We start from the raw sequence: 113,882 nt of genomic DNA, 5'->3' as shown, positions 1-113,882 counted from the left end.
ATATTTGTGTAGCGAAAGTAATAAATTATACCTAACAGCTGAAGGTGGCCTGCCAGTTTTTAAGACTGCTGAGTCCGTCTACTCCGCAAGGGATATAGACGTGGTGACCATATCTATGTATTAATTAATTCTATGAAATTCCGTCAAATTATACCTATGGCTTGTTAATTTATAGGATTTTCATAGCTAGAACTTAACATTTTTTCAAGATTTCTATAAAATTAAGCAATAATGAATAATCATATCAAGATAAAAAAAAATAAAGTAAGACTTAGGCACCTACTGAATAAAACTTATCCGACATAGTACAATCCAACCTCAGACTGATCAAATTTCATTGTCAATTAGTTCCATAACAATAATAAAGATAACAATCTGTACCCTAAACAAATAATTGTATGTTTATCTGTATGATCTCCTAAACTAGCGGTAAATATTTACTTGACCTTAGCAAGCGATCTATTCGCTCTTCAGAGGTTTCCGAATTCTTCGTCCCTGAAAGTTAGTGAGTTAGTAAGATACTTATTTAACTTGGTCATTTCGAATTAAGTTTGCCACGGCTTCTTTGCGAGAAGTTTTGTTATTACTCCTACAGAAGTTTATGATTGAAGGTTAAATTAACGGCTTCTATGGCGCAACGGTAGTACGCTTGTCTGTGACACCGGAGGTTACGGGTTCGAATCCCGGCCCGAGCATGGTGAGAAAAGAACTTTCTCTGATTGGCCTGATTAGAATATCAATTCTATCATTAAACCAAACAGGTGAACCTGATCTGTCAGACTTTTCAAGACTGCTGGCTCTGTCTACCCCGCAAGGGATATAAACGTGAGTATATGTATGTATATATTATTTTCCCTATTAGGTAATGTATAAACTGACAGTTATCAGTTTTTTTGTTACTTATAACGCAAAAGGGTGAAAGTCAGGTAAAGAGTACGCGAAGCAGCACAACTTGTTTGAAGAGACTTTTTAATTTGGATGATGCGAAAGAAGTATGCAGGTATCGTGGCTAGTGGAAAGATATTATAGTCTCCGTCCCGTCAGTCCCTCATTCGTCAGGAAAAAAGCGTGATTTTATGTATAAAAAAACCCCCAAACCTCGTGCTGAAGTTGCATGATTTTGTAATCTTTTACCAAGTCATTTAGCATTGAAAATTTCTTCTAATTACCCAATATCAGAACCAGCTCTCTAAATACCATCCATAAAGGAAATTATCAGTAATCTGCTATTGTAGGCACGTGTGACACCAATAACTTGTTTGCAATTATTGTCAGAATTGTGTCAAAAAAAAATATATAATACATGCTCCGGCCAAAATAATATTTGGAACGAGTAAAACCTGTTCCATAAATCTGCTAATGTTGAATGAATGAAGGAATGAGTTGGTTGGTTCCTATTGATGTGTACAATGCGTAAACGATTCTCGTTTATTTGGGATTTTGCTTAAAAATGTGTGTAAAATAACAATTCTAGTTAAGACCGTATGAAAAAGAAAACCGGATCGCTGACAAATTTGTCAGTTATGTTGTAAAAATCCATATGGAATCACTAAAAACTCTAAATAAAAATATATTTATCTGTGAGCCGTCAGCACATATTATAATGACTAAGGACGGCCCGCGTCATATGAAAAATCATCACAATTTCCGTTCCCGCGGGAATTTCTTACCACTCTAAACCACATTAAGAACCTACACGCCGAATTTCAAGTCTTTATACTCAGCGATTTGGGCTGTGTGTTGATATGTCAGTCAATCATTCGCTTTCTTCTTTTATATACTTACTAACTGTCCCGGCAAACGTTGTTTTGCCATAAAAATAATTTTCAAGTAATTTCTAGTTATAAAAAAATGTTAAGTGTAGACAACCCTTATCACTCAGGTGTATACCGGTATTAAATACGCCGGGCTCATCTCCAAAGTGGTGAGGATACAACCGGGACAAAAAACAAAAATGAATATTTATATAAATAAATAAATATATACAGGACAAATTACACAGATTAAGTTAGCCTCGAAGTAAGTTTGAGACTTGTGTTACGAGATACTAACTCAACGATACTATATTTTATAATAGATACTGATATAGATAAACATCCAAGACTCAGACCGATTAGAAAAAGTTATTTTCTCATCATGCCCTGGCCGGGATTTGAACCCGGGACCTCCGATGTCACAGACAAGCGTACTACCGCTGCACCACAGAGGTAAATATCATTGAGATTCTTCTTGTTGGCGATGTACTGGCAATCTGACACTATTCAAAATCTCAATTCCATCATTAAGCCATACATCTTAACGTGTTCAGTCAGATTTTTCGAGACTGTTGACTCTATCTTCCCCGTCAGAGATAAAGACTTGATTATATATAGGTATGTTGTATATCCTTACACGAGGGAACCTGTTTTAGCGACATTATCCCGGAGTCCAGTCACAATGGCTGGGATCTTTTTGTGTTCTCTCAATTATTAAAGGGTTTAATTGTTGCAGTACCGGTCCTGTCCGCTTTGTGTACAGTAATCACTTATTTACTATGCTTTTCATACATACATACATACATATGGTCACGTCTATATCCCTTGTGGGGTAGACAGAGCCAACAGTCTTGAAAAGACTGACAGGCCACGCTGAGTTATTTGGTTTAATGACACTCGTAGAATTCAGATTCAAATAGTGACAGGTTGCAAGCCCATCGCCTAAAAAAAGAATCCCAAGTTTGAAGCCTATCCCTTTGCCGCCTTTTACGACATCCATAGGGAAGAGATGGATTGGTCCTATTCTTTTTTGTACTGGTGCCGGGAACCACACGGCACTATGCTTTTCGATCTTAATATTCATTGTAATTTGTCCTCGGGCATATAGCATAGAGATCGGGTCCATATTATTTAGGTTCTTCAAAGAGTTTGACTGAGCGAGCGAACCGAATGATGTCAGCCAATAAACTTGGGGAAAAAATGTTATTATTGTGCCGTGTGGTTCCCGGCACCATTACAAAAAAGAATAGGACCACTCCATCTCTTTTCCACGGATGTCGTAAAAGGCGACTAAGGAATAGGCTTATAAACTTGGGATTCCTCTTTTAAGCGATGGGCTAGCAACCTGTCGCTATTTGAATCTCAATTCTATCACTAAGCCAAACAGCTAAGCGTGGCCTATCAGTCTTTTCAAGAATGGTGGCTATGTCTACCCCGCTAGGGATATATATAGACGTGGTCATATGTATGTATGTTATTATTGTATTTGTGTGTTGGTGTCGTGTGGTTTACGGCACTATATAATACAACGTCTCCGTATCTTTCCCATGGATGTCGTAAAAGGCGAATACGGGATAGGATAGGACACTTGACGGCCTTTGTTGCGCAGCGGTAGTGCGCTTGTCTGTGTCACCGGAGGTCCCGGGTTTGAATCCCGGCCAGGGCATGATGAGAAACGAACTTTCTTTGACTTGCCTGGGTCTTGGATGTTTATCTATATAAATATTTATTCTAAAATATAGTATCGTTGAGTTAGTATCTCGTAACACAAGTCTCGAACTTACTTCGAGGCTAACTCAATCTGTGTAATTTGTCCCGTATATATTTATTTATTTATATACAAACCTCAAACCTCTACCTCAACCTCTCAAAAAAAGAATGAATGTCTAAGTATAAAATAATCAAATTAAATAAACAACTTAATTTAATATAACGACGGCTCTAGAGAAAGTCTCGTTCATAAATCGTGGTTATCTTATCTGAAATAGAGACCATTCGATCTTGGAAAACTTTCACAATTCCGTAATCATATCTCCAACATGTAATAATAACATGTAGCTTCCAAAATGAACCTCCCACACTATAACACACCCCTGTGACTTGCGAGGTAAACACTTGACGGAGTATTATCTATGTAATAATATTGTTTAAATAAATGATGCCGTGTGGTTCCCGGCTCTTTAGAATAGGACCACTCCCCCCATGGTTGTAGCAAAAGGGAAGGCTAATAAACGTAGGATTATTCTTGTAGGCGATGGGCTAGAAACCTGTCGTTCTTGAAAGACAGTTGGCTCTGTCAACCCCGCAAGGGATATGGCACGTCTATATGAATACGACTACAGTTTCATTGTCCTAACATTCTTTGAAAATTTCCTGAACGAATAAAAAATAAAAATGTTTATATAAATATAATTGCATGTGCAGGTTTCGTTATTGTAAAATTATTGAGTAGATAAAATTGATTGGAAAAAGAGGCAATTTCTAATATTTTTTCGATTAAAAGTTCTCTTATGGCTTTTTTAAGTATTTTTATCATTTCAAGCACATGTCTCTTACGGTCAGAACAGATCAAAAAGTTTTGAAAAGACCTTAGCTATGTTTAGTCAAAATATAACACGAATGATCTCTCTCTCTTTCATCTCTGCGTGCACCCAGTTGCACCCTCCACAGAAGTGTTTCGGGGCCCGGGGTCCGCCTTCCGTCTTCTCTCTCCACTTGGTCGGGTTTTCGGCGTCCTCGGATTTCAGTCCATTGGCTCGGATATCATGTTTTGCGACGTTCAGCCATGATCTTTTTGGCCTGCCCCTTCTACCTGGACCCAGCACGACCATCTGTTCATTTATCATTAAGGTGTATTTCTAAAGTAAATACTGAAGCAATTCGGATGAAATTCAGCAAAAAGGAAATAGTATACCTTTTGTATAAAATCAAAGAACAAGTGAAATTATTAATATCGTTTAATATTTCAATAATTCTAATTATTACATTTATTATTATTATTACAAAAATATTTATGCACAGTAAATCGATATTGACCACGATAACGTAGCGGATCATAGTTACATTATTTTTAGATTATATAAACAGATATATATGTCAATATATGTATGTAAATATTTCGAATAAAGATGATACCATACGTCCTTAAATTCGATCATATATTTGCGTAAAATACATTTATCAAAACCAATAGAACATTTATGAGTCGTATTTAAAATATTTCAGACAAATGAAGACATTTATTTTAAAATCACAAATGTATAGGAATGATCCTATAGGTACATTGGTGATTTATGATACTTAATTTTTTTTTAAATAGGGATTAAATTTTTCACAAATGTTGTTTTTTTTTGTAATATTATGAATTTTTAATTTCAATAAATTATTTGGTTGAAGTTCATATGTTTAAAGCCTTATTTACTTCTAAGCATATCATTCATCAAAACATTCATAAAATCTACACATATGAGATCAACGAATTTAAATTATTTTAAATATACACTTACAAATATCACAATTATTTGGTACTCTCGCACTATTCATTTTCGGTGTCGCTAAAATGTCACTTTGAAAATAATACTCAACCAAATTATCACTCAAAGATAAATGTGTGGGTAGTTAAAAGATGCGTAGATTCTGTATAGATAGTCCAGTCAAGATTATGCTGTACAAAAGAAAAGTTTTGACTGATTGTCAACTGTATTATAAGTATAAAAATTAAAAAAGTGATTCCAACAAATAATTATTAAATAAAATGACCAAATAAACTACACGCCAATGACACAGATCTTTTGTATTGAATGCTCGAACAACAAGCCTCAGTATTATTAACGTATAAAAAAGTTATTGGACTATTTCATAGATTTTACAAATAACCCAAATTATAACTTCAAATGACATGTACGAGTATAACTTGTTTGACTAATCAATTCAGATCCATCCACAAATCAACTCATCTCAGTGTTAAACAAAATATTTTGCAGAAATTGTTACAGTCAACATTTTTATGTAGTAAATAAGCTGTGTACCTAACACACGCCCACGAATTCGCAGAAGTGTCTATCATAGGATATCGAGACGAAATAACGCATGTTTTTCGATATTACGTATTTAGGTCAATAACACGAACACGTCAGTTGTCGAAACGATGTGATTATGATAATAATGTCATAACAATGGCTGAAAATAAACAAGTATTATCCTTGTTTAGTTTCTTGGGTACTAGGGAGTCTAACCCAGTTCTAAAATAATACTCATTCAGTTGATTAAATATCGAAGCATAATTTATATGTTAGGCTGTAATTAAATTCGAAATGGCTAACTTAGGAAATGTATAAAATTAATTTAAAATTATGCTCACCCACACCTCTTACTAATGAATCTCAAAAATATTTTTCTTATTAGTTTCGTACTTCCCAACTTTTGTTTTTGTAACAAAGCAATTTTCAATTTATTTAAAATTAAAACGTCCATCAAGTAACATTTTAGCGGCTACATTTACACGCGTAGCTTGTTCATAACGAGCTCACGAGCTCAATGCTTTCATTGATAATATTCTGGGTGTTCTCGTCTTCATCCCTCTCATCGGCCTCGCAATCCAGCAACGTGAACTCCGTGCGAATGCTGCTGCTATCTTCACTGTCATTCACATTGAAGTACGTCACTGTCGCATAGCAAACAGGCGCTCTCTGATTGGCTGGGCTGCTTCTGGCCGAATCGTACGCCGAATCAGATCGCGCGCCATCAAAATTCCTATCGTAAGTCTCGATACTGTCGTTTCTGGAGCTGTAACTGTTGTAGCTGCTGTAGTTAGAGTTGTTTTCGCTTGAGGCTGCTCGGAGCGGCGGGAGGGACGCTCGGCAAGCGCAGAAGCGTTGGAGGTCTATTTCTGAGCGAGCGTCGACGGTGCCGCTGTAAGATGGCGACCGGACTAATGCGGGGGAAATGCGGTTGCGAGCGGCTTTGTTGCTTTTGTTCCTCTTGAAGAGCTTGAAAGCCTGGAACAAAGGATTAATTGGTTTATTTATAGTTAGAATAAAAAGTACCACACCTTAAGTTGGCCGAGGCCCGTCTGAATATTCTTACACACGACAAATATAAGCAGAGTCGTTGTTGCATCTTTAAACAATACTTTATATAAAAAAGTAAGCGTGACAAATAAAGTATAATCTATATAGAGTAGTTTAATCCCAAAATGAAATAAACACTTAGGATAATTATTATTCAAATTTATTGACTTGTCCGTCACAACATGATTCCCTGTTGAATCAAGTGCTTGCGTGCATTACAAAGTTAATTGTGTTGGAAAAGTTTTTGACAGAGACAATTGCGTGTTGGAAGAGTTAGTGAATGAGTCTTGGTCTCAAGGTCGGCCAAAGTGTTACAAATAACGCGTTAACTGCTTCCAAAGCCTGTTGCTTCTGGTGGAATATTGACAAGCTCAACCATTGTTATTTTGATGTAACATAATACAACTGTAACTTGATCAAATCATTGACGTACTAGTGACGTACTGGCAAAAGATAAAAGAATAAGTAAATACAAAAATATAAAAAAAAAAATTACTCGGGGTTTTGCTCCCGTGGAAAATTCCAGAATATAGCCTATAGCCGATTATATATACTACTCCCGAAGGGCTATTCTATATCTGTGCTAAATTTCATTCAAGTCGGTCCAGCGGGTTAGCTGTGAAAGCGGAACAGACAGACAGGTTGTCCTATTTATAATACTAATTAACGTAGGGGATGTGTAAGGATGAAATATTATTAATCTCTTATGAGTATAATATCTCTAATAAATTGAATTTATGTTATTCCAAGGTCTCAGCTATATAATTGCATAGTTTCATAAAATCCGTTCAGAAGTTTATGTGTGAAAGAGAAACAAACTCACATCCATACATCAAAGCGACGTAGAAAGCAGGAAATTGATATCAATGTAACAATTATACGTATTTTGTAACCTTTTATGAGAATAACCTCTATATAAATGTAATTATACTTAACAGTTTAAAACACCATCATTATCATCTTAAAATTAGATAAATAAATCAATATTTACGTTAATAAATAATTTGGGATACCCTCATTAAAATGTATTTTGTAATGTAATTAACATTACGAATTCTACGATTGACGTGGGTGCTAATTGTAAAAACAATATCAATAAATGTTAATTGATTGATAATGAATTTATTTACATTATATTGTTCACAGTTTGAACAGGTTGAAACATAGGTACATACCGTCACGCCTGTCTCCCATTGGAGTAGGCAGAGACTATGGATTACCACTTGCTACGATGCTTACAGACCACTTCCGCTTCCTCCACACTCATTACTCTTTTCATTCATATTCGACGATTACAGTTTAAAATTTACTAAGAGTATTGGATTAACATACAGACATACATACATATAACCACGTCTATATCTAAAAGAAGAATCACAAGTTTATAAACCTGTTGTATTAAAACGTTGAGTATTCGTGACCGCAACTAAACTAAAATTCAGCTTAACGTTACTTTTCAGTCTTTTCAAGATTGTTGGCTCTGGCTACCTCGTAAAGGATATAGACGTGATTATTTGTGCGTATGTATGTAGGTAACTTATATATCTGCGCCAAATCTCATCGAAATCGGTTATGCAATTTTTGTGTTTATTCGTTACTTTCAAACATACAATTTACAAATCTTTTCTCTATTAATGGTATGGATTCAAATTGTAAAATTTATAATAAAGGTCTCATCACATTACACAATTTGCTAAGTGGGTCTCAAAGCTATGTATGAGTTATCTCACATTTCTGTCAATATCTAAATTAACTTGCGCTAAATTCCAGTCACTTACTCCTATCAGTTTAATGGTACAATAAAATTTCTAAATTAGGGCAAATGTCGATAGAATATGGACATAAGAGGACTTTGTTTCATAGTTGGATGCGAGAAGCCCAAAATAAAAAAAAATATATAAGAGAACTAAAGATTTAACAAAGTATATTTTTTTAAATCGAAGGAAATGACTGACATTGTTCTCATGATTAAAAAAAGAATATCTAAAAAAAATATCAAAAAGAAGTAGAGTCAAAAAGCGGCAATGATAAAAAAAAATATTTAAAAATCGAAAAAATAGTGCGCAGTTAAATTGGTTTCAAATATTTGTATTATAAAAAACATAGGTATCACCTGAAAAAATATTTTTTTTATTCAGAAGAAAAAAATAAACTTTCTTCCGAATGGTCTCTGATTTTACTTGCCTTTTTACAAACCTGATTTTGTTTTGGTCAACAATAATAAACTTGAGTGGTTCGTGAAAACGTATTGTCATTATCCACACTAATAATAAAGAGGAAAGATTTGTATTTTTGTATGTTTGTGTGGAATAAACTCAAAAACTACTGGTCCGATTTTGATAAAATTTGGCACAGATATAGAATAGACCTTCAAAAGTGACATAGGCATAAATTTGTTTTGAAATAAATTTATTTCAAAATATAAAACACAAAATATGTCCACCCGTGCGAAGCCGGGGCGGGCCGCTATAATCAATACATTGATAACATCGCTGTAATCAATGCCGATCAAAACGCAGGCCCAAAGTCCACTGATAATGAAACGCTATCAAGAAATTGGCAAAAGCTTTTAATCCTACAAAATAATATTTTTATCAAAACAAATTATAATAACGGCACAAAAGCCAATTGTGTTAAGGGCCCTAATGAAATCATCGCCATGTTTTTATAACCTAAAAGTATAGCTGGATATCTTCCTGATTGTCCTACGACTTCTACATACTACAATTAGAATCTAGCAAGATTTGTAATAATTTTTATGGCATTCCGAAAAAACCGCATGATAAAAAAAATACTAAATGTAACAAAAATATAAATATTTTGTTCAACTACTGGATGACTACAGTGTTTACTGTCACGCCGTCATCACTAATAGTGTATTCACCCCTTTACAATAATTACGTGTCACAGTCTACCGAGCGCAGATAAAGTCGAGTCCAAATGTCACCGCACAGGTGTGCACACACCCTTTCCCACGGGGTGGGCAGTGGCCGGCACCTCGACTTTTTTGTGTCTACTATTTTATTTCACTCGCAATGAATGTTATATTATGCGATCGGTTTTAAAAAATTGTAATACTTAATAAATTTTTACATATGTACATACATATGGTCACGTTTATACCCCTTACGGGGTAGACAGAGCCAATAGTCTTGAAGACTGAATGGCCACGTTCAGCTATTTGGCTTAATGATAGAATTAACATTGAAATAGTGACAGGTTGCTACCCCATCGCTTAAGAAGAATCCCAAGAATTTAATGAATTTATATTGATGAGAATAAGGCACCCATGTGATTTGTTAAAAGGTCATTACAGTACCTACAGGTTTGATGATGGAGGACCATATAGTTGAGGGAATGGCCAAGACAACCCAAGAGAAGCAGAAGGCACTTTAAATCTTTTCTCGAAATATGTCATAGGTTTTTATTTTATTTTTTAAACTTTGGTATTATTAACGATAACTTAATAGTTATACTTAAGGTTTATATGTATAAGTTAAGGTTCTATATTTCAAAATGTTCAATTCTTACAGAAAATATATAAATTAATAAAAAAAGTTACGGAAATATAATAAAATATAGTTTCAAATTCAAGTTGGATTCATGCCTTATCCCCGTCATGCGAGAACTAATCCTAGTTACTTATTTGTTTTATGTTTGGAATTTGTATTTTGTGTAAATAATTAACTAAAAATTACTTATCATCATGATATGATCACATTCAAATTTTGTTCTATCCAAGAAACCATTGAATTTACCTAAAAATATACCGGATTTAAATCTACATACATATATATGAACCATTACCAGCATATGAAATAAGTTAGTTAATGATATATATAGTGGTAAGTAAAAATTCAAATATATTTTTACGCCAAATCGTCGAGTCAGCTAACGTGTTTCCGGCGGCTATTCACGTCATAGCCAAGAATTTACATAATAATACACCGTTATGTTTTATAGTTTACGCATTCGTATCGTTTTTTTTTTGCGTTAGGTACATAATTATTATTATATGACTCAGACACAAATAAATGTCAAAGGCTCTTCAGGTCATAGGGAGGTCAGGCGCAACCGAGACTAATGCCATTAAAATTGCGATGAAATTAACAAATGAATACTTTCAGACAAGTTATACTTATGCATTAACAACAAAAGCATCTAAAATATTAAACAGGTAGGGACGCGCGGTAAAATTTTTGCTCACACACGGTTTTTCACATAATTAAAAACGTTAATCGAGAATACATCGCCGTATTAAATAATATTAATTATAATTAAATAAATAACCTTAATCAAGTTGAAACACTTTAATAATGTAATATAATTATTAAACACTATAATTCATGATCAGTACGTGACCATAGCGGGTTTCAAATCTAAGCACTTTGGCAAAAATTAAAGCGGACACCTTAACCACGCAGCCATCAACGCTTTGCTCTTCAACAGAGCAATTAATACAGTTCTAATAACGTAAAAATATTTCTAATTTGTCATGCGCGTGCGCCTAATGCCTATGCATTCATGCTTAATCGTGAGAAAAACAACAAAGATTAGCTCATTATGTGATTGTTTATCAAGAAGACTTAACCACCCTCGTAGGTACATGATATAATAATCAACATGTCATTTTTATTGAGTGGGTTAGGAGTATCCTACTAGTCTATACTTATTTCAAATTCAAATTTTTATTTGCATATTATGAGTACAACAAGGTCTTAATTTTTTTTATTATTCAAATTATTTAGTTTTATACGATAACGGAAAGAAAGGAACAAGTAAAATAAAACTTGGATAATATAAAAAAATAATATATTATATTATGATCTCAGATCAATCTCATTTTAATTTCTTTGTCTGTACTAGGACATTAAAATGAGATTAACGCATCTAAAATATCTTTAATAAAATAAAATATCTTAAATCTTTAACGGGAAATGAGAGGATATAAACTAACGAAAAACTTACTGTGATTATTTAAAAAAAAATGATTTCATAAGCTGTTGGTCCCGATCGCCCTTGGTTGGCAAATTCCAAAACCAGGTTTAGAGCATCAAATTGCACGCATTCAATAAAGCGGTGACGCCATAACAAAATATTTCGTGAAGGTAAAAATATAAAGAGGTTTATGTCTTTGATCGCCATTTTAGCGGCGTGGGCGTGCGAATTTTACCCAAAGGGAAAAATATAATAGGGAATGTCTGAAGAACGTAAATATTGGGGACGTTTCCATTCCGCCAGCCCTGAAGTATGTACTCAAACCTCGACCAAAATAATGTGACGCACTTAACTGAATGATATTTCTATATATAAAAAAAAAACATATTTTTAAGAGTATTGAGAGAAATGGCAACAAGCTATTTTTATACTTTGTGGGGCATTCAGTAAACAATTAAAAAAAATACAGTTTCTACATAGACTTTACTATAAACTATAAAAATTATTAGGAAGACCTGTAAAATTACAATTGAACATAATACAAGTACTTTAAAAAATGCTTGAAAATTTTTAAAAGCATAATAAATACTTTTTACACACATGATACGATTGTGCCGTGTGGTTCCCGGCACCAATAAAAAAAAAAAGAATAGGACCACTCCATCTCTTTCCCATGGATGTCGTAAAAGGCGACTAAGGGATAGGCTTACAAACAAGGGATTCTTTTTTAGGCGACAGGCTAGCAACCTGTCACTATTTGAATCTCAATTCTATCATTAAGCCAAATAGCTGAACGTGGCCTTTCAGTCTTTTCAAGACTGTTGGCTCTGTCTACCCCGTAAGGGATATAGACGTGATGATATGTATGTATGTATGTATGATACGATTAAAGATTGATTTTAATAGAGTCATATTCAGTTTTTATTTTTGTGATTTCACAAAGATAGCCGACGCCATAGTACCTATAAAGTTTCTGTAATGATTTCAACGACGCAATATTTTTTTATATCAATAGTATCTACTAGATAAATGAGGTGCTACTACATACTACATGATAAATGTGGTATTTACATACATATAGTCACGTTTATATTCCTTGCAGGGTAGACAGAGCCAACAGTCCTGAAGAGACTGAGAGGCCACGTTCAACTGTTTGGCTTTTGATAGAATTGAGATTCAAAATAGGGTCAGGTTGCAAGCCCATCGCCTAAAATAAGAATCCCAAGTTTATCGCTTAGTCGCCTCTTACGACGTCTACGGGAAATGAGATTCTTTTTCATATTGGTTCCGGGAACCACACGGCATGTAGTATCTCTATATAAAATATATAATTAAACATTCACATGAACCTTCTTAACAACATCCAGTCCAATTACAACAATATTAATGTCGTGCAAATTAAATCATGTTATCGTGTTTGTAGCGCAATACGACTACAAATCACTTTCTCGATAACTTCTCAGTTTCCTGCCACTATCTACATATAAATCATGACAAACAGACGTACAGATGTGGGAGACAATGAACGCAGTGTAGTGATAACAGTGTTTGATATGTTACCACACATTGGGCACATATATTATACATACATACATACATATGGTCACGTCTATATCCCTTGTAGACAGAGCCAACAGTCTTCAAAAGACTGAATGGCCACGTTCAGCTATTTGGCTTAATGATAGAATTGAGATTCAAATAGTGACAGTTTGCTAGCCCATCGCCTAAAAAAAGAATCTCAAGTTTGTAAGCCTATCCCTTAGTCGCCTTTTACGACGTCCATGGGAAAGAGATGGAGTAGTCTTATTCTTTTTGTATTGGTGCCGGGAACCACACAATATTATATCTACATTAAATAGATATATCTTATGAGCGCCGATGGTCGAATGGGTAAGGTGCCCGGTTGAAATCCGTGATGCGCAGAAAGGCACAGGTTCAAATCCCACCTGGGCCATGTACTCCAATGACTCTATTCAAAGTTATGTACATGAGTTTGAATACTTACCTGCACATTAAGGCAACTGGATGTGTAACCATGGATCCATTACCTGCAAAGGTTGCGGAGGTCAGATGGGAGTCGCTTCGTATAAAAACCTGACTCACCCAATCCAGGATCCAAAGTCTAAGGTATACCTTAGACTTTGCATCCACACCTCTTTGGGGAGGAACCGGGACAAAAGTCAGGAGGAAGAAGATCAAATATATATATTATCTTAATAACTTAAGATTTCGAACATTCTTGTCCATTTACATATATAGAATCACGTCTTTATCCCTCACGGGGTAAGTAGAGCCGACAGTCTTGCAAAGACATAAAGGCCGCTCTCAGCGGTATGGTATAATAATTAAGCTTTTGTCCGAAACTTCGTTCCCGCGGTAATTTCTAGAAATATTCTAGCCATTATTGATATATACAAAATTCTATGAAAGCATCACACTATCCAAAGACTTCTTTAATTTAAATAAGTACCATTCAGAAAAACAAGATTTATAAACGTAGAAAAAAAATATATAATGGAAATTACAAAGTATTCTGGATACAAATGAGAACCAATTATAAATCGATCATAACTAGCATCGATACAATAGCGGTAATTCGATTCCCAGCGTCTCACGTTTTGTAATCAATACGATGTAACCTGTAAGTACAGTCACCCTTAATATATTACGACTAGATACACAATTTATAAATATTACAACAGTGAAGCCAAGTTTAAGTAAGGGATAGGCTTATAAACTTGGGATTCCTCTTTTAGGCGATGGGCTAGCAACCTGTCACTATTTGAATCTCAATTCTATCACTAAGCCAAACAGCTGAGCGTGGCCTATCAGTCTTTTCAAGACTGGTGGCTCTGTCCACCCCGCTAGGGATATAGACGTGATCATATGTATGTATGTATGAAGCCAACCCCATATTTTAGTTTCAAATTCACAGTTTTCCCATCCAAATTTAGTTTTTCCTTATTGTACTTTTTTGGTAAAAAAAAGACAGTTCGACGAAGCATTTTATAGAAAAGGTAACCAGAAAAATAAGCTTGTTCCGCCCAGAAAGGACCTCAACGTCTTAAAAACGTTCGTATATTTTCCAAAAAAAGACTTACAATTGTCTATACTTTTGTGAAAATCACTTTGCGTAATTACTAGAGTTGCCACGAATAGTGAATTGGCCGAATACCGAATATTCGGCAACGCGGTCGGCCGAAGCGCCGAATATTCGGCCAACGAATATTTATTTAGCATAAAAAGTGGCCGAATACCGAATAATTGCCGAATATTCTTGGCATCTCTAGTAATTACCTGACTTTACCACGCCTAGATTGTGGTCATGTCGGACTTTCAGAAATAACTTTAGTAGTATAAATTTGATTGGTGTTAAAAAAAGACAACTTGCATTATTGTTCTTCAATCCTACCACATTGCAACTTCATTTTTAATTTTGTCGTATAATATCTGATCTGACTGTACTCACGTGATATGTGTCACGTGCAGAAACCCTAGTGATAATTAATAGTACAATCTTTCATAACCTCACCATATTATATAGACTAAGCTTTAGTAATTTCAACCAGCTTTTGTGAAAGCCTTCTCATAGCTAATAAAAAAAGTCTAAGCAAGAATTTAAGTTTCATACTTATTTGTATTATATAAAAAAAGTTTATTGTTTCAAATGCACAGACAAAAACCTTTGCTATTAGGTGTATACATACATACATACATACATACATACATATGATCACGTCTATATCCCTAGCGGGGTAGACAGAGCCACCAGTCTTGAAAAGACTGATAGGCCACGCTCAGCTGTTTGGCTTAGTGATAGAATTGAGATTCAAATAGTGACAGGTTGCTAGCCCATCGCCTAAAAGAGGAATCCCAAGTTTATAAGCCTATCTCTTAGTCGCCTTTTACGACATCCGTGGGAAAGAGATGGAGTGGTCCTATTCTTTTTTGTAATGGTGCCGGGAACCACACGGCACCTATATATCTATTAGGTGTATATTAGGTATATAGTAGGTTTCAAATCATAAGTCAGTGTAGTTGAACCGTCAAGTGTGATATCAGTTATCAGCATATTACTATGTCATAATGAGTGGTTTATATGCCCGATAATATATTGCAAACATAGCGACTGTTAGACATGCCGTCTGGTATACTCATACACTGGCGATAGAATTTCAGGCGAAAAAAAGAAAGTGCGCTAGTGAAAAGACAGTCTCTATCTACCCCTACGGGAAAGAACAGGAAACAACATATGTATATAAATAATACATATATATATATGTATGTAAAATATATACATACATACAGACATATATGTCTTTATCCCTTGCTGGGTAGACAGCGTCAACAGTCTTGAAAATACTGAATGGCCACGTTCAGCTATTTGGTTTGATGACAGAATTGAGATTCAAACAGTGACAGGGTGCTAGTCCATTGCCTCAAAGAAGAATCCCAAGTTTATAAGCATATGCCTTAATTGCCTTTTACGACATCCAATGGAACGAGATAGAGTGGTCCTATTCTTTTTACTATTGGTGACGGGAACCACACGGTTAATAAGTTACTTAGCCGATTGATCTCAGCTTTGAACAACTTTAATCACAAAAGATACATACATCGATATACCTTCAATGTAAGGGTTCAAACTTCGAGAGAATTAAAAAAAAGTTAATTTTCATGACGACTGAGTTTGAAACTTTGAATCCTATAACGGGTGGGTCCTGTAATCTTAAATTTATCAGTAAGCATGGAACATATTATCACTCGTCATAAAGGCCTGAATATATAATCAATTATCTTGATTATATCTTTTAAAGATAAATGTGCCAGTTGCTTCTCTGACACATTACGTAATTATAACACAAAAAAAAACAAATTAAACAACTAAACATAAATATTTGTGAACGCTACATTATCTAAAACCAGTTAAGCCCTGTAAATAAGGTACGCCATTCCCCAATTTTTCCACATTAATTAGTACGCAATTATGTTAACACTAGCTGTGCCCGCAACTTCGTCCGCGTGTAATAATTATTTTGATTCCCGGCACCACTACAAAATAGAATAGGACAACTCCATGTCTTTCCCATGGATGTCGTAAAAGGCGACTAAGGGATAAGCTTACATACTTGGGATTCTTTTTTAGGCGATGGGCTAGCAACCTGTCACTATTTGAATCTCAATTCTATCATTAAGCGAAATAGCTGAACGTGGCCTTTCAGTCTTTTTCAAGACTGTTGGCTCTGTCTACCCCGCAAGGGATATAGACGTGACCATATGTATTCTCGAAGTAAGTTCGAGACTTGTGTAACCAGATGCTAACTCAACGAGACTATATTTTATAATAAAATACTTATATAGATAAGCATTCAAGACCCAGGCCAATCAGAAAAAGTTCTTTTCTCATTATGCCCTAGCCGGGATTCGAACCCGGGACAGACAGACAAGCGTACTACAGCTGCGCCACAGAGGCCGTTAAAGTTAAGTACAAAAATAGGTTCGTGATATGGATGATAGTCTAAAAATAACCGAATTTAGAATTTTCACGAAATTAGTTTTCTTTCAACTGTTTATTTTGCATGAGAAAGCTTTATAACATAATCCAGACACGACGTAATGGATCTATCATTTTTATTAGAACAGAACAAATAAAATTAATGTAATAGAAATTTGTGGTGAACCAACAATTTAAGTATATTTGTACAATCTTAACTACAGATTATAAGATGAGAACATTAGATGTCTATTAACACCATCGGATCAAACAGAAATATTCAGTCCAAGATATATACATACAAAAATATTATACACTAGCGGCCGCCCGCGACTTCGTCCGCATGGAAACCCTATCAATCCCGCGGGAACTCTGGGATAAAAAGTAGCCTATGTGTTATTCTGGGTTCTTCAGCTACCTACATACCAAATTTCATGGTAATCGGTTCAGTAGTTTTTGCGTGAAAGAGTAACAAACAACCATTCATCCATACAAACTTTCGCCTTTATAATAGTATATAAGTAGGATAAGTAGGACTAGCGGACCCGACAGACTTCGTTCTGTCAAAAAGATTTGTAATTATGACAGTTTTTTGTTCCTATCTATTAGACCTACATTGCTTAGACAACAGTGAACTTTATACATTAGCAATAAAGCTCAAATGTACGTATTAGTAAGAAAACGTTTGTATGGGATAAAGAAAAGGACTGTTTTTAAGGTTTTTCAGGCAATTATTTGGTATTTTTTCGCCGTAAAAACAATCCTTGAGCTTCGACGAATATTAAAAAAAAAGAATTGGCCAAATTGGTCCAGGCGTTCTTGAGTTATGCGCTTACCAACACATTTAGCGATTCATTTTTATATTATAGATTAATATGAATAAAACACAAAATAAATTAATTTCTATGATGTTTTTAGTATTTTAAACAAAATAAAATATTTTTTTATTATGAAGCAATCCATGCATATTTTAAAAAGAGAAAATATTTGTATGTTTGTGCGTAAATAACCCAAAACTAGAGCGTACCATTAGTATAGATAACATGAGTTAATTACTAATATTGTTTAGAATATAATCAGTCTATATCCTTCCCATGGATGTCGTAAAAGGCGATTAAGGGATAGGCTTATAAACTTGAGATTCCTCTTGTAGACGATGAGCTAGCAACCTGTCACTATTCGAATCTCAATTCCATCATGAAGCTATACAGCTGAACGTGGCCTTTCAGTCTTTTCAAGACTGTTGGCTCTGTCTACCCCGTACGGGATATAGACGTGACTATATGTATGCATGTAAAATGCATTAAGTAGAAATTTATGCGCCACCTTTGAAGTTCCACTCAGGCGTCAAATTGTTTGAAGACGCCAATGTTATAATTTATTTTGCACGTGTTAGGTACTTAAATATTACGTAGTTTCGGAGTTTGTTGACCCTTAGTAAGTTTGACCTTTGGGTCCTAGGTCTTAAAGTACACATTGCTGTTTTATTAGCTCACTTGATAATACCCGAAGCTCCTTCAAACGAAAATTCTGTTTATATGTAAATTTCAGTAGGTATATTCTTTACTTCGTCGTATGATAGATATGAGTTGTATGCAGTGGTCCTATTCTAAATTGCCGTGTGGTTTTCGGCAGTTACACATTAGCGCAAATTCATTCAAATCAAATTCATTGATAAATACAAGATGAATTAAATTAATTAGAAGGTGAATATAAAAAATAATATAATAAATTGTAATAACATAATAATTTTAATAGAAATTTCAGACAAACGCAGTCTCGCGCAACAGCTAGTGAGTTGTAAGACACCCTTCTAGTTTTTAAAAAGATAGGTAAATAAAATTTGTCATTTTGTTAAAATTTAACTAAGTAACATGTTGTTAAAACAAACGTCGTTAAGGTGATATTACTCAAACGACTATACAACGTATGTATGTAATTATGTCACAATTAAGTCATTATAATGACTTGTTGAATGATAATTAATCATTGTTACTGCCAGAGCCAACAAAGAAGTTACCCGCAGGTAAAACGGACTCTTATAAAAACGCTTACATACATGTTATACCTACATAATCATGTCAGTAACGTAGCAAGTGGAAATCCATAGTTTCTGCCTACCCCAATGGGAGACAGGCTTGATGGTTTGTATGTATGTCTGGACACGGTCTGTCCCTTACGGGGTAGAAAGTGCCAACAGTCTCAAACAAATAAAAGGTCACGTTCAGCGGTCAGTAAGAATGCTTAATTTCAGTAAATTTAAATTATATGCTTCTCTTTTATTTATTTGTAAAGCCGGTAACACCCTCCGCGATAACAATGAGGGGGCATAATAATCGCAGTAAAAATATTCAACCCCCAAGTGAAACTATCTTTTTCGCGGAAATTCGCATTAAGGCAGGGAACTTTAATGCTTAAAACGTGGAATATATTGAAAATTATCTAGGTTTAGTTAGGTCATATATTGAAAATTGTCTATTAAGTGACATAAACAGTCACTACTTATATAAAATCATTCTTTGGTAAATACTGACACTATTCGTAATAAAACAAAAGAAAATTTTATTTTTTAAGTAAGCCGCATTTGTTCAATTAGTAAGTTAAATTAGAGTCCGGTTTGCTAAAGGGGCAGACACCAAAGTACATGAAAATTCTTGCAAAACAAAAATGCCCTTGAAACTGTAATAATACATTGATACCATTCTTAAGATCCAAGATAAATATCTATTTATTTAGTTACCTCCTGCCTATTATGAAATTACTGAATGTGATAAGGATACCACATATAAATCAGGGTACCTTTTCATATATTTATATATCTAAACATAAAAAAAATTACAACATACTAGAAGCGCGACAAAATATTTAAGTAAAGTCAGTGATGTTTTGTATGCAAACACTATAAAGGTGCCTGTATATACAATTTTTCAATTTATTATTATTCTTTATCTTCTTAAAAAACATCGGTTTTACCTAATATTAAACGGAGAATATTTTAACGATTCTAAGGCTCCATGAGTAGTTGTTTAAGAATTATTTTCTACGTCTTACACAATGTTCTTGAATCTTTTCAAACTTTTCAAACCAAAATATCTTACGCGTATGCGTGGGCGGAAACTTAATATGGCAAACAAAACACAGAAGTTTTCTAACAAAATGGACACCGAACAGTCGAAACTAATGTGAGTGGGAAGCTGAATTTTAGCATATATGTTCCTTGAAAAGTTATAGGGGAGTATGTTTCTTGAAAACTTATAGGGACAGGTATTAATGAAGGATATACCAAAATTGTTAAAAGAAACGGATACGATTACGAATAATCCCATACTATTTCTTATAGAACAAAGGCCTAAAATTAGGGCATCAAAAATAACTAGGCTACCTTACCCTGATAGGTAAGCACATCACCTACATTAAAATATACCAAATCTCTTTTCAGCGCGCTAAGTGAAGCTATAAGTATCATCAAAAATATATATTTGCGCTACACAGGGTATCATAATGTACCCGCTGGTTGCAATGATGACAGAAAAACCATGCAAAAATCCAACTTAAAACACAACATACGTTTTATACCAAAAAAAACACACACACACAACAATTAAAATCAAAATTGAACTAGATACATATCTGTTTTAATTTAATACGCTTTCCGAAAGCAAGAATTACCACACATATGGCAAACTATAAAAAAGGCGGCAATTTTGTACTTAATAAAAAAAAAAATAACAACACAAACCAATTACAAAGAGGCTTAAACAATATTAAAGAGAAAATTCCTCACCTTCAACCACCTCCTCCTAGTTTCCGTCAAAAAATCAGTAAGCACCATTTCACTAACACTCTTCACGACTAGGTAATCGTAATTGAGACTCTGTAATCGTAACTTAGGCCCGGTAATCGTACACACGACCTCACTCTGCCCACGCCGCGGAGGGAATGGCTGTAAGAGGTAACGCTCTCTAGTTATGATAGAACTGATACGCGCCCCCACGATAAGGGTTGAGACAATGTTCATTGAAAACAAAGTAAATTGACTGTTATTTATAAAGAAATAGAGCTCTATGGTTTGTAGTTTGAGGAGAGTTCGGTGGCGAATTTGAAATTGTTATAAAAAGATGAATACTTCTATTATAAATGTGAAAGTGTGTTTGTCGGTTTATATGTCCATCTTTCTCGTCGAAACCACTGAACCGATCTCCATGAAATTTTGGAAAAGGACGACAAACAGTGTGCTGTACGGAGCAAGACATAGGGTAAACAAGTTTTATTATATTTATTTATTATCATCATACTTTTTTATTATTCTTACTTACATTATAAGTATTTAAATCTAAAATTTAAGTATGCGAGGCCAAGTCTCGTAGTATGGCAGACGAAGCAGTAAATAAGGTATCATCCAAGGTCTTTAGCTACGAGAAATATCCATATAGTATGTGTTCCAGGTAATTTGTTATGATTTTTAGATGGTAAAGTACCAAAAGATTGAAGTGTACCTACGTATTGCCACTTATAAAAGATTTGTTACCTTCAGTGCCTTATTATAATAGCTTCCTAGTTACTAAAACTTCAATTCTTGATACAAGTCGTATTAAAGACTTAGTAGACTTAAGCCCTAAGGCGTTTTGAATTTGTAATGTGTTAAGAAAATTAATTTACGATAAGCGAAACGTTAGTAAAATCCTCTTCCTCATTGCCTCCGTACTTTCAATTTCGTATTAAAATTCGAGGAAATGATCCTAATTTGGCTTCCAAAACTTGACCTGAACAAACTAATTTGCCCACAATACAAACAAGGGCAGAAAATTGATTTAATTAAAGCTTGGAAATCGCTCGGATGCTTTAAATTAAGGGCTAATTCGACCTTCGGTGGCTTTACCGCGGATTATAAAGCGTTAACCCTATTTCAGTTTTAATAAGAAGTGTACTAATATTGAATGAGATTTAAATATGTCCTTTTTTTATTCATAAGGATGTTTCTTAGTACGTGAGGCAAGCGGCTTCGTCCGCGTAAAAATCCTCTCATGCTCACCTGTAATACCTAGAGAATTTTGCTCTTTAACCCTGATTATATGTATATATGTTACATACATATAATCACGTCTATATCCCTTGCGGGGTAGACAGAGCCAACAGTCTTGTAAAGTATGATAGGCCACGTTCAGCTATTTGGCTTTAAGATAGAATTGAGATTCAAGTAGTGACAGGTTGCTAGCCCATCGCCTAAAAGAGGAATCCAAAGTTTATAAGCATATCCCTTAGTCGCCTTTTACGACATCCGTGGGAAAGAGATGGAGTGGTCCTATTCTTTTTCGGAATGGTGCCGGGAACCACACGGTGTATATGTAACCAGGTATAATCTAAAAAGTAGCAACCGGCTTGAGCATTACAAAACAGGCTATTAATAGCAACATGGAAGGGATTTCCCAATAAATAAATCAAATTACAAATATTGGAAAAGGCAAATTGGGACGAACACAAAAAGCTTTTTCAATACTGTATTATTTGCTGTCAGTGGGAATTATTTCTTTTGAAATTGTAAAAGTATTGATAACCTTGAAGTTTTCATGATAGAAGGCCCAACTTTGTACTTACATTTATTTTGCGAAAAATTCGTTTGAAACAAAGATTTAATTTATCCTTTCGCCAAACATTTTAAATTTAAATAATTAATATATACGGGACAAATTACACAGATTGAGTTAGCCTCGAAGTAAGTTCGAGACTTGTGTTACGAGATACTAACTCAACGATACTATATTTTATAATAAAAACTTATATAGATAATCATCCAAGACCCAGGCCAATCAGAAAAAGTTCTTTTCTCATCATGCCCTGGCCGGTATTCGAACCCGGGACCTCCGATGTCACAGACAAGCGTACTACCGCTGCGCCACAGAGGCCGTTATAAAGACGAATTGAAATAGACCAAAGTGTATAACATACATACATACATATGGTCACGTCTATATCCTTTGCGGGTTAGACAGTGCCAACAGTCTTGAAAAGACTGAATGGCCACGATCAGCTATTTGACGTAATGATAGAATTGAGATTCTAATAGTGACAGATTGCTGGCCCATCGCCTAAAAGAAGAAACCCAAGTTTTTAAGCCCATCCCTTAGTCGCCTTTTACGACATCCATGGGAAAGAGATGGAGTGGTCCTATTCTTTTTTGTATTGGTGCTGGGAACCACACGGCACACGAGTAACATTCACAGTAATTATAAGAAGTGTGTCAATATTTTCCCTTATTGAAATACGCAACTGTAATCCCTTATCGTCCCATTAGATACAAAGTCATTTTCAAATCATCCGTCATCGCCAATGATGTTTTCTTTGCGAGATTATAATGATTAGTGCCTTTTATCTATATCTGTCTCGTTAAGAACACGCCAAAATGAGAAAGAGACGAAGAGTCTTTAAGATCAATTTAACATTTATATTTTTAATAAATGTATGTATTTTAGGTTGATTAGATATTTCTAACTCAAATTTTATCTTTTTAAAAAAACTATGACATGTGAGATAACATTGATTTTATAATTCTCGTCCAAATATTATGATGATTCGTGATTGAAATTCTATGTCATGGGCGAGTTCAGATTTTTTTCCATAACAATGACCTTTTAGTAATTATTATAATTCTGGATCAACAACATCTGTAAATGAACATACATACATATGGTCACGTCTATATCCCTTGCGGGGTAGACAGAGCCAACAGTCTTGAAAAGACTCAATGGCCACGTTCAGCTATTTGGCTTAATGATAAAATTGAGATTCAAATAGTGACAGGTTGCTAGCCCATCGCCTAAAAAGAATCCCAAGTTTGTAAGCCTATCCCTTAGTCACCTTTTACGACATCCATGGGAAAGAGATGGAGTGGTCCTATTCTTTTTTGTATTGATGCCGGGAACCACACGGCACTTACATACTTATATACATACATACATAATCACATATATATCCCTTGCGGGGTAGACAGAATCAACAGTCTTGTAAAAAAAAACAAAAATAAAATTAAATCACTTTCAAAACTCGTCAAATCTGTAGGTTATTAAATAAGAACCTTCTAAATAAATAAATTAATGTTTACGTTAATAAGTCGCAGACAGTTTACATTTTTTCCAAACGTCTAATAGTCAAATAACGTTATCAGAATAGTGAGTACAGTCGGCTACGTCATGTGCACACGCGCTGAGTCTTGTGTGCCAGTACAGTCGCACATATTTTTTAATTGTGACATTTGCTTTTTTTAAAAATTCAAGGAAAAAGTTAACAGTATAAAAAAAATTTAAACACGCGACACAATTTTGTTATAGTGTATTATTCTGCTTCTGAAGCCTTTTTATCTTAAACCTGAATTGATGTATCCGATGTCTATGACCTAATCCAATATTTGGTGACGGCGGCCATCTTAGATCGATTTCCACCAACAAACCAACAAACATCCTTAAAGGTATATAAGTCTGTAAAATAATGTAGGTATTCCTTCTCAATATACTAACTCTCTATTTTAAAAATTAAATAACTTTTAAAATTTCCATAATAAAATTATAGGTGAAAGTGATAAGTAACTTTAATATTAGTTTAGCACAAAGTTATTTTTAGAATCGACTTTGAACAGACTTCAGTTTGCGGTTAAGCTTACAATTTCTTGAATTAATTTCCTTAATCGACCCCGCCATTTTCTGAATTAGCATTTGCGCGTAGCTTCGTTCCCGTGGATGAAACTAAACAAGTATAAAAGGATCATAGCATATTTGTTACTCTTTTTATACGTCCTATTATTATAAAAAAGTAACAAATATCCACCATTGTATACGTCCCTACTTTTGTTTATATTGTAACTTATTATACATACATACAATCACGTCTATATCCCTTGCGGGGTAGACAAAGCCAGCATTCTTAAAAAGACTGATAGGCCACGTTTAGCTAAATGATAGAAATGAGATTCAAATAGTGACAGGTTGCTAGCCTGTCGCCTAAAAGAAGAATCCCAAGTTTATAAGCCAATCTCTTAGTCGCCTTATACCACATCCATGGGAAAGAGATGCAGTGGTCCTGTTCTTTTTCTAATGGTGCCGGGAACCACACGGCACTAAATATATACTACATAACCTGACCTGAATAAAATAATATCCTGTGACGGCCGCATGAATGAAAGCTACCTTCGTAAAGCGCTCATAACAAGTTGATTGGAAAACTTTGGTCGCTGAAAGCTCTGGTTGAGCTTTACGTCGTTCGCAGTTCTTGTTTGTTTATTCATTACTCGTATCTCGGAGATCTACCCACGTGGCATTTGAAAATAATAGCGATCTTTATAGAGATTTAAGTGTAAAGCTGAAAATGATTATGGATATTGTTTTAGTTAAATTTAGCTACCAAATTTTTGTCAAAAAGAAGTTCAATTACAAAACTTTTATTAATTGATATGGGACACTTCTACATCACTTAATAATTGTCATATCTTTTGGTTTCACAACATTGGTTGACGTCAAATAATTTAGCGAGCAAATACTTCAAAATTTAATATAATATAAAAAGTCATCTAATTTAAAGTACATCTATATATTTCGGACAAGGTAAAATTCAAAAAGCCCTTAACATGATTATTCTTATTTCCTTTGTCTCTTTTTACGACATAATATTCGTAGAAGAGTTCTTAAAATCATATTCAAAATATCCGAGAACCATACGGCATTGTTGAACACCAACCACATAAGAATATTTTGTTTTACAAATTTACTGTATTTTTCGCGTTCTCTCGTATGTACAAAAAGATACATACATATAGTCATGTCTATATGCCTTACGGGGTAGACAGAGCCAATAGTCCCGAAAAGACTGAATGGCCACGTTCAGCTGCTCGACTTAATGATAGAATTGAGATACAAAAAGATAATACAAACAAATACACAAGTAACATAAGTATTTCTTCAATTCTTAATGAGATATACGAGTATTTTACCTAGCCGAGTGTACATTTGGCGCCAGTCCGTATCATAATGAGCTTGCTGTAGTACGATAGATTGTGACTGGTATCTGGACATGCAGTGGATGCTGCTCCCGTCACGTCTACCACGGGGGAAGTCATAGCCTAGTCACGTAGCATTTCTGGAAGGAATCTTTTCTTGACTGGTAGCACATTTGTTTATATATATATTACTAGAGGCCGCAAGCGGCTTCGTCTGCGTGGAATGAATCCCGTGGGAACTCCGGGATAAAAATAAGCTTATATGTTATTCTGGGTCTTCAGCTACCTACATACCGAATTTCATCGTAATCGGTTCAGTAGTTTTTGCGTGAAAGAGTAACAAACATCCATACTGACATCCTGTCACAAACTTTCGCAATTATAATATTAGTAGGAAGTAGGATTCTTGTATCTTATCAGTACAGTGTGGTTCCCGGCACCGAAAAATAGGACCACTCCATTTCAATTCCAGAAATTACCACTTTAGCGAAACAACGGGCTAACAACCTTGTATTTTTAATTTATAAAAATATTTTTTTTCTAACCTAAACTACGCAGAATAAGCCAGGAAGATTAACTCTACGTGATGGAAAAATAAATTGAAATTTTGAAGACTACGAGTCTAAAATTGTTGTAAGTAATCAAAAAGCGATATTTATTAATCAACTAACACAAATGATCAATAAGGGGGAAAAGGGGGGAAAGAGCACGTTTAACAAATAGTGGGGAAAAACTTCCAGCACGCTTCCCGCCACGTGAGATATCTGTGGCAGGACCACACGGCTAAATCACTGGATCTTCCATTTTAAAGTGAAAAATCTCGTTAATTTACCACAGACAACCTAAGAAATCTTTTCTTCTTGTCAAATTTAGGAAATTCTTATGTATGCAAACGGGAATTACCTAACGAACGGCCATTTTAACCGCCTTCAAAAAACAAGATGGTGGATGATCTTAGTTTGACCTGTATGTATGTAGGTATGTTTGTCCGGAATCATCTCGCGTTTCGCTGAACCGATTCTGACGAGGTTTTCAGGGAAATGTTTGTTATAGACATACAGTCTTCCGCATTTATAACATTAATAAGGGATATATTATAATATAGAGCAGATTTTGTTAGCACATCTTGTACTTACTTTAAATCATGCCCGTCTTTTCATAACATCTTAAGAAAAGATTGCAGAGAGCACGCATCTGGATGTGAAGGTATTGCGTCAACCAGAGACTGCAAAACATTTCAGTTTTATACAATTGGGAATCATGAAAAGATAATGTTAGGTAAACATTATTTTTTTACGGGTAAATAAGTTTACGTGCCGTGTGGTTCCAGGCAACAATAGAAAAAAGAATACGACCAATCCATCTCGTTCCCATCGATGTCGTAAAAGGCGACTAAGGGATAGCCGTATAAATGGTCCGATGGGCCAGCAACCTGTCACTATTTGGATCTTAACTCTCTCATTAAGCCAAACACCTGAACGTGGCCTATCAGTCTTTTCAAAACTGTTGGCTCTGTCTACTTCGCAGGGGATATAGACGTGATTATATGTATGTATATATGTAAGTATGTATGCATGTAACATTCCACGCCAACATAACTGTGCAACGCATGATTTTTTGTATAAAGTAAGCAATTTCGCAAGCAAAAGGCTGTATGTGACGTCACAGCGCATCGTATTACTAAAGGTTGGTACTTACTTTCACTTTGCTTGCTACGTCATCGCGAGTTATCGGATCCACGCTCACTGCCGAGTCAAATTGCCAATTTCAAGCAATTCGGTAGAGGCTCGTTGGTCTAGGGGTATGATTCTCGCTTTGGGTGCGAGAGGTCCCGGGTTCAAATCCCGGACGAGCCCAATTTTTTTATTGTTACAGAATATTTATTGCGCCTACGAAAACTGAAAGATAAAATATAATATCACCATAGTGGTGGACATAGTAAATCTTGATAAATAAAATTGAAATGTTTTTCATCACAATAGTTTAAATACAGGCTTAGATCGAAGTTTAGATTCCTACTTCAAGGAGTTCATAACTTTACAACTTTAACTTTACAATGTGTTTAATATAATTTGTATTTTGCAACCTCTTTTCTGTTTTTTTCAGAATGTGTCATAACTGGCCAGTTACAAAAAAAGAAAAAGAAAATTTTTAAGTGTGCATTTGGTTCTTTTTACAATGTACCTAATATCTAGTACAAGTCAAATTGTTTAAACATTATAGTATCAATAAGTTCAGCGGTTTATTACAGTGCATATTTAAAGTTAAACCAAAGTTTAACTTCATCCCAAGAACATCCCCAGTTTATTTCCATATCTAAGTTTTACTGATTATAAAATGCTTTACCGTCTTTAACACAATGAAAAATGTTCTCTTTTATGTGTGTTTAAATGTTATTAATACTTATTGAAAAACTTTCATTCAGACTTTAAATGTGTGTCACGTAGTAAATTATTATCTAGTTAATCTTCGTATAGGAAGATATTAATTCCGTTTCAGTACCTCTACTTGTGGAGGTAAACATTAATTACTTTCTAAGAATAAATAACGTCTTGTCTCGTGATAATTAGAAATGGTTTTGCTATATTTCATTAAAATAATCTTTGCTACATATTAAAGACAATCGCAAGGTGATCGAATCTGTAAGGGTCCCGGTTAAAATGCGTGATGCTGCACATTCAGGCAACCGAATGTGTAGCCATGATCCAACATGAGTTAAGTTTCACCTGCAAATGTTGCGGAGGTCAGATCTCTCCTGAGTCACCCAATGCAGGATCCATGGTCAAGGGCGATCCTCTCCGGAATGGTGAGCATGTATCCAGGACTACAGCCAGGATGAAGAATCTTTGCCTCACACGGTTAATTGGTTTTCTCTAAACGGCCTCTGTGGCGCGGCGGTAGTACGCTTGTCTGTGACACCAGAGGTCCCGGGTTCGAATCCCGGACAGGGGCATGATGAGAAAAGAAATTTTTCTGATTGGCCTGGGTCTTGGATGTTTATCTATATAACTATGTATAGTATCGTTGAGTTAGTAACTCGTAACACAAGTCTCGAACTTACTTCGAGGCTAACTCAATCTGTGTAATTTGTCCCGTATATATGTATTTATTTCTTAAGACAACATTATTATATTCAGGTAGAAAAAAGATTTGACAAAGTTTACGGTCATTCGAATTTGTTATGCACTAATTGTGATGGCTTTTGTTCTTCTACCACCTTATTTATTCTGAAGAGAAGCCCAGGCTGCGCTCTTAACCACGACCTATACCTAACTCTCAGGCATCATAATGGAAGATGGAAGAAAAGGGTACTACATAAATTAAGCCTGACATGAAATCAAATACAATCTATTTCTAGCCAATTGTCTACCAAAAAAGACGCCATTGTCCAACCCTTGTTTATGTTTACAAACAATAAAGGTATGAGTTTCGGTCGGCGGCCGACAATCTGGGCAAAACACACATGGTTGTGGCTTGTGTATGTACAAACATACGAACAGTATTAGCTGATGGACGATATTGAAATGATGCGCAAAATATAGGAGATTATTATATTTTGCGCATCATTATATAATATATATAAAATATAGACGATACTTACTCGCAATACGAGAGTACCGTACAAAAAACATAACGTAACAATATAATCACGCCTATATCCCTTGTGGGGCAGACTGAGCCAACAGTCATCAGAAGGCTGAAAGGCCACGTTCAACTGTTTGGCTAAATGATAGAATTGAGATTACTACCGTAACAACATAGAGTTAAGACGAACTAGTATGAGTAGAAGAAAAATTCGGATAATATGTATTACTGGAAGAATTTTTCATGAAAGTTACCTAGTGACTAGTTTGCTAGCCCATCGCCTAAAAGAAGAATACCTACCAAGAGTATATAAGCCTTTCTCCTGACAGTTTTCTTTTAAGATAGGATACCTAGATACATAATATGTTTTATTGGCATATATTTTATTATTTTAAGTTAGGTATGTTATCATGATTATTTTTCACGTTTCAAAAGACCGACCATTTATAGAAATAAATTTAAAAAAGCCAATAAATTTTTTTATAGTAATTTCACACTTTATAAACAATGATCTGAATTAAAACAAAAAGTAAATCTAAAACGAGACCAATCACTCAAGACAAAGTAAACAGCACTTTATAACTTCATGACAACCCCTATTTTCCTTTGTAACCGTAACGGGAGGGGTTGCCATAGTCGTTTAATTCGTGGGCACGTGCTCCCACGCGTGGGAGCCGAGTGGGCCGCGGTTCCCACACTACCGTCAAAATTATTTTATTCTTTTCGCGACTATTTGCTAAGTTTCCCCTTTGAGTGGTCTTTTTAGACGGATAATCGATACAAATTGACTTATTTTAACAATAACTGTCTGTTGAGGTTGAAGGACAGGCAAAGGCATGAGGTGTTAAATTACTTTGATAAAAAAATTATATACATACATACATACATACATAAAATCACGCCTCTTTCCCGGAGGGGTAGGCAGAGACTACCTCTTTCCACTTGCCACGATCTCTGCATACTTCTTTCGCTTCGTCCACATTCATAACTCTCTTCATACAAGCTCGGCGGTTTCGGGTACTTTTGACCTGACCCTTTACCAGGACGTCCTTAATTTGATCAAGATACGTTCGTCTAGGTCTTCCCACTCCGACCTTTCCCTCCACACTCTCCTTGTATATCTGCTTAGTCAACCTGCTTTCATTCATCCTCTCCACATGACCGAACCATCTTAACATACCCTTTTCTATTCCTGTAACTACATCTTCTTTCACATCACAACATTCCCTTATCACGCTGTTCCTTATCCTGTCACTCAATTTCACACCCATCATACTCCTTAACGCTCTCATTTCAAAAAAATTATATAGAGGTTTTTAGCCTTTAAAATAATGAGGTAATTTAATGGTATTAAGATCGACTAAACGGCCTAGTCTATAGATATGGTTAATTCTAGTTTCTGTCAGAAGTAAAGAAATTAATAACTTTTGTAAGTTAATAATTTTAAACTTAGATACAAGGGTATTTCGTAAGGACAAGAAGTACGTTTTTATTACAATAATTACTCGTACTAACCATTTAAGATTTATTAATAGCTATTGTAAGAGCGAACGTTCGGGTTCAAAGTAAGTCAGACATTAACAAAATTTCCCAATCTGTCCATCATTTTCGGAAATATGCCGAGGTAAGCATCACTCAAGAACCCTCTCACACAAACGATCAAAATTGAGTGATATTTCAACTCTTAATTTATAACGAACCAATTCCAAGCTAAATATAGAACAAAACGCAATTGATAAGCGATTTTATTCATAAGTACTTTCACAAATTGAAAAGCAAATTTTGATGTCGATCTTCATTCGTTAACAAGCACTAGAGAGATTAAAACGCACAATAGCTAAAAAGCAATTAGACATTTCTGCTCATTAAAAAAAAAGATGGCGCGTGCCAGGCGCGTGTCGTGCGCGCGCGCTGAGACCAAAGGAGGATTATGAAACATTATTGTTTATGGAAATATAACTGTGGTAAAGTACTTAATGTAGTGTTTTTTGTTAGTTCATATACCTAGTATATATGTAAAGAGGAAGGGGTGGTAGCCCTTCCTGCATATGAAACTAACTTGTCTTATGTATTCGGATTCTGTAAATTCAAAAACAAACTAACTATAACGTTATTTAACATCAAGCAAAGATGAGAGAGACTTTAAAGTTACAAGGAATTAACTGAATTAAATAACACTGACTAGGTTCCTACTACACTTACTGTCTCAACATCAAGCAAGGTACATAAAATAATGTAACATAAGTATGTTCTGAGTACCTACACTTATGCTTAACTTGTTAAATGAAGAAGAATGCCGATGAAGCGAAGGAAGTATGCAGAGATCGTGGCATGTGGAAAGATGTTTGCTCTGCCTACCCCTCCGGGTTAAAAGCGTGATTTTTATATATGTAAGTTTGTAGAATAAATAAACGAATTATATATACAATATATTATACCACTTCTTTTTAGGGATAGGCTTATAAACTTGGGATTCTTCTTTTAGGCGATGGGCTAGCAACCCGTCACTATTTGAATCTCAATTCTATCATTAAGCCAAACAGCTGAATGTGGCCTATCAGTCTTTTCAAGACTGTTGGCTCTGTCTACCCCGCAAGGGATATAGACGTGATTATATGTATGTATGTATGTACTTCTTTTTAAAGGTTTAAAACGACATACGAATCACTACAACAAAAAGGCAGGTCCCACCGAGATTTGAACTCGGATCGCTGGATTCAGAGTCCAGAGTGCTAACCATTACACCATGGAACCGCTCGGCGTTTCACCTGAAATTTACTGTCTGGCACGGATTCAGTTTTCAGATAGCTTTTAGTAAGCTTTCCACAGTCGCCTCATCCGTAATACGACCACAAATATAGTATAGTACTATCGCGTGCCTTTGGCTCCTCTCTTGTGGGAATATCCTACTAATATTACGAGTATAAATGGGACAGTTTGTGAGTATGTCAGAATGGATGTTTTTGACTCTTTCACGCAAAAACTACTGAACCGATTACGATGAAATTTGGTATGTAGGTAGCTGAAGACCCAGAATAATATATAGGCTAATTTTTATCCCGGAGTTCCCGCGGGATTGATAGGGTTTCCATGCGGACGAAGTCCGAATCGGTCTCTAGTGCATTGCATACATAATCATCTATGAATGCATATCTCCCTTACAGGATAGATAGAGCCAACAGGCTCGCAAAGACTAAAATGCTCAGATGTGGAAATAGAGTAGCTTACATTAGACCTGACTGTTTTGTTTGTCTCTTTGCCATATATCATCAAAATTGGTTAAATAGTTTATAAGTAAGTTACATCCGTTTTTCGATAAAAGGTTATAAATTAACTAAGGGATAGACTTATAAATTTGGAATTATTCTTTTAGTCGATGGGCTAGCAACCTGTCACTATTTGATTCTCAATTCTATGATTAAACCAAACACCTTTCAAGGCTGTTGACACTGTCTACCCCGTAAGGAATATAGACGTGATTATGTGTATGTTATGTAAGAACTAAATACTACCTATAGGTACTTAGGAAAACTTCTTTCCAAAAAAAATTCATACGCTTTTTAAGCGTTCAAGGCAGTGGCGACTAATTTATTTAATACATGAATTAGAATTACAACTCGCATAATACTGTGCTAAAAAAAAAGGAGCTTTTCATAATGACTTCTATTTTTATCTGGGTTTAAAAATATGGAAGCTCTTACACCTAAAGCATTTCAAAGAACTCTCACTGAGTCTCACTTGGCTAAATATATTTTTATTGTGCCTTTTACAATGATATTTCATTTTTTTTTTTCACAAAGACGGTAGGCTTTGTTGTATGAAAAATTCGCACCAAACGAATGTCTTATAATTTTCTACCAAAGAGCGTAGGTAAGTAATATAATACCTACTACCATTAATCTATTTTTGTTTTCCGGTTATTTATAAATCTCGCGGGCAAATCCAATGAGGGTATTGTTTGAAAATAAAGTAAGATAAGTTTAATAAAATGGTTTAGGCTGAACAAATAACTTTTATCCATCATCATAAGACCGATACAAGTAACTGTACCTACTTGAAAAATATTGCCAAGAAATCGATATAAAGTATAAGGCCAACAGAAGCCACGCATGATTATTAGAATTTCTGCCTGTCTCTATGGTTGTACTCGCAAAACGTTTAAACTATTGCTCCAAATTGAAAGCGGTATTTTTAAAGGTGAACTTTTACGGCGAACGAAGTCGCAGGCAAAATCTAATAAGCACGTAAAATTAAAGAACCTATTTTAAAAAATACAGCTTCATTATTACTTTATTTACTTAATTTTACTGGTGTTTTCAAAGCTCACCCAGTAGGTGTACTTATATAAATAATATACCTAATTGAAAAGTATGATTATTGTCATAAATGTAATTTATTAAATTTGTGATTTAACTCTACAAAAAGAAACGGATTAGTGATGGACGACAATATCGCACCATTGTAATCGAAATTGGAGCAACAAATCGATGAGTCGCAATCGATCATACGATTCGACAGCCAATCGTATAGGAAGCAAACATGTGCCGCTGATTGCAAAGTGTATTTTTATTAAATTATTTTCAGTTTTGCTGCATGATTTTCTTATCTATAGATTTGATGATGAATCGATGTTGGTCAGAACACTCGTTGAATTTATTTGATAAATGATAAATACATGATTGCTTTAAATAAATAATAGAAATTAAATGTAGAGTCACGAGCCGCGAATGTTACAAATATTTCAAAAAAATCGAGTAGGACATTAGCGAATGTTCAATTGTTCGTGAACCATTTTTATGTGAAAAAAGCTGTGATGACATTTATGATGACGTCCTCTTTTACAAATAAGTACCTTCTTTTCGAAGAATATTGTTTATCAACATCTTAACTCAATAGAAAATCTGAGTAAGACGCCCGCCAAGTGCTTACTTGGTTCAAAAGGACTTAGCAATCGATCCCATCTTGAGATACTCTGACCTATTTTTCTTCAACGGAGATGCCCAGCAAAGTCCCTCAAGCAAAAACGCAATTGTTTAATTACGCATTACTTCTGAAACGCAATTAGGGGAAAGGTGTACATAATGATCCCTCTAAGGGAGAAGGCTAATTGTGGCCAAAGTATTGAAGCTAGAGTAAATCTGTAAAAACCTTTGGATAGTTCATTTAATTGGCCGTATTTTGGAATACAACTCTTTGGGCGGCTTTATATTTTCTGTTTTATTTGTGATTTTCCAAACCTCTACTATCATCATCATTTTGTACACCGGGGTGGGTAAAATGATTCCTGGGGTAGGGTTAAAATGATCCCGAGGATTATATTGCCCCCAGAGTAAAAAAATAAACTAAATTAGTTATTCTAATCAGTCTTTATTAGTTTTTTCATATCACAATTGACATTTAACTGTTATAATGCCTGTAATTAGTCAGATCAGTATCTTATATCTTAATATAGCTATAGAAACCCAGTCTTTCAGCCAGTGAAACTTAAAGTTATAAAAAAAGAACTCAACATAATAATTTTAAACGGGCTGTTTTCAATTCAATACCTAACTATGATTAATAGTCTTGTTGAATCAACTACCAAAAAAATTTCAATAACAAAACAAAGAAACCCAGTCTTATGGGTCAATAAATCTGAAACAAAAAACATTTCTAAACCTAATTTAAATATCTGACTATGATTAACAGTCTATTAAAATCAACTACTAGAAAACATTTTAATAATAGGTAAAGGATCAACTTATTCAGAGATCTAATTGCTTCCTTATATTTCCACGGCGATCTACACAAAAGTCGCATATAAAATCATCTTCGTCGTCACTATCGAGTCCAGCGCATGCTTCGTGTCCCCATTTTAAACATTCCACACAGCGGATCCAACCTTCTCCCATAGCGTCTTTTGAATAAGGTTCCGTGCAGAACAAGCACTCTGCGTCCTCTTCTTCTACAGAAGATTCTGACTCATAAGAGTTCCTGGCTGTCCTTGCTCGTCTTCCAATTTTTTGTTTTTTACTGTTCTTCTTTTTATCTCCTTGTTTTTTATTTTCTTTGTTTCCTTGAATCGTTTTTTTTCCTTTGCCAACTCCTTTTCCCTTAGATTTCTTACCCTCTTCTTTTTCTTTCTTTTTTTGCGTTTCTTCTTCTAAATAGCTTTTATAAGGTGTGCTAGTTAAAACCGTTGTATCTATTTTTCGTTTTCTTACATTCTTACTTCTTTTTCCGTCTATTTTTGGCAAAGGTCGAAGGTCTCGTGGAGAATATACACCAAAAGATGTTGATGGTAAATCTAATAATGATTTGGAGGCTGTGACAGTGCCAATCTCTTGAGGTTTTGTAGAATTCAGGGACACTGGTGGATCGTTTTGAATATGAGTATATTCTTGCGAAAGTAATGAAGGTGATGATGTTGGAGTCCTATTTGAATCTAAGATTTGTGGTGAAGATGTTCTACAATCATTTATAAGTAATGTATCTGTCGTATTGGTATCATATACCCCCGACTCAGGTTGTTGTGGATCAGGAACAGCAACTGTTTGATCAACTTGGGCGTCAACAGCGTCGTTTAAAGCAGATTCCGAAGTACTGGGAACCTCGTTTTGAGCAGCCGCTTCCATATCAGTAGTTTCTGCAGCCACAAAGTCCACATCGCCGAAAATATCCTGATTCATAGGACAAATTCCACATTTAGAAAATCCATTTATCGCATTTAATGGCACCGCTGCTCTAAGATAAGCCCCTGCAAAGATTTTTGTAATTTGAAACACTGACACCACTCTTCCCGGATTATTATTCATCCACTTTTCTAATTCCTGATTATGATAGACGCTGAGAGGATACATTACTCCTACATCCAGGGGCTGTAGTTTATGCGTGCAATGTGGAGGCAAGCATAAAATTGTGACGTGATTTTCTCTGGCTTTTAATACCACATTCAAGTTTTTGGTGTGCGACAAATGCCCATCTAAAATTAAAAGGACTGGATCATCTGCCGAAGGCTTCGCATGAGCTAAAAAATGATCAAACCATTGATCAAAAACTTCAAGTTTCATCCAACCACTTGAATTGCATGCATAAGCAGATCCTGGGGGTGCACCATCCATTAATTCTATCTTCATTCTTACTCTTCGAAATATAAACATCGGTGGTAAAAATGTACCAGCTGCGGAACAACAAATAACCGCTGTTGTCGTCTCACCTCTTTCAGCCGAAGTAACTCTTGCCACTTGTTTACGACCAGCTTTAGCGAATACTTTTGTGTTTTTTGTTGGCACTGTACATATGCTAGTCTCATCAACATTGAATATTCTGTGTGGATGGAAATGATGTTTTTCTTGAATGTCTTTTAACACAGAAAAGAATTTATCAACGACAGGTTTATTAAAGGCTCTAGCTCGTGCTGCTGATGTTGATTCTGGACTTCGGAGAGCTATATCGGGATGCCGTTTTCTAAAACCTCTCAACCAATCAACACCGGCTCTTTCTTTCTCAGTTGAAAATGGATGCTTAATGTTGTTCTTCGTCGCCAGCTGATACGCCAGAGAAAGTACATCTTGTTTGGTTAGGCCATACATCCTAGATTCCATGTCTGTTATGTGCTGAATTAGTTCTTTTTCTTGATCAGGTGAAAACACCGTTTGTTTACTTCCTAGGGTCTTAACTGCGCCAACAGCAACTTTATTTTTGCCTTTGGCTCTTCTTTTCAGGCTCATCACAGGTACCGAGAACTGCTTGCTGGCTGTTTTATATGGCATGCCTTTTTTTACTTCTTCGAGTGCTCGTGACATAGCCTCCTCGCTCCATTTTTGCCGGTCTGTCTTTCTTTGATAATTTCGCGGCATCTGCAAATGATATATAAAAACTATACATGCTACACACACTTAAATTTCGACATACATATACACACACACTCACACATACACACGTACATAAACATACAAAAACGTATATTATATTTTTATGTTCAAAAAAACCAAAAGTGAAGGGGTAAAATGATCCTGGGATCATTTTACACTCATACGCAGGGATCGTTTGACCCCAAATACAATTTTTTTTTTATTATTGAAAAGTAACCTCAATTTGTCGCCTTAGCGAAATCGAACCGCACTTAAACAACACTTGATTATGATTCAAAGTCGAAAATAAAACGTTAATTCACTGAAATACAACACCATCCAAATAATACAACATTGATTTGACGCTTACCTTACATTGAACACAGCAATTTTCTTTTTTTTTATATTAATCGGCGCACGATGCTTAGACCGCCATGATATTTCACTGGTGAACTGAGCGGGGAGCGGGGAAGACGTTTGCATATAAATCTAATAGATGGCACTAGTAATTTACCGACAACGATGGGGAATCATTTGACCTCGAGGAATCATTTTGTACACCTATCCCCTAATTTTTGGATATAATGGCTAACAAAAGCCCGGGGCTTTGTCTGTATAAAACATTATTAAAGTTTACTTCAGTTTCTGTATTTTGAGAAATCATTCTGTAAACGATACATGGTACGACAATTCCATGCGAGATTAAGATTTAACTTATACGGTCTTGTAAATAACACCTATTAGATTCGTTATCAATATGTGGATCTTTTTCAACCCCTGCACTAGGCAAATATATATAACCTCACACTTTTACAAAAATTAGGATATCAACAACAGTTATTAATATGAAAAATGTTCCAATTATATTTGCATAGGACATTTGACCGCCATGCCCCATTGATTTCATATAACTTATACGTGCCAATATTGTATGCACGTATGGCTAGTGTTGTTGACTGACACTTGTAGTGTAATGGGATCCATTGTACTACATTTTATGATATTGCAATTTTACTGAGTTAATTCCTCATTAAATATTTCTCCAAACAGAACATTAATATTGGACTACAAATAATCATAAGTCATACGCTTTAATTCGTAACGTTTCTTTTTGTTTTACACCTGGATATGTAAATTCCATTGACTATTCCCTTTTATTAAATTCAACTTTCACGAGCATTGCAAGCTACTATCCAGTTCTGATCTGCATTTTAAATTGATACTGAAAAGTGTTAAATAAGAGAAAGTACTATAGTACTATTTTTCGAAGAATCGTTACAATGAATCATCGTTTATTATATAAACGATGTAAAAAATCTCAAGCTCACGCCCGACTGATACTGAACAAACTAACTCAATTAAAATCTTCAGAAAGGAAAATAAAATAAACTTTCTATAATTGGATCATTCCATTCGGTAGTTGAGATCACCCTAAACCACTTTCAATAAAGCGATATCACTGACCATACCGCTTTATTGCTTAACAATTAGCTTCGACCCCCTACCCTGTAATGCAATCATCCCTATAAACTCACCATAAGGTACCATCACTTGCGGGAACCCAACTGACCAGTGGACTGACCGATATTAACGTCTGGTCAAAGAAAACAAGTGTATTTTCATCAAAGTAACGATCGCCAGTTGTACAAGTGTAGTGGTCAGTCAAAAAATAATATGCATAATGAGATTTTGATGAAACAATAATAAAATTTTATGTAGGTTGGTGGTACTTGTTAAGTATTGAATTTACGTAAGAAAATTTATAAGGTCAACCCTAACGAGTTTTATGTAAATACATTAACCACAATGATTTTGGTAGATAATAATTACTTACTACTTAAGTATATAAACGATCGGATTTCTCCTTTTGTCTTCAAGCCGTGTGTCGTAATGTCGTCAAACGTAAATAACAATACAACAATATTATTATGACCTAGTTAACTGGCAGTAAAATTTAAATCATCTATGAAAATCACATAATCATAAAACTGTATTCATAAATATACCAGTTGTAACCAAATAATAAATCAAGAATTACTCAATAAAATTATGCAATCGGCAATTCTGCTAAATTTACAACAGTCAACATCTCGTAAATTTATAATCGAATTAATCGGCACGGGATCGGTTAATCGAATAAAGTGCTTGCCCAATGAATGGCGACTAATGACAACGCGTGGCTGACAATTATAAAGTACGCCCCATCACTACAAGTGGCCTAACTATTATTTTAATTCGAAATTCAAATTGTTCAATATCTTTTTATACATTGGAATGGCATAACAATATTTTCACATTTCTTTATTTTTATTTATCAGAAACTTTAAAACACTTTGTTACATATGTCCGTTATGTCTGACACAGGAAAAAGGAGTAAGTATTCCTTTTTCCTGTATACCTACTAATGTAATTTATTAAATTGATACTTTTTAAAATTTTAATACTGGTTAACTTTAAATGTCCTGTTCATACTTATGATTTAATCGACATTTTTAAAGCATTATACCTTCGATAAAAAATAAAAAAACATTATACCTACCTACTGTCATTAATTCGTAAATATTCATACTAATTTCAACGCAATAATAAACAGCACTGACATAAGTTTTAGTTCTATTTCAAAATTTTGAACTACAATGAACTGTCACGCCTCTCGTCCCAACCCAAAGCTACACAAAGGTGGACAACCATAACGAAGCTTTTAAAAGCTTTTAATTGCTTTAAATCATTTAATATTCATACTTTTTGATTTGTGACAACTGACATCTGAGTGTGACGAATGATGCTGATAGAATTGAAATTATTATTTTATTTTTACATTGTCAACTAATATAAAATTACTTTAAAATTAATTTATCTTGTTTCCATTCAAAGATTCGCTCTATTTTATAGCATCTTATTATTATTATTTCTATGCTAAAATTCATCATAGTTTTTATGGTGGCTATAAATACTTGACATTTTCCTTAATTATTTTTTGGTTATATAGAAGAAGTTATTTGTAAAATCTATGAAGAGAAGAGCTTAAGCGATAAGTCCACATTGTGCATAATGCAGGATCTTGATCAAAAGGAACAACCTGTCTCCTCTGCAAAGAGATAAGGATGTAACCAGAATTTACGCCAGAAGGAAAAAGACTGATTCGGTTATAGTTTTTGCCGGTTTACTTTGAGGGTCTGACGGCTATCATAACGCCATCTGTTTTTGATATTACTAAAAACTAAGCAGAAACCCACAGACGAATGTACAAACGTTTCGTTCTAAATTTTGCTACAAGATGGCAGCAATAAAATGAGTTATTTTATTATTGTATTAATTTTTTTTTATTTTAAGCAATATAAAGGTTGTAATGAAATGTCTCTTTGATAAGGTTAATCGTTTTGTATTTTTATTTTCTTTCCTCTTGGTTTCCTTTTGATACCAATTTTGGGCATGTTTCCGTTTTGTTTGACTGTCAATACTGACATTAAAGTTTGACATTGACATTTTTTTCTCATTTACTGATTGCAGTTTGCAGATGTCTTGTAGCGCGTAAATACAGTTCGGAAAACTATTGATTTTAGCCGAAATCTGTGTAAATGTGTGTTTTCTTTCAACAAGACCTAATGCGGGCCTAATTTGCTAGTCTTAAAATTGTGAAAAAATTGTAACGACATCTAGATGTCCACACAATCTAAAACAATGCCGACAATCGAACTCAAAGTTTATGTGCGAGTGGTAGCCCTTGTTTTCTCCGTAAGTTTTATGTAAACATGCCTAATGGCATATTGTTTTCATTTTACACTTCAGGTAACCAGGTTTTAGGGTTTAGTGGAAAACAGTAAATAACTCGTTATGCTTTGTTCCAACACTTGAACAAATATTGTTAAAAAAAGATTTTAAATTCCTGCATGTTTATATATTCATCCTAGTTTTCAACCTTAATTATAAATTATAATCTACATTAACTTTTTAAATTTCTTTATTTGCAAAATATCAGATTCTTGAAATATTAGATTAACAAAAAATCTAATTTTCAATATAGCTGAATGGACAAAAGTAATATTAATTTCACGTCCACATACTCCTCCATGTTGGTTTATTTTTAAGAAACCATAATTTATTGATATAATTAAATAACATAACAAAATAAGTAAATAAAAGTGGTTTTGTTGACTGGAAGAAATTCAAATTTGGATATGTCCACCACATTATACATATTCTAAATCCAATGACTGTTTTATAAGTCGTTATATTTCTTTTTATGTGCAAATAGAGTTTACAAACAAGCCGTGTGGTTCCCGGCACCAATACAAAAAAGAATAGGACCACTCCATCTCTTTCCCATGGATGTCGTAAAAGGCGACTAAGGAATAGGCTTACAAACTTGGGATTCTTTTTAGGCGATGGGCTAGCAACCTGTCACTATTTGAATCTCAATTCTATCATTAAGCCAAATAGCTGAAAGTGGCCATTCAGTCTTTTCAAGACTATTGGCTCTGTCTACCCCGCAAGGGATATAGACGTGACAATATGTATGTATGTATGTATGCAAACAAAAATGTAAGCACAAATAAAAACAATATCAAATAATAGAAAATATGTGGATTATAGTAGATTATAATTATACCTCAATTATATATAGTTTATAATTATACCTAAATTATGAACACTTTGAAGTCTCCATTATTTATATATTAGTTCCTTTATTTATATATTAGTGCCGTGTGGTTCCCGGCACCAATACAAAAAAGAATAGGACCACTCCATCTCTTTCCCATGGATGTCGTAAAAGCCGACTAAGGGGTAGGCTTATCAACTTGGGATTCTTCTTTTAGGCGATGGGCTAGCAACCTGTCACTATTTGAATCTCAATCCTATCTTAAAGCCAAATAGCTGAACGTGGCCTATCAGTCTTTACAAGACTGTAGGCTCTGTCTACCCCCCAAGGGATATAGACGTGATTATATGTATGTATGTATGTTTCTTTAATTATTCTCATATAAGTCCCCATAATTAATGTTTCTGCTACTTAACATTTAATAGAAAACAAATAGGATACCTAATTAATGATAAATAACTATTTACATAAGTTTATTGCTTAAATTGTTTTGTGTTTATGTTCAATTTAGATATCATTGAAACATTCGTTATGTTATCTCTGTATATTGACAAATCTTAGCATAGGCTTTTTCCAGTAGCTATGTTGTATGGCATGTTGATATAATAAAAGTAGTAAATAACACCTACAAATAATCATTACAAAAAAAAAATCAACAGAATTTAGTTTTTTCTTCTTTTTATTGTAATTTTTATTTACTTACCATGAGCACTGAAGACTAAGTTTAGTTCTAAGTCAGTTCTTCGAAAATGCTCAAGCTAGCGCTCAAGTGTTTTAGAACTGACTTAAGTCCTGACTCAAGCGTTTCAAAACTGCTAGAGCGTCGAATCGAGCGTTTTGACGCCGACTCGAGCATTTTTACAACACTAGTCACCTGTAGTACATATATTATAGCCTATAAAACCCGTAGATAATTTACCATTTAAACAATAATAATCAGTTCAGTAATTTTGCAAATCAGGCCTAACATACAGACAAACAAATAATATTCAATATTATAAAGCTAAAGAGTTTGTTTAAACGTGCTTATCTCAGGAAGTACTGGTTGGAATTGAAAAATTATTTTTGTGTTGAATAGACCATTTATCGAGAAAGGCTTTAGGCTATATAACATCACGCTGCAACTATTAGGAGCGAAGAAATAATGGAAAATGTTAATTAAAAATGGGGGAAATTATTCATCCTTGAAGGCTTCAATATAACTATTCCATGCGGACGAAGTCGCGGGCACAGCTAGTACATAAATAAAATAATTGCATTTTTAGTCATATGATAATTAGTATTATAGTAAATTAATCCAAAATGTTGAAAACTTTTCCACTGGCCCTATCAGTATTAACACCGAATTAACACAATAGGTATAGCCATTTTTATTTTCTTCAGTTTTTCCTCTTTTAAATATAACTATTGAATTTTCAGATATCTGCATCAACTGCATTCGTGTTGGCGCTGCTTCGTTTGTTGTATCCGCATTTGTTCTATCTTGATCCTTTAGCTGGGAGCGATGTTGGTTAGTATTTTAATAAAATGACAGCACTTTATCATAGTGTGCATAGCTCTTAATGATAGAATTGAGATTCAAACAGTGACAGGTTGCCAGCCGATCGCTTCAAAGAAGAATCCCAAGTTTATAAGCTTATTCCTTAGTCGCCTTTTACGACATCTATAAGAACGAGATGGAGTCTAATACATCCATAGGAAGCAAATTAAGTGGTTCTATTTTTAAGTGCCTGGAACCATAAATTACCCCCCTAAAATAATATAATTTGATTACCAAATCCCACAGGTATCCCCCTAAAGTAATATAATTTGATGTCAATCCCACAGGTATCCACTACTTCGTATCGGGTCTGATGATAGTGACAAGCGCGATCGGCTTCCTCAACTCCTGCCTGGTGATGCAGCGCAACGCCGCGCAGAACGCCGGCCGGAACATCACCACGTGGCTCCTGTTCGATTCCCTGTTCGAGACCAGCCGGGTGGTGTACGTGTTTGTGTGTGAGATCGTGCTGAAGGGCAAGGGGCCGGCGCAGCTGTATGAGTTGCTCATCAGCGCAGCTCAATATTGTAAGATTGATGTTTTATCTACATACATACATAATTATGCCGTGCCGTGTGGTTCTCGGCACCAATACAAAAAAGAATGGGACCACTCCATCTCTTTCCCATGGATGTCGTAAAAGGCGACTATGGGATAGGCTTACATACTTGAGATTCTTTTTTAGGCGCTGGGCTAGCAACCTGTCACTATTTGAATCTCAATTCTATCTTAAAACCAAATAGCTGAACGTGGCTTATCAGTCTTGACTACATACATACATACATATAATCACGTCTATATCCCTTGCGGGGTAGACAGAGCCAACAGTCTTGAAAAGATTAAGTGGCCACGTTTAGCTGTTTGGCTGAATTGAGATTCAAATAGCGACAGGTTGCTAGCACATCGCCTACAAGAAGAATCTCTAGTTTATTAAGGCTTTTCCTTAGTCGTCGTTTGCGACTTCCATGGGAAATAGATGGAGTGGTCCTATTCTTGCTGGGAACCACACGCCAGCATTAAAATCTGTTCAGCGTAAAAGCATTATAGACTTAATTATGAATTCGCATTTTCAGAATTAATCATTAATTTTTTAATTTAATTTCCAGTGCTGGACAGCTTTCTCTACTGCCAAATGATTCTCAGACACTAACACACGGTGAATCTCTTCTCGTTGCGCTCGCTAGAGGGCGCGCTGGTAGTAACGCCAGTGACGTCACATCTCAGCTAAGGTATACTCAACTCTGGAGTGAGCGTTTGTGTCGCCAAAGCAATATGGGACTACTATGTGATTATGGCTAGCAGTGGTATGTAGCTATATATGTATTTTACATACATGCGAAGTTTCTAATATATCAGTTAAATTATTTAAAATCCATTATTTTTCTGCTGTCAATGTAAAAGGGTTAAAAGTAATTTTAACAATATGATAACAGGAACTTAAAAATGGGAATTAATTATAAAAAATAAAAAAGGCACCGTCAGCAATATTGTAAAATTATAAATTATTTACTACAGAATATCTGGAAAAAAAATATACAAGTACTTAAGACACAGAAAAAGAAAAAAAAGGCGGACGGAGTTTTACAAAACGGAAAAATGAAGCATACTAATTGTATGCCCAATGTATATTTCACATGCACACTCTCACTAATAGTGTGATAGTCGACCGCCATTACGTCATAGATTATCACACGAAATAGATGCGTACAATGCCGCCATTACGATGCTTCACTTTTTTTCATGCCACACTACGTCTACCTTTTTTTCAATGTCTATGTACTTAGACATTTCTCTCAGGGTAAGCAAAATCGCTATTGATAACTATCATTTGCTTTTTTCTGAAAATAATAGAAGCAAGCAACTAATTAATATAGAACGCTCTACACTTGAATAGAATCTATGAGCAGATAAGGCAGGCGTTTATACCAGCATTGTATAAATATAAGAGACATTGTAAAGTGGCCTGTTACCTCGGTCCTGATTCTCTTAACTGAATAATAGACGAGGCAGGAAGGGCGATGATCCTATTTGCAACCGTGCGATAGATATGCAAATATATTGTTATATCATCTTCATAGTTATAACTGTAATCTACTGTACAGTCAATGGCATATCAAGTTATAAGCATGGAACTCAATGACGCAGTAATAGAGGCGAATTTGCAGTGAATTTGGGTAGGTTAGATATATATGTATGCTGTTTACCGTTGCTGCCGTATTTTATATGCAATCTAGCTTTTGCGCGGGGCTTCGCTCCCATGGGAATTTCAAGAAAAAAGTCCTGCCTAAAGGTCTTATCTACATGCGTACCAAATTTCGTCAAAATCGTTACAGTGATTTTTGAGTTTATTCTTTAATTACATACAATTATTATAAGTGTGGATAAAGTTATTTGTTTATAAGAGCAATATGAAGATTATTCCCCAAAGCATTGGACAGCAGTAAGATAATTGTGTGTGCTGCCTCTAATGAGCTGAGATATCTAATAATAGATTTTGCCCGTCTGAAACGAATTAAATCAATTCTATATTGTTAAAAAAATACATTGTCTGTCAGTCTCTCAGTAATGAGAGTTTAAGCAAATATGAATTTATAGGCAACAATGTCAATACTCAAACTGTACTCAGAGATTCCACTAACACTGTGATTGAATCTTAGGATAATGATGCTTTAAGACAGGTATTTAAAGTAATTCTAAGATTATTTAACATTCCAAAGATGTTATTCTATTGTAAACATAATTACTAGATTAGAAGAATTAAGCGTTAGGTATTTTATTTGTAACCATAAGTGAGCTCGATTGAGAGCCTTATGTCATTGGATTATAGTCGGTTTTAGTTTATACAGGTATACTAATTAGGTTAGTTTAATTAGATTTTTTGATGTTTAGTGGTTAATAAAAATCGGCCCATTAGCATGTTCATATCGCATTCACCTGTCAAAAGTAAAGAACTCATACCAACCATTTCAAGATATTGTCACAAACTTTCGCATTTACAGTATTGGTAGGTCGGTTATTACAGTAAGTATTTTTCATTTTCCGAATCTGCATAAGGCTCCTTTATACAGTCCGATTGGTATTATTTCACTTCTACATTTTATAAAGTCTACGTGTATTAATAGATAAAAATATTGTAATAGTTATTAGAGTATGTTTGGTACACTATTTATTCAGAAACCATGATCAAAAATGGGTGAGGTTTCCGTATAAGTCCATCTTTATTTTCACGTGTATTGATAGATAAAAATATTTGAATAGTCATAAGAGTGTGTTTGATACACATTTTTTTTAAACCATGATTTAATAAGTTTAGGTTGCGGAGGTCAGATGGGGGTCGCTTTCTCTAAAAATCTGATTCTGATGGTAGTCAGGGCCGTCCTGGGCTCCTCCCCAGAGAGGTGAAGACTCAACCGGGTCTAACGCCAGGGGGACGACATATGAGAGTATGTTTGGTATACTATATATCTGGTATATATTAGGTACTATTTATTTAGTTTTTAAGTGAATTTATGAAATGAAAAGTCTAATATGCAAAGGTTATAAACCAAATTTATAACAGTATTAGGATAACTGTGGTCGTATAATATTAAGAAACCTATGTAAGAACACTTCTTCGACATAAGCACTATTTTATTTCTTTAAGTTTTCATCTTTATTTTTATGGTTTCAACTTGAATTCAAATTGCATCTTTTTTTTCATTTTATAATGTTCTCGACAGATCTCTTTATCGAAGACTGTGAATCTAGGAATTAGGTAGGTATATAAAGCTTATTGGTATGTTTTTCCCCACCTACAGCGCATCTTTTATGTTATGAGCCACTGTATCTGGTAAGCAGCGGTGGTAAGAATTATTTTTTAAGCGATTGCGTTAAACATCTTTTTAATTATGAAAATAAACATCAAAATATTTCTTGCCAACTTTATTTATAACATCTTATTGTATTTTCAGATTTGAACTGTGATTTTATTTTATCTTTAGTAAAGACAAGGTAGTACTCAAGTTAGTTTTATCTTTTATAAAGCAATGAGTCTGTATCGTGTATCTTGATTTACTAACCTCTGTACTTTCTTTTGATTTTATCTAAAACTGTTAAACTCAGGTTAATGTTAAGTTTTATATAGATATTATGTTGTTTGGCCGCATAATTATTTGCTACCGCCATCAATTATATCATCACTAGTGAAACTAGAATAAGTTTAGTTCTAATTTGTTAAAATAAATTACGTATTTAATACTCAAAAAACGAAATTGTTACTCCTAAATTGTACTAGTCAAAATTGTAAGTTATTTTAGGTAAACGATTGGGTAAATGAAACAAATTTTCAGTTTTTTTCATTTTAATCAGTGAGTCAGTCAAAAAATATAATGCGTACAGCTATCAACACTTCAACAGGCTACCTCTGCATGTGCACTCACACTACAACAAACTATACAAAGTTCCGATGGCACACCTATTTAGAAAACGCATTGATAAATATATTTACTCAATTTATCCTGCGGCTTGCCAACTATTAGTAACGTTCTACCTGTATGGAATTATTATATGTTATAAAATATCTTTAATTTGTGACCGCAAAAAATAATAATTTTTATTTAAGCCTTAAACTGAAATATGAAGGAAGATGAAGTCTTAAGTTTTACTTTTTAGTCTGTCGAGTCTTTCACGAACTATGCTTCGTTTAAAAAAATACCTTATTTTTCTTCTCTTTGTTTTTATTATATATTTTTCTTTACACGATTTCAACCAGAACCTTCTTAATTCTATATTTTAAATGACAATTTTTTTTAACTTTATCTGACATTTTCAGAAAACACTACAACTAATTTATGTCTATCTTTGGACCAACTCTATCACATATGTCAAAAATTTCATTCGCTTTTGTCCAAATCTTTGTTTATCACTATTATTTAGTATTTGCCCGCATTATGATTTACTATGACCCGAAATTCATAAGATCTTCTTTTTTAATACTTTTTTGAGAAGTTATCTTAACCAAACACGTGTGCCATCGGAAGACATTACAAATACAATGAACTGTGACGTCAACAACTAACGGACGTCGACGAAACTTGCAACAACACGTTTGTTCCAACTTCCCAACATTGGTGAAAACGCACTGGTAATCACAAACACGTTGGTGACAAATGTTTGACAAATAATAAATGTATTCATGACTCTATTAAAAGAGAAATGCTTTGATGATTTTCTGAATCTGCAGATTTTATGGGAATCTGTTATGGAGTTAAGTTGTACAAATTATAACAGCGAAAGGAAAAAATAACCCTTTTTGCAATCTGGTTAATGAACAAAATTAAAATATAACAGATGATGATAAGAATGAGTTTTCACCATGTTTACAAAAGCCATCACGTACCTAATATTTGCTATTTCTAAGTATATTGACTACATTCCCAGCTTAACTGTCTTTTCGGTAGAAGTTGTTAAAAATCTTATTCAGTCATCAATGGAGTATGTAAGATTCCACTTTTATGTCAACCGAATCTACCACCAGTCTTCACTTCTACCGTTATAATGTAAAATAGCAGGGACGTAACATTAAGCGTGGTAGCTAAGCATTTATGTAGTACGTATCATTTCGTTTACCCTGTACATTTGTATAGACATTTCAACTCTATACGCGGTGACGTATGCTTTAAATTATATTCAAATAAAGGTATACGCAAATTTGGTCGCGGCGCACGTGTCCTAGTCTGTCGAATTATTTTATACGTAACTTCGCACATATATTAAAAAAATAAGCGACTACGGTTCGTGCGGCGCGGTCAAGTCGGCGTCCACCTTAAAGCATAGTAACGCGACGATGACTTGAAATATCTATAATCGCAATATATACTCCACAATGTACGCATAGGCCAATTTGTCACACTCGTTAATACGCCAACGGCAATACATATCCGTCGGCACCTAATATTGTTAATAAATTACAAAAAAATATTTGTTACAATAAATATATGGCTTTATAAGATGTGTTTCAATTTACAATATCTTAAAAAAATATCCGTACAGCCTACAATCTCGCTACACATAGAATACCAGAAATTTCATGGCACGAAACGAAAAATATACTTGCGTATAAGTGTAACTCTTTTTACGAAAAAAAAGTGCTATTTTGCAGAAACCCAATTTCAAGTTATTTATACAATATGTATGTTACTTATATGAATGAAACATTCAAGTAGAAAAAAAAATAATTAAAAATGCATTTGTACAAAGCGAAAAAGTTAATGCTTGTAGTACGAAAATACTATATTTATAGTTAATGGCACTTCTAAAATTTTGTTTTTAAATATATTACAATACCTATAAGGGGAAAGCTTAATGCCTATTTACGATAGCAGAAATTCCTTGAAACAGACAGCAAGGTCCAGGTAAAGTGTCAAGAGCGATCATTAAATCATTTATTGTTACTCGCGACTTAGCTCAGTCTGTTTTCAAAACGGGTTTTCAACTACCCCCATTATTTATTTTATACTAGCGACCCACCCCGGCTATACACGGGTAGCATTCATTGATATAAACCTTCCAAAACTTTCCGAGATAAGCGCATACATACAAACAGAAAAATAGGGTTAGTTTTTATGTGCGGTGATTAAATCAATTGAAACGTCGTAATTGACACGTCATCTGGCGTTCAGGGAAATAAACGAGAAATATGTCTTATCTTTTCGCTCTTATTTTCGGTAAAACTAAGAGAAGAAGTTTACCACGCCTAATTCCCGTAGGCATAATAATACCCACGTTCGCATTATGTGCGCAATTTATATCTATAATCCAATATGATCTATATAAATTAATTTGTGAACGTTTAGAACAGAATACTTTATAACTGTAGGACCTACGTTTCTATTCACGATCGTAAGATTAGGCATAATGTCTCATCTTCTCTGCTTTGTCTAAGATTGAAAGAGATATATACCGACCGTGAATAGCCTCGTATTAAAAATCGTAAATTCATTTTCACAACCCACTACAGAATTCAAAATGTACATTGAGTGAAATCTTATAGCTAACGTTAGACATAATACATTATACGAGATAAACTGAGATCTAAATACGAGGAACTAATTATAATAAAGCGTAGTACACATTCGATTAAATTGGGGAAATAAGTTACTAATCACTCTGGTTAAATCACACTTATTTAATCAAGTATTAAATTCATTTAAATTTTTAATGAATAAATGATATTTCCAGGAAAAATATTCAACAAATGGTTGTGTCATATTAAAGAAAAAAAAAATTATGACCACTTTGTCTATACATATACCTCAATAAATATTCCTCCAATGTGTACTAGGGTCAGTGAAGTGAACCGAAATTGACTTATGAATGATATATAAACAATAGACTATAAATAATATTTAAATTATTTGATGGTAATCGACGAAAAACAAAACATGGATATTACTTCATTCAACACGCCTCCTGAATATGAAAAAAATAACCAAATATATTTGCACACGAAATATCACCATTATTAAGAGATATCGTGAATAATAAATTGAAATATAATAATTAGCTATTTGAAAATCATTATCAATAGGTATAACTACAGGGGATATGTTTCTGCATCCTTAAAACTATAGAGACCTAATTTACACTAAAATAACAACCTACATACTAAAACTAATCTAAATTTAGTTGAAACGCCCTTTGCGACAAACCTTGATAGACTTAATTGCAAAAAAAAAAAAGATTACTTAAAGTATAGAAACTTCGTTTATAAAACCGTTTTTTTTAACGTGGCCAGTTTGTTATTAACCTCTACTCTTATCTCGGCTCAAAACAGCATGTAACACTGAGCCAGCACCTTCTGTGGCATTCACGTTTTTATTACCATACTTCAAATATTTAATTTCATTTTCAAAAGTCTGTAATTACATTATAAATTGTCCAAATCCTTCCACTTTGTAAACCATCTGTTAATTAATTCATGAAGGCATATTCATTTAAATTTGGCCACTACTTTTAAATTTTCCATCAATAAAATACAAAATGCACTCACAAAATTTATGTGTGACGTAAAGTCAACACGCCAATGTATAATATAGGCCTAAATTTCGAAAAGCAGTCAATTTAGGAACATATGCCGTTTGGCACGTAAACTCCTCTAGATATTGAAACATGTTAGGCATCGTTACGAAATGGCAACACTAGAAAAAATAAATGCACCAATCAGCTTTAAGCACCGAATAGTATGTTGATTAAGCTCCCTTTTTTTGGATCAAATCAAAAGATGTAAGAGTCAGACAAAATATTCTCCCTCCCCAAGCCACTGACATGGATAATTATTGTTTTGTAGAGCGATCGTGAGCGTTATGGATAGGTATTAAAATGACATTTGACGCAAATGGCCGCCATATTGTTTGGTCAAGTTGTTCGAATTTTGAAAATCTAAAAATCACTTATTCTATTTTTCTCTATCTATTATAATTCTATTTATTTTATTCGTTTTGTTTCTTTGTGAGAGTGTCAGTCGGTTTCCACTTGAGGAGGATGGTTCTCCTGTTGTTTTCGCTTACGTATACGTATAGCGACGAGATGCCAAAATTAAAAAGAAATTGTCATGAATTTTTTTTTTTGCTTATCTTTAAACAGTTTTATTTGTTCTAGTATTCTACATAATCTATGGTCCAATTATCAAACCGTGTTACCAAAACTTCTGTTGTCATTTTCTCGTCAGCACTACGGCATCCAGTATTCGCTATCATTCGCGCACGCACGAACGTACATCAACATCAAAATGGCGGGAATCAACAAGCAATCTCAGGTTTCCTGATAAATACACCTATATAAATGTATGGTAGGTACCTCCGCGGCCCGTCAGACTATGCGAGCTAGAAGTTCTGCTGGCGCTTCCTCTTGAGGTGGATGGCGTCGAGGATGGGCTGCCGCTTGCGCGTGTAGCGCGCGTGCAGCAGCTCGATCTCGGCCTCCATCTCCGCGTCCAGGCGGGCCATGCGCGCCTCCAGCTCCGCCACCGGCAGGAACGACAGCTGGCCGGTACAGCATACACATTGGTCACGTGATAAGAAAAAAATAAAGACCTATCGATAAAACTGTCGCTGTGCGTCATAATAAAAAGTGAAACAGCAATAGTTTTTCGCGTTATAAAAGTTATAAAAACCTTCTACTACTACTGTATTTTTTTAGTGAAAAATTTCCTTCCACAAATTCTTTGATTATTTAACAATTAATGATATTTCTTATTCTCTCTCTCTCTCTATTATGTATGTGGAGCTGAGTTATACTAAATTAAGAAGACGCTAATGTATTTTTATAAGATGACTAGAATGCACTGTCGGTAAAGTAAACGCAATAGCTGCTCTTCCTTCACTACTTTATTCGTCTCCTCCCCTCCCGTGACTCTTTAACGATAGCCGAGAGGTTTGTTAAAGGAGATATATCTTTTATTCTCTCTCATAATGATGAAATCCTTGAGTATTTGTTTCATTGCACGGCAATAACAAGTACATGTCGTGAAATAATTTGCCATTTTGTAGGCTAGGTAACTTAAAAATATACTTTTTATAAACTTAAATTGTAATGTTACGCGCCACGTAAGTCCGTTTAATTAACATAATTATGTAATAATACATGTAGATATATCTTGGTTTTTTTTAACAATTATCTAATATTTACAACAAAAAAAAAGAAAATATATAAAAACACGCTTAAAAATAAAAGGTATTTTAGTAAAATGGTTAATAGAAAAAAAAAACTTCAAATCATTGAAGGAAAAACATTAAAATTGTCAAAAAAAAATATGTTTGTTGTAAATTATGTGAACACAAATGTTAATGTTAGTTTGGTTATTCAAAAGGAATGAAAGTTTTAAAACTTAATTTGATTAAGTGATCCAAGGGTTGTTTAACTATAAAAAGAAGCCCAAAAAGATGAACTATCATGTGAAAAATGAAAACAAAATGTTCGTCCGTTCTATCAAAAATAGATTTTAAAACTACAGCAATAAAGCACAAATCTTCAAAATTAAAACAATCACTATGATCAGAATTTTAATATTAAAGAATTCTGTGTTTTATAATCATACATTAAAATCTGTTTTTTAATAGTATTCATCCGAACGCGACATTAAAAAGGGACTCCTTTGTGTTTAATCATCTCAACTGATCAAAAGGTTAGTTATAAAGGCGTGTTCACACTGTGCAAGCCGGCCTACAATCCACACAACACAGTGTGCAGCGAGACTTACGCGGCGCGTGCAAGTCAAGAACGGTGACGACGTGTAGCTGACTTACGAATTCCAGGTTCCCGCCCGCCACCAGCGCCGCGCCCCCCTCGCCCGCCTCGCCCTCCGTAGCGCTGGTTGGAAATAAACACGTTATACATACATAAAATCACGCCTCTTTCCCGGAGGGGTAGGCAGAGACTACCTCTTTCCACTTGCCACGATCCCTGCATACTTCCTTTGCTTCATCCACATTCATAACTCTCTTCATGCAAGCTCGGCGGTTTCGGGTAACACGTTATATTTACATTAATTCGTGAAATTCAGTTCCAGCCCTACGAGAAATTATTCATTCTGTTCGTTTGTTACAAAAATACAGTAAATGTGTAAAAAAATATACGAAGGTGGACTTATCCCATTTAAGGTCATATATACAGGGTGACTTTTAATTCAACTGCATAAATTTAACTGTCAAGTGTACTCATCTAAAGGATATTTAAAAACGTACGTAAAAAACAAGAAAAATATCGTTTCATATTTCAGAAAGTACGAAAAAAAATAAAAGTATCAAAATCCACGATCCTAAATACGTCACATCACCCCGGCCGGCAGTAAAGCGACGCGTAAGATTCAGAGGTCAACGACACAATTCATTCAGCTGAGCGATCTCGACAACTCTGTACTTTATTTGATCTTGATACTAGAAAAATAATTTATTTTTCAGACATTTATTAACATGTTTAGTTTTAGTTTCTTTTTGTAGTAATGGTCTTTAATAAAGCGTTTGACGTAGTTTTTAAGAGATTTTTTAAATGTGAAAATGATAACGTTTAATTTAAATAAAAATAGGCTCAAACAGCTCAGAAGCATGGGTATAGTCTATGTTTAAAAGGATGCAGTTGTTTTAAATGTCACCCTGTATAATTAAGAATCTGGAGAAGAACACAGGGTACTTTTTACCACGGTTAAAACTACAACCTGTACGTCATTTTGTAGGTGGCGCTAAATTCGCGCGGGCGAAGCTATTAGTACAAATACCGCTCCAAAATTTATCTCTCCTCCCATAGGTCTACTGGAAGAGATTTCTTTTGAAATAAGTAGCATCTTTGTATTAGTATTACTGTAATAAATGCTTCTGTATATAATTTTGTGTACATAAATAAATAAATGTCTATCTATGTACACTCACTCGAGTCCATCCGGCCGCCTGCCCGCCAGCGTGCCGTTGGTCCTGGCGCCCGCGTGCTGGTGGTCCACCTCCTTCTTCTCGAAGTGCTCCAAGAACAGCGGCCTGTACTTAGGTCTGTTCGTGTCCATGGGGTCAGTGTCGTGCCCTGTAACGGATTCCAATGAAGAATTTCGTGAAACAAATGCATGCCGTGTGGTTCCAGGGACCAATAAAAAAAATAAAGAATAAGTCTACGCCGCTCGTCACAACATGCAACAATCTGACGACAACTGTCAATCATCGCGAAGAAATTGACAGTTGTCGTGTGATTGCACGTTGTGACGAATGGCGTAGAGATGTCGCCACAAGACCATTACGTCTCATTCCCATGGATGCCGAAAAGGCGACTAAGGGATAGGCTTACAAACTTGAGATTCTTATTTAAGGCGATGGGCTAGCAACCTGTCACTATTTGAATCTCAATTCTATCATTAAGCCAAACAGCTGAACGTGGCCTATCAATCTTTACAAGACCGTTGGCTCTGTCTACCTCGCAACGTAGACGTGACCATATGTATGTATATATGTGCCTTATCATGTTGTCTTCAGCCCCATGAACGCCTGCCAAATGACATGCGCCCGCGCACATTAGACATGTCGGTGCATAACAACAGTAAGAGACTCACGCTTCATGGTGGCGAGGTCGGCGTCGGGCTCGTTGATGACCATGGTGCCGAGGTCGGCCGCCAGCGACGCGCACAGCGACCCGTCCCTACCCGGCACCAGAGTACCGTCATCGCGTTTCTTCATCGTCGCGTCATCGAAACCTTCGCCCTGGAAGAAAAAATATTGCATTGTCATCGGTCCTTGATACGTGTGCAAAGTTCCAAGTTGATCAGACGTTTAGAAACCAGTGAAAATTAAGCTCAAAGATTCCGTTACATACATACATACATACAACCCAAGCTAATAAAAGCGTAGTAAAAAGAGACAAATTGTGATGAAAAATTACCGATAGGTTGCTATTTGAAGAGTTGTCAGCGCCATCTAGTGAATGGGCTGTACAAGTTAATCGCATCGGCAGGCTTATTACCTAACTAGCTGTGCCGCGTGGAATAGTTATTTTGGGCATCATTGAAGCCCTCAAAGATGAATAATTTTCCCTGCTTTTTTTTTACACGTATTCCATGATTTCTTTGCTCCTTATAGTTGCAGCGAGATGTTATATAGCCTAAAGCCTTCCTCGATAAATGGTCTATTCAACGCAAAAAAGAAGTTTGCAATTCGAACCAGTAGTTCTTGAGATTAGCGCGGTCAAACAAACAAACTCTTCAGCGTTATAATATTAGTATAGATTATTTGCAATTAGCGATAATTGTGCGATGACTGCGCGACCGATTGCTTTGCTGATTGTTAGAAATCATCGTATTAAGTATACGATCGATTTTAAAATCAACATTTTGTATTAAGAACAGACTTTTCAATACAAAAGTTGATTTTCACAAAACAACAAACTTTTACGTAGAAACTAACTGCAATGGCAGCTGTTAATAACAAAATAAACGAATGGACAAGGTATAAGAGTATTTTTTTCAATTAATGGCTCGCGGATCTTTGACGGCCTCTGTGGTGCAGCGGTAGTAGACTTTTCTTTGACACAGTAGGTCTGGGGTTCGAATCTCGGCCAGGGCATGATGAACTTAATTAACTGGCCTGGGATTTGAATGTTTATCTACGTATATAAAATATTTATTTTAAAATATAGCATCGTTGAGTTAGCATCTCGTAACACAAGTCTCGAACTTACATCGAGGCTAACTCAATCTGTGTAATTTGTCCCTATTATGTTTATCTATGAGAGTTATGAATGTGGATGAAGCGAAGGAAGTGTGCAGAGATCGTGGCAAGTGGAAAGAGGTAGTCTCCGCCTACCTCTCCGGGAAAGAGGCGTGATTTTACGTATGTATGTACATACATTCATACATACATAAACTCACATACCTCTTTCCACTTCACGTATGTATGTATGTATGTTTATCTATCTTTCGCGCGCCCCGTTCTCCGACCCTAGTTAGTGAGCTAGTGAGTCAGTCAGTCAAACTCACGGCCCCGAAGGTGTTGGCGTTGTTGGCGTGCGCGGCGTGGCGGTAGGCCTGGCTCTCGCGGATCTCCCGCGCCTCCGCTATCATCGTGCTCAGGATACTCGGATGTTTCGCGTTACCTGCCGATTGGAATAAACGTTTGGATTATGTAAAAGCAATTAATTGTTGGCTCGGCAATGTAATACATTGCAGGACATGAGCTTTTTATAGTTCGATATTTCCCTTTCGACTTTGTTTTCTATGTAATTGTTTTGTTATGTTCAAGTGCCTCTTTCTTAGGGATCTTATTTTAAAGGCCTTTGCAAACTAGAAGAAAGTCATATTTCAAGAAGGATGTACAAGATTGAAGTCGATTTTTTTAAATATATTATAAAAATATTAATGTATAAGATAGTATATTAGTATATATTATATAAAAAAACACAACATAAATGTATCATTAATGAATTTTCATCACTCGAAAGGAAGATAAGTAGATAAAATTAGGAAAAAAAAGTTAAAGATGTGCATTTAATGATACTTCAGTCACCTTTGCGTTTTACATATACAAAAGAACAATTACAAAGGTTTTTGACGGCCTCCGTGGCGCAGCGGTAGTACGCTTGTCTGTGACACCGGAGGTCCCGGGTTCGAATCCCGGCCAGGGCATGATGAAAAAATAACTTTTTCTGATTGGCCTGGGTCTTGGATGTTTATATATATATAAGTATATATTATAAAATATAGTAGCGTTGAGTTAGTATCTCGTAACACAAGTCTCGAACATACTTCAAGGCTAACTCAATCTGTGTAATTTGTCCCGTATATATTTATTTATATTTATTTAAAGTTACCTATAAACTCATGAGCTAGAAGAAACTCCGCCGTGGCTCGTTCATCGGGATTCTTGATGAGACACTGGCTCACAAAGTCTATGAACTCCGGTGACCACTGGTCCGGTTCTCTGTAATATTAATTTGGGTCACATCTTCATGTTGGTGGCGACATCTCTCCATATATGTAGCGACATTTTAGAACGCATACATACATACATATTGTCACATCTATATCCCTTGAGGGGTAGACAGAGCCAACAGTCTCGAAAAGACCGAATGGCCACGTTCAGCTATTTTGTTTTATGATAGAATTGAGATTCAAATAGTGACAGGTTGCTACCCCATCGCCTAAAAAAAGAATCCCAATTTTGTAAGCCTATCCCTTAGTCGCCTTTTACGACATCCATGGGAAAGAGATGGAGTGGTCCTATAGAGTTTGTAAGAACCAGGTAACTATAGTCGAAACACCACAAGAAAATTAACACGTATGATATATGATCGACTACAGTAGTCGATAAATAGATAGCGTTGTTAAAATCAGCCTATAAAATTAGATCATTTAATAAATAAGCATAGCTAATAAATGAGTGTGATATAAATAAAAAAACGGATGTTTATCTTTATAAGTATTTATTATAAAATATAGTATCGTTGAGTTAGTATCCGTAACACAAGTCTCGAACTTACTTCGAGGCTAACTCAATCAGTGTAATTGGTCCCGTATATATTTACAAGTATTTACATACATACATAAAATCACGCCTCTTTCCCGGAGGGGTAGGCAGAGACTACCTCTTTCCACTTGCCACGATCCCTGCATACTTCCTTTGCTTCATCCACATTCATAAGTCTCTTCATGCAAGCTCGGCGGTTTCGGGTACTTTTGACCTGACCCTTTACCAGGACGTCCTTAATTATTTTTTTTTTTTTTTTTTTCGGGACAAATAACACAGATTGAGTTAGCCTCGAAGTAAGTTCGAGACTTGTGTTACGAGATACTAACTCAACGATACTATATATAATAATAAATACTTAAATAGATAAACATCCAAGACCCAGGCCAATCAGAAAAAGTTCTTTTCTCATCATGCCCTGGCCGGGATTCGAACCCGGGTCCTCCGGTGTCGCAGACAAGCGTACTACCGCTGCGCCACAGAGGCCGTCAATTGATCAAGATATGTTCGTCTAGGTCTTTATTTATTTATAACACGAGTATTTATTTATAACAACTGACCTGAATGATGGCGGAGGTTTCGTAGGTATCATGAAGATAGCTCTCATGGGGTGTATATCACCGTACGGCGGCTTCCCCTCCGCCATTTCCAGAGCGGTGATGCCCAAAGACCAGATGTCTGCCACGCAGTCGTACCCTATCTCCTGGATGACCTCCGGCGCCATCCAGAACGGTGTCCCGATTACTGTGTTCCGTTTCGCCATTGTGTCCTGGAGAATGAAGTTGTACCATCAGCCTGGGGTGTCTTCACACGACACCCTTGAAGGACATGGCGTCCGATGACCAAGGTTCAGGTTTAGTAGGATCTGGTACAGTGGTGACTGACACCAAACACCCTCCCCACCTCCGACCCCTACAGGATCACGGTGCTAATCAGGGTGTGGTATAACAAGGTGGAACAAATGGAAAGAAATATCATATTCAATGGTTACTGTCTGTTTCTGATTCACATTTTAACACGAAGAAATTGGCTTCGAACAGCCAGACCTCCACATGATCATGAATCAACATGATAATATTGAAAGAGGGTAAACACACATAGTCGCATTTTTATCCCATACGGAGTAAACAGAGCCTACAATCTCAAAGACAGTGGAAAGCTACATTCAGCTGTATGGCTTGGTGATGGAATTGGGATTCAGATAATCACAGGTTTCTAGCCAATCGCCAAAAAGAAGAATCCCAAGTCTATAAGCCTTACCCTCAGTCGCCTTATACGACATCCATGGGCAAGAGATAAAGTCTATTCTAATGTGCCGGCAACCACACGGCACTAAACACTACATTTATAAATATTCACCGTCAGCTGGCCAGCCACTCCAAAATCGGCCAGTTTCGCGTGACCTTCCGTATTAAGCAATATGTTCCCCGCTTTGATGTCCCTGTGTATCTTCCGCCGCCTGTGCAAATACTCCAATCCCTTGAGCGTGTCGCAGAGTATCGTCGCTATCTCGTCTTCCGACAGCGTCTTCTTTCTGAGCCTCATTATATCTGACACTGAACCGGCACCGCAATACTCCATTACAATCTGGAAAATAAATATAATATCTATACTAATATTATAAAGCTAAAGAGTTTGTTTGTTTGAACGCGCTAATCTCAAGTACTTCTGGTTCGAATTGAAAAATTATTTTTGTGTTTAGTAGACCATTTATCGAGAAAGGCTTTAGGATATATAATATCACGCTGCAACTATAAGGAGCGAAGAAATAATGAAAAATGTGAAAACAATAAACGGGGTAAATTATTCATCCTTGAGGGTTTCAATGACGCCCAAAATAACTATTCCACACGGACGAAGTCGCGGGCACAGCTAGTGTAATAATAAAAGGCTTAAATGTGACGAATACCACATAAAATAAAGCCCAAGGTACCATCACCGTCTTAGCATTACGAAGACCAAGGAATAAATAAATATCTTCTTCCTCTTGTCCCGGTTCCTCCTCATCGCTCTGGAAGGGGCCGGGGAATGCCTTTAACCATGGATCCTGGATTGGGTGAGTCAGGTTTTTACACGAAGCGACTCCCATCTGACCTCCGCAACCTTTGCATGTAAACCTAACCCGTATTGCAGCAAACATCCAGTTGTCTGAATGTGCATGTTTCTTCACTATGTTTACACCATAAGAGCATCGGTTAGTATTGAAACTAATGACCGACGCTCAAATAAATTAATCAATAACAATAAATAAATAAATAAATATATACAGGACAAAGTACACAGATTGAGTTAGCCTCGAGGCTAACTCGGGAATGGAAATAATAATATGGGAATAATAATATGAGAATAGAAAGGTAATCACCACAAATAATAAACAGTCTCCCGTCTGATCTCCGTGACTTTTTACAATGGAATATGACCAGATTGGATCATGGTTACTGAACATGAAGAATAAGACTAAAACAATAAAGAAGAAGAAAATGCTGCAGTGCAGTTTGTTACCGCATCTTCTGCACTGACGCCTTGGAAGCGGCAGTATACATAGTTTTTAAGTAATTTATTTGACATCAACCAATGTTGTGAAACTAAAAGTTTTGACAATTATTAAGCGATATGAAGAATCCTATAATAATGAATAAAAATTTTGAAAAAATGATTTTAAATTAAACCAGCAAAAAAAAAATATGCGCACGCGACGCAAAACATGCAAGTACAAATGCATTCAATGTACATTAATGTATTTTTTGCTTTATACGTGCGACGGTAACCACTTACCAGCAGGTGTATAGTCCTCTCGTTAGTAAGCTGACATGAACAGAATAAAATTAATTAATACATTTTTTTATTATGTCCCTTTTTGGACTACATGCTCATATCAAGACTTATAAATCTTCTTAAAAAACTGAAGCTTGAATTGTTGCGGCTTAGATTATGATTTGACATATTTTTTATATGAATGATCACAGTGCATTAAGAGTAGGTAGCTTAAATATGAATTAAATTTTTTCTTTTTTAGATAATCTTATAGTGAGATATGAAATGAGTACTTTAATGCCGTGATTGAAGCAGGGTGATGATAGCCTGTTAACACGGAGATCAGACAAGAGTCCCTTCGTGTGATGATCTGACTAATTCGCGCCTTAAAGGTGGTAATCGGCGTACCCTTGCATAAGTGAGGGTTTTTACAATATTTCATGAGGAAATTTGGTAACCTCCTTAACGTTAGAACACGATCTATATCCAACACAACCTGCCACATGTCCAGCACTAATCGACCTTACTTCTAAACCAAAAGGTATACATGCTAGGAGACAAGGTTTCTCTCAAATAGATAACAGTACCTGTAGTCTTTTGGCGATCCCTTCATGATCTCCTGGAGGTCCGTGTCCACCGGCACCCGCTTGATGTCCAGCACTCACGCACTAACAACACAGACAGAAGGAATCTCACCCATAGATCAGTATTCTTGAAGTAACTGCCGTAATACTTGACCACGTAGGGGCTGTCGCACTGCTGCATGATGGAGATCTCCTTGATGATCTCCTGGAGGTCCGTGTCCACCGGCACCTGCTTGATGTCCAGCACTGACCCACTAACAATAGAAGATAGAAAGAATCTCACCCATAGATCAGTATTCTTGAAGTAACTGCCGTAATACTTGACCACGTAGGGGCTGTCGCACTGCTGCATGATGGAGATCTCCTTGATGATCTCCTGGAGGTCCGTGTCCACCGGCACCTGCTTGATGGCAAGCACCTGCCCGCTCTCTTTGTGTAAAGCCTGGAATCATAATAATTGTGATAAGTGAAAAAAACTAATTACAATTAATGCCGTGTGGTTCCCGGCACCAATACAAAAAAGAATAGGACCACTCACATCTCTTTCCCATGGATGTCGTAAAAGGCGACTAAGGGATAGGCTTACAAACTTGAGATTCTTTTTTAGGCGATGGATTAGCAACCTATCACTATTTGAATCTCAATTCTATCATTAAGACAAATAGCTGAACGTGGCCATTCAGTCTTTTCAAGACTGTTGGCTCTGCCTACCCCTAAAGGGATATAGACGTGACCATATGTATGTATGTAGTGAAAAAATCAGTCTCTGCCTACCCCCCGGGAACAAGGCGTGATTTTATGTATATTTATGTATGTATGTAGTATGTAACTACATAGTGTGAACTCATTTGCCACATTAAAATCTCAAAGTAACATTTCAAGACGACGGAACTCAAGACAATTTACTCTTAGCTTTATGTACCTACATAAAAACAACTTAAATATTGATAAAACAAGTCATGTTAAAAATCAATACAGTTCCTTTCACACCCCCCAATTCCAACCATAATGAAAGCTCTATTCCCTATTTGCCGTTCTAAAAAAAGCCATAACGCCTTATATAATATTAATAACTATAAAAAAGAGGGTAAGTCCAGTTCATTTATCACGCAAACAGCTGTAGGGCTGTAACCAGAGCTAGTGACGTAAACATTGCGTTAGTATTTACACAAACTTGGTCAAGGGTGGGGTTTCATGTTTTCTGAGTAGTTTTGTGGTTGGATTTGAATCACTAAGTTCTACTAATGTTACTGATATACATACATCTATACTAATATTATAAGGCTGAAGAGTTTGTTTGTTTGTTTGAACGCGCTAATCTCAGGAAGTACTGGTTCGAATTGAAAAATTATTTTTGTGTTGAATAGGCCATTTATCAAGGAAGGCTTTAGGTTATATAACATCACGCTGCAACTATAAGGAGCAAAGAAATAATAGAAAATGTGAAGAAAACGGGAAAAATTTTTCATCTTTGGGGGCTTCAATGATGCCCAAAATAACTATTCCAGGCGGACGAAGTCGCGGGCATAGCTAGTATATATAGACTTAACAGTCTTGAAAACACCGAAAGACCACTTTCAGTAGTATGGCTAAATGATGGTATTTAGATTCAAATTGTGACAGGTTGCGAGCGCATCGGCTACAAGCAGAATCCCAAGTTTATAATCCCTAAGCCGCCTTCAACGACACCCACATAAAAGATATGGAGTGCCCTAAAGCGCAGGGAACCACTCTGGGTTTTTTTCATGATAATACATCCAGCTGCCCTCAGCGAAAGCACATCAGTTGACAATTAAACTAATGTGCATAAATCAGAAGTTACATGACCGCGGTAAGATCCTGTGCGTCCCTTTGCGTCACGCTTTATTCAAGCGACAAAACCTTCAGACAGACCTTTAGATAGAAACAGTTATTTATCTTCTTCTTTGTCGTTCCCTTTTTCTACGTGGGGTCGGCACAATATGTTATTTTTTTTCCGGTTACTTCTGTTCTTTAAAGACACTGTAAACGACATGATATATATGTGTGGTGTATGTGTAAGCTGTACCTTATATACGCTGCCATAGGAGCCCTCTCCGAGCTTGCAGATGATGTCGAACACCTCCTCTGGCTGCCGTGTGAGACTCTCTTCCGAGAGCTTCTTCAGCTCGCTGTAACAACACAAAACGTTCATTGAAAGCAGTGTCAGTAATGCGAGTACATACATAATATGTAAAGTCACGTTTTTATCCCTTGCGGGGTAGACGTACGAGACGCAAAGGCCACGTTCTGCTGCATTGGCTTTATGGTGGAATTTGGTTTCAATTAATGACATTTTGCTAGCCCATCGCCTAAAAGAAGAAAGTTTATAAGCCTATCCCTTAGTCGCCTTTAACGACATCAATGGGAAAAGAAGGATTGGTCCTATTCTTTCTTTATTGGTTCCGAGAACCTCACGGCACAATCTACTAATATTATAAATGCGAAATTTAGTATTATCATTGTAAAAATGTGTATGTGTTTGTTTGTTACTCTGTCACACAAAAACGACTAAAAGTATTTTCATGAAACTTTGCAGTAATATATAATAGCTTTAAATTGAAATGCCTAACCCTATGTGGATGAAGCGAAGGAAGTATGCAGAGATCGTGGCAAGTGGAAAGAGGTAGTCTCTGCCTACCCCTCCGGGAAAGAGGCGTGATTTTATGTATGTATGTATGTATGAAATACCTAACATACCTAAGTTAAAATTTATAGAGATTTAAGACAGGCGAAGCCTCATTAATAGCAAGTATTAGATATGGGAGGAAACTATTATAGAAATAAGTAGTGGTATACGTATTCGCATTATAATGAAATCATGGCCACTCGGACCCTCCCTCGATAGCGGCAGATAAGGGGTCGCTGACCCTGAAAAATTGTACATATAAAACTTTTTATACGACGGTACGTAATAAGTCTACAGCTGATGTATGTACTGTGATTATAATGGGAATATAGTAGCAGGTAGCACTTCGACGTGGATTCGTACGTATAATAATCTGTATTCTATTTTTTAGGAAGTTATACCACAGTTTGGTCACTAACCAACTTTTAATATTTCGATCAGACGTTTCGAGACCTTAGAGGTTACTTTAAAAAAATATATTGTCTTAATTTTTAAAATCCTCCACAGTACTAGTTTTTCCAAAACGACCTTTATTGATATAGGTACTGCACTATTAGCCGACCTCTCTTTTCTACTTTCAAAGTATGAATTGAGACAAGTTGAATTCATAGACAAGAAATAGGTAATCGCCACTAAAATTATACAGAGATTTATAGACATACAGACGCATAGAAACTATTTACGATGAGTCGTCAAATCTGCTGGCACTGGCATCACCTGAGTACAGAGGACACAATATAGAGCCCAAGACTTATTCTCCTACAAACATAAAAATCACGCCTCTTTCTCGGAGAAGTACGAAGAGACTAAACATACTTTCTTCATACATACATATATATAATCACGTCTATATCCCTTGCGGGATAGACAAAGCCAACAGAAAGCCACGTTTAGCTGTTTGACGCAATGATAGAATCGAGATTCAAATAGTGACAGGTTGCTAGCCCATCCCCCTAAAAGGAGAATACCAAGTATATTGGCCTACCCCTTAGTCGCATTTAACGACATCCATGAGAACGAGAGTGGTCCTATTCCTTTTTTTAACATGCATGCATAAAATCACGCCTTTTTCCTGGAGGGATAAGCAGAGACTACGTCTTTCACTTGCCACGTTAGCTGTATATACTTTTTTCGCTTTATTCACAATCTTAGTAGTAATGGATCAGATACCATGGGGCTCCCAGCGGTTTAATGTAGGACACCTCCCATTTCTTCCATGAATTTCTAGTGTCTAGGGCATCCTTTTATGCTAATCTGGTTTCTGTATCTTTCCGTGCAGATTGACACTGATTTTTAAATTTATTATTATGATATCCAACTGGACGTGACCTTTTCAAGACTGTTGGCTTTGCTTACCCCGTAAGGGATATTGCTGCCCCCGTAGCATGACACCACGAAAACTTTTATTATGACGTGAAAAGAGACAGCGATAATTTCTCGCGCGATAAAAACGGTGTCGCGCTTGCCATACCACAAGGACTGATCATGCAATATCAGAATCTGAAACTAACTAATATTATTCTTAAGATGTTATTTTTACTGCAAAAACAAAATGTGAAAGGTGAGTTCGTATATTTTCGACTAAATTACAAATATTAACCTATATTTCTGGAACTAAATCAACCCTAGTTTGAACTGATGAAGCTAGTGCAACGACATCTAACTAATTCTCCACCAAATATTAAATCATCAAAGGGACCCCGCTTCTTTCTTCAGCTTCTAAACACAGCGAAACAAAGCGGCTGTGGGAATACTGAAAGGTCATGAAATTATTTTAAGTTCAGGCTATTTGGCGAAAGAATTTGATATCAGCTTACTTCTGCCAAGACATCTGCTATCTTAAGTGTGCCCTGATGAATACGCACGGTAAGAGTACTTTGTGATTTGTTTGCGAAAGTTCAAAGCAACTACATACATTGTTACACATAGGTACATAAAATAAGGCCACTTTCCTTTATTTATCCACACCGTGAATTAAGTTCATGGTATTCCACATATTGACCTGTCTGGCGCATAATTGAATAACTTAGGAAATTCTTACAAACAATCTAGCATCCGTAGCGAGCCAAAAGTCATGGCAGCTATAGAAATATTTAGAATTTTCTTGGCAGACACGTTGCTACGCTGGAGTAATTTGCATTACAACATTTCCTGGTATAGATGTACAAATATTTATTTTTGCTATTTGGACTCCTCAAGAAAAATATTTACCAGAATCCGAATTATTTGTGTTATATAAACTGTTCAAATCCATTTCATGTTATATTATACAATTTGAAATCAGTCTTAGTTAAATTCGTGTTAATTCGGTAAAAAAGAGAATACCAAACGTAAACTGTTAGAGAATGCCAAACCGCATTAACTCCGCCCCCTGTACATTTTTTTTATGTAATAAAGTTTTAAATAAATATAGAAATAGTAGTATACACTACTTGATGAAAGAATTCAACAACACATTAATTACCTGGTCCATTTGATAAGGAAAATATTAAAATTATCCTCAAACAGTACATACGAAAAAATCGTGACATAGAATATTATTCTTATTACAATTAGTTCCTATTGAAATATGTATTTTAACAACTTATAGTAGCTGTTTAAACCACATCGGCCAGCCAGCTCATAGAAGACCCCCAGATGGGAGATGACATAATAAACTTTATATGTGGATAACAAATTATTATGAACATTATATTGATAACTGAAGGTGAAATATAAGGTTCGTTGCAAGAGAAATGATGTTGTCTCTGTTCAACTCTCCGACAAAAAGGTATACCTAACTTATTGTATATACTTAGGTATATGTATATGTAAGTTAAATTGACCTTAAATTTGATCAAAATAATTATCCAAATAAACAAAACAAGCCAGCAGTGTGCTTCTTCCCATGGATGTCGTACAAGGTTAGTCGCCTTGTACTTGAAAGGGCTAATAAACGAGATTCAAAAATGACAACCTGTCAATTCTATCACTAACTATACATCTGAACGTAGCCCGTCAGTTTTTCAAGACTGTTGGCTCTCTTTATCCTGCTTGGGAAAATACGTGACTATATGTATTTATGTATGTAACTAAGGCTTTCTCATAATCTTAATAGGAATTTATATGATGTTTTCCTAGACTTTTCTTTTTTCAGCTAAATTAAATTTAAAACCTTTAAAACTCTGTTAATTTTCGTCAAAGGCTACAAGCAAACAACTTGCGAAATTTGATTTAACAGAGTTCAAAGTTCTATAATAAAATATTTGGTATTGAAATTAATGGATATAAATAAAAGAAGAATAAATAATTAAGTTATTTGATCCACCATGTCCAATGGTTGTTGATGCAGTGATTCATATCAAATTTCTTATCTCCCCATGATATAACTCACTCTACGGCACTTGTCTATTTGGTCGGACAATACTGTATATTATGGCTTCCAGGCTTTAATAAATATTTAGTTCTTTTGTTCCATTGTACGTAAGTTACTAAGTATCTACTTGAACGAGATAATATTATCTTTATGTCCACATGTTAATCGTATTGGTACAAAAACAATAATATGATTAGTGAATACTCATTCAGTACAGACACGTTATTAAACTGAGAAAAAAAGACAAAAACTTATTATTTAACCTAGAACTCACCCTTGAGGGCGCTCATTGGCACTCATTCTCTCAGCGCGGCGTTTCTTACAAGTATTACAGCTGAGCGTAGGTGCACCTCCTTCCCACATGCCGCCCTTCCAAAACACCAAACGACCCTCACTATCCATGAGGGTTATCAAAAACTTTCATAACATAAACATTATCCAAAGCTAAACTTAAAACCAATCTTTCGTCACTAAATTTACAAAATAATCACAAATTGAAACACCACATGTACAGTTCATAGAAACGAGATAGGGTAATCAGTTTCGGTTAACTGTCGATACACAAACACAGACTAAACTTTGTTTATTGTGTAAACAGTCCCAACGCTTGAAAACGAGGTTACCGTACGAGCTGAGCTTACACGAGATGAACCTATTATTCTAACAAAACACCAAATCACAAATGTGCTAATAGCAACTTATACATACAACTGCAACTTACAGTTTATTAATAACCGAGTGGCCTCAAGTTAGAAAGTTTACGTAACAAAACGAACGACGATCATCCAAAAGCGATTAACAAGACTGAAGTCTCGAAATAAACTCGCGTATCCTTCCCACATTGTAACAGGCCACGACTCTAATCGAGTAGTGAACCAGACACGACCGTCCTCTGCACCAGTTGTAATAAGACTGTCTTTGATGTTTCATTTCAAGTTTCCCAAGTTCAGATTTCAGCTCGATTCTAGGACATAGAGATGGTGCCAAGTCAACAGTGGACTGAAGTCACTGTTTAGAATAGACCGTTAACTAAACATGCGACACATATAGCCTTACCCTTTAGTTTAGCATCAGAAATAGATTTGTTGATTGCTAATAGTTAAGCAGGAAAATGACATGGTTTTATTGAGAACGTTAATTTTATTTATTACTATTTACTTCACATTACATGAAAACATGATTTTAGGAGGATTAATTCAAATAGTTTAAAAATGGCTGAAAACATAAAATGCACTATTTAAATGAATTTCAAATATGAAGTGAGTAACAAATTAAACTCTCAAAGAATTCGTCAAAAATAATATGCATTCTTGATCTTAATTCTTTAGAGGGAAGATGAAATACGTCCATCAAGTCATAAATCAGGACGCAACATTAACTTTTTTAACATCATCTATGTCCCGCGAGCATGACGTTGTATGCTCTATAGATAAATTAAACCGCGTGTTGGTCCGTCTATTTATAATCCTGCTGGTTACATCGACATTTTTTAAAGGAAAAATAACTATAACATCAGTGAAAATGTATAAGAACAATGAAAAAAAAAATAAAGAAACTTTATTTTAATTAAAAATTTGAAGAATCGAAACTACAAACATTTTATACAGCACAAGAACTTTTCAATTTTTCTGCGTCATGCTTTTGCGCTTTTTCAAGTATTTGAAACCTGTTATAAACAGAAGTCTATTAAATCAATGCTCCAAATAAAATGTGCAATTTTGCTGGTTTTCCTAATTCTTATTCTTATCATTCAGATCATTACCATCATAAAATAAAAGTTTAATTATACTTCCTAGTACTACAGATCTTGCCTTCATTTCTCTCTTAATCTTTTTAATTTCACCTTTTCATCTATTAATTTGACGTGGCATTTCTTTGAGATGTCATGTCAGCGCATTCCGTTTGCGTTTGGCACATTTCTGTTTCCGTTCCGCTGATATTTTTGCGTGGGCAACCTTCGGACGTTGAACTGAAGACATGCTGTCTGCGGCAGCGCTCATTGTCTGGCCATAACTATGCATGGAAGAGCAAACAAATGCGTTTTGATGCAGTCTTCTTTAAAAATAAAACAGTCATATCGTGCGACGATTTATGTTCCTAGCCGTACCCGCGTTGTCGTTGTCACATCACAAACACGTTAAATAACCAGTAAAACTGATTTCCTTGAGACGACATTAAAAAATATTAGAAATATGAAATATTTATTGTACTATATATGGCCAACCGGTATTCATTTCAAGCACTACAAAAATTCCGCGAAGTAAACACTCGACCCAAAAATGGCAACGGCCAAGAACAAAAAGCTGTATGAATGACTAATGCCCTCATTAGGCTAATAGCAGCGTTGTGATTTTCGCCGATGGACGGAAAGTATACTTACATAGCATTCTAACAGGTCAGTAAAGATCGACGCCCTAGAATCGACGCCAAATAATACAACACAATCGACAGACCCCACGTGTCTTGCGGGAATCTAGAAACATGTGAGTGCAGATGCGACAGAAAAATTTATGTTGGCACATTACTTATACGTTTTTTAACATCGCGTCTTTTAAATATTAGTAGATAGACACACAGATTCCGCTCACTTCTTTCATATTCATAGGTATATCTTGTCCATATTATTCAGATTCATATCCTACCGAATAATATTTATTGACTGTGCGTTGAAATAAAATCATTTCACATTTATGCTACATACGTTGTATTCATACTAGAACCATTTGTTTACTTACATACATACATACATATGATCACGTCTATATCCCTAGCGGGATAGACAGAGCCACCAGTCTTGAAAAGACTGATAGGCCACGCTCAGCTGTTTGGCTTAGTGATAAAATTAAAGATTCAAATAGTGACAGGTTGCTAGCCCATCGCCTAAAAGAGGAATCCCAAATTTATAAGCCTATCCCTTAGTCGCCTTTTACGACATCCGTGGGAAAGAAATGGAGTGGTCCTATTCTTTTTTGTAATGGTGCCGGGAACCACACGGCACATTTACACGGTATTTGTTTACTTCATCATTCAATTTAAATTTCCATAGCAATGTTTTGCTGAACGGACATCACATAATTGCATCCTGATTACCATCTCAATTTAATTACAATACTAAGAACCAATCCGCTAAGCGTCCTGCGCCGAACAATGGCACCCGAGCTGGGTTCCTTCGACCGCTGAGTCATATGGTCATCAAATCGGCCTGAACTGAACAATAACATAGCTCACACCATAAAGCGTGTCTATGCGTAATCAATATAATTTACATTTGATACAAACATGAAGAATGCCAATTCCAGTCAAGCTCTTCTCGAAAACCTAAGCTGGTTTTTATTAGGGAAAATTTGTATTAATTTGAAGTCTAGTAGATAGATTCAAACAACTACTGCTGACTAGTTTAACAAAATTTTGATTAATTATTTAGACAGACTTCTATAACATGTAACTAATAACACCTCCCCTTGAGGAGATAAACATTTGCATGTTAAATTCACTATTCATCTTAACGTTACATACGTTTTACTCGTGCGAATATCATCAATGAATTAATGAGGATAGCTTTTTTTAATACACACACAAATCTGTCATTGGGAAACCGGTCGTCGGGTATATTTATACTGGAGTAAACGAAGCAAAGCGGGCCTCCCTAGACTACTCTTCGCCTCTATGAGAAGTCTGCAAGGATCGTAGCAAGCGGAAATCCATTATCTCTGCCTACTCCAATAGGAAACAGGCGTGATGGTATGTATGTATGTATACTAAACAATATTTTATACTATACTTGCTTAGTCAACAAAAAACCGATGTTAACTTCACGTGTGTAAACTTTGGAATGTAGATTCAACCCGAAGCTGAAGTAAAACAAGTTTTGCCCATAAAAACTCGGCATATTTTTCACATGACATAAGCCTTTAGTGCTCTGGCTGGTCGTTTTAATTGAATAGAACAAAAGCTGCAAACGCTTTGATTGAGATAACTTTTGTCGGCAAAAAACTGAAACAATGGCAATGCGACGATGTGAGGGGTTCACGAGAGAATCTAATAACTCTGCATCTACCACTATCCTGTTTCGGTCTATGTCGCACAGTTTTTGGTCGGTTTTTTCTTTAAAATTTGTTTTTGTATTGAATATTCATCAGTATATATTTTGAAGCTACCAGTTTGTTTATTTAGAAAAACTCCTAACTTTTGCTTCAGACTTTCGTAATACTTTAAAACAAAGATGACTCAAACTTTTTTGTTTAGACTTTCTTATAAATAACATTAAATAATCTCGTCATGTAACCTTTGAAATTGAAGCTGAACTTATATTAAAATCGTAAACGTACAAAGACGTCAATCTGAAAACACAATACTGCTTGTTTTGATCCTAAAAGCAGAGCAGTCATCATCTATTCCACAAGGTAAAATATAGAACAAATGGTATGTCGTTAAACTATTTCGATTTTGTGTGTGCCCACGCAAATGCTTGAAACAAAGACAAATAATCCAATAAACTGTATAAGCGCCGACGCAATGCGACATATATTAGCTGCTACAGAAATTAAATATCTCGGCCATGTACCGATGACTTTTTACAGAGTTATATGCATTAATTTGAGTGCTAACCGATTGTCTTACGGTGAAGGAAAACATCGTGAGGAAACCTGCACAAATCATGGTCAAGAGCGTAACCCGAGCTCTTTTCCAGATGGTGAGGATGTAACCGGGACTGACGACAGGAAGAAAACAAAAATTAAATCTTATTATACAAATTTGCAACTCACAAGTCACAATTCCTAAATCTAGAATTCAACACTAGGCAAGAAGGTGCGTATTAAAATACGTAGGTAGATGTTTCTACATCTTAGATCTTCGTTTCTAAGTTGCTAGTTAAAACAAACAAGCATTTATCGAAACAAAGCGAATATGCAAACAGGGGTTACAGTATCTGGTGCGCCCGCATACTTCCATAAGACTTTCTCCGTGATTCGCAGTGCAGGCATTTGGGGAAGTAGACAAATAACATAGGACAAGCTTCGTCCATATAATATTATGTAGCTATTTATCAGTGACGAAAAAGTACAGTAAAAGCGGACAAATTTTCAAATTTATATCATAAAGTAGGTAATGCTTCATTGTAAAGGCTCCTTCTCCTCCTTGTTCATCCTCATATTATAAACGCAGTCTTCGGGGTAAGTAAATTAACTCCCGTGATAGCAAAAAAATGGCGACGAATGGAAAAACTTTTTTCTACATTGGTTGATAAAACTTTGGCTCTACACTATATCTCCTCTGTTATCCAATGCGGGGCCAACGGAAAACCTGTTTGCAATAAATTCCTGCTACGGTCCACTTGTGTTCTTTTTGCTCAGCATGAGTCAAGGGGTTCGATTTCGCCTCTCGGGTCGTGGGTCGCTCACACAACCAGCATTGTAATCAAATTTCACTATAGCTTATTATATAAATCTGTGCCTTTTCGTGCTAATATTATAAAGAGAGAATATGTGTACCTAGGTATTTTTGTTTGACTACACCATAAACCTCGCAATAAACAATGGTTGGATTCTATGACCTAATACTAATCTGAACTAACTAATTTTAATAAGTGAAAGTGGGAATTAGTTTTTATATGTGGGGGTCAATACTCAGTAAAATTAAAAAAAATCTTGAATGAATTACATTGCACAATGGAATGTAAAGATGGACAGACTACAGGAAATATACACTTAGGAAAACTTACAAGCAAGCTCCAATCTATTAAAGAGGGAACTGATTGACTGACTAACATATCAACGCACAGCCCAAACCATCTTTACATATTCCCTTACATGATTTAGGGCTGCACTAATTTGGGGATTTCCCAAAAGTCCTGTGGGAAAGAAAATTAAAGAATTTTTTGCTTGATGCAGACAGAACCGCGAGTATACACTAACAAAAAGTGTCATAACTGGATTTGCATTAAATATTACAATGAAAGCATTTGCCCGTGACTTTGTCCGCCATAAGTGTTTATAAAAAAAAAAAAAAAAACACATGCCATGGCACCAACAGAAAAAAGAATAACTTTTTTCTGTTGGTGCCATGGCATGTGTTTTTTTTGACCAATGACCAATCCATCTCTTTCCCATGGATGTTGTATAAGGTGATTGTTCAAATTCATAATTCTTTTCAAGACTATAGGTTCTGTCTTCATCTCAAGGGATATAGATATGTTATATTATTCCAAATCTTAGTTAAAATTTTCAAGAAAATCCTATGGATAGTTTTTAAAAAGTAATAAATACACACACAGCCACACGTCCTTACAAACTGTCGCATTTATAATATTACATCAGAATAACACAAAGGCAATATTTTTATGCAAGCAAAGACGCAGACGAAAGCTAGTGTTCACATAATCTTAGTGCATTTGATATGAACGGAAGTGTATTGACAAGATAAAAGCCACCCACTCTTGTACAATATAATTATAATATTGAGAGGACTATAGATAGACATAAAGTCAAGTCTATATCCCTTGCAGGGTAGACATAGTCAACTCTAAAAGACTGAAAGGCCACTTTCAGCTATATGGCTAAATGATGGAATTGAGATTTAAATTTGCTGGTGCTTCATCTATAGGAAGAATCCCAAGTTTGTTAGCCTATCCCTTAGTCGCCTTTTACGACATTTATAGGAAAGCTATGGAGTGGTCCTATTCTAAATTGCCAGGAACCACACGGCATAACAAGATCATAGGGAACTTTGAAGTGAAAAATTATAGTTTAATTATATCATAAGTATTGGACTGGTTAGAATTGGGTGATACCTCACTACGTTTTCCGTCAAAAGGCGCATCCCGGACTCCTCTACAGAGAGAGGACTACTCTGGGAAGAAAATAACTAATTACTATAATACCCTGTAATATAAACTTCATCTACTCCCAACTAGTCCTAGTAGCATCCTCACCTCTCTGGAGAGAGATCTGGTGAGCCTGACTTATAATGATACTTTGTTGATACATTTATTTTTTATATCATTTCACCTAAAAATTTAAACAGATTCAATATTATATCTAAGAATTATAAAGTGCATGTTGTAAGTGTTATTTGTAGACAAATAAGAGGTAATATTTTTACAGAGCCATTTCTAAACCTGCATGAAAAAGGAGTTCTATTTTTGAAATATTTAGTGTCTGACAAATGACAGAACTTCAAACAGCACAAGGCATTGCTTAATTTGTTTATTTTACAGCATGTGAATCAAAAACTATATAAAATCACACATTTTTACTGCAGGAAAGGATATTTACTAACTAGGGTATTCCGCAAAACCTGTAGAACATTGAAAGTTGTCAATGATATTGGATAATCGGGGGGGAAAGCGAGTATTTGATAGAGTAACGATACTTGACTCAGTCAGGTAAATATCAAGATTATCAATATTTGAAAAATCGCTGAATCATTTTTATTTCTTACCTTTTAGATGACGTTTCAGTCATTTTTCACTAGATCCCTCTTTTATACTTGCGATGAGGAAGGCAAATCAAATTGCATTATCTTCAAATAACTAGCTAATGATTCGGCTGAACACGTACGGCGTAGACACGTTATATACCGAAACTTAAAAGTTCGGAACAAGTACACAGTATAATTTCTAGAAATCTAATAAGATCACGGTTTACTTCCGTTGTCACAGCGAACTCCACGAGAAATTTGTGCTAATACTTGCGGTACGAACTGATGCCGACGATGCCTGATGCCGACAGACAATGACATTTGATTATGATGACAAAAAAACGACCGACTCGCTCGCTCGTTCGTTTGTCAAAAACTGTCAAAAATATTTTTGAGTGGCCGTGAACACTTCAATTATAATTCTTGATTCTTGTCAATTTGTCGAAGCATTGTAAACTTGCGTTTTGCAAAATGAATCTATAACTAAACATTATGCTGCTTTTGAAAATTTAAGAACGACATTATCTAAGTATATACAATAAAATACTATGTATTTCAAACTAGATAAATTGTTCTTTAAAAATCTTAAATACAGAATCGCATGTTCGTCTTTGCGGCACATATTTTTTTCTGTTACTATGGTAACGTCATTGATAACAAAAGCATGGCCAATGGCCGTGTTCAAAATTTTCGTGTTTACTGTCACACCGCTAAGTTGCAATGCGACCTAGAAACTATATTTTTTATCGATTAAACAATTCTAGATAATTGTGTGTTAAATGTAAGGGTATCTTATAGTTACGGGACGACTGTTTAGAAAATGTTTAAGAACACATTTCAGTCCGGTTTCCTGTCCATTCTTTACAGTATAGGCAGTAAGCCGCTACAGATTTGGGACAAAAAGGTACGAAATGGGCACATAAAAAGGATTACAGACAACGATATTCAAAGCCTGGTGCTTGAGATTGTTGGAACAAATGTCAGCACAACGTACATTACTTGCCCCGCCGACCCGAAGAAAACACTCGGTATCAAGCTACCTTTCCTGGTTATGATCATAAAGAATCTGAAGAAATACTTCACTTTTGAAGTTCAGGTAAAGCATACTTGATAATACTATTTAATATACATTTTACTTTTTATCTACGGCCTAAATATGAATATAATATTTTATTCTAACCTCCAATATTTGTTTACAGGTATTGGATGACAAAAATGTTCGAAGGAGGTTTAGAGCCAGTAACTATCAATCAACTACAAGGGTTAAACCCTTTATCTGCACAATGCCAATGAGACTAGATGAGGGTTGGAACCAAATTCAATTTAATTTGGCTGATTTCACTCGTAGGGCTTATGGCACCAACTATGTTGAGACGTTGAGGGTCCAAATTCATGCTAACTGCCGAATAAGAAGAGTTTACTTCTCCGACCGATTGTATTCTGAGGATGAATTGCCAGCAGAATTCAAACTTTTCCTTCCAATACAGAACAAGGCTAAAACAGCAGTAGCTACATAAAAATCCTCTGTAATGCAATGGGTTTTTAATTTAGTGAATTGTAATAATAAGCCTATTTTTTTCATATTTTATAATGTATGGTTTCTTACCACCCTTACATACTTTTGTACATTTTATTTATTACTGTACAATTTTAATAAATTAATAAAAGCACTTACGTTATGAATCAATTTGTTTTAATATAAATTAGGAATCTGTTTTAGTTTTCAGTACATATTTGCAAAACTGATATTATTTTTACAGCCTGCATTAACAAATAAGGAATTGTCACAATCTTCTTCTCGTCTTTTTCACTTTCGTGGTAGGCAGAGCTATCAGTCTTAGTCAATCTTTCAAAAAAAAGCATCCCAAGTTTATTTCAGTCATTCTTTTAGATGCTTTTAACAAACAACGTAGGAAGAAAAGCTTAGAGTTTGTTTGTGTAGTGGGTAGTTGTGCAGCAACATAGCACAGCATTTCAAACATGTTGTGCTATTATGCTCTTTTAAAATTTCACTGCCTAGAAGTAAGTTACATTAAATTAACCAATCTCCTGCTAAATTCTCTTTCACGAACGGGGTTAAGGTATAATGTCTCCTTCACTCTCTATTTTATTACCCGATTATAGACTGGGTGCCCTTGATGGATTTAGAAACCTAAAAACACAGCCTCATTTTTTCTGCTAATATTTCATTTTATAGCGCAACGCAACGAAAATAAAAATCATATTATCATATTATTTAAATATAATATTGACAATAATTGATATCAATACAACACATCACTAAAATTTCGTGCGATAGATTAGCTGTCAGTCACATCACTAGTACTACTTTTGAAAAATGGCTGTGGACTTTGCTTACGATTTTAAAATAATTTTATTTATTATTTCAATATTCTTGCTATCGCAATGCAATGGAAATGATATTTTAGGATGTGGAGGATTTGTGAAAAGCCATGTTAGCTTGGATTTCTCTAAAATTGAAATCGGACTGTAAGTTAACCTCAAAAGTACTAATTAGATTTTCATTTAAATAATTGAGATATTTTTAATTATAGGTTTTATTATGTAATAAATTCATATTTTTCAATTATATAAGTATTAATTCGGTAAATGAAAAAAAATCCTATCTTTTTAGTTACACCAAATCAGGAATTTTGAAAGAGAAGACTGAATGTGCCCCAAATAATGGGTATTACTTCTTGCCACTTTACGAGAAAGGAGAATACATCTTAAAGGTCCATCCTCCCGCTGGATGGAGTTTCGAACCTTCCCAAGTGGAGCTGACAATAGACGGAGTTACTGATCAATGTTCAACAAGCCAAGATATTAATTTTTCATTCAATGGATTTGGAATTACCGGAAAGGTGATCACAGCTGGTCAACAGAAGGGCCCGGCGGGTATTTCAGTGCAGTTGGTAGATAATAAGGGAGAAGTGAGGGACACCGTAACATCAGTTGGTGGGGACTTCCATTTTACCCCAATTATTCCGGGAAAATATACTGTAAAGGCTTCTCATCCAAGGTTTGTAGCTTTTTATTAATTGAATTCTGAATGCAGAATCATGGGATCAAAAGTGACTTAGAGAAAGGTCACATATGATGGAATGATGACATCAGAAAGGTGGCAGGCATTTAATGGGCACTTACTGCCCTAAAAATAAACAGTGGAAAGACTTGAAGGAGCCCTATATCCTATATTTGATTAACAAAGGAAGATTATCCAGCCTGAATATAAATGAACTCCAAAAGAATTTGATGATTGATTAATGAAAATAATTTAAAATATTAGTTATTAATAATTATACATACTGTGTAAAATAATTTAATAGTTGAGATTAGTCCTCTTTTTGTAATCAGGTCGACAACTAGTCAATCCAGCAGGCTTTGAATAGCACACATGATGCAGTTTTAGTTTTGTGAAAAATTATCGCTGTTTCTTTTTTTAATATGACGTGAAACAGGACAACAATATTTTATCCCGCGATAAGAGCGTCGTCGCGCGTGTATGCCAGCCCTGCGGGAGAGAGAAAGTTATAGTTAAATGAGCTTGTATCATGAAAAGTTAATAAAATCACTTTCTAGCCCTATCCCTAAAATTGGCAATATTTTTTTTAAATAGGTGGAAGTTAGATCCTTCCCAAGCTGTAGTGCAGGTCAAGGAAGGTAACACGGCCCTGCCTGTGGGCGTGCTGGCCGTCAAAGGTTACGATGTGAGGGGCTCCGTCACCGCATTCGGCTCTGCTATTGGTGGAGTCTACGTTCTTTTGTATTCTAAAGAGGTGTGAATGAAGATTTTTTTTTTTAATTTGTGCATGTTTTATGTATTCAATTAAAGTATTATAGAAACTTTGAATTTACAAATAGTTATCCTAAAAATAAAGTTTTGGAGTAAAATGATGATTCCTGAATTAATTTAAAGTCAAGCAACATAAATATTGTACAAAATCTTTGAATAAATTTAGCTGTAGACATTACATTGGCTCAATAAATTGGCGATTGACCTATTTTACAATGCCTGCTTGATTAAATGAATCGTCTGAATCATAACCTAACTTGAAATGTTTCAAAAATTTGTTTGTTTTTACTTGTTCCAAGGCAAGTCCCAAGTTCCGAGTGGAGGGCTGCAACACAGCGATGTTACAAGGATTACCGGACTCTAAGGACTCTCCGATATGCCACACTATCACAGATTCCAATGGGGAATTCACCTTTGGTTTAGTACCTGCTGGAGAGTACAAGTAAGTTAATTGTAACTATTGTCTACACTTATATTTTATTATAAAGTGGAAAATTTTGTTTTTATGTTTGTTTGATTATAATGAATAGGCTCAAAAACTACTGGATTGTTTTTTAAATTTCTTAACATAGGCTATATTTTATTTTTTTAAAAGATAGAGTTTCCGCATGATATTTGGGTTTTTGGACACAAAGTGTAAAAAATCAACCAGAAAAATTACTTATTTTACATACGCTGCCTATACTATAAAAGATAGAACCATAAAATAACGACTGAGGTATAGGCTTTTAAACTAAAGATTTCTTTTTTAGGTGATGGGTTAGCAACCTGTCGCTGTTTGAATATCAATTCCATCATTAAGCCATACAACTTAACATGGCCTTTCAGTCTTTTGAACACAGGATAGAAACGTTACTATATGAATGTACGTAGTAAGATTTCTTTATTTTCAGACTCATGGTACTCCCGACGCCACCAGGACAAGTGACATATATCATGAAGCCAGAACAAGTGCCGTTCACCGTGCTTCATGATAGCATTTATATCAAGAACGCCTTCGAGGTAATGACCATTTGGAAGCCTCCTTTATGTAGAACGTTTGGCATTGCGTCACCGGAATATAAGTATGTCACGGGAAAACAACAAGAATCGTACGTTTATAATTTTCCTAGGAAGTTTTTAAAATTTCGTAGGAGGAGATGATCTGTTTTATTTTACGTCCACATTTCCGTAAATTGATAAACTTAGCGAACTCACTCGTAAAATAATAAGTAAGCAATTACCAAACGACATGTGCGCTCTGATTGGTTGAATGAGTGACGTGTTCCTTCTCTTTCATCTCCTCCGCCATTATCGCTATGGAGCGATAAACATTCTATTTTATATTGGTGCCGGGAACCACACGGCATCAATATAAAAAGAATAGGGCCACTCCATCTGTTTCCTATGGATGTCGTAAAAGGCGACTAAGGGATAGGCTTATAAACTTGAGATTCTTCTTTAAGGCGATGGGCTAGCAACCTGGTACTATTTGAACAGTTTAACGTGGCCTATCAGTCTTTTATGCCGCAAGCCCCGCAATTACATGAATGAATGAGCTAAACATCAGTAGACCGTGTATTTTTCAATATGCGAAATTTTGGACGTAAGATAAAACAATTCATCTCTCGTTTAGAATGCTACAAAATATAATTAATCTCTTGGGAACTGTATAAACTTGCGGTTCTTGTTATTTTCCTGTGATATTTCTATACATAGTTTCACAGTATAGGTAAGTCACTGCAGACAGTATGTAAGGACACTTATATGCTGTGAAATAGATTTGGAGATTTTTTTTTAAAATATAATTTTTATTCACACACACATTATTTTCTTAGATAACTGTTACATACATATTGTTCTGTTATAGATAACAGGTTTCACCCTGGCGAGCTCTGCGCGCTCCGCAGTGGGTGCGGACGTGAGCGGAGCCCAAGTGCTACTGGACGGGCGGGCGGTCGCCAAGACAGATGCTGATGGAAAGTTCACATTGACCAATCTACAGCCTGGGACTTACGCGATGAGATTACAACATGGTCAGTTACATACATATGGTCACGTCTATATCCCTTGCGGGGTAGGCAGAGTCAACAGTCTTGAGAAGACTGAATGGCCACGTTCAGCTATTTGGCTTAATGATAGAATTGAGATTCAAATAGTGACAGGTTGCTAGCCCATCGCCTAAAAGAAGAATCCCAAGCTTGTGAGCCTATCCCTTAGTCGCTTTTTACGACATCCATGGCAAAGAGTGGTGTGGTCCTATTCTTTTTTGTAATGGTGCCGGGAACCACACGGCACTGGTAATTTACATTTTTTTGAACAGTTATTTCTTGTAAAACATACGTAGAGTTGTAATGTATAATATAATAATATGCTGCAGTGCAGTTTGTTACCGCTTCTTCTGCACTGACGCTTTGGAAGGTTTGGTTTTTTATTATGACGTGAAATGAGACAGCGATAGCTTTTCGCGCGATAATAACGGCTTAATGCGAAGCTTGTGAGCCTATCCCTTAGTCGCTTTTTACGACATCCATGGCAAAGAGTGGCTTTTTCATTTTTCAAGATTGGATCCAATTTTGAAAATTTTCTCTTGATTTTAATGTGTGGTTTTATAACAAAAGTTGCTTGTTTTCATTAAAATAAAACTTTATCTAAGAGATGTATCCATAATTTATTATTTTACAACAGAAACTTCAACACACGACACGCAACTGTCGGTGACTCAAGCGGGCCGCATCCGCGTGGCGGGCGACGCGGAGTCCAAGTGGCGCGTGTGCGGCTCTGTCACCCCCGCACAGGCGCGGGGCGTGAGCATTACTGACACCAAGAGAAATAAGGTCATACCCATCACGCCTGGGGATGATGGTAAGATTTGATGTATTGTTTCGTGACTTCATCTTTTTATGATTAATAAATTGCTATCCCATTTTACCATACACATATCAAGAATGTCAACTTTTATTTCCGTATGTATACTTGCTTTTTTTACATTCATAGATACATAAAATCACGCCTTTTTCCCGGAGGTATAGATAGAGTCTACATCATACTTTGCTGTTTTTAAATTTATCTATACTAATATTATAAAACTGAAGAGTTAGTTTGTTTGAACGCGCTAATCTCAGGAACTACTAGTTCAAATTGAAAACTTATTTTTGTTTTGTGTCTATATAATATCACGCTGCAACTATTAGGAGCGAAGAAATAATGGAAAATGTGAAAAAAAAACGGGGAAAATTATTCATCCATGAGAGCTCCAATGGTGCCCAAAATAACTATTCCACGGCGGACGAAGTCGCGGGCACAGCTAGTAATTGATAAAGTGTATATATTTTTTAACAGGTAAATGGTGTATCTTCCTGTCAGCCGGTGCGTACATAGCGCAAGTGGTCGTGAGCGAGCAAGAACAGAGAGATGGACTGCAGTGAGTGTTGAATGTACCCTCTGTAGGAAGTATAGTTATAAAAGTTGTTTATTCCTACAGAAGATAGAAGGAGAAAAGAGGAGAGAAATAATTCAATTAAAAATCACTATATTATTCAACGGGAAAGAGATCGCGGCAAGTGGAAAGAGGTAGTCTCTGCCTACCCCTCCGGGAAAGAGGCGTGATTTTATGTTTGTATGTATGTATGTATTATTCAACATAAAATTAAGAACATCTAACAATAAAAATTATTTTTGACATCTCTCTAACAAACAACATCATGGCAACCGTTGCTATGGCGTATACCAAGAAGGTTGCCTACACCCTCTAATGTCAATGGTCCCAGTGATAGTCCCTGGAGGGTACCACGGGTATTATTTTACCCGTGGTCCCTGAATTTAGTGTAACCCAACTAATTTGTAAATGTATGTACTGTGGCGACATGTCTACGCCATACGTCACAAAAATAAAATAACGCGACGCTATCAGTCAAAAACAGCGAAATACCTAAATCGCGCAAGCAAAGATTTCACGGATTGGAGCATATGTATATACAACCTCCGACACAACATCGTGTGTCGCGCGGTTCCCCAGGCGTCACACCAGCCTGGCGGGAGATCTTCCCTTTGGTGGCAAATTATATAATGTATTGTGATAACGAATTTGGCGCAATTAACGCCATGATAAAAGTGTTTTCCGACAAACATATTATGGGCTGTTATTACCATTGGGGACATTGCATGTGGAGAAATGCGGAACTGCTGAAATTTGATAGATACATATTATCTTGTCTATATCCCTTGCGGGGTAGACAGAGCCAACTGTCTTCAAAAGACTGATTCGCCACGTTCAGCTGTTCGGCTTAATGATAGAATTGAAATTCAAATAGTGACAGGTTGCTAGCCCACCCCGACTTTCTCATGAGTAGGATTATTGATTTTCATACAAACTTTCACCTTCCATTTTTGTATTTTTGGGGTTGGTTTTTGAAAAATAAAAGTATCCTTCAAACGCGGGTTTTTAACTATATGCATACCAAATTTCATTCGAATCGGTACAGCGGTTTAGCTGTAAAAGCGGAACAGACAGACTTTCGCATTTAAGATATCAGTAAGGGATAAATTACGCAAGGGTATGATAAGCCCATACAGTCATTGTATTTAGTTCTGACTTTAGTTTATGAGCAATATTTCCTCCCACAGATTCTACCCACTCTCCCATAAGTTGCTAGTCAAAGACTCTGCCATAGAAGACATATCTTTCTCCCAACTCAAGGGGGAGCTCACAGGCAGGATTGTGTGTTCGTCTGCTCTGTGCGACCTCCTCACCGTCACGCTGCGCCCTCTGTCGGCAGACGGCGGGTACGTCGGAAAACCACTCACTTTGAACGCTAAAGGTGAGTCAAAAACAATTTCTGACTTAAGGTTAGATTAAATTTCTTTTTATTTTATTCTCTCTCATTTCTGCGTGTTCCCGGTTGCACCCCTCCCTTTTTTATTATTTCTTTTTTTATTTCACAGACGGCAAATACAAATTCGTTGACGTCCTACCGGGCAGTGTGGAAATCTCAGTGCCTCACGACAGGCTCTGTTGGCAAGACTCCACTCACAACGTGGTGCTAACTCAACAACACGCCACTGTACCTGATTTCGTTCATACTGGATATGTGCTTAAGTTCCATAGCTCTCATGATGTACAGGTAATTTTTTGAAATTGTAGGACTTAAGAGATGATTAAGTTTCGGGTCTCTCATCACATCTCTTGTGGTTTACGATATTCAGGTAATGTTAAAGACGTGTGATATAGATTGGGGTCACCCAAGGACGTGTTCTAGGTCCATCTCAATATTATTTAGCTGGAGTTCCCCAAGGAAGCGTTCTAGGTCTTTACTCTTTATAACATTCCTACAAACCTACCTATCATGTATCGGCAGGTGGACTACAAATCGTCTAAATCATCCGGGTCTCTGTCCATCCCGCGGGGCTCTAGCCAGCAGTGCGTGCGCGAGGCGGGCCGCTACCAGCTGACGCCGCGCGGCTGCCACCGCTTCCGGCCCGCCAGCATCTACGCCGACACCGCTGATGCTGAGGTGAGATTGACAAATCTATACATATAATATGGTCACGTGTATATCCCTTGTGGGGTAGACAGAGCCAACAGTCTTGAATTACTGAATGGCCACGTTCAGCTATTTAGCTTAATGATGGAATTGAGATTCAAATAGTGACAGGTTGCTATCTCATCGCCTAAAAAAGAATCCCAAGTAAGCTTATCCTTTAGTCGCATTTTACGACATCCATGGGAAAGAGATGTAGTGGTCCTATTCTTTTTTGTATTGATCCTATTCTTTTTTGTATTGGTGCCGGTAACCACACGGCACAATATTATTATTGTATCATCAAAACATGTTTGTTCCAGACGATTCACTTCGAGGCCGTTTCGCACGCGGTCGTGGTACGGGTGACGTCGCCGGAGCCGGCCCAGGATCTGAAGCTGAGGGTCACCATGGACGCCGCGGGCACCACCGACGTGGGACCCTTGGAACCCAAACCCATGCCCACTGGCGGATACGTGTATGAACATACATTGTATATGGCTGATGTGAGTGGACTTTTTATTTCTTATGTAGCCGTTGTACGTGATGCAGTGTAGTTTGTTCCGCCATTTCTTCTACACGTGCGCTTGTGTAGAAGAATTTGTACTTTAGTTGTGTTGGTGTTATTAAGCGATACCTTGCATCTTTTTTAGAAAATAAATTTATTTAAATTAAACCTGTGTAAAGAAATAAAGCGTGTTGTTGTTTTTGCACTTTCGAATATGTCCAATCCATGTCTTTCTCACGGATGCAGCTAAAGTTGACTTAAAGAATAGACACATTCATCTAGCGCACCTTAAATATGTTCGAATATGTGTGCAGGGCGAAGTGGGCACCGTGCACGCTGTTTCGTCCAGCCTGCTGATGGAGGGCGCGCCGGCGCAGCTGCGGGGCGCGCGCGACTGCCAGCCCGGCGCCGCGCTGCTGCGGGCCGTGCGCGCGCGCACGCTGCGCGGCCGCCTGCTGCCGCCCGTGCCCGGCGCCACGCTCACGCTCGCCAGCGGTCAGTCACCTCGCCAATCACCGGTAGCATGGCATGCGCAAATTTGTCCAGTGCATTGACGGCTTCTGTGGCGCAGCGGTAGTACGCTCGTCTGTGACACCGGAGGTCCCGGGTTCGAATCCCGGCCGGGAAAGGATATTTTTCTGATTTGATTGCTTGGATTTTATTTGTAGATATAAGTATTTATTATAAAATTTAACATCGTTGGGCTTGCAGCTCGTAAGATAAGTTTCGAACTTACTTCTTCAGGGCTTACTCAATCTGTGCAATTTATCCATTATCATTCATTTATATGACATACAGCTGAATGTAGCCTATCAGTCTTTTCAAGACTGTTGGCTCTGTCAACCCAACAAAGGATAAAGTCTTGTATGTATGATAGACTCCCTTTCCCCGCAGACGACTTCAAACTCGTCCAAACGACGACATCAGACATATGTACATATGTATGTATGATAGACTCCCTTTCCCGCAGACGACTTCAAACTCGTCCAAACGACGACATCCGACGGCACCTACCGCTTCGGACCGTTGGACGCGTCAAAGAAATACACCATCACCGCTGAGAAGGAGTCCTACGTGTTCAGCGAGCCCGACGAGCGCGGCGACATCCGGGCGCACAAGCTGGCCGAGATCACTGTGGAGCTGCTGGACGAGGCTGATGGGGCTCCGTTGCAGGTATCTTAGATATGTAGTAGAAAATGCTGCAGTGCAGTTTGTTACCGCTTCTTCTGCACTTACGCCTTGGAAGCGGCAGTAAACTTAGTTGAAAGTAATTTGTTTGACGTCAACCAATGTTGTTAAACCATACGTTTTGACAATTATTAAGCGTTATGAAGTATCCTATAGTAATGAATAAAAATTTTTGAATTTTGAATTTTTTGAATATATAAAATTCTTGTGTCACAATGTTCGTTCCCGTGCTACTCCTCCGAAGCGGCTTGACCGATTCTCATGTTTTGTAAGCATACTAAGTAGGTCTGAGAATCGGTCAACATCTATGCTGTCGTAGGGTTGTCCACCCTTAACATTTTTTTTAACTAGAAATTACTTTAAAAATATTATAATATGGCAAGAAAACGTTTTCCGGGATGGATAGTAAGTATATATAATGAATGCGTACGAAAAGGTAGAAGTAAGAAGGCCTAGACGAACATCTTTTTCCTATAAATTTATTTTTTGCTTAGTTGCTGCTATTTTATATATTTATACGTACATACACATACATATAGACTCTTGTCTTGAAGAAACTGATATGCCACTTTCAGCTGTTTGGCTTAATGATAGAATTGAGATTCAAGTAGTGACAGGTTGCTAGCTCATCGCATGAAAGAAGAATTCCAAGTTTATAAGCTTTACCCTTAGTCGCCTTTTATGACAACCGCTGGAAAGAGATGGTGTGGTCCTATTCTTTTTATCTGTATTTAATACTGCAAAGATATTTTTTTAGAGATTTTGACTAGAGGATTTAAAGGATCTTGATCTAATAATCGCCTAGCATAACTTTATTCTATTTAGCACTAATTCTTAACATACATACATAAAATCACGCCTTTTTCCGGAGGAGTAGGCAGAGACTACATCTTACCACTTGCCACGATTTCTGCATACTTCCTTCGCTTCATCCACATTCATAACTCTCTTCATGCAAGCTCGGCGGTTTCGGGTACTTTTGACCTGACCCTTTGCCAGGACGTTCTTAATTTGATCAAGATACGTTCGTCTAGGCCTTCCCACTCCGACCTTTCCCTTCATACTCTCCTTGTATATCCTCTTAGTCAAGTTGTTTATTTAATTAAAGCACCTGGTTGACCGAGCTTTGCTCGGTTTTTTGTTTTTGGTAGAACGTGTTTTAATATTCGTCAAGTTTTGCAATGGCGTTATAGATGGCGCTGATATAGTTTCTTAAAACGCGGGTTTTTAAATGTTTTTATATCTTGGGAACCGAGCTTTTCTCGAACTCTACGACCTTGATAAATCGATTCCATGAGCCGAAAAGCCCCTAATCTGTAACTTTTATGAAAATCGTTGGAGCCGTTTCCGAGATCCTGATTATATATATACAAGAATTGCTCGTTTAAATATATTAGCATTTAGCATCTATCGTTCCCCAGGGAGCCCCGGTGTCAGTCAGCGGCGGCACGTACCGGCGCGTGCTGGCGGCGGGCGAGGACGGCCGCGCCCGCTTCACGGCGCTGCAGCCGGCCGATTACTACATCAAGCCCCACGCCAAAGAGTACAGGTTCAATCCCCAGCATCAGGTGCTGAAGGTCGCCGACGGGCAGAACCAGAAGCTCACGCTGAAGTGAGTTTTTGTGATGAAGTTTTATCGTACATACATACCTATGTTTGATCATGTCTATATCCCTTAGGGGGTGGACAGAGCTAACGGTCTTGAAGAGACTGATAGGCCGCGTTCGGCTGTTTGGCTTAATGATAGAATTGAGATTCTATTATAGATTGCTAGCCCATCGCCTAAGAGAACAATCCCAAGTTTACAAGCTTTAGTCGCTTTTTACGACATCCATGGGAATGAGATGGTGTGGTCCTTTTATTTTTTTATTGCTGCCGGGATCCACCATTTATCATATACTAACTGTTGTCCGTCTCTACGCATTAAAAGGCATATGTTCTTCCTCAGGGTCAACTCTATCTTTGTATCAAAATTCATCAAAATCGGTTAAGTGGTTTAGGCGTGAAAGCGTAACAGACATACAGAGTTACTTTCGCATTTATAGTTATTAATCAAGTTAGCGGATGTTTTAAGCGCCTTCGTTGATTAAATTCTAGCATTTATGTCTACTTAATCATATTTCAATTCTTGAGGTATTTCACGTACGAGTATATATGCAATTTATTCTGATTGTTTGCAAGCGCCTTCTTAAAAGGAGCATAATTTTTTTTTATTGTTTTTACGAAAATTGATAGATTTCGTTTTATACATACATACATATAGTCACGTCTATATCCCTTACGGGGTAGACAGAGCCAATAGTCCCGAAAAGACAGATTGGCCACGTTCAGCTGCTCGGCTTAATGATGGCATTGAGATTCAAATAGTGATAGGTTGCTAGCCCATCGCTTAAAAATAGGATCGCAATTTTATAAACCTCTCCCTTAGTCGCCTTCTACGACATCCATGGGAAAGAGATGGAGTGGTCCTATTCTTTTTTTGTTTTGGTGCCGTGTGGTTCCCGGCACCTATATATATATATATATATATATATATATATATATATATATATATATATATATATATATATATTTATTAATTCCCAGGGGCCGGCGCGTGGCGTGGTCGTGCGTCGGCACGGTGTCGTGGCTGGGGCGCGCGGGCGTGGCGGGCGCCGCGCTGGCCGCCACGCCCGCGCCGCCCGCCGCGCCCTGCCCCGCGCAGGACGCCACTAGCGACGCCGCCGGCGGCTTCAGGTAACTCTACTCACTCGTGTATAGTCTACGCTGTTTTCACGGCCACCACGGGCGGCGTGTTTGGCGCAGCGGCTTCGTTCTCGCCTGTGAACCGTGTGGCCTGGGGTCGGTTCCCGGTCCTGCTGGACCCGTGGTAAATGATACGCGAATCGTCGCCGGGTTTATAGCCCAATGTTCTTATCCAGACTCTTATGCAAATTATAAAAAAAGATTAATGTCGCAGTGTAGTTTGTTCTGCTTCCTTTACACATGCGCTTTGGAAGCGGTAGTAGGTTATATAATTAGATTTAAGTGATGTGACGTCATTAAGTGATACCTTGTATCCAATTTTGAAAATAAATCTTTTCTATTCTATTAGTTCCATAGATAACGCGTGAAGAGGTAACAAACAAACATTACTTTCGCATTTGTAATATAAGATGTTTTCTGTAAAAATAAGTTGAAATAAGCAGGGACAGGATTAACTTTTATAGGTACTTATTAAATTAATGGATTCCAAAGGTGACTTTTCATGTAGAACCAGCCTTCAGTTGCTGTAATGTGTATCTACGATTTGATCGCGCGATAAACTATCGCTGTCCCGTTTCACGACATTACAAACAGCGACAGTTTTTAGCGCGATAAAAACGGCGTCGCGCGGTCTTTGCTACCCCCACTGGTCGTGATGTTGAGAATGATGTTTTATTGATACTCTTAGACGTTAAAAATATTAATTATAATTTGTTACAATTTTCGAAATCATATATCAACAATTGTATAGTTAGTTCCACATGACACATGTTACTTTGAAGCTAAGCCAATCTTTGTGATTAATCCACTTAGTCTCATATATTTTAACTGTAATTCTTACACAACTGTTACATTGGTTTCAGAATCCGAGGTCTCCTACCAGGATGCGTGTATAAAATCGAGCTTAAAGAGTCTACTAATCCAGAGTTAGCCGGTTTGAGACTGGTCAAAGCACCTGCTTCGTTAGAGGTGGGTAATCTCTAAAAACTGGGCCTACATACGGCCTGGGTCACGTCTATATCCCTTGCGGGGTAGACAGAGCCAACAGTCTTGAAAAGACTGAATGGCCACGTTCAGCTATTTGGCTAACTGGACTTTTTTTATTTAATTTGTGTAGGTGGCGTTTCAGTCACGTTCAGCTGTATGGCTTTATGTTTGAATCGAGATTCAAATAGTGATAAGTTGCCATCGCCTACATGAAGAATCTCATCTATCCTTTAGTCGCCTTTTACGTCATCCAGGGGAAAAAAGATGGTGAGAGAGAACCACATATATGACATAACATAACATTAAGTCCACCTGTTGCACATTTTACGTGTATAAAGTTTCAATTTTAAAAAATATGTATGTACATATGTGTGTACGTGTCGAAATTTATCTCCGTTTTCAGGTGAAAGACAACAAGGACATTGTGAACGTGAAGATCATCGTCATCCAACCTCAGCAGCTGACTGATGTCAACGTACTGGTCCATGCGCCCAATATAGAACACTACAAGACCTTAAGATTGACCCTAGCCGCCGAATCTACACCAAACACGCCCATATACTCGACGAAACTGGATCCGACCGGTTATAACCAGTTGTTGAACCCAGGACTGATGTATGTCCTGCCCAGGTAAGATATTGAACTTTAATTTTGATAAAAATAAGGTACAAAACCCTTAGATTGGCCCTAGCGAACCCAGCTATACCAAACGCGCCAATATACATATAAACTCGCTATAACTGGATCCGACCGGTTATAACCAGTTGTTGAACCTGGCATTAATGTAAGTCCTGCCGAGGTAATATGACTTATATATTTAAATGACAAAAAAAATACGAACTAATAAATATAGGAGCGATTAGTTTATTATTACAATTTTGCAAATATTATGAAGAGGATAGATTAGATTAGGAGAGGAAGGTAGGAAAGTTAAAGGTTAAACCTTCCAAGAGTGGCATTACTTACTAATCTATTAGGATCAAATGTGTAGGTGCTACTAATAAATATATACGGGACACACTACACAGATTGAATTAGCCTCGAAGTAAGTTCGATACTTGTGTTACGAGATTCTTATTCAACGATACTATACATATTTTTTATAATAAATAATTATATACATAAACATCTAAGCACCAGGACAATGAGAGAAAGTTCGTTTCTCATCATACATACATATATGGTCACGTCTATAACCCTTGCGGGGTAGACAGAGCCAACAGTCTTGAAAAGACTGAATGGCCACGTTCAGCTATTTGGCTTAATGATAGGAATTGAGATTCAAATAGTGACAGGTTGCTAGCCCATCGCCTTAAAAAAGAATCCCAAGTTTGTAAGCCTATCCCTTAGTCGCCTTTTACGACATCTATGGGAAAGAAATGGAGTGGTCCTATTTTTTTTTTATTAGTGCCGGGAACCACACGGCACGTTTCTTATCATACCCTGCAAGTGAAAGTGTTTAACTTTTATTAAAGATATTTCTTTCTTTGCAGGTTGCCGGCGGATAATAAGACTTATGTGTTACAATTAGAGTCCACTTTGTCCAAAGCGACGCATGTTTATAGCGACGAAGTACATTATTTCGTATCAGATGGTAAATTCAAGAGTTTTGATATCGAGTTCGCTCCTAAGGTAAGAGATTGCTACGTTTTATTGTTATTCCTTACTAGCAGCCTGCCACGGCTTTGTCTGTGGTACATACATAGGCTATAACATCCGCAGATAATGTTCCTCTTAACGGTGAAAGAATTTTCATAATCGGTGCAGTATTTCTGTAGATACAATAAAGTTAGAGAGAAGAACAAAAGTTACCTTTTATAAAATCACTAGTTCTTGCGCGGACCTTCGGTCTCGTGGGAAATTATAGAAAAAAGTAGTCTATATTACTCGCAAAGATGCAAATGAGACTGTTTGAGTTCATTCGTTAAAACATACAAAAATACGAATCTTTTCTTTATTATTAGTGTGGATTAATATATATTCGTTATTGTTTTACATCATATCATGCAATTAGCTTCTTGTTTTATTGCAGAACATTTTTTAAGGCATTCTATAATATATTTTTTTCCATAAAAAAAAGCTATACGTTCATCTCTCATTTGGACAAAGTTTGAATGTCAAACTTCTGCTTTTAAGTTCTGAAGATATACAAAGTAACAGACTTCTTTTCGTAATTTTTAGTAAATTTGAAAAAACATTTATTAATTTTTTTCTTAACTTTCAGGTGAAATTATCTGAGCAAGAGTTACGGCAGACCTCATTCCTAGTGGTGCCCTTGCTGATAGCTTTAGCTGTCGCCTACCACCGGCGGGACGCCCTCTGTTCCCAGGCGGGAATTCTCGCGGGAACGCTGTCGGCGCGCCTCGCCGCCCACCCCGCGAGACAGCGCGCCGAGCGACCGGATCTGCTGGACAAAGCCAGCATCGACCACATAGTGTCCACGGTCAACGCCGCCGGCAAGAGATCCAGTAAGAAGAAACAGTGAGATATCTTATATATAAAATTCTCGTGTCACAATGTTTGTCTCCGTACTCCTCCGAAACGGCTTGACCGATTCTCATGAAATTTTGTGAGCATATTGAGTTGAGGTCTGAGAATCGGCCAACATCTATTTTTCATAACCCTTAGTGATAAGGGTTGTCCACACTTAACATTTTTTTTTAACCAAACATAGTTAATAGTTATTTATATGGTAAAACAACGTTTGCCGGGACAGCTAGTTTTGTATATAACTGTAGAAAAATACATACATACATACATACATAAAATCACGCCTCTTTCCCGGAGGGGTAGGCAGAGACTACCTCTTTCCACTTGCCACGATCTCTGCATACTTCTTTCGCTTCGTCCACATTCATAACTCTCTTCATACAAGCTCGGCGGTTTCGGGTACTTTTGACCTGACCCTTTACCAGGACGTCCTTAATTTGATCAAGATACGTTCGTCTAGGTCTTCCCACTCCGACCTTTCCCTCCACACTCTCCTTGTATATCTGCTTAGTCAACCTGCTTTCATTCATCCTCTCCACATGACCGAACCATCTTAACATACCCTTTTCTATTCCTGTAACTACATCTTCTTTCACATCACAACATTCCCTTATCACGCTGTTCCTTATCCTGTCACTCAATTTCACACCCATCATACTCCTTAACGCTCTCATTTCCACTGCATTTATTCTGCTTTCATGCTTCTTTTGCCATACCCAACTTTCACTCCCATACATTAATGTCGGGACCAACACGCCCCTGTGCACAGCCAGTCGAGCCTTTTTGGATAGTTTCTGACTGCTCATAAAGGCATGCAAAGCTCCATTCACCATGTTCCCCGCGTTCACTCTCCTTTCAATATCACTATCATACTTGCCATCTGATGTAAACTTTGATCCTAGATATACAAACTCTTTCACTTGCTCCACTTTTTCTCCTCCAATCAAAATATTACATGCTGTCATTTCTTTCTCCATTTCAAAAACCAGTGTTTTAGTTTTACTTACGTTCACTTTCATTCCTTTCTCTTTTAAAGCTTCATGCATACAGTTTACCATCTCCTGTAACTCCTCCGCTGATGACGCCAGTATAACCTGATCGTCGGCATAGAGCAGACATTTGACGAGTAACTCATTCATCCTTAATCCACTTTTAGACTCTTTCAAATCTGTCAAACAGCTATCCATAAATAGGTTGAACAGCCACGGTGACGCAACACATCCTTGCCTAACGCCTTTCTCAATCTTAAACCACTCAGTGTGCGCTCCGTTTATCCTGACACAAGCACTCGAATCCTCATATAAGGATTTCAGTGCTCGTATTAAGAGACTGCTCACCCCATGCATAGAAAGTGCTGACCACAATTCATTCCTCTCAACTCTGTCATAGGCCTTTTCCAGATCTACGAATGTGCAATAGACTTTTTGACTCTTGGCCAAAAACTTTTCGGCTATGCACCGCAAGGAAAAGACCTGATCAGTACATCCCATTCCCTTTCGAAATCCCGCTTGAGCATCCCATATTTTGTCATCAGTTTCATTCCTGACTCTATTAATCAATACCTTAGCATACAATTTGCCGACGACGCTAAGCAGGCTTATACCACGATAATTTTTGCAGTCCAGCTGTGACCCTTTTCCTTTGTAAAGTGGCACGATAACAGCCTTACACCAATCTTTTGGTACTCGGCCGCTTCTCCAACACAAATTGAAAAGGCAGTACAACTGACTAGCTACTACGCCTTTTCCTGCTTTAAGCATCTCGACCGACACTCTATCACACCCAGCAGCCTTTCCCGCTTTCATACTCTTAAGTGCTTCCACAATTTCGAACATTTCAATTTCGCCTTCCATCTCATTCTCTTTTTCTTCGCTATAGCAGAAATCTTTCTTATTTCCTTCCTTTTTTTCAAATAAACTTTCAAAATAGTCCTTCCATATCTTTAGTACACATTCTTCTCCTTTCACAACGCTACCATCCTGGCATCTGATCCTAGTCAGCTCTCTGGTTATAGTATTTCCTCGGGCTGACCTTACGGATTTCCAGAATACTTTCAGATTTGACTGAAAGTCTTCTGATAGCCTTTTATCAAAATCCTCTTTATACTCTTCTTTCTTTCTAATCACAGCTTTCTTAACCAGATCCTTCACCTTCTTATATTCCTTACGTGCTTCATTCACATCTTCATCTATAACCTCTTGCATTCTTAAGTTAGCTTTTGCTGCTAACAAATCCAGCCATGCTTTCTTCTTTAATCGCACAAGTTCTTGCACATCTTTACTCATCCACGCATTTTTTTTAGAGAAAAATAACTAAAGAAAAATAGGACTTTGTCTGTTTGATGGACTTAAATTGATAAGTTACTGGGTTTTGTGCAAGTGAGAAAGTTTCCCGTTCGAAAAATGCTCCGAAATTGTAATATTACTTATTTGACGATGCTGTGGTTTTGTCTGCATGAAGATGATGACATGTTTCAGGATACTGTACATTAGAAATTCATAAAGAAAGACTTCAATCGGACACAATGTTACTTATAAATTTAAGATCGCCTCTTTCACGAAGGCGTCTGTATATTTTTTTTTGCAGTGGTTGAAAATATCATTAAATTTATTTCAATAAGTAATGTCCCAAAGTATCAACTATTTTAGTTATTTTTCTTAGTGTGGTCACAGTTTATGGTGGCCAAATGTGATTATTTATTATTTTACTAGCGGACCCGACAGACTTCGTTCTGTCAAAAAGATTTGTAATATGACAGTTTTTTGTTCCTATCGGACTATTTGACCTACATTGCTTAGACAACAGTGAACTTTATATATTAGCAATAAAGCTCAAATTGACTGTACGTATTAGTTAGAAAACGTTTGTATGGGATAAAGAAAAGGACTGTTTTTAAGGTTTTTTAGGCAATTATTTGGTATTTTTTCGCCGTAAAAACCATCCTTGAGCTACGACGAATATTAAAAAAAAAGAATTGGCCAAATTGGTCTAGGCGTTCTTGAGTTATGCGCTTACCAACACATTTAGCGATTCATTTTTATATTATAGATTTCATTTACTTTGAAACTTGATCAAATCAAGGACGGCCAGGTCAAGAGTATCCGAAACCGACGAGATTGTGTGAAGTGATTTTTTAATGTATGTAGATAAAGCGAATTACTTGCATCCTTGTAGGGATCGAGGCAAGAGGAAAGATGTAGTCTCTGCCGACCCTGGTATTTATGTAATTAAACGTGTATTACCCTTTCTTATGCCACTATTCGATACAGTATCTACAGTCTTCAGACGCTCGGTACAGTTATCTTCAAATTATTTGCTTGTCTACTCAGAATAATGTAAAATGGCGTCTAGTGTTCTTTATACGATTTTGTGACTTTCGGATCGTCGATTAAAATTAAGTGAACCACTCTGTGTATTCTATATTTTTAAGCATCTTAATAAATGGTAATTAGGGTATTACATATATAAAAGCTAGTTAAATAAAGTTACTTTTTTATTACAAACACATAGAATAATGTTTTAATACCTACGTGAATAAGTAAAACTTTATTTGTAAAACTGCTTTTATAATAATCGGACATTCCAAGTTTAGTTTTCAGAATTTTTAATTTTAGCTGTGGGTGAATTGGGGTGTATCAAAATTACAGCTTTAATATTGAATATTCCATTTGGTTAAAAAAGGGGAACGTAATAGTAATAAAAAATATACCTCAATAACTATTAAAAGCATAGAAAAAGCTCCACTTAACTCTTAAATTTTAAGAAGAAGAGAATTGTTTTATGGAATTATTTTGTTATTCACCTAATAATAACTACACGAACCAGTTTGCGGTACCTACTGTTTTAAAGAATGTTGTTCAGTTAAAATTATTTATTTAATACCTAAAATGTTGTTTTTATTTCAAATGATTTATGATTTGCATTTATTGTGTGGTAACGTTTGAGTATTAATTTTAAAAATAAATGGACTGTTGGTAGATGATGTGTTTTATTTTACTGCACAAGAAAAACTATTGGTGACATTATTACGCAAGTTGATTTTGAAAAAGGTGCAGTGGAGTGTGAGAGGGTAGAAATAGTAATATGTGTAGGAAGTATAGTTACAAAGTTAGTTATTCCTACAGAAGATAGAAGGAGAAAAGAGGAGAGAAAAAAATCAATTTAAAATACTATATTATTGGACATAAAATGTAAATATTTGACTATAAAAATTATATATATTTGTCTTTTCAAGGCTGTTGGCTCTGTCTACTCCGCAAGGGATATAGACGTGACCATATGTATGTATGTAAAAATTAAATCTGTCATTCTTTACCTAACTAACAATACCGTGGTAACCGTGTCTATGGCGCACAAGAAGGTTGCCTACAATATGAAAATAGGATGTCATGCTTCCTCTTACGATCCTGAAAAAATCTGTAAAGAAAGAGTCTTTAAAAAACAATGCAAAATGTTTTTTATTGATAAATTTATTGTTAAACTTAAATATTGTGCCGAAAACACGTTATTTTATCTATCGTAGCAGCTGAATCTTCTTTCGCAATCCGCTATGCTGTGGACGCGGTGGTCCCAGAGACGGGCGTTTTCTTTGCTGTAACATAAAAGATGGAATTTCGTTAAAACACATTCAATATTTTGGGGGAGTTTGGAGATCTAAGCGTAGGGCTGGTAACTTGTCACTGTTAATTTGAATTCAATTCCATAATTAAGTCATGCTTCTGAACATGGCCTGCCTGTCTTTTTGAGATCGTTCTGTGTCTACACCGTTAGGGATATAGACGTGTTTATATAATTGGTATGTGTAAAAATAATAGATTAATTAATGGTCAGTCATCAAAATATATATTTCCAAATTTCTTTGCTGGAGTACATATTATGTACTTACGTTATTAGTAATTTTTACATACATACATAGGTACATTCACGTCTATATCCTTTGCGGGGTAGACAAAGCCAACAGTCTCGGAAAGATTGAAAGGCCACGCTCAGCTGTATGGCTTCATTGTTAGTTATTGTATGTCAAGTGTACAGTCACTTACGGAGAAACAAGACACCCCGTTCATACAAACCAAAACCATGGTGACGTCTCTTTCCAGGCGGCTGTACCTTAGTTCTATCTCCATATCATCTGTAAAGTTGCCTACCAGCAACCAGTAACGTTACTAACGTAACTAGAAATATCAATTACTAGCTGTGCCCGCGAATTCGTCCGCGTGGAATACTTGAAGCCCTCTAGGATGATTAATTTTCCCCGTTTCTTTTCACATTTTCCATTATTTCTTCGCTCCATATAGTTGCAGCGTGATGTTATATAGCCTGAAGCTTTCCTCGATAAATGGTCTATTCAACACAAAAATATTTTTTTATTTCTAACCAGTAGTTCCTGAGATAAGCGCTTCAAACAAACAAACAAACTCTTCAGCTTTATAATATTAGTATAGTTTACTTTGTAATTTAATACTTACTTAACAAAATACAACTCGAAAGCTGCCAAGAAATTCCTGTTAGAGCGCGCGTGGAGCTTACACAACTGAAGCTTTTCGCAGTCTTCAGCGCTAAAAACAAAGATTTAAACATATAATTAAGTTTTGTTTGGACAAACTTAGGTATTACATTACATAAATATGTCACGTCTATATCCCTTGCGAGGAAGAACAGCCTTGAAAATACTGATGAGCCACGTTCAGCTGTTTGGCTTAATGACAGAAATGAGATTCATATAGTGACTATTAATATAATTCTACATATAACATTATATATATATCATCATTATCATTTTAGCCGTAGGACGTCTACTGCTGAACATAGGTAAATCCTACTAATATTATAAATGTGAAAGTTTTTAAGTATGTCAGAATGTCAGTATGGATGTTTGTTACTCTTTCACGCAAAAACTACTGAACCGATTAAGAGGAAATTTGGTATGTGGGTAGCTGAAGACCCTGAATAACATATAGCCTACTTTTTATCCCAGAGTTCCCGCGGGATTGATAGGATTTCCATGCGGACGAAGTCGCGGGCGGCCTCTGGTGTAATATAATCCTACATATTATTCTATTCATTACCTTCTCTTTGTCCTCATTTTGCCGAGTCCTGTGTCTTCGAACCCACCAGAAGTGAGGAAAGGATTGACGAACCTTTTTGCGATGCTATGTGCGCCGGCGCTTGTATCTAGAATAATTTTTTTTAAGTATAACGCAAATTAATAAATATTCTATTTAATGTTTGTAACATTTACTAAATGTAAGTTGTTAAAATAATGACTGTTTTCTTCACTAGCTGAAAAAAAAAAATATTTATTGAAAATTTTATCAAAATCGGTCCAGCGGTTAAGCCGTGAAAGGACAACAGACTGGTCAATTTTAGATAACAGTACATATTGTTCCTGTAACCCACCTTCGCAGCTGATCTTTAATAACCAGATATTGAACATGGTTTTTTTTTCTTGCTTGATAACCAGTTACGAATTGAATGTAAGTAGGTAGTTACATAATTAATAACTTACCAAAATTCTCCACAGAATCAAGAGGCTTGCACAAAACGGCACTAACTGTAGCTACTAACATAAAAACAAATGTACAATAGTTGGCCATTTCTATTATATTCTTAGGACAAGTAGAAGACTAGAATGTTTGAAATTGAATGTGATTTTTGATGCAGCCCTTTCTTATATATTGTATATATTTAGGTTAGCAAATCTATCCCCACTCATAAGGATGTGACGGTGTGCGGGTGTAATAATGGATATAATAAATACATTGTTATTTCGCTTTGTTAACGGTACAATTTAAATTATTTGGTTAAACATACTTGTTTATTCACTAGGTACTAGTGACCGGTCCCGACTTGGCGCGTGTAGAATTTAAGTATATTTTCAAATTCAACAATTTTATGCATTATTATGGGACACTTCGTATCACATAATAATTGTCATACCTTTTGGTTTCACAACATTGGTTGACGTCAAATAAATTACTTAAAACTACCGCTACTAAGTTTACTGCCGCTTCCAAAGCGTCAGAGCTGATAAACGGTAACAAACTACACTGCAGCATTTTCTTCAACAACGTCAACTTCACAAAATTATAAGGTATGAATTAGTTAAAGGCCATTACTTTAATAATTTTCAATAACATTTAGTTATTCACACAAACTTGTTATACTGATAATATGAAGGTAAATTTAGACTTAAAATAAGTTTTTTAATCCGAAGACGGACAAGGCTTATTGTCATTGCTCAGGAAGTACCCCAAAGAAAGTGGCGATGGGCGGGCCATATATGCCGCACCACAGACGACCGCTGGGGCAAAGTGGTACTGGAGTGGAGACCCAGAACTGGTCGCCGGAATGTGGGTAAACCACCTATCAGATGGACGAACGATCTGGTCAGGATTGCTGGAAGGAGGTGGATGATAAAAGCACAAAACCGTGGAGAATGGCGTGCATTACTAGAGGCCTACATCCAGCAGTAGATGAATATGGGCTGAAGAAGAAGTTTTTTCATTTTGTTTAAGGTAGGTAGGTATATTGGGAACCTTCTCAAAAAACCGCGTTTATTTTTTAAATAACATAACTCTTTCTTGACTCCACTCGATGAAAAAGGTCCGCGTATAATTCCCAGGGTGGTTATTATTTTATTTAAAACTAAAATTTTTTTTATTGAGTCTCTAAGCTGCTTTAAGCATTTACTACTAATAGTTAGTCAACTTTCAGCCTTACCTATTTTCGAAGGGGAACTCCTTTTATCTGACTGCGCCTTGGGTCTTCACCCGTGAGAGCGTGAGACTCCTGGCTTCTAATGCGCCAGCCTACTCATTTAAATCCCTCCGGTGCGCCCTTGCCATTTTGAGGACATCATGGAATCGCATGGTATTTCACCACGATGCGCTCCGGCTCCTCAATGCGACTTGCCAGGGACTCAATAGGGCTGTCTGGGCGACAATCTATAAATTACCTATAACATACATATAATCACGTCTATATCCCTAGCTAAGGGCCAACAGTCTTGAAAAGACTGATAGGCCACGTTCAGCTGTTTGACTTTATGATGGAATTGAGATTCAAATAGTGACAGGTTGCTAGCCCATCGCCTAAAAGAAGAATCCCAAGTTAATAAGCCTATCCATTAGTCGCCTTTTACGACATCCATGGGAACAAGATGGAGTGGTCCTATTCTTTTTTTTATTGGTGCCAGGAACCACACGGCACATATGAATTACCTAGGTGTAAATAATTTAAAATTAGGCGGACTGACAAATCTCATGATCTGAATTCAATTGTTCGTTTAACTTAATCATCTAAACTGGTACAAACTGGTGATTGACGCACATGTTTTTGTGTGAATTAAATCTAAATTTTTATCCACACTTTTATTTTGAATCATCTCTTTGACGCACACTATTGGTAAGTAATCTATTTAGCAAATATCAGACATTATGGCCTTTTTTCGAATCAGGGACGTTGTGGTAATAGGTCAGGTTGTGAGTACCTAAACTAAACCGACTGCACGGGCAAAGGGTCTGGTAGGCCACAAAAAATACCAGATTTTCATTGGGTCATCCACATCAACATTGGTTAAGTAAGTACCTACATAGGAATAAGATTTCATCATTTTAGTAAACATTTTTACTACGCTTTTATTATTAGCTTGGGTTGTATGTATGTATGTATGTATGTATGTATGTAACGGAATCTTTGAGCTTAATTTTCACTGATTTCTAAACGTCTGATCAACTTGAAACTTTGCACACGTATCAAGGACCGATGACAATGCAATATTTTGATAAGAGTTTCTCATTATCCTTATTAAAACTGCCAGGATTAATAAATTCATTTTTAGATCCTTCGTATGAGAGTAAGAGAGACAGAGATAGCACCAGTGCCAGTAATCTCCATACAAGAAACCAAGAAGTTCTGACGCATAAGGAGTCCAAAAAGAGATGTAATATATTTCCATATAATGTTACTATTAACCTGAGGCTTTTTTATTTCATCGCATCGCTCTATTTAGAATTACCATTAGAAACAATAGTAGAATTAGTAGAATATTTTAAAACAATAAAAAATATATAAGTAATAAAAAAAAAGTAATAAATGAAAATTGAACAACTAAATTTACAACAATACAAGAATAAAGTTACTACCTACAGAACTTTGCGATATTTAATACGTATTTAACATATTAATGCGATTCTTGAATTAACATTATGTAACTTTTGCATATTTATAATAGCAACACTGTAATACTCGCTTGGAAAATGAGTGACAGTTTGTTTATTTATGTAAAATAAGTTTTGCAGTAAGTTTTGAATTCGATTCTAACATCTGTAAACTTTCTTTCTGTTTTTTTACCGGTGCCTGTGTATTTACCTATTTGCACTTTGTTTTGTGCTGATAACTTGTCGTTATTTGGAGTTTGGAATCTTCCGTTGAGTCGAGCTTTGTTCTTCCGGATATTCGTGTGATTTTATCATCTGAGATTGGACTCTGACTGTGTTCACTGTGTTGTGCAGATATTTTGAGATAGGACTCCTGTAAAAAGTACCTGATTATTTGAGATAGGAGTCCCAAGTTTGTGTTTGTTTTTGTGAAAGACAGATTTTACTACAAAAGTGCCACGATGTCTTCAGATAAACATTGTTGCGTTCCTGGTTGTAAAGGCAGTGGAGGTATGTTTGAAATATTTTTGTTCCTGTATCAATCTGCCTCTTAATCTTGTGGTTTGATTCCTGGCAAGGCCACAATCGAAAATTGTTATGTTTGCTGGATAGTCAAAAATATTATTAACAGTGATTTATCACTATAAAATTCTTTTCAACTGGGTTTAACAATCATCATACATACATGCATACATATAATCACGTCTATATCCCTTGCGGGGTAGACAGAGCCAACAGTCTTGTAAAGACTGATAGGCCACCTTCAGCTATTGGGCTTTAAGATAGAATTGAGATTCAAATAGTGACAGGTTGCTAGCCCATCGCCTAAAAAAGAATCATGATGATGAGAATATTATGAGATTTAATCCAATCAGGCCACATATAACTTTAAGAAAGTTAGTTGTGAAAACCTCCGGCGATGGGCGCATGGTTGCGAAAGTCATTTCTAGTAAGATAGTTATACAGCGTAGTAGAAGAAGTAGGAAGTTAACACTTCTACCAAAAAATAATTGTATAAAAAAACTAAAAAACTAGGCGTTTTATTGCTAATCAAACTAAAAAATAGAAAATAAATAATAGTTTAAAAAAAACTAAAAAACTACGCTTTATTGCTAATCAAACTAAAAAATAGAAAATAAAATTTAAAGACAAAGGAATTATAAAACAGTAGTAGCAAGTCGAACAATCGGTTATAGTCAATTACCTCCGATTAAAATTATAACAAAATTAAATTTATAAACAAAACAATTTAAATCAGAGTAAAAAGCGTGGGGTGCATTTTACTTCATTTTCATAACTCTCTTGTCATAAATATATGCTAATAGAATGATTTTAATATTTACTACATCAGGCACCCCATGCTTTTTACTCAGATTTCAATTGTTTTGTTTATAAATTTAATTTTGTTATAATTTTAATCGGAGGTAATTGACTATAACCGATTGTTCGACTTGCTACTACTGTTTTATAATTCCTTTGTCTTTAAATTTTATTTTCTATTTTTTAGTTTGATTAGCAATAAAGCGTAGTTTTTTAGTTTTTTTTAAACTATTATTTATTTTTGTTGGATATGATTTTCTTAGTTGCCCAATAGGTATAGTGCACATGAGTGTATGATCATCTTCTATCTATACTAATATTATAAAGCTGAAGAGTTTATTTTGTTTGTTTGTTTGTTTAAACGCGCTAATCTCAGAAACTACTGAACCGATTTGAATAATTCTTTCACTGTTAGATAGTCTATTTATCGAGGAAGGCTATAGGCTACATTTTATCCCGGATTTCCTACGGGAAACGTCAACAATGCAGGTGAAAGTTGAATGAGTCGGCCATATGCGAGCTTTCCACGCGAACGCTGCGCAAACCAACAAAGATATACTAAAACAATGTACTAAAGATGTGAAGTACTCATTTTTTGCCACAAAAAAGTCCGCGAGAGCATATATCTAACTCTTAAGGTTTACTTACAATAACCACTTTTATGTTCATTTTTTAAGATTATTTTTTCATTAAAAACATAAGTTATTTTGAAACCAATTTTCTTTAATTCAGTATTAATCCTTATCCAAATAAATATGTTTATTACTTTCGGCTTTTCATGTAGACTAAAATTGCCATTTACAGTATATAAATCAGACGAATAGGTTTTGAGATAAAGTCGTTATAAGCAATTTGCAGCGAAACATTTAATACGGCGAACCAGCGTTCTTTCTAATACGCGTGACCGCCTGACCGCTGATTATGTCTATCTTTTAAGATTGTTGTCGATTATGAGTAGGTATTTAATTGTAAACACAACTGTCTTTGATATCACTTAATTTCAATGAACATCTTAGAAGATCTTACTATTTTAAAGTAAAGTAAAGTATCAGCCTGTAAGATCCCACTACTGGGCAAAGGCCTCTCATCTCACTATATACGGTCTCCGTTCCGTCGCGGGTAATGATGTGGGCCAAGTCGTCGCCAAGTCGCATAACAATTAGCAGCTATAATAGATAAAGCCGAGGAGAATGTTTGCAAAAATAAATATGATGCCCAAAATAACTATTCCACGCGGACGAAGTCGCGGGCACAGCTAGTAATTAATAAAAACTTGCACGCTTCTATTTGCACCTTTTTTACGCCTGAATCAATGCACCTTCATGTAGTTAGGTACTAAAGTATTTTTCTACATTTTCATTTTAAGTCGCATGTTTTTAAATAAGTAAATTGTAAAGTGCCATCAACCTAAGCACTGATGTTTGTTTGTTTGTTAACTCTTTATTGCGCATAAAAATAAATATAACAAAATCAGAACAGTCATTGAATATAAAAGAATATGTACAATGGCGGACTTATCCCAATCGGGATTTCTTCAATGTGATGTGTTCGTAAATTCAACGGGATGTGTTCGTAATCATTCTAAGTAAATATTTATACGCGTCATATTCAATTCATTATTGATTTTTTTTAGTACAACTTAGGGAGTCATCTAGTTCGCGCGAGTTTTCTCTCGAACTTGCTAGTTCCTATAGTTCGATTTCTCGACGCGTAGTGACGCTAATAAATATATAAAGATCAATTCCTTTAATTTTTCTGGTAGATTTGTCGAATTTATTATTTGGAAATTGCTACACTCCTTTATTGTTGGTTTGTTTTTCAATAAACAGCGTAATTTGAAAGAGTTGTTTTATTTTTGGGGATGTCATGCTTGTTTGTACCAAAAATATGTTTGTGTCATTTTGTTAGAATGAATCTCATAGTAAATTAAATTTCGTTTATTTTCAACAAGATTGTTAAAAAAAGAAAAACTCTGGCATCTCCAAGGATATTTTTTTATTTTGAAATCAGTTTATTTTACTTTCGATACAAAAATAGCGCCAAAATGTTGCTACTATTCATCAATAGATGTCGTCACTAGCTCCAAAAAGTAGTTCCTACTAATGGTTTCTTGTCATGTCAGAAGCAATAGATGTCGCTGTAAATTAAAGAAAAATTTTACATTTTTGTATGTTTTTTAAGAAGTAAAAAAAAATTATTACTATTTTGTACTCTGATAATAATAACTAGATATCGAAAAAACACTATGCAAACCTAATAATATTTTTTTAAATATTACTACATTGTAAATATTACTATTACCTACCAATAGATGTCACTATCAATAGAAAAGCACGGACGACACGCTACTAGCTGCGCTGCTGGTCCGCACTTTCCAGGTAATTCTGAATGTTTCTCAACATTTCGAGAATCTTCGTTTCGCTTCTCGACAACAGATATCGCGACTGCCGACTGTATATAAAGACCGGAGCGCGCCATTTCCAAATTAGTTGATTTAATCAAAGTGACGCAGCGCGAAGTGTCAAACAAAGCGAAAAATTTAGAAAAATGTCTTTAGTGCCGTATTGGTTGCGCCATCTCCGGAACTTGGCGTACCGGGACCCCGTCGCCAGGATGCTGGAAGATCCATTCACCGTATTCTCCAAGGACCCATTTTTCCGCGACCCAATGAAGTACATTCGCCAAGTGACGCCGGCTTTGGAGGACCACCACGGAATCGACGGCATTTACTCCGATCACGAGGTGAAAGTGGACGGGAAGAAGGTGGAGGTACACTTGGACGTTCAGAACTTCACACCTGATCAGATTCAAGTAAAAACCGTGGGAAATGAGATTATGGTTGAAGGCAAAAAGGAGGTTAAGCGTGAGGATGGTTGGATAAGGAGTAACTTTGAGAGGCGGTTTCTTTTACCCGAGGGGTTCCCTCCTGAGCGTGTGGAGTGCCACCTGGATAAGGGCAAGTTGAAATTGGTCGCGTTCAGAGCGGAGCCCATTGCGGAGAGAACCATACCGATCCAGGACAAGTCGTCCTCAGAAGGCGGCAAATCTTCGTAAACATTGGGAATAGATCTAGAGTCTCCTAATTTTTTGTATTCTGTGATTTTTTTTCCAAAATTTTGACTGATTAGTTGTTATGTTATTAGTGTTATAAATAAATAATTCTTTCGGTAATTACCTAGTTCGTTTTTATTATTGACCCACTTCACAAAAATATAAACATTTACCTTATTTGGATGTTTTGAATATTTTTGCTGCAGGTTGAGTTCCTTATTAAGTGTTGTTAACTTCATTGCGTATCATATAACAAGGAACAAGAGAAGAGATATTATATTTGACTAGGTGTGCCCGCGACTTCGTCCGCGTGGAATAGTTATATGGGGCATCATGAAGCCCTCAAGGATGAATAATTTTCTCCGTTCATTTCACATTTTTCATTACTTCTTCGCTCCTTAAAGTGCTCCTTGCAGCGTGATGTTATATAGCCTAAAGCCTTCTTCGATAAATGGTCTATTCAACACAAAAATATTTTTTCAATTCGAACCAATAGTTCCTGAGATTAGCGCGTTCAAACAAACAAACTATTCAGCTTTATAATATTAGTATAGATGTAGAAAGTCACGAGTATGATGTTACCAGCCCAACTAGGGTATAGTAGTTTAAATTATTTTTATTTTGTTTGGTTTAACATACATACATAAATTCACGCCTCTTTCCCGGAGGGGTAGGCAGATACTACCTCTTTCCACTTGCCACGATCTCTGCATACCTACTTCCTTCGCTTCATCCACATTCATAACTCTTCATGCAAGCTCGGCGGTTTCGGGTACTTTTGACCTGACCCTTTACCAGGACGTCCTCAATTTGATCAAGATACGTTCGTCTAGGTTTAAGTCGTAAAATATTTATGCAGCACTACCTAGTGTTGCCACTATGATATAAGAAACAACAATCAGTCAGAGTGCCATCTGTTGAAAAGTGTTTGAACTAAGTAATTGGAAGGAATGTTTTCGAGGAGGTTCCAGAATTTGACAATGTACAGAATCCAGAATATATTTTTCGTCAAAATGTGCGGCAAGAGGGAAAGATGACGTTAATTGTAAACGCGCTAAAAGGTGAGCGTTCCAAGAATGTTTTGTAAGAAGAAGAATCTCTTCACTTTTTGCTTAAAAAATATTTCGGTACCTACTAAATGCTTAGATTTATCGTTCATCGAACACTTAATCAGTTGTACGTAAACTATTTTTTTTACTTTTTAAACTATTTCAATAAATTTAACTTATTGCCTTTTGATTTATGTAAATACAAGTAGGTTCCTACCTATTTCACTGTTATTCTAGAGGCCATGCCTAATTAAATAGATAATATATATTTTTTATATCCGGCCATTTATGTGTTATTTCAAACAAAAAATCTATGTTTCATCCACTTCGATTTCTTAGTATAAAGGCTTATAAGTTAAACCTAGAACTTAATACTTGATACTTCACAGAAAGTACTGATTTCACTTCGTTTGAAAGGTATCTATTCAATGTAGGACGAAGCCAAACGCCTTTAATATTACGTGCAGCAAAGATTACTCGATGCAGATTTGCTGGCGAAGCGACGCAGGCAAGAAAACTCATTTGACGTCTTGGGATTGGAACCCTGATTATCTGCGCTGATAAGATACCTTCCTATGTATAGAAAAACCTTCAATGTTCAATACTGTTAAATTTTCTGTGTCCGCCCAGCTAGTTTTTACACTGACAGAATGTGGGACTAAGATCTACTTCGGAGAAGGGTAAATGCGCCTTTGTTCACGAGCCTGTGGGGTCTAGCATAGCCGTTAATCATAATTCCCGACTCGATAAACCAGGCTAACACAGATAGGAAGAAGAGATGTGATATTTGTATGTGTTATACATATTACATGCAATCTAGGAAGTGGACAAGAGTTTAAATCCAGCCGACCGAGTACCTACTAATGCAACAAATCAGGCAAGAGAGGACAGTAGGGAACGGAAATAAATATAATACTAGTTTCAGACTCCCCAAAAACCAACATTTTAGCCAACATTTTCACCAGGGTATGTGTCGCCAACATCGTCCACTCAATAATTAAAGCCGCAGTAAACCTCGCCCGCATCCCATAAACTCACAGGCATTAGGGCGGAATGAGATAACGGAGTCATGCTTTTTTTTGCTGTACCACGATTTGCGCGCTGACCTAGCGGTGGACATTAAAAATTAAAATAATGTGTTCAAATTGGGTATGCCTTGATAGCTGAATTTGCAGAAAGCAATTAGCTTAGGAACGTGATAAGGGAACGCCGTGATGTGAAGGAAGGTATAGTGACAGGAATGGAAAAAGGAAAGCGTCATGTGGAGAGGATGAATGACAGCAAGTTGACTAAGGAAATACTCGAGAAGAGTGTGAACGGAAACTGTAGAATGGGAAGGCCTAGACAAACGTACTTTGATCAAATCGGGTCCTGGCAATAGGTCAGATAAAGAGTCCCCGAAACTGATGAATTTGCATGAAGAGACTTGTGAATTGATAAAGCGAAAGAATTAGTTATGCAGAGATTATTTTGGAAAGTAGAAACATGTCTCGTTATATGCGCTCAATCATGAGAAGGGTTTTTGTTTGCATGAAAAGGGTATGATTCCCTCCCGTTTGCTTTCACCTACAGCGCCACCTTCCTGGATTTTCTAAAAAATTTATTCAGTGTTCCTTTAGTTCTGCATTACAGATCCCCTATTCTAGACAGGACTCCCATTACTTACGCCTAATGACACGTTACGCCTACGACTAACACATAACTAAAAGACACTGTTCAAATTTTGCAGGAAATCAAGACAAGGTGCTCTGAGAGAGCAGACGCGATTTAGTGCACTCCTCCCATGATTCGGCTCGTATAAAAGGAAGGTTGGTACAGCCATGGTTGGTGGTGGTGGGATAGTACATTTTACGTTTTTCGGAGCTACGCCACCGCTGAACGTATTTATCCCTTGCGGGGTAGACAGAGCCAATAGTCTTGAAAAGACTGATAGGCCACGTTCAGCTGTTTGGCTTAATGATATAATTGAGATTTAAATGGTGACAGGTTGCTAGACCATTACCTAAAAGAAAAATCCCAAGTATATAATCCCTATCCTATAGTCACCTTTTACGAGGAGTGAGGTACCCTTCTTAGTACCTATTCATACCTACACAAAATTTAAACAAATCATTAGTTCTTATCTTTATATCGAAGTTAACTATCGAAATTCGCTAATTCTTGTCAATTAGTATAAATTAGAAGCATAATTGAGAAGAATTAACTTAATATTAGTGAGTTAAAAGCTGGGATGAGCCGTAATGAACAGAAAATGGCGGGAAAACGCGAGAATGGCTGAGCCGGCCCGCTGCCGTCTTACTTAATCTCAAAATTTTCCAACTAGCTCGAGCCCACGACTTTACGCGCGTGTAATTACTTATGTGTGTGCCGCGTGGTTCCCGGCACCAAAATTTGAATAGGACCACTCCATCTCTTTCCCATTCTCTCATGGATGTCATAAAAGGCGACTAAAGGATAGGGATTATATACTTGGGATTCTTTTTTAGGCGATGGGCTAGCAACCTGTCTTTATTTGAATCTCAATTCTATCATTTAGCCAAACAGCCGAGCGTGGTCTTTCGGTCTTTTAAAGACTGTTGCCTCTATTTACCCTGCAAGGGAAATTGACGCTATTATATGTATGTATGTTTCTTTCGAACCTAGAGCATGAAGCAAGTTATGAATGTAAGCGAAATAGCCTACCTATTTGATTTTTTTGATTGAGCTATCATGGCAAGTTGAACGATATAGTCACTGCCTACCCCTCCGGAAACAGCGTGATTTTATTTACATATAAGTGAATATATATGTATGTTTACTTACATAAAACACATACATACATATGGTCACGTCTATCCCTTGCGGGGTAGACAGAGCCAACAGTCTTGAAAAAACACGTTTACATAAAACACCTATAAACACAATCATGTAAAAAAAACGTTAACCTCTAAAATTCGCGCCGAATCGCACGAGAGTACAATTTGACTTTTATTTGTACCCATTTCGTTACTTCTAAAAGTTAGACCGTCCAAATTTATCTAAAATCTAAACGAGCTGACACTAAAATAAATATTTTTTCGTGCAAATGGTATGAATGGGGAATTTCACAATTCGTTGTGATAAAATTCAGTGGTTTTTTTTTTTTGAAGAGGCAAACCAATGTTGTTTTATTTTATGTTTCTCTTGTAATTTAAATTTTGTTTTTTTATCTTTAGAGTTCTATTCTTAACCTTGGAATAGGCTTTTAGGTATAAATTAATATGAAAGCAGGCAAATTGGAATGTTGAAAGTGAAAGGCCTAGTTCTACGAATACAAGTGGAGATAATGTAGTATGTTAATCTGTGATGATTTCTCATTATTTGTTTATTATACATACTAGTTGTTGCCCGCAACTCCGTTTGCGTGTTATTGGTAATTTTGACGCCGAATTGTCGCCCTGATCTGTTCATGACACATGACAGCCGAATTTTCTCTTTTTAAAATAAAAAATCCTAAACACCATCCTGGTTTATTAGATTTCTTTCGTTGCCTCCCTCAAAGCCGCTCCGAATCTTATGCCACAGATGCGCGAATTCTTGGAGCCACCTGAAGTTTACCTCAGCTCCCACGATTAGCTTAACTATTGGGATTATTGTTGTTAAAAAATTAACAAGCGCCGTGTGGTTCCCGGCACCGTAACAAAAAAGAATAGGACCACTCCATCTCTTTCCCATGGATGTCGTAAAAGGCGACTAAGGGATAGACTTTTAAAACTTTGGATTCTTTTTTAGCAAACTGTCACTATTTGAATCTCAATTCTATGATTAGGCCAAATAGCTGAACGTGGCCATTCACTCTTATCAAGACTGGTGGCTCTGTCTACCCCGCAAGGGATATAGACGTGACCATATGTATGTATGTACTACAAGAGTAACCCTTCTATAATCACATGAATTATAAAAAGGCCGCGTCGAGTACGTTGATGTAAACGTGGCCCAACTTAGATTGCTTCTTGGAAATTCCACTCTATTTTGCATCAGTTATTACGAAGCTTACATAATTATAATATTCATTATGTTTTAAATAAACAAGCAATGTCTCTCATTATGGTGTTTGTTCGCTTGAATGCACGACTTTTGGCTTCAATGCTTGGATTTCGCAAGGAACTCAGCATGCTGTGACTATCGATTCCGGTATTATCGATAAATAGCATTCGTTCGGGTTTTCACTTCCGCGGCATGTTAAAAAATGAGCCTCATCAAAATATCAAATTATTTTGATGTAGATTTATGCTACAAGGTCACTTGATGGTAAAACACAGCGGAATCAAGTGAAAATCCACTTTGTGATAGTTATGCCCTACAAAAACATACACACATACACATAAGAAGAGCGGGTTCTCCTAATACAAGTATTTATAGGTAAATGGAAATCCGAATCAAAATTGAATACAGTAAAAAAGTTAAACAAATAAACTTTTCTTTTATTTATTTTATTATTATATATCATATTATTTTAAAAGTTTCTCTTCCCGCGCGGTTTATAAAAATCAGTCAATTGAAAGGCTACTAATAAACTTGGGAACCTTCTTTTAAGGCGATGGGCTATCAACCTATTCTATCATTAACCTTTACAGATAAACGTGGCCATGCAGTTTTTGTTAGACTGATGACATGATTTTGTCTACCGTGAGGGATAAAGCCGTGATTATATTATGTAAGTTTGTAATGATGTAAATATCCCATTCATTACCTAGCCTTCTACACCATGCTCCCCATCCCGGGAACATGTTCTTCAGCAGTCAACACCACATAAATCACGCTCACCCCCGCACTCGATATAAACAATACATTAGCAGACGAGAACGAACAGACAAAAGTGGAGCGATTCCATTCACTGGATAGAATGTATTTTAGAATAGAGTGCGCATAGTAGTGGGGTGGTTCGACGATTATTCCGTTCACGCAACAAGACTGTTTGTTTGTTTGTTTGTAAATTCTATATTGTATAATTATAAGTAATACATAAAAATACATTAAAAATAACAATGTATAAGGGCGGACTTATCCCTGTGAGGGATTTCTTCCAGTCAACCAGGTATTTCAAAGAAACATATTATGTAAACTGATAGTAGATTTTTTATTAATTAACTAGCTGTTGCCCGCGACTTCGTCCGCGTAAATTTCGAATTTTTCCTCGCAAACTGATTTGTAGGCAAACTCATGCCTTGAGTTCATTCAAATGACGATAACTTTTTTTTTATGAACCGATTTTGATGAAACAAACTTCAATGTTTTTCTGAGTTAAAACAAAGCAATTGGTGAAAGTTTTAAGTAAATCGGTTCAGTACTTTCGGAGATAAGCGTGATCATACAGGCAGACACCAAAAAATAAAAAAAAATTTTTTGCTTTCTTTTATTCATTCTAAGTGTCCCTCTATCAATTTCAGTCAAAAATACTAAATGTACAGACAAAATATTTTTACTGTTTTATTATATGTATAGATTAAGTTAGTTGATAAAACAGTCAAATTTTCAACTAGTTAACGTTGATTGAATGCGGAAGGAAATGTAGTACATGAGTAAACTTTTCGACAGTACTCTCTCTACTCGTATATGTGAACGCGTGAACGCCTAGTCGCGCTGCGCGTATTGTTATCCAGGAAAAAAGACTTCAGGTGCTATTTTATCATTCAGCTGTAAACTAGTCTAATGATTCATGGCAGATAAATGGTTGAAATAAACCGTTCGTTCATTTAACGACGACTTGAAAGAAGAAGTAAGTTGAGTGAAAGAAATAGAAAGAGATACAGAGACAGGGAGCGCGATGTTATGTCACCTGAAACATGTAAGAAAAGTTATTTATTCCATTCAAGGGACTATTATCATAAAGATTCAGGTAAATTTACATCTCACTAATTGTTCACTACGAAAAACCTGACTCACCCAATCTTTTCATCCATCTTAGCTCGCTCTATAGATGATATACCTACTCTAACGGTAGAAAGTGGAGCGATCCCGATTCCCGAATTTTATTAATTCCGCCAACAATATTTCAGGATGATTTGTGCGGCCTGCGACGCTCTCGTTATTGGAAAGAGCTTGTGATGCGATTGCAAAACGGAGGACTGCTATCACTTTTTGTAAAACCGTTGTATCACCTGCTTTTTAAAAAAATCACTAGCTGTGTCCGCGACTTCGTCCGCGTGGAATAGTTAATTGAAGCCCTCGAGATTTTTCACATTTTCCATTAGTTCTTCGCTCCTAAAAGTTGCAGCGTGATGATATATAGCCTAAAGCCATTCCTCGATGAATGGTCTATTCAAAACCAAAATTTGTTTTAATTCGAACCAGTAGTTCTGAGATTAGCGCGTTCAAACAAACAAACAATCTCTTCAGCTTTATAATATTAGTATAGATTCTATTAGACATCATTCGATTCATTTCCATCTTCAGTTACATCATTCTTTTGAACATAATCCCTGGAATTGGGTCGTCAGTTAGGTTTTTATAACATCACCCAGCTTAACGTAGATTTCGAGTCTTGTGCCTAACGAAACCGTCTACCCCGTAAGGTATAAGACGTTATATTTGTACAGAGAAAATGC

The 113,882-nt window shown here is 36.2% G+C and overlaps 8 protein-coding genes and 2 non-coding genes across 12 annotated transcripts; 5 read left to right on the top strand and 5 right to left on the bottom strand.

The window, feature by feature from the left end:
• Nucleotides 1-4,693: 4,693 nt before the first annotated feature.
• On the bottom strand, nt 4,694-21,177 carry LOC106133362 (uncharacterized). Its single transcript, XM_013333066.2, has 2 exons — nt 21,040-21,177; nt 4,694-6,751 (listed from the first exon to the last, which is right to left on the bottom strand). Exons 1-2 carry the CDS (start codon nt 21,085-21,087, stop codon nt 6,269-6,271), a joined length of 531 nt encoding a protein of 176 aa, XP_013188520.2. The 5' UTR covers nt 21,088-21,177; the 3' UTR covers nt 4,694-6,268.
• Nucleotides 21,178-28,022: 6,845 nt separating this feature from the next.
• Nucleotides 28,023-28,094, top strand: Trnap-ugg (transfer RNA proline (anticodon UGG)). Its single transcript has one exon. It is a non-coding gene; the product is annotated as a tRNA-Pro (tRNA).
• Nucleotides 28,095-32,505: 4,411 nt separating this feature from the next.
• On the bottom strand, nt 32,506-32,577 carry Trnaq-cug (transfer RNA glutamine (anticodon CUG)). The gene has a single exon. It is a non-coding gene; the product is annotated as a tRNA-Gln (tRNA).
• A 2,990-nt stretch (nt 32,578-35,567) lies between these two features.
• LOC132902618 (tigger transposable element-derived protein 6-like) lies at nt 35,568-38,217 on the bottom strand. Its single transcript, XM_060948484.1, has 3 exons — nt 38,026-38,217; nt 35,930-37,661; nt 35,568-35,767 (listed from the first exon to the last, which is right to left on the bottom strand). The coding sequence occupies exons 2-3, from the start codon at nt 37,659-37,661 to the stop codon at nt 35,568-35,570; spliced, it is 1,932 nt and encodes a 643-aa protein (XP_060804467.1). The 5' UTR covers nt 38,026-38,217.
• Nucleotides 38,218-41,184: 2,967 nt separating this feature from the next.
• LOC106133366 (uncharacterized) lies at nt 41,185-48,468 on the top strand. The gene is made up of 4 exons (XM_013333070.2): nt 41,185-41,390; nt 43,675-43,765; nt 44,083-44,322; nt 44,902-48,468. Exons 1-4 carry the CDS (start codon nt 41,316-41,318, stop codon nt 44,943-44,945), a joined length of 450 nt encoding a protein of 149 aa, XP_013188524.1. The 5' UTR covers nt 41,185-41,315; the 3' UTR covers nt 44,946-48,468.
• Nucleotides 48,469-49,292: 824 nt separating this feature from the next.
• Nucleotides 49,293-75,837, bottom strand: LOC106133379 (serine/threonine-protein kinase hippo). Of its 2 annotated transcripts, none has more exons than XM_060949641.1 (11): nt 75,548-75,837; nt 64,153-64,255; nt 62,218-62,547; nt 60,127-60,354; nt 59,328-59,536; nt 58,112-58,221; nt 57,282-57,397; nt 55,863-56,010; nt 55,198-55,342; nt 54,079-54,142; nt 49,293-52,815 (listed from the first exon to the last, which is right to left on the bottom strand). In XM_060949641.1, exons 1-11 carry the CDS (start codon nt 75,568-75,570, stop codon nt 52,657-52,659), a joined length of 1,635 nt encoding a protein of 544 aa, XP_060805624.1. In that variant the 5' UTR covers nt 75,571-75,837; the 3' UTR covers nt 49,293-52,656. The 2 variants fall into 2 exon arrangements, with proteins under 2 accessions (XP_060805624.1, XP_060805616.1); XM_060949633.1 differs by lacking the exon at nt 75,548-75,837 and adding an exon at nt 68,382-68,974.
• A 340-nt stretch (nt 75,838-76,177) lies between these two features.
• Nucleotides 76,178-77,209, top strand: LOC106133359 (cilia- and flagella-associated protein 20). The gene is made up of 2 exons (XM_013333063.2): nt 76,178-76,622; nt 76,726-77,209. Exons 1-2 carry the CDS (start codon nt 76,347-76,349, stop codon nt 77,041-77,043), a joined length of 594 nt encoding a protein of 197 aa, XP_013188517.1. The 5' UTR covers nt 76,178-76,346; the 3' UTR covers nt 77,044-77,209.
• Nucleotides 77,210-77,847: 638 nt separating this feature from the next.
• On the top strand, nt 77,848-92,997 carry LOC106133383 (BOS complex subunit NOMO3). Of its 2 annotated transcripts, XM_060949869.1 has the most exons (20): nt 77,848-78,016; nt 78,162-78,548; nt 79,146-79,305; nt 79,622-79,764; nt 80,216-80,324; nt 81,172-81,337; nt 81,990-82,166; nt 82,644-82,725; nt 83,928-84,121; nt 84,246-84,424; nt 84,659-84,814; nt 85,144-85,326; nt 85,643-85,823; nt 86,299-86,501; nt 87,938-88,128; nt 89,103-89,252; nt 90,125-90,230; nt 90,652-90,878; nt 91,742-91,880; nt 92,473-92,997. In XM_060949869.1, the coding sequence occupies exons 1-20, from the start codon at nt 77,865-77,867 to the stop codon at nt 92,731-92,733; spliced, it is 3,546 nt and encodes a 1,181-aa protein (XP_060805852.1). In that variant the 5' UTR covers nt 77,848-77,864; the 3' UTR covers nt 92,734-92,997. The 2 variants fall into 2 exon arrangements, with proteins under 2 accessions (XP_060805852.1, XP_060805859.1); XM_060949876.1 differs by lacking the exon at nt 89,103-89,252.
• A 4,192-nt stretch (nt 92,998-97,189) lies between these two features.
• LOC106133364 (uncharacterized) lies at nt 97,190-99,381 on the bottom strand. Its single transcript, XM_013333068.2, has 4 exons — nt 99,244-99,381; nt 98,804-98,909; nt 98,204-98,293; nt 97,190-97,329 (listed from the first exon to the last, which is right to left on the bottom strand). The coding sequence occupies exons 1-4, from the start codon at nt 99,329-99,331 to the stop codon at nt 97,248-97,250; spliced, it is 366 nt and encodes a 121-aa protein (XP_013188522.2). The 5' UTR covers nt 99,332-99,381; the 3' UTR covers nt 97,190-97,247.
• A 6,333-nt stretch (nt 99,382-105,714) lies between these two features.
• On the top strand, nt 105,715-106,390 carry LOC106133363 (alpha-crystallin A chain-like). Its single transcript, XM_013333067.2, has one exon. It carries the CDS (start codon nt 105,764-105,766, stop codon nt 106,268-106,270), a length of 507 nt encoding a protein of 168 aa, XP_013188521.1. The 5' UTR covers nt 105,715-105,763; the 3' UTR covers nt 106,271-106,390.
• Nucleotides 106,391-113,882: the final 7,492 nt, after the last annotated feature.

Source organism: Amyelois transitella, chromosome 3 (assembly GCF_032362555.1).
Source record: "Amyelois transitella isolate CPQ chromosome 3, ilAmyTran1.1, whole genome shotgun sequence".
Classification (NCBI taxonomy): Eukaryota; Metazoa; Arthropoda; class Insecta; order Lepidoptera; family Pyralidae; genus Amyelois; species Amyelois transitella.
Note: the sequence above shows the minus strand (reverse complement) of the source record. Positions and strands in the feature narration are given on the sequence as shown.

Bases quoted from the DNA above. Each gene is read 5' to 3' on its own strand.
- LOC106133379 (XM_060949633.1), bottom strand. From the start codon at position 68,509: ATGGATAGTGAGGGTCGTTTGGTGTTTTGGAAGGGCGGCATGTGGGAA. The intron at 60,355-62,217 runs GTGAGATTCCTT...TTTATTTTCCAG, and splicing joins TCAAGAATACTGATCTATGG to ATTGTAATGGAGTATTGCGG. The intron at 57,398-58,111 runs GTAACTTTAAAT...TCCAATCGGCAG, and splicing joins TCTAGCTCATGAGTTTATAG to GTAACGCGAAACATCCGAGT.
- LOC106133362 (XM_013333066.2), bottom strand. From the start codon at position 21,087: ATGGTGCTTACTGATTTTTTGACGGAAACTAGGAGGAGGTGGTTGAAG. The intron at 6,752-21,039 runs GTGAGGAATTTT...CCTTTGTTCCAG, and splicing joins CTAGGAGGAGGTGGTTGAAG to GCTTTCAAGCTCTTCAAGAG.
- LOC106133366 (XM_013333070.2), top strand. From the start codon at position 41,316: ATGTCCACACAATCTAAAACAATGCCGACAATCGAACTCAAAGTTTAT. The intron at 41,391-43,674 runs GTAAGTTTTATG...TTGAATTTTCAG, and splicing joins TGGTAGCCCTTGTTTTCTCC to ATATCTGCATCAACTGCATT. The intron at 43,766-44,082 runs GTTAGTATTTTA...TCAATCCCACAG, and splicing joins TTTAGCTGGGAGCGATGTTG to GTATCCACTACTTCGTATCG.
- LOC106133364 (XM_013333068.2), bottom strand. From the start codon at position 99,331: ATGGCCAACTATTGTACATTTGTTTTTATGTTAGTAGCTACAGTTAGT. The intron at 98,910-99,243 runs GTAAGTTATTAA...AAATTATTCTAG, and splicing joins TGATTCTGTGGAGAATTTTG to ATACAAGCGCCGGCGCACAT. The intron at 97,330-98,203 runs GTAAGTATTAAA...TTTATGTTACAG, and splicing joins TTCGAGTTGTATTTTGTTAA to CAAAGAAAACGCCCGTCTCT.
- LOC106133363 (XM_013333067.2), top strand. From the start codon at position 105,764: ATGTCTTTAGTGCCGTATTGGTTGCGCCATCTCCGGAACTTGGCGTAC.
- LOC106133359 (XM_013333063.2), top strand. From the start codon at position 76,347: ATGTTTAAGAACACATTTCAGTCCGGTTTCCTGTCCATTCTTTACAGT. The intron at 76,623-76,725 runs GTAAAGCATACT...ATTTGTTTACAG, and splicing joins ACTTCACTTTTGAAGTTCAG to GTATTGGATGACAAAAATGT.
- LOC132902618 (XM_060948484.1), bottom strand. From the start codon at position 37,661: ATGCCGCGAAATTATCAAAGAAAGACAGACCGGCAAAAATGGAGCGAG. The intron at 35,768-35,929 runs GTAAGAAATCTA...AATCTTCTGTAG, and splicing joins AAAGAAAGAAAAAGAAGAGG to AAGAAGAGGACGCAGAGTGC.
- LOC106133383 (XM_060949869.1), top strand. From the start codon at position 77,865: ATGGCTGTGGACTTTGCTTACGATTTTAAAATAATTTTATTTATTATT. The intron at 84,425-84,658 runs GTAATTTTTTGA...ATGTATCGGCAG, and splicing joins ATAGCTCTCATGATGTACAG to GTGGACTACAAATCGTCTAA. The intron at 88,129-89,102 runs GTGAGTTTTTGT...ATTAATTCCCAG, and splicing joins AACCAGAAGCTCACGCTGAA to GGGCCGGCGCGTGGCGTGGT.